The following is a 144,179-nucleotide window of genomic DNA, read 5'->3' on the forward strand; positions in this document are numbered from 1 at the left end:
CACCAAAGCTGTATTTCGAATGGCGCCTTACTTTGTATTGCTAACATGCAATTTTAACAATTAACCTTTTGGTTTGACTTAAGTGTGAATTCAGCAGGAAAGCATTAAGTGAAACAGTCTAGCGTTTTTTTTGTTGTTTTTTTTAGATTGTTAGCAACTGAGAAATTTCCATATCAGCATATCATTACCCGGCCATTCTGAGACATGATTTCGAAGACCAACCCACAAAGAAGAAACCTGTTTAACTCTTTGTTTCGCTTTTACAATAAATGTTGAAGTGGATGTGTTTGGTTTATTTATTCACCTGGGGCAACATGTGTCTTGAGAAACTGTTCATCAGAAAACAATTAGGTTGCATGGCAATGACAATTAATTATTTTAGGGCACGCCTCAACGCATTGCTATGGAAGTAATCTAAAGACACCCCTAGCTGTTTCTTCCATTAAAAGAATAGAATGTGTGAAAATTGAATAAACTATGAAAAGATAATGTTTCCCTTCAGGAGCACACTCAGAAGACGCAGTCATAAACATATGTGCCTAAGGGCTATACATGCTTTAAATGCATTGGGTAATGTACAGGTCTTACCGTTTAAACAGCAAGCCATTCACAGCATAGCCACTAAAATATAAACACTACCAGCTATATGACATTATTGTCATTTCCATTTACTAACATGTGCCCTTAAAATAAGGCTGTTCACATCAAAGCAGAAAACAGAACAGAACCGTGGCCTCTGAAGAACGTCGTGATTAAGAACATTAATAATAATGAAGCATTAATGTTTCAACATTTTTTAAATGTGTTAATGATGTCCATATGGTAATCAAAGAAATCGTACACAATATTAAACTGTATTATACATTTCATCAAAATGTTTGACCTTAAAACATCCAGCATTCACAGACCAGCTCCTAAAGTACTAAAACATGATAAATATACGAAGTCTCAAGAATATCAACAGATTCATTAATACATAGGCACATATGTAGACAGCATCATAGCCTTAAAGGCTTAAAACACTGCTCAATTATTTTGGCTATGCACTTTAGTGATGCTATGTACAAGTATACCGGTACACCATTTAAAATCCCATTCCAAAAATGCTCTTTCTTATATAATGATTGACTACATAAACATCTATTAAAGTGTTTCTGCCTGATTGTAAACGCTAGAGGACACTGTGACTAAATGCTCTACAATTTCCAATTGCTCTAAACCCTTAAACAATCTACAAAATCTCATTGACTTTTCCATGCCCTTTCTAATTCCTTCAACCCCCATAGTTGGAAGAAGATTGAAACAAATTCTTACAAATTTCATCCTCAACTTAGGACAGGGGAATCTGTTGACATAGGGCTCAGCTTCATACAAGGGTTTTTTCACGCGTGAGCACCCCATGGAAAAGAGTGTATTTCATAATGATCTCCTGCATCCTACACCAATCAACTTCCCACAGAGTCTTTTTTAACCTTTGCGGAGACAGCTCCGGGGAATCAGTTGACCGGTCCAACTGGAGTAGGACTGCATTGCAATCCTCAACCCATTCCACAAAATGGTGCGCTTGCATTTTTCATCAAGGCATTAAGGTGACTGAATAACGACTGCTCAGGTGGCTGGATAACCCTTTTAAGAAAGGCATAGATTTCCGTTTCATCCAAGCTGCAATCAATGGCAACCCAAGCTCATATCGAATGACAGAGACTGGTACGCAACTTGGCAGCCCCACGACCTTGTTCCATATATAGCCCTCTATAGTCTGCCAGTCCCTATCCTGATAATCATTTAATAGATCAATATCATAAAGTAGTACAGGTATCTCCTTAACCCTGTAATAGTTGATAAGCGGTAACATTGAGAATTTACAATACATTGCATTTAATCTTGTCATTTGGGCTACACAGATCCGGCATTTCCTTTTCATGGAATACAAATGCGTTTTCGTACTCTTGCCATTATAAATTGTAACACCCAAAAACGCATACCTGTCAACCACATCCAATTGGTCTCCATTCATTCTCCAAGTAAAGGTAGTTGTCTTACTTCCATTCCGAAAAATCATGACCTTAGTCTTCTGCATATTTATTGAGATGCCCTGAATATCAATAAAATGAGCCAAGGTGTTTAACGAACGTTGGAGGCCAATAGGCATTTGATCACAAATGACCAAATCCTCTGCGTATGCAAGGTAGTGAATTCACATAGACCCAAGGCTCAGAGGAAAGGCATTGGCACTCTCAATGTAAGTACCCAGATCTGCCTGGTATACATTAAAGAGCGTGGGTGCCAAGACACATCCTTGGCGTACCCCTCTTGCTGTCTTTACAGCTTTTGATAGTGTGCCCTTACTGTCCAACTGGACCCTCACCTTGGATTCTGAGTGGATTGCAATGAGAATCTCCAAGAGAGACATTGGACTACCCTAAGCCCTTAGTTTCTCCCACAGAATATCCCTATTTACCTGATGGATCAAAGGCAGAACACAGATCTACAAATGTTTTTGGCTTTCAATAATTGTGCCAGGAGAAAACCATTTAGGTGGGTTTCCAATCCCTTTCTAAACCCTACTTGATTTTCATTCACTATTCCTAGTCCAAGCATTTTAAGTTCTTAAGACTATTGGCATAAACATTTTTCTACATGAGTCGAGGAGAGATATGGGGCGGTAATTATTCATGGACAGTCTGTTCCCTTTTTTAGATATTTGGGTTAGAATGGCAGTTCTCCAGGATTCAGGAATTCTTTTTGATAAAAGATTATTCAGAAATAACAAAAATAGAACCTCCCTCCATAGAATTGGATCCACCGTCAATATATCAGGTTCAGGATCCCATCCATGCCCCCAGCTCTTTATGGCTTTGCAGCTGTGATTAAACAAGCAATATCCTCTTTATCAAAATCCAGGAGCCATCACTGACCCTCTAAAAGAGGTGGACAGTCTAGCAAGAACACCTGCCTTATAGGTAGATTACATAAACTCCAGCCAAACAACTACTGAAATGGGATTTATCTGACTGTGTTACTGATAACCAGGATCTTCGTTCAACAGTCTCCAAAATGTCTTGGAGTCCCCCTTGGAAAGGGATTTAAACATGTTTTCCCCCTCCAATCAGTAACTCCATGCTTTTTGTCATCTCAGCCAATTTTTGAAGTTCAATGTTAGATGTTTTATTAATTTAGAGGATTGAGCATTATATGTACCCTCCTTCCTTAGTTTGCGTACCTGGTTGCCTCAATTGCCTCTTCTTTCTTGTATCTCTCCATCAAAGTTAACTTTCCAACCATGATCACCCGAAAACCTATGAAATTAATTTCTTTGGACTGCCAGGTGTATTGACCCACGTTTCAGTCATTAAGCTGCAACATTTGGTGCTGTGGGCTTAGAAAATCCAAGATGGCTAAAAAGCCCACATGTGCGCCAGAATCCAGGAGAACTGCGCAGTTGGCACAAGACCACTCCAAAGATACAACCTTCTTGTGGGGGGTTCCACATCACCACTCTACTGTAAGGATGCCATCAAAACAATGTTAAGCAAGGGTCCTATTCTATCAAGCAAAAGACCACTCTATTGAAATGCAGTAATTCAAGACAGATCCCAAAAATGGATGCAGTACCGACAAATTCCCCAAGGCGGCGCTAGCGGTCTAAACTCTGACAGGAGAACTGGCTGACAAAGGGACCTGAGTCAAATGGACTTCAAAGGCCTGTTGGTTAATTAAAAAAATCTTAGCCACCTGCTGTTCCCAGAGGCCAAGAGGCTGAGAACTCTTAACACCCCATAGACTCACCACAGGAGGCAGGATATCACATGGCCCTTCTGAGTGAGAGGGAGGGGGTTTCCCCTTCGGCCTGGAGGAGAGGGAAAATAGCCCCTTTCTGTTGAATGGGGTATGTTCATTTTGAGTGTTTCCTGTCAACAGCCAGCAAGGAGAGACATGTGATCACTGACCCACCCAGACTTCTGGAGGCGGACCCAAACACTTTGGGGAGTTGAATTGCAACAAATATATATTTTATAGAAACAGTGATAACTTATTGTAACCAAATGACAGGAATGTACAACTTTGAGAGTCTTAGTTTGAAAAATGCCCTCACGATTTGAGTCCAATCTCCGATTTGTACCATGTTCTGGGGCAAAACCCCTCTAATTATGATAATTGTAGACACTGTATTTAAGCTAGAGACATGGAAAGTTACTGGGATATATGTGGAAGGGAATTGTACCTTTGTATAATTTTTGATGAAAAACCAATGTTGCAAAACCCACTAAAATCGAAAATAAGTTCCCATTTTTGAATGCAAGCTCCTAGAAACGCCAGAGTCGGGACAGGGACTATCTTTAGTAATATATAATGTGTACATGTAATTTCAACAAATTGTGTATCTGGGAAATATGTATTTGAATGAAATATAGATTTGTGGGCAAAGTGACCAGGGGAGGATCCTCTGACCCATAAACAGACCTCATAAACAGACCTCATCATGATGACAATCCATTTCCTTCCCTCAATCATGGGAGAGGGGAGAATTGGGCCAATGACAAGTAGCGAGGGCAGGCTCAGTTATGCCACGCACACACCCACTTCCAAAACACATAAAAAAGACTGCTGGGACAAGTAGAGGGATTCAATTCCATTTTCTGTGGGACGCTCTGCCGGGAGACTCCAGACTTCACATCCATCAATCTCTAAAGACCAGAAATTTACTTCAGAACTTAAAGCAAGAGCCTAAACCCACAAACTGAGAACTCTTCTCAGCAGGCCTCAGCATCCTTAAAATCATTTGCAAACTATTCCACAGCCGGGCGAGCTGTCTGAATTCTTTTGCCAAGAACTTTTGCTAGTACCCAGAAAGCAGTGTTACATCCATGTCAATTCTGCAGCTGCAAGCTCTCACCTGTCATTTTGAGTTTACTTTAAATCCGAAAAACTACCTTTATTAAATCGTCCATATCTCTTGAACCGTTTGGGCTAGGAACGAAATTTAACTTTCATTTTAAAGCTGTGATGGTAGGCTTTCACGAACCTAGAACCGACTTCCTACTCCCTATACTTTTTCCGCAATCGCGATTTACGCACTCGCGAAATTTACTGTGATTTGTGATTTTGGCACAATTTCTCCACTTGTCAAAATAGCAGCTCCATTCTTTCCTTTGTTAAAAATCCGTTTGCAACCTGGTAATAACTCATAGAGCATTGCTAAAGTGAGCCTGAACTAATACCAACAAGCATCTCTCACTCACCCTGAATCTCTAGAGGGAATTAAAATCAGTTAGCACATTTTCCCATCCATTGCCATCACATTTAAAAGCATTTTGGGCCTGTGTTTCAAACTTCTACCTGTTTCCTCTAAGCTTGCTAGGGGGGAACTGAATTCCGTATTGTATTTGATTCCATTGCTGAGAACTGTGTGCTCCTCTTTCCATCGCCTTCCATTTCTTACATTGCATAGGGGGGGGTAAATAGCCAGAGAAAAAGGGATTACATTGTTGTTGGTTGAAATCATATCAAGTTTATTTGCTGTACTGCATTTTATTCCACCTTGCATTTCCTTGAACCCATAAAGCATTTTCAGCTACCTCATGCTCTAAACTACTCCTAAGTAATTAAGTGTACCACTGTAACATTACCCATTGTGGATCCACATTAACAAAGTGGGGGCTCGTAGCCGGGATCTTCTGGGTTAGATCTATCACTTGTGCAGATTAATACAGTGTGCTAACTGACAGGAGACATACATCCGGTCGGATCACCACGCTGTGTTATGCTGTAAAGCACTCCTCAAAGGAACGCTCTAAGGAAACGGTCTGTTTTGCAAAAATGAAATACAAACTTCTGTAAGTCAGGACGGAACTCAAATTCCAGAATGACGACACTGGTAGACATCAAAATAGCCAGAGAGCACTTCTTACATAAGCTATTTGTGAGAAGTGAGTGGACTCATCAGGACCAAACGGTCTGGTTGCAGGCAATCGCGCAACAGGTCACTGAAACAGGGTCAGATATATGGAGAGATCAGGGTCCCCTACATGTGGCCCTGAGTGAGCTATATATGGCCCCTAAAGCCAAAGATGAACATAATAAGATTGCCAGGATAGCGGCATATTTGTACCTATATATGGGAGCCATGCAGGACAAATGTGCTGAAGGCCAAGATCTGGCAAATAGGCAACAGATGGCGTTAGAGAAGGCCCAATCTGATCTGGACTCTTCTGAGCAGAGGCTGCTCAGGAGCCAGGAGTCAGAAAAGGACAGCAGACAGTACATCACTAAAATAAAGGAGGATATGGATGTGCTGCAACAGGAAAAGGCTGACCAGGATACCAGATTTCTGGCCTTGCAGAAGGAGTACCAAGAAGGTTTGGACTCCCTACTGCAGAGCCAGAAAAAGCTGGAGCAACAGTTAGACTTCAATAGGGCATGTGCTGAGCAGGTAGTCACCCTGCAAAGCCACCTAGATAGGGAGAAGGCAGAGAGCAATAAACTGATTTTGAAAGACCTGGATACCCAGGCAGAGTTTGACCAGGAGCGCCAGAAAGCTGGTGCCTTCCAAAGGCAAAGGGATGACCTGGCGGCACAGATGCAGGCTCTTAGTCAGGAAAGGGATACCTTAGGCCAGGAAGTCTGCCACTTAAAAAGGAAAATGGAAGAAAATCACCTGGCCCTCCAGGGACTGGGTGACCTCCAAAAAGAAAACCAGAACTTGTTAGAGCACACCAGGAGGGTGGAGGATGCTCTGGCAAGAAAGGAGCAGGCCAATAGGGACACAGCTCAGGAGGTAACCCTCCGGCAGCAAAGACTGGCCCAGTACTCCAGGACCAATCAGGAGGCACAGAGAGAGAATGAGGCTCTCTGCCAGCACAATGATAGGCTCCAGCAACAGGTAGCGATGCAGGAGAGACTGATAGTGTCTAGTAAGGCCTTAACTGAGGAACTGAAAGCGCAGGCTCTTGCATTGCCACAGGGAGCAGGGGCGGATAGAGATGAGGTTCGCTGGGAAAGAGAGACTCCTGAGCATAACCTCAGGAGCCCTAGTACCAGAGGCCTTCATCTTTCCCAGTCCCTGGACTCTGCCACCCCCATGTCCCCTCGCGCACATCAGCCCAGGGCCACGGGGATGGCATATTACTATCCAGCTAGAAGTATGGGGCTCATAGGCCAGTACCTCCCAGGAATGGATGGGCGGGCATCCGGGAATGGGCACCCAAGCACAATGCAATTTAGTGGGGAACCCCAGGAGAGTAGGCCCATTAAGGGCATCCTGAAAACCTCTGCCCAGTTAGGTCAGTGGGGGGGTACCCATCAAATCCTGGCAGCAAGGAGGGATCTGAAGACTCCTCTGAGCATTACAGGACACAGGAGACCAGGTCCCCACATTCTGCCAGCCATTTCCAGGCTCGCAGAATCCGGGAAAACCTGGAAGATCAGACGGGCACCTCTGGGAGCAGTGCTTCTGAGTCAGAGGATGAATGGACAAGGGTTACCCGAACCAAAAAGGCCAATAAGGCAAAAAGGGCCTTGCTTAAGGACCCATTGAAACAAATAAAGGCAATAAGGAGTGTCATCACGCCTTATCATAAGAACGCCAAGTATTCTGTTTGGGAACACTTGGAGCTCTGTGAGCAAATGATGGAGACTTTCCATTTGAAGGACAGCAGTAGCTGCATCCAGTACGTCAAATGGACCTTCTCACCAGAATACTCTAGTTTCTTTGCAGGGCTGGAGGATCAAAACCATTCAAGGTGGTCCACATACAGGGCGGCCATCTTGAAACATTTTTCTGTGCACAGAAACCCTCAAGAGGCTCGCTAGGCAGCCTACAATTTGCAATGTGGGGAGGATCAGGCCCCACAAGAGTTTGTGCAAGAATTAAAGCGTGCGTTTGCGCAGACCACCAGAAGGGTGCGCACGGACAGCAGAGAATTTATCAATACTTTGTTCCATGCCTTGCCCAAATACATCATGACCCAGCTAGTGAGAGATTTTCACGAGAAGAGGTCACTAGACTGGGTCATTAAACAGGCTACCCGGATCTATGAGGTGCAGAAGCCCATAGAAAATCAAAGTAATGCGCAGAAAAACCCCAAAACCAACAGCACCCCTGCTGCTGCCAAGGTGGCGGAGGTAATGGTTGCCCCCGTTTTAGATTTGGAGATGGGGGGGCCTAAAAACCTGCCTGCACCAAATAATTCACATCCCAGAAGGCCCTCGGGCCAGTCACAGACAGGGAGTCGAGGAGGTAGTCCCACAAATGGGGTCCCCCGCTCCCCTGATTATGTAAGTCCCCGCTACAAGGGAAACTGACCCATCCTGGGTTATGTGTGGACTCCTCCAGTCCAAGAGGGGGGGAACCAGCCAAGCACCTGACCCAGGGAACTTCCCTCCTAACGTCCCCCAGGAGGGCAGAAATTCACCAAATCCGGGGCAGAACTTTTTCCCCAGGTATCCACCCAATTTCCAGCCCCAAAATCATCCATCCTTCTTTCCCCAATTCCCTGAGCCCAGACAACCTAATCCGGGAGAGGGGAGGCCAAGGGTGGAGGGGTACCCAAATCTTCCCAATCCGGGGTATTACCAGAGAAGGGATAGCTACCCTTCCCGGGATCAGCCCAGGGGAGAAAATAGAGCCCTGTATCAGCCTGAGCGGGTTTGCCAGTTAGAGCGGCAGGTCCAAAATATGGCACGGGATCTGGGTCACATACTGAGGGCTCAACAGAACCCTCAGATGAGCATGCCACCGCAGAATGCCCCAAACTCTGGACCTGGTGCTCCAGAACAATGATGGGGGCAGCACCCCGATAACCCATCGGTTCCCAGGGAGGAGGTACAAGGGGAAGGGGGGTGTAAAGCCTTGGAGGAAGCTTCCTTCCCAACTTGTAAACAACCCCTGGAAAACCAGGAACCGGAAACAAAATCTCCTGCCCCTGAAAGCCTGCCTCCCAAGGAGCAGAGGGGGGGTAGGAGAAACAAAGGACCCAAACAGACCCACTTTGTGGAGGAGATACAGGTCTTCCAATTCGAGGGAGAGGGATCCTCAGAAGATTCTGGGAAAAGGATCTTCTCCTTCAGAGATAGGGGAACTCCTCCCAAGGAAAAATGGGTCCCAAGGGATGCCAATTCAGACTGGGGAGATGTGGAGACTGAGCTACCGCCACCCATCATCTCATCACAGAACCGACAATACCAAAATCCCATGGGTCAAACCCATCCTGATGACTGCCTCCAAAAAGGGGGGGGGGGCGGCCCAGAACCCGAAACTATTTTCAGTTGCCAACTTTTTCTTTCAGATTCCCCAGGCTCTCCACAGAATTCTGCCCAAATCTCTTCGCTAGCAATGTCCAAAACCAGAAAGTTAGCCCACCAGTTGTCCAAAAATGTGCATTATCCTTGAGGAGAAGGAGGGAAGATATTATGCTCAGGTACAAGTACAGGGGGAGGGTACAATTTCGTCACTGGTGGACACTGGATCCCAAGCTACCCTTCTGTCCAAAATGGCCTTTGATGAACTAAATGCAGGAAGGGGGGAGAATGACTGTATTCCTCTCACCTCTCTTCCTGGACAACTGCAGAACTTTGACGGGAAGGAAATTCCTGTCGAGGGGACTGCAGATGTGGACATCAAAATTGGACGACACAAGGTGAAACACCCCGTCATAGTAGTGACTCCAGAGGGCACCCCTTGTTTACTAGGGAATGACTTCCTGAGAAGGTTGTCACCCCAAATAGATTGTATAAACAAGGTCCTCTGGACCCAGACTAGCCGACCAATAAAATTAAAACAGAGTGTCAACCATGTTAGTTTAAACGGCACCTGCCACATGGTTGAACAAAAATCTGACCAAGTAGAATTTCACTTCCAGAACAACCAAATTCCAGACATGACAGTAATAGCAGTAGGACAACAGACTGGTGATGGGGGGTCCTCTCTATTTCTGAAAATCAACCTTCCTTCCAGTTTAAGGTGGTATTCCACACTGGAAGAAAACACTCTGAAATTCTTTACCAATCCATAATCAGACACTCCCACTCCTATAGTCCAGAAAGAGATGAAATCAGCTCAGAGCCTGGCTGATATTCAGCAAATTGGAGAGCAGTTGTTCATCCCTGTTCAGTTAAATGATGGGAAGGACTGTGTGTGTGAACAACGGTAAGAGCTTCATCAGCGAAGCCATGTTCTGCCAACTCCCAAAAGATCCAGCCATTCCCACATTCAAACTGATAGACAAATGGGTAATGGACTTGGAAGCACCCAATTCAAAACATCTCCTGCCAAGCAGGTCTACGCTCAAAATCTCCATTGGCAACAAGAGCATAGTCCATAATTGTTGGGTCGTGCGAGACGTCACTGCCGCCTTTTACTTAGGCAGTGACATTCTCAATCGCTTTGCCATTAGTTTGGACCTAATAAACTTCAAAGCTTGGTCCCGATTAGCGGATAATCCCATGGGCTTTGATGATCCAGAAAAAGCATTTAGGTCAGCTCAATTGCTACCTTATGCAGTTGAAATCCAGATCAAAGCGGAAGTCACCATCCCAGAAAGGACCCAACAATTCTCCCTGAAAGTGAAAGTTAAAAGAGGACAAAAAAACCGTGATGCTTATATACATCTAAATGCTTCTCTCCAACAGCAAGGGTTAGGGGTAAACCCAACACCATTAGTCAACATAGAACATGACACCATTCCAATAGAGGTGGATAACAGCGACTTACAGAATATTACTCTAGCCGCAGGCACCATTATTGGAATGGCGGTTGATGACCGACATTTCTCCATTTATTTAGGAAATTAACTATTAGGACTAATCCCCAAGGACTGTTTTGACAATGACAGTGATGACAATACAACACCAGACAGGATTTTCACCCGGCATGGGGGGAACTTTCTGGTGTACACTTCTTGCCCTTATGGTAAGGAAGATGTGACTTGTGACTTCAGGAGGGATGAGGTGATTTTCCAAGTCCATGAGGGCTGCCTTTCCCACCTGAAGCCTCCAGTCCAAATCAGCACTCTGACCAGGGACTTCTCCACCCAGTTGGAGGAGGCTGCTGAGATAGCCAAACCAGAAGTCTTTCCAGGCTTCAGGCAGATGGTGGAAGAGAGAGTCAACCTAGCTGATGCCTGTATGACTCTGGAACAGAAGCAAAAGTTGAAACAAGTTTTCTTGGATTTCCAAGATCTCTTTGCGGTAGACTCATATGACTGTGGTCGCACCGACATCCACACCATAACAATTCCCACGGACCCTGGAATGACTCCAGTGTTTGTGAAGCAATATCGTTTGCCTCTCGCATCCATGGAGTCCCTTACTGAAATAATTAAGAACCTTGAGTCCCGGGGAATAATACGTCCAGTACACAGCACCTTCAATAATCCGGAGCTGGGAATATTGAAGCCAAACGGCCAGTGGAGACTCTGCGCCGACCTTAGGGAGCTCAACAAACGGGTCCATACTTCCCGATGGCCTCTGCCCTACATTGACCAAGGGCTGGCCCAGATTCAAGGCTCACAGTTATTCACAGCAATAGACCTGACCAATGGATACTGGACCGTGCCTGTCAGTAGGGAGGACCAATACAAACTGGCTTTTACCTTTGGAGGCCAGCAGTACACATGGACCCGGACTCCCTTCGGATACTTCAACTCCGGCAATGAATTCAACATTTTCCTACATAAGGCCATGCCCGACCTGGGTGCCAGGGGTAACCTGGCTTATGTAGATGATGTCCTCATCAAAAGTTAATCTGTGGAGGAACACATAGCGGAGATCCATTATGTTCTGACACAGTTGAGGGCCGCCGGAGCAAAACTTTCCTTTCAGAAAGCACAGTGGTGTAGAACCCGTGTTAATTTCTTGGGGCATGAGATTACTCCTCGGGGTCTCTGTCCCCAGGAAAAGAAAGTGGAAGCACTTCAGAAACTGAAAGACCCCACGACTCTGCGGGAACTAAGGAGCCTCCTTGGACTGACTAATTACAGCAGAAAGTTCATTGAAGGCTACACAGAGATCACTAGACCCATGATTCATCTCTTGAAGGGGGGGTCAAGTGGGAATGGGGTCCAGAACAATCTGAGGCAGTAAGACAACTCAAAAGAAGCCTCTCACAAGCGCCTTGCCTAGCTTACCCTGTCAGAAACAAGGAGTTCTTCCTGGAGACAGGGTTCTCTAATACGTGCTTGACGGCAGTATTATACCAAAAGCATGACAAGGTCAATAAAGTAATCTCCTATGCGAGCAAAACTTTATCCTCTGTGGAGGAAAAATTCAACGATTGTGAGAAGGCACTCCTGGCAACGGTGTGGGCATTGAAGTATTACCGCCCGTTTATCCAGGGGGAACACATCATAGTGGAGACTCCACACCAGCCTCTGCAATATCTCCAAAGTGACAGAATCCGGGCCGGAAATGTGAGTAATTCCCAAATTACTTCCTGGATTCTGTCAATGCAATGCTTTCCTGTCTAGGTCATATATGGCCAAAACAAGAAGAGTCCCCTCGCGCAAGGTCTGGCTGACTTGCATGATTGTACCAGAGAAAACTGTCTCGAGGACGAAAGTCTAAAAATCAAGGACAACATGGAGGCATACCTTAATTCCCCACACAAAGTCTTTGAAGAAGACAAGTGTGAGGAAATGCCCACTGTCTATGTGGATGGATGCTCTTACCATGTTGACAACAACGGGTAGAAAGAACTGGTGGTTGGCGTAGGGAATGCATGGGTGAAGGAGTTTCCAGAACCCTCCGCTGGATACAAAATTGGTCCCCGAAGTAGTCAGGTGGCAGAATTGATGGCTGTGCATCAGGCCATCCTCACTGCTGTCCAACATCAACTCCACGAACTGGTCATAATCACAGACTCGGATTATGTACAGAAAAGGTTCGTGGAGCACCTGGTTAATTGGAAAACCAGAGGCATGTTATGTGCTAATAACAAACCCCTGAAACATGGGAAGCTAATCCAAAATATTGATAATCTGGTCACATCGAATGGGATGACCATCTACTGGAAAAAGATCAAGGGTCATTCCAAAGTAGAGGGACCAGACAAAACTGGAAATGACTTAGCTGATCAGCTGGCCAAAACCGGGGCCATCCAAGGGGATCTAATAGAAATAGAGTCCCTGTTGGGGGAAATCCAGGTCACTGCTATCACTAGGTCCCAGACAAATGCTCACAATGATCTTTCAACTGCACAATGGAGTAAGGAGACCCCTGATGCTGATTTAATTACAGCTCAGAAGGGGGATCCAATTATTGGTAAGTTTTACCAACACCTTGAGGACCCTGAGAACTTTCCCCTGAGGGATACCGATTACATTGGGAAAGAGAACCTAAGAGTGTTGATGAAATGTCCAAAAAATGTTCCGAATCCAAGACTGTTTGCTGGTAAGGAAATCCAAAGCTGGCCACGATCAGTGGGTGGTTCCTACCTCATTCCGAAGCCTGATGTTAAGTCGCACCCATGATGCGGCTACCGCCGGTCATAGGGGGTTTCACACAACACTGGAAATCTTAAGAGAGGTTGCATACTGGCCACACATGGGGTAGGACCTCGACCAATACTTGAAGGGGTGCCTTGTGTGTGCACAGTTTCAGCCATCATCCCTCACACACCGTGCGCCTCTCCAAAAGAGGGGGATGACACTGCCATGGTCAGATTTGCAAATCGACTTTGTAGGCCCTGTAATTCGCTCGTCTAGAGGAAACAAGTACATGTTGACCGTTACATGCTTGTTTACCAAGTGTGTGGAATGTCTCCCGGCCCCAAACTGCAAGGCAGAAACAGCAGCTGCCCTGATGATTAACCACATCTTTTCCCGTTTTGGTCTACCTCAAAGGATTGAGTCAGACAGAGGTAGCCACTTCACCAGTGAAGTAATGACAAAGATGTGGGAGATACTCGGGGTTAAAAGGAAGCTATACATTGCTTACCAGCCAGCTTCTTCTGGGGCAGTAGAACGCTACAACCGGACAATTGTGAGCATCTTAAAAAAGTTTGTGGCAGATTCTGGGCCAAGTTGGGATATCCGACTACCTCTGGTCCTAATGGCCATCAGATCTACCCCTTCATCTGCAACTAAAATGTCACCATTTGAGTTGACGACCGGACGCAAGATGGTGCTTCCTCAGCATTTGCTCTACAGGACCCAAGAGCAGACACTGATACTCATGAGTATGTGGAGAATTTAAGGAAACACCTTCAGCATGCTTTTGCCTATGCTCAGCGGAATCTAGAAAGATCAGCTGATAGCATGAAAACCCACTACGACCTGAAGACCACCAGGAAGGAATATACTGTGGGGGACTGGGTCTATCTATACAATTTCCAAAGGAACCAGGCCAAACAGCGAAAATGTTTGCCTACATGGAAGGGACCCTTTGAAATTATAGACAAGATCTCCCCTGTAGAGTACAAGATCTGCATCCCCAAAGGCAGTTCGGCAGAGGGGGAAAATAAGTGGGTACATATAAATCAGTTAAAGTGTTGCCATCCCAGGCACACCCTAGAGCAACTGGAGGAGTCCTCTGCAATACCAGAGGGGGCGGCTCCAGAGTAAGTCAGTTCAAACTCTAAAATATTCCACATATCAAAAATATAGTAACGTAATGCAAATGTTCCCTGTTATATATTGTTTTTAAAATCAGACTGCAAAATGCATTTGGATGTATAAAATGTATATGTTCGCCACACCATTAATAGTGGTGGAAAAATGTCTAGGAATAGGTATTGCCGCTTTCCTTTGTCATCCTAGGAGAGAGGAAACCATGGAGACTGACCAAGGAGGACGACCGGGAACCGGGAGCAGAGACCTGAGGGGCCCCGGGTACCGCCCAATATTCCCATCAGGACCGGCGAGGAGAACCGATCGATCCAACCGGATGGAGGAAAAGGTGCTAAACTGTGCCATTTGCGGAATTGGAAGAAGATGATGCGGACATACCAGTGCGTGGGTCAAAACATTCTTCGCACCTGACTCCCCCTCGACTCAAATTCAAAGTGCAGTCAGGTGGGGGGGCTTTGTCAGGTGTATTGACCCACGTTTGAGTCATTAAGCTGCAACATTTGGTGCTGTGGGCTTAGAAAATCCTATATGGCCAAAAAGCCCACATGAACGCCAGAATCCAGGAGAACTGCGCAGTTGGCACAAGACCACTCCAAAGATACAACCTTCTTGTGGGGGGTTCCACATCACCACTCTACTGTAAAGATGCCATCAAAACAATGTTAAGCAAGGGCCCTATTCTATCAAGCAAAAGACCACTCTATTGAAATGCAGTAATTCAAGACAGATCCCAAAAATGGATGCAGTACCGACAAATTTCCCAAGGCGGCGCTAGCGGTCTAAACTCTGACAGGAGAACTTGCTGACAAAGGGACCTGAGTCAACTGGACTTCAAAGGCCTGTTGGTTAATTAAAAAAATATTAGCCACCTGCTGTTCCCAGAGGCCAAGAGGCTGAAAACTCTTAACACCCCAGCGACTCACCACAGGAGGAAGGATATTACATGGCCCTTCTGAGTGAGAGGGAGGGGGTTTCCCCTTCAGCCTGGAGGAGAGAGACAATATTCCCTTTCTGTTGAATGGGGTATGTTAATTTTGAGTGTTTCCTGTCAACAGCCCTCTGCCAGCAAGGAGAGACATGTGATCACTGACCCACCCAGACTTCTGGAGGCGGACCCAAACACTTTGGGGAGTTGAATTGGAACAAATATATATTTTATAGAAACAGTGATAACTTATTGTAACCAAATGACAGGAATATACAACTTTGAGAGTCTTAGTTTGAAAAATGCCCTCACGATTTGAGTCCAAACTCCGATTTGTACCATGTTCTGGGGCAAAACCCCGCTAATTATGATTATTGTAGACACTGTATTTAAGCTAGAGACATGGAAAGTTACTCGGATATATGTGGAAGGGAAATGTACCTTTGTATAATTTTTGATGAAAAACCAATGTTGCAAAACCCACTAAAATCGAAAATAAGTTGCCATTTTTGAATGCAAGCTCCTAGAAACGCCAGAGTCGGGACAGGGACTATCTTTAGTAATATATAATGTGTACATGTAATTTCAACAACTTGTGTATCTGGGAAATATGTATTTGAATCAAATATAGATTTGTGGGCAAATTGACCAGGGGAGGATCCTCTGACCCATAAACAGACCTCATCATGATGACAATCCATTTCCTTGCCCCAATCATGGGAGAGGGGAGAATTGGGCAAATGACAAGTAGAGAGGGGCAGGCTCAGTTATGCCACGCACACACCCACTTCCAAAACACATACAAAGAGACTGCTGGGACAGGCAGAGGGATTCAATTCCATTTTCTGTGGGACGCTCTGCCGGGAGACTCCAGACTTCACATCCATCAATCTCCAAAGACCAGAAATTTACTTCAGAACTTAAAGCAAGGGCCTAAACCCACAAACTGAGAAGTCTTCTCAGCAGGCCTCAGCATCCTTAAAATCATTTGCAAACTATTCCACAGCCGGGCGAGCTGTCTGAATTCTTTTGCCAAGAACTTTTGTCAGTACCCAGAAAGCAGTGTTACATCCAGAATCCACTTGATCCGGACCGGAAAGCAGAGCAGTATCCAGAACCAGAGGCCGCTGTATCCAGAGAGGCTAGACCAGCAGAGCAGAGCTGACCCAGACCGCTGTGAGCAGAACCAGAGATCCGGATCGCTGTGAGCAGAACTGGTGCCTGATTGACCCGCTGAGCAGACAGAACCGCCCCCGGATGTGTTGACCAGATCCGTGACGAGGCCTATTTCAAATTTATATTGTTTGTACCTAGCAGAACTGTGCAGAACCAATCTCTTAGTTAAAATAATCTAATCCAAACTATTTTAACCTAATTAGAACAGCCTCCTAGAAATTGTGTCATCTGTCATTTTTAAAGCTGCACAACTGTCACCTGTCAATTCTGCAGCTGCAAGCTGTCACCTGTCATTTTGAGTTTACTTTAAATCCGAAAAACTACCTTTATTAAATCGTCCGTATCTCTTGAACCGTTTGGGCTAAGAACGAAATTTAACTTTCATTTTAAAGCTGTGATTCTAGGCTTTCACGAACCTAGAACCGACTTCCTACTACCTATACTTTTTCCGCAATCGCGATTTATGCACTCGCGAAATTTACCGCGATTTGCGATTTTGGCTCAATTTCTCCACTTGTCAAAATAGCAGCTCCATTCTTTCCTTTGTTAAAAATCTGTTTGCAACCTGGTAATAACTCATAGAGCATTGCTAAAGTGAGCCTGAACTAATACCAACAAGCATCTCTCACTCACCCTGAATCTCTAGAGGGAATTAAAATCAGTTAGCACATTTTCCCATCCATTGCCATCACATTTAAAAGCATTTTGGGCCTGTGTTTCAAACTTCTACCTGTTTCCTCTAAGCTTGCTAGGGGGGAACTGAATTCCGCATTGTACCTGATTGTATTCCTGAAGACTGTGTGTGTTACTTCCATCTCCTTGCATTGCATATAGGGGGGTGAATTGCCACCAGGGGAAAAGTGAACGTATTATCTCTTGTGAAGCCATATCAAGTTATTTTCTGTACTGCATTTCATCCATCATTGCGTTTCCTTGAACCATATAAAGCATTCTTTCCCACCTTATTCTTCTGTTCCTATTCATAAGTTACCTCTTGCTGATTACTTCTCATATTCACAATTGTAATATCCATTATCAATTTATTTATAGAAGTGTGACATATATATATTGTTTAAATTTTCAAATAAACCTTTTAATTTGCAAAACAAACCTACTTCTTGGCTCAGTGGGGTCAGGGGGATTCTAAGAGGGGGGTGATATACAAGGGTTGTCATCCAGAGTACTGAACTGGACATAATAATACATCAATAAGGGTTTTCCTCAGCATCCCAGACTAGGCATTGACTTAGCTGTAGTGTTGAAGTGAAGCCGCTTAACAGGACTGAGTCCTCTAATTTCACGTTGAGAAAATGAGAACATTTGGGAGCTGAGAAAACATCAGATAGATTATCTGTCTGTATTGATTCAAAGCAGTTATACAGAGCCCTATTTAGATTGTCATTGGATCCAGGATTCCAAGACAAACTATTCCCCAAATTATTAACTGCAAGGTTAACTGCTGCTGAGCTCTCCTTTTTATAATATGACATATGAAATGTACAGCCCAGGAGTGAATGATCACTTTTCTGTCTGTCATCAACTTGGAAATTGGTGCAGTTATCAAACATTGCTTGGGTGGAAAAGTTATAATCAATAGTGGAGGACAAATTGCTCAACCTCCAGGTTTTCTCTAGATGCTTATCCTGATACTTAAACACATTTACATACCCGAAATTCCAATCACTCATTTTGTTCATCCATGCATAAGCATTGGCATTCCTCTTCCATACTAACCCATCTTCCAAGTTGCCACCACAATAACAATTTAGATCTCCCACAATGACCACATTCTCCCCATACATCTCAGCAAACCACATCTGGAAAAGGTCTAAAAGTCCATCAATCAGGTCAGCTTCAGAGTTTTCCCTTTGATTCCAGTAAACATGTTTTTACCACTAGATCCTTGTGCAGGACCGCTACCTTCTCAGAGTGAGATATGGACATTGTGAGAATCCCAGGATGCATGCCATCAAACTGCCTACTATTCCAGTTAAGATTCTTCTTAATAGCAGTTCATTTTGGTTAGTGGTGTCTCTAATCAGAGTAGACTTGAAACGTTAGGACTGATTAGGAGATTCAGAGTATTTCTTTATGCAAATTCCACATAGAGAATTGCCTGCAGCATACAGTCAGCCATTACTTTGTTTGCCTCTTCTCTTCACTCTGTGCTTGAACCTCATCCGCCTCACCTTCCTCCCCTTCTCACAAACCTCCGCAACCATGGATTACTCCCTCTATACATTCTTATCGCCCATCTCTGTATTATGCTGAACACCATTAGAAGAACACAATCTCTTGATGATCTTTGCACACTATCTACTCTTCATGCTTCTTATGATTCCTCCCAGCTCTCAGCTAAAAGGCAATGGTATGGTGATCTTCTTCTTATGCTTTTTCCTTACCCTCAGCATCTCTTTCAAGTTCTTAGTAATATTCTTAACCCTACTCTTCCTAGCCCCTCTGATACCTGCTCTCTTTCTGCCTTTGATATTTCTTTCTATTGTATTACTAAAGTTACTCTCCTCCGTGCATCTTTTCATTCAAACTCACCATTGTCCCCCAGATCTCCTATTTACCCTCACCACCCTCCACAATGCCTTCTTTCTCTCCCCTCTCTGAGCCTGATGTCGACACCTATCTCGCTCAAGCTCACCCCATTGCTGCTCCTTCTGATCATATACCCTCAGTATTAATATCCTGCTCTACTTCCCTGACACGCATATGTAACATTTCTTCAACCTCTGCTACAGTCACAGCTGAATTTAAGCATGCATGCTTTCATCTTTTCTTAAAAACCCACTCTTGATCCTTCTCTGTCCTCAAAATTCCATCCAAAATCTCTCCTCCAATGTATATCTAGACTTTTTGAGCATATCATCTACATCCAATTCTCTGCTCATCTCAATTGCAATTCTCTCCTACCTACTCATCAGTCTGGTTTCCATCCACACCATTCTGGGGAGACAGCTCATCTTTAAGTTACTAACTCTCTGTTATCTGACCGCTGTGCTAGGGGCTCCTCTTCTCTTCTTGTTCTTCTTGACTTATCCACAGCCTTTGACACTACAGATCACTCTGCCCTTCTATACTTTCTTTCACATTGTTTTTATGAATTCTGTCTTTGATTTTGTTTGTATCTTTCAGACCACACATACTCTGTGTACTCTACCTATCAGACTTTTCCTCTTCAGTTTGGTGTTCTTCAAGGCTCTGTACTTGGTCCTCTTCTTTTCTTTCTTTATACTATACCACTTTCTTCTATAATTGCCTCGTTCGGCTTCTGTCACAACTACTAAGCAGATGATTTGCACATTTTCTTTCATTGCTAACACTCACTGACTCTCTTATTGCCTCTCTCTCTAACTGTCTGCACAACATCCAATCTTGGATGTCGGCTAACTATATTCACCTCAACCCTACTAAAGCATAGGTTCTTTTGATTCCTTCATCATCCATTCCTCTGCATTCCAGCACCTCTATTCTCATTCCCCATTCCGCTCTACCTCCACCTGATTCTGCCAGAAATCTTGGCACTATCTTTGATTTCTTCTCTTTTTTTCTCCTCTCACATCTCAGCTTCTGCTCGTCCTTCTCACTATCAACTCTCTTGATATGATGTGATATGATGAATCATTTATAACGTGCCTGTACACAAGTGTTTCTAGGCGCGACAAGACAGGGTAGGGAAGAAAGAGGGACGACAAAACAAGTGATCTTACTAGGCCTTGTGTCATTCAGATCGTGCAAGTGCAGGGGGGAGAGGGAGAGGAGAAGTGTCAGGGGGAAGGGAAGTGGCAAGTGCAATCAGGGCAGCATTTCTCTAAGTAAGTGTGGCCAGGGCAGCGTGGCTCTGTGTAAGTGCAAGGGGCCAGGGAGCTGGAGGATTGCAGATACATCCGAAAAGCATGTCCATATCTCTCTTTTCACACCACTAAACCTCTAATCTCTGCTCTAGTTTTCTCTATACTTCACTACTGCTATCCCCTGCTCAGCCTCCCTCCTATCTGCTTCCACACTTGCACTCTATTTATAACTCTTCCATTTGTCTTCTTTTTGGTATACTTCCTTGTAGTACTGTTTCCACTGCTCTCTCACTTTATTGGCTATCCTTTCAATCTTGTCTGCTGTTGCATTTTCTCTGTATCATCATTAAATCCCTTCACTGTCTCCCCCTTAACTCTCTGCTCTTGCCTCTTTCTATTCCCTCATCACTCGCTAAGATCCGAGTCTCTGTTATTTTTCTCTGTCCACCGACCACCCTGCTCACTATCTTGTCTCCACTCTTGTTGCACCAACAAACTCCCTTTGTCTATTATATCACTGTCATCTACCTCTCCTTTCAGGTTTTTGTGCATTGCACCTTACCCACTGCCTGTTTAAAACAGCCACAAGGCAGTGCTTCACTTTTCCAGGCATAATAATGTGTATCCTGACCACTGCTGTGAATGTTAGGATATCTTCATGCAGCCACTAGAGTCTGAATTCACTATGGTAATGATAATGAGGTCAGTGATAGCACAGCTGTGAACAAGTGTGCCTGCTACGGCTGTGTGCTGGCCCCTTTGCTTTTTAATTTCTACGTGAATCGTCTTCCATGGTGTTTGGATCAACTGGGTGCAGATGTTCCACACTGCCCTGGGAGGAAGCTGGCAGTCTTTAATTACAAAGATGATGCCGCTCTCTTAGCCACAACACCTTACTAATTGCACTTAAAGTTGACAAAGAAAAATGTGGCAGCCCGAATGACCCAAAGGTGTATCTGTGCGACCAAGTCCTTGCTCCCAGACACTGGAACACACTACCTACCAATATTAAGAACGAATTGTCCTACCCACAATTCAAGAAATTTCTCAAAACCTGGTTATTCAACCAATACTAAATTCCACTGACTATTATTTATCTATAATGTATGTATTATTCTGTTTGTGCCTAATGTTTCTTTTATTTTACTAAGATTGCATTGTTTGCCTAACGTTTCTTTTATATTACTAAGATTGCATTTACCATTGTCTGAAACTACGCCGTGATACCTCCGGGTCTGGGTGTACAACAAATGTAATAAATAAATAAATACACTGTCCTTCTTCAAGCGCTTCGAATACCTGGCGATCATCTTTAACAGCCAGCTATATTGAAGGAAAATATACATGCAAAGAGACCAAAAATGACGCCTTTTTAGATTTCCAAACATTTTGCATGATTTATCAGTGACACATATGCATACAGCCTCCAAGAGGAAGGGGTTTGGAGGTGGGTACTTACGGTAGTTAACTCTGTGGCACAGGGAACCATACAGGGCTTCAGATAGAGGAAATTGATTTTCTTTCTCTTCTACTGAAGGTACCCAGAACAACTGCAGCTTACATTACAGATCTTGAGATGGGAAAGGCTTTTATTGCCAACACACTGCAGTTAAAACCTGCTTTGTTCTGGTACTTTGTGTAGTGCTCGGCAGCCGAATGCCTGACAACATTCCTGTTGAAGCATATTTTAACTCTTGCTAATTACCACAGATTTGAGTGGTTGGCACATATCAAATCGACCCTCGGGTCAGTAGACTTAGGCTCTTATTTCAACAATCCCTGAAGTCTTACTATGGTTCCTATTTCAGCACTAAAACCATTGCTCCTAGTGCATTCGGCTAGTAACATAGAGGATCTTGGTCTTCACATGTCTATGGTACAATTTTATCTCCAGCTTTCTCCCCCGGTATGATGGCCCCCTAACTCGATTTCAACACAAACCCATATCATAGGTCACTACTGACCCATGCCAGGTTCAATGCCGTCCATGTTGAGGCAGTAACACAGTGATCGTGAGGAAGGATAGCTCAAGGGCAACGCATTTGTCTTGGAAGCAAGACGACACAGAGCAACACGAGTTCAAATCCTGATCCGACACTTAGAAACCAATTTCTGGTATTAAGCGCGTTTTAAAAGAACAATTATAATTATGGGCTGCTACGTCTTCTATCAGTGCAGTCTGCCTTTGTTGTGCTATAGAAACGTTGGCTCACCTGTTTTGTCCTTTATACAATGACTTACTCTATTTTTACTGTTATTATCAGTTGGATATGTCACTAGTGCTTTAAATGTGCTGGCTTTTTACATTTTACCTGGAAATGAAGAGCTAAGCTTAATGCACCATCCTTATGCTATTTCTATATGATTATTATGACGTGCGTCTGTGATGCATTTTTGTGCTGTGGACTTTCCCTGATATTGTTCTTAAGGTCGTGATATTATGCTGATGTTTTATGTGTGTTTATGCTTATTTGTATGCTGTATTGATATACCTTATCCAAAAGAGTCAATTTCTCTCCCAATGCAGTCACATCTCACACAGAAATATTGATAATAATATTGCTGCAGAGGCAGGAGCAGATTATAAGTCAATACAGCTAGACAATGTTTTTATTTATTTATTTATTCACATTTGTAAAGCGCACAAACTGCCATGGGGCATCGTGGCGCTGTTAAGAATACTTGCTTGGTTACATATGTGCATATGGTCAAAGTCGGTGGCATAGAACATGCGAGCCAACCCCATCTTGAAGGGTGGCAACAACAGGCAATGCATAAGGTCAAAGTCGGTGGCATGAGACTTGCAAGCCAACCCCTTCTTGAAGGGAGGCCACAACAAGTAATGCATATGGTCAGAATCACTGGCATAGAGCATGAGAACCAACCCCTTCTTGAGGTGGCAGCACCAGGTAGAGCAAAGGGAGGCTATGAGGGAACATACACATACATACATTGGGCGATCAGGGGGGCTGGGAGGGCGCATACATACAGCGGGCGACTAGGGGGTATGGGGGATCATAATATGCAGCGGGTGACCAGGGGGTGTGGGGGGGAGCATACATGCAGCAGGTGGCTGGGGGGAGCATACATGCAATATATCTAATATATAGGCCACCAGGCCCCATCAGCACTTTCGAGAAGGACCTAACCAGCCTGTTAGCCAACAATATCAAAGACTGATTGCAACTACTAATACTAGATGACTTTAACTTAGGGTTTAATGACCCAGAGGACAAACATGCCCAAACCATAGCAACCATGCGGGAGGAACATGGCCTAACACAAAAAGTCCTTACTCCAACACATGACAAAGAAAGGACCGTTGACTGGGTTGCCAGCTTGAATTGTCCCACCAATATCACCAATACCCCCCCTCAACTATGGACGGAACACCACCTAATCCCACTCCCTCCTTCCCAATATCAATGCTCTCCGTAAAAATCTTAACCCAGATTTCCTTGTGGAGACCTACAACAATACTATGACCAAGGCCCTGGAATCCATTGCCCCTCTTAAGTTACGCAAGAGTAAACAACAGTCATACCTCAATGCATGGTTTACCCCCCACCTCAAAGAATTAAGACTACAAAAAAGGAACCTGGATTCCCTATGGCGACAATCTCCGTCTAAAGAAAATAAAACGCAACTTAAACATTTTGCTAACAACTATAAAAAAAGAAAGACTATGCACAAAAAAAATCTATTCATCGAAAGAATAACCAATGCCAGCTCTAATACTAAGGAACTGTTTGCAATCCCTGATACCTCCTCCAGACAACACCCGCAAAGACAAACAATGGTGCACTAGTATCCAGAATGCCCTAGCCAACAAAATAATAACTCTCCAACTCAAAATTGTCAAGAGCAAAGCCTCCCTGCCTCCTAGTGAGACACTACCTATCAGCCCCACCAAAAACAAGCACGCCCTGCACCCTTCAAAGTTGCCAAAGTATCCGTCCAGTAAACGGAAAGAATTATTGCATCCTCAAAGCCATCTAACTGCAAGGGCAACAGCTGCCCGGCCCAACTAATTAAGGATGCTGCAAGGGATCTAGCCCCCTTTATCTCCAAACTGATCAACGCCTCCTTCTCCACCAGTACCGTCCCGAACAACATGAAGGACTAATGGGTCTTACCTCTTCTCAAGAATCAAACTCTTGACCCATCTATCCCTACCAATTATAGGCCCAATTATAGGCCCATCACTACGGTATCCTTCCTTCTCAAGATAATAGACAGATTGGCCTACTTACAAATCCACTTACAAATTCAGCATTATCATGAAACCCACCATCTCCTAGGCTCTCGCCAATCTGGTTTTAGGCCACAATATGGGACAGAGACAGCCTTAATAGATCTCAAAACACAAATTGATGAGCTCAATGACAAGGGAAACATTGTCATGCAGCTCCTCCTTGACCTGTCAGCGGCCTTTGACCTGGTGGACTATGCAGTCCAGTGTGAACACTTGGTATCGGCGGCCCACTTCTCAAGTGAGGCTACAGCATGGGTCCAGTCATTTCTAGATAATAGAACAATGAGAGTTTTCTTCACATCGGCATCAGCAGATCCTATCAAAACAGCATGTGGTGTGCCCCAAGGTTCTTGTATCTCGCCAACTATGTATAATATCTTTACCAAGCCCTTATTTGACAAATTGGACAGACTGGGTGTCACCTACACTAACTATGCAGACAACACCCAGATCCTCATCCCTCTTTTGGGCAATTCTGTCTCCGATATGGCATTGGAAATAAAATATACCTTATCATTTAGGCATGGATTGCAACCCATGACCTCTGCCTGAATGACGACAAAACAGAGACCCTGCTACTCGGCTCCGCAGCCAACTTAAAAAAACTCAACCCTTGCTACTCAGCGTAGAACATTGACGGCAATTTAATTACAGTAGCTAAAGAAGTGAAAACGCTCGGCTTTTACCTTGACTCTACCTTAACACTGAAGAAACAGGTAAATTCTCTAGCATCTTCAACCGCCTATACCTGCAGACTTATTAGAGCATGCAGAGCCTTCTTAACGCAAGCTAGCTGCATTATCCTCACCAATGCCCTTATACTCTCCAGACTAGATTATTGCAATGCCCTATACTGAGGAGCCAATAAATACATTACGGACAAAATTCAGATATTGCAAAATAATGCCTTGAGACGGCCCTGAACCTCCCTACCAGAGAACATATATCCAATATGAGGAAAGAACATCACTGGCTAAAAATCAGAGACAGAATTTCACTCAAAACAGCTTTGCTAACCTTCAAGTGCCTTAATAATGCAGCCCCACCCTACCTCGTGGAAAGAATAGTCAGAAAAGCATTGATCCGCCCTACCAGAGCTACCAACTCTTACTGTCTTCAAATACCTAGATTTAGGCTAAAAAAATCAGGAGGAAGCAGCTTCCCCTATAAGGCGGCCCAGTACTGGAACACACTTCGAAAAGATGAATCCTACTACAGCTTCAGACAGAACATCCTCACTTGGCTACACCCTTTTCAGCAAAGGAAACGAATTTCAGCAAAGGAAAGCAAGTCGGTTTTAGGTTCATTGGAAAGCTTAGAATCTTAGAATCTTAGCTTTAAAATGACAGTTAAAACTCGCTCCTAGCACCAAGAGATACGGACGATTTAGTGGAGGTAGATTCTCAAAATGAAATTTTAAAGTTCAGAATGACAGATAACAGCTTTGCAGCTTTGAATCAAAAGAAGGGACATGATTTCTATGACCAGTTCTCAATAGGTTAAAATTGGATTACATTATTTTAAACTAAGAGATTGGTTTTGCACAGTTCTGGCTGAGTACTCACACTATATGTTGGATAGGAATGCGACTTCATCACGGATCGGGTCAGGATTGGCTGCGGTTCTCTCGCCACTTGGTACTGGTTCTCTGGTTCCGGATCTCTGGTTCTGGTCTGGTCTGGTCTCTGGTTCTGCTCACAGCGATCTGGGTCAGCTCTCAGCGATCTGGATCAGCTCTCTCTGAATAGTTCTGCCTTCTGGGTCTGCTACCGGTTCTGGAAAAAGTTCTTGGCAAAGAATTCAAACAGCTTGCCCGGCTGTGAATAGTTTGGTTAGGTTTTGAGGCCTGCTGAAGAGAACTCAGCTTGTGGGTTAGGCCTTTGCTTTGAGTTCAGGAGTCAGAGTTCTAAGTTCTGGTCTCTGTCTTGCTGGAGTCAGTCCGGATCTCTGGATGTGAAGTCGTCTGTCAGCGTGCTCCGCAAGGAAATGAAAATTGAATGTCCCTACCTGTCCTGCACAGTCTCCTTTCATGTGTTTAGAAAGTGGGTGGGTCGGCTCATTCTGCATGCCCGACCCTCTCAACTTATCATTGGCCAGTTCCTCCTCTCTCCCTTGATTGGGGGAACTGAGTTGTGAGTCAGAGTGATGAGGTAGGTTTATAGTCAGAGGATCCTCCCCTTGTCAAATTGCACACAAATCTATTTCTGATCCAAATACATATTTATCTATGTACCATTTTTCTAATATTATATGTCCAGTTAACATATTTTCTGTAGCACCAAACTATCTGATCCCTGTCTTTGTAAGAGGTTGTGTCCACTTATGACAGAATTCTCCCCTTTTCATCCAGATAACGACCTCTAAACCTTTCCAGATTTTACACAAATGTGCACCAGGGATATGGGTTTCAGATGATAAAGTGTCAGATTTTTAACATGCGTACATTTGGAGTAGCAACCTTTTTTCCGCTACTATCTCCAAGAACATACCACTGAGTCCTAACACCTCTTAAAATGTGCACAGAAAAATCACAAGAATGATGATATTATTTATATAATTTTTATATAATTTTTACAAGTCCGCACTAAGAATTATCCATCTTTTTAAAATGATGCTCTGGCCCCGAGGGGTGTGGTTTTCCAAAGCCCATGGTGGAATTTCTGGTTTATCCACTTCCCCCAAGCTCAGCTTGCTCAGAGATGCAGTGCCCCTCGCCGTTTCCTTCCAAGAGGAAGCCATTTACGACCCCCCTAATTTAACATTTGCCTGGGCCAAGGACAGTGCTTTGTTTAGTTTCCTGCAGTCCCCAGGTGCTCCTCCCCTGATTCAATCAGGGAGGTGTCATCTCCTTTTGGCAGGGGCAGCAGAATGCAGCCAGGCCTGGGAACACAGCTGCTGATCAAGTTTCAACTCCTGTCGGGGTGGTTGCCGGGCAGAATTCACTCTCTTAAGCCAGGCTTCAGCTAAATGTCACTTTGGTTCCCAGTTTTTCTTCATCCAAATCAAACTTACAATGTTTACACATGCAGCTAGAACGCTGATTCTAAGTTCAAAACTATGACATTTAACAGTTGGTCACTCATTTATTTTAAACATTTAGATTTTAGTGTCTTTCAGTCCAATTTCACTTCAGCTGCTGACATCCACAGCTCAGCCAGTTTTGTTATAAACATTGTTTTGGGCTCTTTCTCTTTCCAGATTTTGTATGCACACAAGTCTACCTTCTGCCAAATGTCTGCTGGTGTTCAGTGAGATTTTTTAATATCTTACAATGTTTAAAATAGACATTTTTAGCTTGCATTTCAGAGAAATAAAGGTGATTTCAAAGCGCTTTCTGAGCTAACCGGCACTGCTGTTTTTCCTTGGCACACATTTCACCCATGGCACTCCTGGCCCATCACGCTCGCACTGTTGTGCTCAAAACTGCGCGTTTCTTCTTGTTCTGGGATAGAATGATGGGCGGCGACAGCTCATCCCCACATCTACCCAGTCTATTGATTTAGTTTTGTTCTGGGATTCAACATGGGTCAAAACCCTTGACAAGCCCTCCCGCCCGACTGCGCTTTGATTTCGAGTCGAGGGGGAGTCGGGTGCACAGGATGTTTTGATCCACGCTCTGGTATGTCCGCATCATCTTCTTCCAAATCCGTAGATGGCACAGTTCAGCATCTTTTCCTCCATCCGGTTGGATCGATCGGTTCTCCTCGCCTGCCCTGATGGGAATATTGGGCGGTACCCTGGGCCCCTCAGATCTTTGCTCCCGGTTTCCGGGTCGTTCTCCTTGGTCAGTCTCCATGGTTTCATCTCTCCTAGGATGATAAAGCAAAGCGGCAATACACATTCCAAGACATTTCTCCCCCACTATTGATATAGTGGGGCGGCATATACATTTTATAGTCAAAAACATGAACATATACATTTTTTTAACTCAGGAGGCAAGAACATATTCAAGAATCATAGAATTTTAAAGGCTATATGTGGAATATTTTAGGGTGGAACTGAATTAATCTGGAGCGGTCCCCTCTGGTATTGCAGAGGACTCCTCCAGTTGCTGCAGAGTGTGCCTGGGATGGCAACACTTTAGCTGATTTATATGTACCCACTTGTCTTCCCCTTCCGCCAGACTACCTCTGGGGATGCGGGTCTTATAAGCTACTGGGGAGATCTTGTCTATAATTTCAAACAGTCCCTTCCACGTAGGCAAAAATGTTTGCTGTTTGGCCTGGTTCCTTTGGAAATTGTATAGACAGACCCGGTGTCCCACATTATATTCCTTCCTGGTTGTCTTCACGTCGTAATGGGTCTTCATGCTAGCAGCTGATCTTTCTAGATTCCGCTGAGCATAGGCAAAAGCATGTTGAAGGTGTTTCCTTAAATTCTACACATACTCATGAGTTGTGGAGGCATTTATCAACGTCTGCTCTTGGGTCCTGTAGTGCAAATGCTGGGGAAGCACCATCTTGCGTCCAGTCATCAGCTCATATGGTGACATTTTAGTTGCAGATGAAGGGGTAGATCTGATGGCCATTAGGACCAGAGGTAATCGGATATCCCAACTTGGCCCAGAATCTGCCACAAACCTTTTTAATATGCTCACAATGGTTCGGTTGTATCTCTCTACTGCTCCAGAAGAAGCTGGCCGGTAAGCAATATGTAGCTTCCTTTTGACCCCCAGTATCTCCCACATCTTTGTCATCACTTCACTAGTGAAGTGGCTACCTCTGTCTGACTCAATCCTTTGAGGTAGACCAAAACGGGAAAAGATGTGGTTAATCATCAGGGCAGCTGCTGTTTCTGCCTTGCAGTTTGGGGCCGGGAGACATTGCACCCACTTGGTAAACAAGCATGTGACCGTCAACATGTACTTGTTTCCTCTAGACGAGCGAATCACAGGGCCTACGAAGTCGATTTGCAAATCTGACCATGGCAGTGTCATCCCCCTCTTTTGGAGAGGCGCACGGTGTGTGAGGGATGATGGCTGAAATTGTGAACACACCAGACACCCCTTCAAGTATTGGTCGAGGTCCTGCCCCATGTGTGGCCAGTATGCAACCTCTCTTAAGATCTCAAGTGTTGTGTGAAACCCCCTATGACCGGCTGTGGCAACATCATGGGCGTGACTTAACATCAGGCTTCGGAATGAGGTAGGGACCACCCACTGATCATGGCCAGCTTGGGATTTCCTTACCAACAAACCGTCTTGGATTCGGAACATCTTTGGACGTTTCATCAACACTCTAAGATCCTTCTTCCCAATGGAATCGGTATCCGTCAGGGGAAAGTTCTCAGGGTCCTCAATCTGTTGGTAAACTTACCAATTATTGGATCCCTCTTTTGAGCCGTAATTAAATCAGCATCAGGGGTCTCCTTACTCCATTGTGCAGTTGAAAGATCATTGTGAGCATTTGTCTGGGACCTAGTGATAGCAGTGACCTGGATTTCCCCCAACAGGGACTCTATTTCTATTAGATCCCCTTGGATGGCCTCGGTTTTGGCCAGCTGATCAGCTAAGTCATTTCCAGTTTTGTCTGGTCCCTCTACTTTGGAATGACCCTTGATCTTTTTCCAGTAGATGGTCATCCCATTCGATGTGACCAGATCATCAATATTTTGGATTAACTTCCCATGTTTCAGGGGTTTCTTATTAGCACATAACATGCCTCTGGTTTTCCAATTAACTAGGTGCTCCACGAACCCATTCCGTACATAATCTGAATCTGTGATTATGACCAGTTCGTGGAGTTGATGTTGGACAGCATTGAGGATGGCTTGATACACAGCAATCAATGCTGCTACTTGACTACTTCGGGGACCAATTTTGTACCCAGCGGAGGGTTCTGGAAACTCCTTCACCCATGCATTCCCTACGCCGGCCACCAGTTCTTTCTCCCCGTTGTTGTCAACATAGTAAGAGCATCCATCCACATTCACAGTGGGCATTCCCTCACACTTGTCTTCTTCAAAGACTTTGTGGGGGGAATTAAGGTATGCCTCCATGTTATCCTTGATTTTTAGACTTTCGTCTTCAAGACAGTTTTCTCTGGCACATTCATACAAGTCAGCCAGACCTTGCGCGAGGGGACTCTTCTTGTTTTGGCCATATCTGACCTCCACAGGATAGCCTTGCATTGACAGAATCCAGGAAGTAATTCGGGAATTACTCACATTTCTGGCCCGGATTCTGTCACTTTGGAGATATTGCAGAGGCTGGTGTGGAGTCTCCACTATGATGTGTTCCCCCTGGATGAACGGGTGGTAATTCTTCAATGCCCACACCGTTACCAGGAGTGCATTCTCACAATCATTGAATTTTTCCTCCACAGAAGATAAAGTTTTGTTCGCATAGGAGATTACTTTATTGACCTTGTCATGCTTTTGGTATAATACTGCCGCCAAGCACGTATTAAAGAACCCTGTCTCCAGGAAGAACTCCTTGTTTCTGACAGGGTAAGCTAGGCAAGGCGCTTGTGAGAGGCTTCTTTTGAGCTATTTACTGCCTCAGATTGTTCTGGACCCCATTCCCACTTGACCCCCCCTTCAAGAGATGAATCAGGGGTCTGGTAATCTCTGCGTAGCCCTCAATGAACTTTCTGCTGTAATTAGTCAGTCCAAGGAGGCTCCTTAGTTCCCGCAGAGTTGTGGGATCCTTCAGTTTCTGAAGTGCTTCCACTTTCTTTTCTTGGGGACAGAGACCCTGAGGAGTAATCTCATGCCCCAAGAAATTAACACGGGTTCTACACCACTGTGCTTTCTGAAAGGAAAGTTTTGCTCCGGCGGCCCTCAACTGTGTCAGAACATAACGGATCTCTGCTATGTGTTCTTCCACAGATGAACTTTTGATGAGGACATCATCTACATAAGCCAGGTTACACCTTGCACCCAGGTCGGGCATGGCCTTATGTAGGAAAATGTTGAATTCATTGCCGGAGTTGAGGTATCCGAAGGGAGTCCGGCTCCATGTGTACTGCTGGCCCCCAAAGGTAAAAGCCAGTTTGTATTGGACCTCCTTACTGACAGGCACGGTCCAGTATCCATTGGTCAGGTCTATTGCAGTGAATACCTGTGACCACTGAATCTGGGCCAGCCCGTGGTCAATGTAGGACAGAGGCCATCAGGAAGTAAGGACCCGTTTGTTGAGCTCCCTAAGGTCGGCACAGAGTCTCCACTGGCCGTTTGGCTTCAATATTCCCAGCACCGGATTATTGAAGGTGCTGTGTACTAGACGGATTATTCCCCGGGACTCAAGGTTCTTAATTATTTCAGTAAGGGACTCCATGGATGCGAGAGGCAAACAATATTGCTTCACAAACACTGGAGTCATTCCAGGGTCCGTGGGAATTGTTGTTGTGTGGATGTCGGTTCGACCACAGTCATATGAGTCTACCGCAAAGAGATCTTGGAAATCCAAGAAAACTTGTTTCAACTTTTGCTTCTGTTCCAGAGTCACGCGGGCATCAGCTAGGTTGACTCTCTCTTCCACCATCTGCCTGAAGCCTGGAAAGACTTCTGGATTTGCTATCTCAGCGGCCTCCTCCAGCTGGGTGGAGAAGTACCTGGTCAGAGTGCTGATTTGGACTGGAGGCTTCAGGTGGGAAAGGCAGCCCTCATGGACCTGGAAAATCACCTCATCCCTTCTGAAGTCACAAGTCACGTCTTCCTTACCATAAGGGCAAGAAGTGTACACCAGGAAGTTCCCCCCATGCCGGGTAAAGATCCTGTCTGGTGTTGTATTGTCATCACTGTCACTGTCAAAACAGTCCTTGGGGATTGGTCCTAACACTTCATTTCCTAACTCAATGGAGAAATGTCAGTCATCAACCGCCATTCCAATAATGGTGCCTGCGGCTAGAGTAGTACTCTTTAAGTCGCTGTTATCCACCTCTATTGGAATGGTGTCATGTTCTATGTTGACTAATGGTGTTGGGTTTACCCCTAACCATTGCTGTTGAAGGAAAGCATTTAGATGAATATAAGCATGAGGTTTTTCAATGTTTGTCCTCTTTTAACTTTCACTTCCAGGGAGAATTGTCGGGTCCTTTCTGGGATGGTGACTTCCTCCTTAATCTGAATTTCAACTGCATAAGGTAGCAATTGAGCTGACCTAAATGCTTTTTCTGGATCATCAAAGCCCATGGGATTATCCGCTAATCGGGACCAAGCTTTGAAGTTTATTAGGTCCAAACTAATGGCAAAGCGATTGAGAATGTCACTGTCTAAGTAAAAGGCGGCAGTGACGTCTCGCACGACCCAACAATTATGGACTATGCTCTTGTTGCCAATGGAGATTTTGAGCATACACCTGCTTGGCAGGAGATGTGTGGAATTGGGTGTTTCCAGATCCATTTCCCATTTGTCTATCAGTTTGAATGTGGGAATGGCTGGATCTTTTGGGAGTTGGCGAAACATGGCTTCGCTGATGAAGCTCTTACCGTTGTTCAAACACACTCGAGTGATAACAGAGTCCTTCCCATCATTTAACTGAACAGGGATGAACAACTGCTCTCCAATTTGCTGAACATCAACCAGGCTCTGAGCTGATTTCACATCTTTCTGGACTGTTGGAGTGGGAATGTCTGATTGTGAATTAGTAAAGAATTTCAGGGTGTTTCCCTCCAGTGTGGAATGCCACCTTAAACTGGAAGGAAGGTTGATTTTCAGAAATAGAGAGGACCCCCCATCACCAGTCTGTTGTCCTACTGCTATTACTGTCACATCTGGAATTTGGTTGTTCTGGAAGTGAAATTCCACTTGGTCAGATTTTTGTCCAACCATGTGGCAGGTGCCGTTTAAACTAATATGGTTGACACTCTGTTTTAATTTTATTGGTCGGCTAGTCTGGGTCCAGAGGACCTTGTTTACATAATCTATTAGAGGTGACAACCTTCTCAGGAGGTCATTCCCTAGTAAACAAGGGGTGTCCTCTGGAGTCACTACTATGACCGGGTGTTTCACCTTGTGTCGCCCAATTTTGATGTCCAAATCTGCAGTCCCCTCGACGGGAATTTCCTTCCCGTCAAAGTTCTGCCTGTTTTCCAGGAGGAGAGGTGAGAGGAATACGATAATTCTTCCCCCTTCCTACATTTAGTGCATCAAAGGCCCTTCTGGACAGAAGGGTAGCTTGGGATCCAGTGTCCACCAGTGCCACAATTGTACCCTGCCCCTGTACTTGTACCGGGGCATAATATCTTCCCTCCTTCTCCTCAAGGGGGCACGGATAATGCACATTTTTGGACAACAGGTGGGCTAACTTTCTGGTTTTGGACATTGAGAGAGAAGAAATTTGGGCAGAATTCTGTGGAGAGTCATGGGAATCTGAAAGAAAAAGTTTGCAACTGGATATTGATGCGGTTTTTGGTCCCCCTGGTTCCGGTTCTGGGATGCCCCCCCTTTTTGGAGGCAGTCACCTGGGTGGGTTTGATCCAGGGGTTTTCGGTCTTGTTGGTTCTGGGATAGAATGATGGGCGGCGACAGCTCAATCCCCACATCTACCCAGTCTAGGTTGGAATCCCTTGGGACACATTTTTTCCTTGGGACGAGTTCCCCCATCTCTGAAGGAGAAGATCCTTTTCCCAGGATGCTCTGAGGATCCCTCTCCCTCAAATTGGAAGATCTGCAACTCCTCCACAAAATGGGTCTGTTTGGGTCCTTTGTTTCTCCTACCTCCTCTTTGCTCCTTGGGTGGCAGACTTTCAGGGGTAGGAGATTTTGTTTCTGGTTCCTGGTTTTCCAGGGGCTGTTTACAAGTTGGGAAGGAAGCTTACTCCAAGGCTTTACACCTCCCTTCCCCTTGTGCCTCCTCCCTGGGAACCGGTGGGTTATCGGGGTGCTGCCCCCCTCATTGTTCTGGAGCACTAGGTCCAGAGTTTGGGGCATTCTGTGCCGGCATGCCCATCTGAGGGTTCTGTTGGGCCCTCAGCATGCGGCCCAAATCCTGTGCCATGTTCTGAACCTGGCGCTCTAAATAGGAAACCCGCTCAGGCTGATACGGGGTCCTGTTTGCTCCCCTGGGCTGATCCCGGGAAGGGTAGCTATCCCTTCTCTGGTAGTGCCCAGGGTTGGGAAGATTTGGGTACCCCTCCACCCTTGGCCTCCCCTCTCCCGGATAAGGTTGTCTGGGCTCAGGGAAGTGGGGAACGAAGGATGGATGATTTTGGGGCTGGAAGTTGGGTGGATACCTGGGGAACAAGTTCTGCCCAGGATTTGGTGAATTTCTGCCCTCCTGGGGGAAGTGCGGAGGGAAGTTCCCTGGGTTGGGTGCTTGGTTGGATCCCCCCCTTGGGCCGGAGGGGTCCACACATAACCCAGGATTGGTCTGTTTCCCTTATAGCGGGGACTTACATAGTCAGGGGAGCGGGGGACTACCTCCTTGACTCCCTGTCTGTGACTAGCTCGAGGGGCTTCTGGGCTGTGAATTATTTGGTGCAGGCAGGTTTTTAGGTCCCCCCATCTCCAAATCTAAAACGGGGGCAACCTTTACCTCTGCCACCTTGGCAGCGGATGGCTTGCTCAATGACCCAGTCTAAAGATCTTTTCTCGTGAAAATCTCTCACGAGCTGGGTCATTATGTATTTGGGGAGTGCATGGAAAAATGTGTTGATGAATTCTCTGCTGTCCGTGTGCACCCTTCTGGTGGTCTGGGCAAAGGCACGCTTCAATTCTTGCACGAATTCTTGTGGGGCCTGATCCTCCCCACATTGCAAATTGTAGGCTGCCTTGTGAGCCTCTTCGGGATTCCGGTGGACAGAATTTTTTTTCAAAATGGCCGCTCTATATGTGGACCATCTTGAATGGTTTTGGTCCTCCAGCCCCGCAAAGAAACTGGAGTATTCTGGGGAGAATGTCCATTTGACGTACTGGATGCAGCTACTGCTTTCCTTCAAATGGAAAGTCTCCATCATTTGCTCAAAGAGCTCCAAGTGTTCCCAAACAGAATACTTGGAGTTCTTGTGATAAGGGGTGATGACACTCCTTATTGCCTTGATCTACTTTAAGCGGTCCTTAAGCAAGGCCCTTTTTGCCTTATTGGCCTTTTTGGTTCGGGTAACTCTGGTCCACTCATCCTCTGACTCAGAGGCACTGCTCCCAGAGGTGCCCGTCTGATCTTCCAGGATTTCCCAGATTCTGCGAGCCTGGGAATGGCTGGCAGAATGTGGGGAACAGGTCTCCTGTGTCCTGGGCCACTCAGAGGAGTCTTCAGATCCCTCCTTGCTGCCAGGATTTGATGGGTACCCCCCCACTGACCTAACTGGGTGGAGGTTTTCAGGATGCCCTTAGTGGGCCTACTCTCCTGGGGTTCCCCACTAAATTGCACTGTGCTTAGGTGCCCATACCCGGATGCCCGCCCATCCATTCCTGAGAGGTACTGGCCTATGAACCCCATACTTTTGGCCGGATTGTAATCTGCCCTCCCTGTGGCCCTGTGCTCATGTGCGCCAGGGGACATGGGTGTGGCAGAGTCCAAGGACTGGGAGAGATGAAGGCCTCTGGTACTAGGGCTTCTGAGGTTATGCTCAGGTGTTTCCCTTTCCCAGCGAACTTCATCTCTATCAGCCTCTGCTCCCTGTTGCAATACAAGAGCCTGCGCTTTCAGTTCCTCAGTTAAGGCCTTACTAGACTCTATCAGTCTCTCCTGCATGGCTACCTGTTGCTGGAGCCTATCATTGTGCTGACAGAGAGCCTCATTCTCTCTCTATGCTTCCTGGTTGGTCCTGGAGTACTGAGCCAGTCTTTGCTGCAGGAGGGTTACCTCCTGAGTCCCATCCCTACTGGTCTGCTCCTTTCTTGCCAGAGCATCTTCCACCCTCCTGGTGTGCTCTAACAAGTGCTGATGCTCTTTTTGTAGGTCACCCAGCCCCTGGAGGGCCAGTTGATTTCCTTCAATTTTTTCTTTTAATTGGCAGACTTCCTGGCCTAAGGTGTCCCTTTCCTGACTAAGATCCTGCATCTGTGCCGCCAGGTCGTCCCTCTGCCTTTGAAAGGCACCAGCTTTCTGGCATTCTTGATCAAACTCTGCCTGGGTATCCAGGTCTTTCAAAATCAATTTATTGCTTTCCTCTTTCTCCCTTTCTAGGTGGCTTTGCAGAGTGACTACCTGCTCTGCGCATGCCCTATTGAAGTCCAGTTGTTGCTCCAGCTTTTTCTGGCTCTGCAGTAGGGCGTCCAAACCTTCTTCGTACTCCTTCTGCAAGGCCAGAAATTTGTTATCCTGGTCAGACTTTTCCTGTTGCAGGATATCCATTTCCTCCTTTATTTTAATAATATACTGCCTACTATCATTTTCTGACTCCTGGCTCCTCTGCAGCCTCTGCTCAGAAGAGACCAGGTCAGATTGGGCCTTCTCTAATGCCAACAGTTGCCTATTTGCCAGATCTTGGCCTTCAGCACATTTGTCCTGTATGGCTCCCATATGTAAATATAAATATACCGCTACCCTGGCAATCTTGTTGTGCTCATCCTTGGCCTTAGGGGCCATATATAGTTCACTCAGGACCACATGTAAGGGACCCTGATCTCTCCATATATCTGACCCTGTTTCAGTGATCTGGGGTGTGACTGCCTGCAACCAGACCACCTGGTCCTGATGAGCCCACTCACCTCTCACAAATAGCTTATGTAAGAGGTGTTCTCTAGCTATCTTCATATCTACCAAGGTCGTCATTCTGGAGATTGATTTCCTTCCTGATTTACAGAAGTTTGTATTTTATTTTGCAAAACAGACCGTTTCCTTAGAGTGTTCCTTTGAGGAGTGCTTTACAGTGTAACACAGCGTGGTGATCTAACCGGATATGTATCCTGTCAACTGGCACACTGTATTAATCTGCACAAGTGATAGATCTAATCCAGAATCCCCGGCTACGAGCCCCCACTTTGTTAAAGACTCCCATCAAGCAGTCCCACTAAGTCAGTGCCTTGTCTGGGATTGCTCAAGGGAAGCCTTTATTTATTTATTTATTTATTTATTTATTTATATTTATATAGCGCGCAAGCAGCCCAGGGGCATTGAGGTGCTGTTACTTGCAATAACTTAGTTACATGGTACATATGATAGCGATTGTTGACACATTATGAATAGTACAAGAAATCATACTGTTGTTACAAATATTGCATTTGGTCGTATATTACAACATATATGATAAGTATTCGTGCTGATGTGTCGGTCCTTATGTGAAGAGGGTAGTTTTCAGTGTTTTGCGGAAGGTGGTGAGGGAGTCCTCACCACGGATAGTGGGAGGTAGGGCATTCCAGTGGGTGGGCGCGAGATAGGGGAAGCTGGATCCACCCGCTTTTATTCTTTTTACTAGTGGCACAGAGAGCATGTTGGTGTACGGGGACCTCGTTGGCCTGGTAGTGGAGACAGGGTGGATCCTTTGAGAAAGGTATGCTGGAGCAGTGAAGTGAATGCACTTGTGGGTCAGTGTTAGGGCTTTAAATACGATCCTTTCCTTTATTGGGAGCCAGTGGGCTAGTTTTCTGGCTTCAGAGATGTGTTCTCTTTTAGCAATGCCTTGGGCTGCCTGGAGAGCATTGTTCTGTATTACTTGTAGTCTCTCTATATTTTTGTTGGAGGTTCCTAGAAAGAGTACATTGCAGTAGTCTAGCCTGGAGCCGGTGATGGCTCTGGCTATGTTGGTGCAGTTCTCTTTGGATAGAAAGGGCCTGATTGCGTTGATAAGTTTGGCATGATATGCAGCTGCGGATGCTATTGCGTTGACTTGTCTATCCATGGATAGGCTGGAGTCCAGGTAGACTCCCAAAGTTTTGACAGAATCGGAGACCGGGATTTTAATGGAGTCAATGGTTAAGTGGCTGAATTGGGCATCTAGGTTTTTTAGCGTGTCGGGCGAACCTACCAGGAGGAGTTCCGTCTTGTCAGAGTTGAGGCATAGTCCGTTGTCAGCCATCCAGGCTTGGATGGTGTTGTAGAGGTTGTTGAGGGTCAGGGAGTTGGTGTCATAGTTACCTGTGAGAGTGAGGAGGATCTGGGTGTCGTCGGCGTAGTCGGTGTATGAGATGCCCATAGCGTCGAGGATGAGGAAGAGGGGTCGTGTGAAGATGTTGTACAGGGTGGGGGAGAGACAGGAACCTTGGGGTACACCACAAAGTATAATAGTTGGTCATGCGGCGGCTAGGTCAGAGAATACTTGCATGGTTCTGTCTTGTAAGAAGGAGGTGATCCATGCTGTGGCCTCTGGGGAGAATTTGGCGGTGGAGGAAAGGTGGTGGCATAGGACGCCATGATCCACGAGGTCGAATGCCGCGGATAGGTCAAGGAGTAGGAGAAGTGCTGGTTTACCCATGTCTCTAGCATCGTCCATTTGGTTTTTCAAGTCAAGTAGGGCGGTTTCGATCCCGTGTCTGGGGCGGAAGCCAGATTGGCGGAGTCCAAGGAGTTTGTTCTCTTCAATGAAGTGCTGGACCTGCAAGTAGGCTGCTTTGTCCAATATTTTGAGGAGGAATGGGACAGTGGTGATAGGTCTGTAGTTGTTGGGGGAGGTGGGATCGAGAGTTGTTTTTTTCAAAAGAGGGCGGACCCAAGCTTCCTTGAGGGAGGGGGAACTTTCCCTGTGGTAAAGGAGGCATTCACCAAGGCTGTTAGGAAGGGCGCTAGCGCTTCCGTGCAGTCTTTGATAATGGAGGCTGGGCATGCATCACCTTTGCAGTTAGAGGGCTTGATGTTCCTCATAATATTGATGATGTCTTTTTCTTTAATGGGTTTGAAGGAGAAGGGTAGGGGGGGATCCGGGGCAGGTGATAGGATAGGGATATGCGTACTGGGTAGGGCTTGTTTAGTGGCTAGTATTTTGCTTTTGAGGAGGCTTAATTTGGTTTGCATGGCCGTTTGTATTTTGTCACAGCAGTCTTTGTCTTTGGTGAAATTCTGGGGGGCGGGAGCGGGTGTCTCGAGCTCTCTGAAAATGGCGAAGATTTCTTTTGTGCTAGATTGGGCTTCCGAGATTCTGGATTCAAAGGATTTGGCCTTTGCTTGGGTGATTGCCTTTTTGTATTTGGTGGATAGGGCTTTAAAGATCATCTTGTCTTTTTGAGAGTGGGACGTTTGCCACTGTGTGAGTGCGGCTTTTTTCGCGTTGCGGAGTGTGAGGAGCTCAGGCGTGAACCAAGAGTTGGAATGGGTAGTGGGTTTGGATTTGCGGGGTTTGAGAGGGGCAATGGAGTTGATAGCTGCTTTGATGGCAGTATCATAGGTTGTTGCGAGTATTTCTGGGTCTGATGAAAAAGGTGGTCTGAAGGCTGGGCCTTGGAGGAAGGGCAGTAGCCTTTCCTTAGTGAGCTGGCTGGAGCTTCTGGCGAGGCAAGGTGGGAGCGGTTGAGGCAAGGGGGCAGCAGGGGAGCTAGTGGTGAGGATGCTAAAGGTGATGATGTGGTGGTCAGACCACGGGGTGGGATTGTTACCTGTGATGATGAGTGGGCAGTTATGCTGTGCTATCCAGTCGAGCACTCTGCCCTGAGTGTGAGTAGGGCTAAGGATGGTGTTCTTGTAGCCTAGAGCATTGAGGGCAGAGTCAAGGGATTTGGCTGCTACTTCCTTACTATCGCGGAGCCCTAGATTGACGTCCCCGAGGAGAATGGCTTTAGACTGTTTTTTGAGGTTGTCAGAGAGGAGGTGGATGAGAGAGGCTTGGAAGACTCCTGTTGGGCCTGGAGGGCGGTAGATAGTGTGCACAGTAATGGTGCAATTGGGAGAGAGGGTTATTTTAACTTGGAGGTAGTCGCTGTTGTTGTTGGTCAACAGCGACTACTATATATTTTTATGTCCAGTTCGTGTACTCTGGATGACAACCCTTATATAACACCCCTCTCTTAGAATCCCCCTGACCCCACTGAGCCAAGAAGTAAGTTTGTTTTGCAAATTTAAAATGTTTATTTGAGAATTAAACGATATATATATATATATATCGCACTTTTATAATAAATTAATAATTGATATCACACTTGTGAATATGAGCAGTAATCAGCAATAGGTAATCCTACAATAGCACAGTTCTGGTGACTTATGACTAGGAACAGGGGAATAAGGTATCAGAGAATGCTTTATGGTTTCAAGGAGATGCAAAAGTGAATAAAAGCAGTACAGAAATAAACTTGATATGATTTCAGCAAAAGATAATATGATCACTTTTTCTTTGACAATTCACTCCCCCCCTATGCAATGTAAGGAGATGGAAGTGACACACACAATTCTCAGGAATACACACAAATACAATAAAAAGTTCCAGTTCCCCCCAGCGAGCTTAGAGGAAAACAGGTATGATTTTAAACACAGGCAAAATCCTTAAATGTGGTATGCAATGAAGTGAAAATTATGCTAAAATGATTTTAATTCCCTCTAGAGGTTCAGGGTGGGTGACAGCTACTTTGTATTAGTTCAGGATCACTTTAGCAATGCTCTATGAATGATTATCAGGCTGCAAACGAATTTCAGCAAAGGAAAGCAAGACGCTGCTATTTTGACAAGTGAAGAAATTGAGCCAAATTGCAAATCGCTGCAATTTTTCTGAGTGTGTCGAGCGCGATTACGGAAAAACTATAAGGAGTAGCAAGTCGGTTTTAGGTTCATTGGAAAGCTTAGAATCCTAGCTTTAAAATGACAGTTAGAACTCGCTCCTAGCACCAAGAGATACGGACGATTTAGTGGAGGTAGATTCTCGAAATTAAATTTTAAAGTTCAGAATGACAGATGACAGTTTTGCAGCTTTGAATCAAAAGAAGGGACATGATTTCTATGATGCAGTTCTCAATAGGTTAAAATAGTTTGAATTAGATTATTTTAAACTAAGAGATTGGTTTTGCACAGATCTGGCTGAGTACTCACACTATATGTTGGACAGGAATGCGACTTCGTCACGGATCGGGTCAGGATTGGCTGCGGTTCTCTCCACACTGGGTACTGGTTCTCTGGTTCCAGATCTCTGGTTCTGGTCTGGTCTCTGGTTCTCCTCACAGCGATCTGGGTCAGCTCTCAGCGATCTGGGTCAGCTCTCTCTGGATAGTTCTGCCTTCTGGGTCTGCTACCGGTTCTGGCAAAAGTTCTTGGCAAAGAATTCAAACAGCTCGCCCGGCTGTGAATAGTTTGGTTAGGTTTTGAGGCCTGCTGAAGAGAACTCAGCTTGTGGGTTAGGCCTTTGCTTTGAGTTCTGGAGTCAGAGTTATAAGTTATGGTCTCTGTCTTGCTGCAGTCAGTCCGGATCTCTGGATGTGAAGTCGTCTGTCAGCGTGCTCCGTAAGGAAATGGAAATTGAATGTCCCTACCTGTCCTGCACAGTCTCCTTTTATGTCTTTAGAAAGTGGGTGGGTCGGCTCATTCTGCATGCCCAACCCTCTCAACTTATCATTGGCCAGTTCCTCCTCTCTCCCTTAATTGGGGGAACTGGGTTGTGAGTCAGAGTGTTGAGGTAGGTTTATGGTCAGAGGATCCTCCCCTTGTCAAATTGCACACAAATCTATTTCTGATCCAAATACATATTTATCTATGTACCATTTTTCTAATATTATATGTCCAGTTAACATATTTTGTGTAGCACCAGACCATCTGATCCCTGTCTTTGTAAGATGTCGTGTCCACTTATGACAGAATTCTCCCCTTTTCATCCAGATAACAACCTCTAAACCTTTCCAGATTTTACACAAATGTGCACCAGGGATATGGGTTTCAGATGATAAAGTGTCAGATTTTTAACATGCGTACATTTGGAGTAACAACCTTTTTTCCGCTACTATCCCCAAGAACATACCACTGAGTCCTAACACCTCTTAAAATGTGCACAGAAAAATCACAAGAATTATGATATTATTTATATAATTTTTACAAGACCGCACTATGAATTATCCATCTTTTTAAAATTATGCTCTGGCCCCGAGGGGTGTGGTTTTCCAAAGCCCATGGTGGAATTTCTGGTTTATCCACTTCCCCCAAGCTCAGCTTGCTCAGAGATGCAGTGCCCCTCCCCGTTTCCTTCCAAGAGGAAGCCATTTACAACCCCCCTAATTTAACATTTGCCTGGGCCAAGGACAGTGATTTGTTTAGTTTCGTGCAGTCCCCAGGTGCTCCTCCCCTGATTCAATCAGGGAGGTGTCATCTCCTTTTGGCAGGGGCAGCAGAATGCAGCCAGGCCTGGGAACACAGCTGCTGATCAAGTTTCAACTCCTGTCGGGGGTAGTTGCCGGGCAGAATTCACTCTCTTAAGCCAGGCTTCAGCTAAATGTCACTTTGGTTCCCAGTTTTTCTTCATCCAAATCAAACTTACAATTTTTACACATGCAGCTAGAACGCTGATTCTAAGTTCAAAACTATGACATTTAACAGTTGCAAACTATGTGACACTCAACAGTAGGTCACTCATTTATTTTAAACATTTAGATTTTAGTGTCTTTCAGTCCAATTTCACTTCAGCTGCTGACATCCACAGCTCAGCCAGTTTTGTTATAGACATTGTTTTGGGCTCTTTCTCTTTCCAGATTTTGTATGCAGACAAGTCTACCTTCTTCCAAATGTCTGCTGGTGTTCAGTGAGATTTTTGAATATCTTGCAATATCTAAAATAGACATTTTTATCTTGCATTTCAGAGAAACAAAGGTCATTTTAAAGCACTTTCTGAGCTAACCAGCACTGCTGTTTTTCCTTTGGCACACATTTCACCCATGGCACTCCTGGCCCATCACGCTCGCACTGGTGGGTGGCAGGTCAGGGGACCATTTTGTTGTGCGCATAACTGCGCGGTTCTCCTGAATCTGGGATAGAATGATGAGCGGCGACAGCTCATCCCCACATCTACCCAGTCTATTGATTTAGTTTTGTTCTGGGATAGAATGATGGGCGGCGACAGCTCATCCCCACATCTACCCAGTCTAATAATTCAACATGGGTCAAAACCCCACTATGTAAGTAAGCTTGAAGTAACCTTGTATGCTGTAGCGCCCCATTACCTAAGGGTCTGGTGTGCAATACAAATTAATAAACAAACAAACAAACATGCAGCGGGCAACCAGGGAGAGTCTGGGGGGAAGCATACATGCAGCGGGGGCTGGGGGGAGCATACATGCAGCGGACAACCGGGGGGGTTGTCAGGGAGCATACAAACAGCGGGCGACCGGGGGGGAGTGGAGCGGAGCATACATGCAGCAGGCGACTGGGGGGAGGCTGGGGCCAGCATATATGCAGCGGGTGACCGAGGGGGCTGGGGGAGGCATACATGCAGTGGGCGAACAGGGGGTTCCTGGGGGGAGCATACATGCAGCGGGGGACTGGGGGGAGCATACATACAGCAGGCGAACAGGGGGGAGCTGGGGGGAGCATACATGCAGCAGGGGTCTGGGGGGGAGCATGCATACAGCGGGCGACCAGGGGGGGCTAGGGGAGAGCATACATGCAGCGGGGGACTGGGGGAGCATACATGCAGCGGGGGGATGGGAGGGATGGGGGAACATACATGCAGCAGGGGACTGGGGGGAACATACATACAGTGGACAACTGGGGTGGCTGCAAGTCGGCGTACCGTGGTGGACAGGGGTAGACAGGGCCAGGAGTGGGCCTTAGAGGGAGGGCCGGCTAAGTCTGCTGGCATCCCCATAGGCCAGGAAATAGCAAACATAGGCCAATCAGGGAAAGTGGCATGAGAGAACAACACAGACACTCCGGTGCCTGCGGGTCAGCCATCTTGGAATGGCGATGCGGGACCCTACATATAATGTTCATTGATCGGATTGAACTTCAATCTCTTTTTAGAAGTTGGCACTGCACAGTCAGGCCACACACCTGTGACCTTTGAAGGCAGGTTGATAACCTATATTATACTATCATTATGAATTAAAATGGGAATGCTGTAGTTCCTGATAATTTTCTGCTTTCCTCACTTAAAATTGCCAAAGAGAACTTCTTTGCAAAGTGATACTGAGACTTTCTGAGTGGTCAGGTTAGAAAATGTACACCATGGCTAATCAGGTTTCTTAGGAAGTCATCAAAGATAGACCAGTGTGAGGTGTGAGATGCTTATCATAAAAATGTTCAGCAGGACAAAAAGTCTATAACTACATCAAGAAAGACAGGGCACCTTTGACTCAGATGTTAGTGGAGATGCTCTGGCGTACAGTACATCAGCAGCATAGACCATCATTGATGGACTGCTATACCTCCTGACAACATTCACTTAAGAATATGAATGTGATCTGATGTAGATGAAGAGGCTGATCTTCATACATGGTCAGATGTGTTCTAAGAGAATTCAAACCTGAATTGCTGGCCCATACTTGGAGCAATATCAATTTTTCTGCTCAGGACCTATGCCCAGAGTTGTTCTGATTCCCTTTCTATGATTCGTGCCTGGCAGGGAGATGTCCTCAGCATCCCAGTCTATGAGGAGACTCAGAATGGGAGCTTTAACACATGGAAAAACCCCAGCTCCATGGAGGCTCGGAGCTTGGATCAGAGCCTCCTCGGAGCTGGAGGCCACCATCTTCCCCTGCCAGCTAACAGGTAAGTGCTACCCTCCACCCCGCGTCCAAATACTCCACTCCCCACCCCCCCTTTTCCACATGTTGAGCCCCCCCCCACATATCGGCTGCTGCCTTCTCCCCCTCCTGCGCCAGGATCAATAGTGTTCCCGACACTTGCCTGAAGCGTGACTAGCTGCCATGGAAAGGACTATGTGTATTTCCCTTCTCACTGATCCATGGTGGCCATCATATATTGTAGTTGTTTTAAACACGTCTCCCAACTTAATATAAAAACACTACTAACTGGTTGGGGCATTACCTAACCCAGTAATGCCCCCCATGCTGGGTAATATTGCTTAAATAATGTGAATACTAAATATTATCTCGAGTCCAGTACTGAGATCTATTCAAAATATACTTAAATGAAAATCGGAGGACCCTCAGAGGATTTGTTTTTCGCAAAATGTTGCATTACCTAATGTGCATTCAAATTCGGTAATGAAACCCCATCCCTATATTTCAGATCCAAAAGTGAAATGTTATATTCTAAATATGTCCATCACCAAAATCAAGATGTAGACGTACATTCAGTCATAATATGACGACGTATTTTCAGTACAACCAACAAAATCTCTCTTTGTGAATACAAAAATAACGTCCCATAAATATTACAATAAAGAAACATGTTAAACCATTTCTCAATCAAATCTTATTTTCAGTTTCTAACAGATCAGTCTTGATAACAATACGTATTCTGCTTCCACTCAACACAGCCTTCTTCATGAGAGTGTACAATCTGCCTTCTTAGAACTATTGCTATGTATTAACAGGAAGTATTCATCTTTTTATATGCTTTTGATCAGAAACCACCCTTCCCAATGTCTCAACTACCATTCTTCCAATTCCTCACAATTGATTGCAAATCTGTAAATAAATATAAGAAATTGTATCAATCAGTATCACGTTTATTTTGTAAAACCAGGTACCGCACACATATACATTGGCACATACGTGCTGATGGGTCCCACTGCAAGGCAGTGTAAAACCAGGTAGCATAGCCTGTACTCTTTCATTTAACTCTCCATCTTGTAAAAATGGGAATGCACCTGCAATGTAGCCTATGCTGATGGCATTTGCCAATGTTTTTTTTCGGAATCCAAATGGGAATGCTGTAGTTCCTGATAATTGTCTGCTTTCCTCACTTAAAATTGCTAATTGCAAGTGCTAAATGGAGGTGGATTCCACAGGAATCAATCCCTTTTTATGCCTGCATGAAAATCTCATGTAGGTGTAACATTAATAGTACTTTGGAGAAGGAGGATAGCATGGGAGGGATCTGAACTCCTCTTCCTGCCCCTTTCCCACCTTCAAAGGACTTGAAAATGGGGCACAGCAGGAAACGAAGGCGTTACACCTTGCTTTTACTCCTCCTTTTCCTGTTCTGCCCCAAGCAAAATGGCCCCCATGTCTTTGTAAAGCAGGACCCATAATAGGTAAAACAAACCACCTTCCACAATCCACTACAATTTCCTTCAAACTGCCTGTAGAAAAGGCCTTCTCGATGAGCCAGTATAACATACACATGTAGTAAGGTTGCATGACCCTGAACAAGATGCTTGTAGACTACACCCACATCTGCAATGGTTGTGAGTCCATAATGGTATCCCAGACGTACGTGTTAAACAATGTACTCTTGATTGCCAGATTTGGGCATTCTCTCCCACTGCTCGGGTACCCCAGATTTGGGTGTTCCACTATGTATTGTTGATTACAGATTTAGGCATTTTCCGCCAATGTTCAGGTATCCAAATTCAGGTCTTGAACCTGGCACTGTTGATTGTCAGATATAGGAATTTTCTCTCGCTGCTCAGATGTTGCATTGCATTGTATTGTATGTGTTTTTTATATTGGGCTCTTTCCCCATTCATATGACCTCAATGCGCTTTGTGGTTGGAACTCCCGCCGGTGACCGCTGTCAATGTGTAGGAGGTTCTAGAAGTCTAGATTAAGAGATGTTTGTGTGTATTTTCGCCGGCTTAGGATTTAGGTGGCTGCAGTAAGCAGCCCAGAGGTCAGGCACTTGGGTGGGCGCTGTTGGTGGTTTAGGAAAGAGTGCTAGTGCTAAAGATTGTATGTGAGCCAAGCTATACCAAATTTTATTTCCATTGGTTGTCACTGTATGCTAGTGGCAGAGGTGTTGAGGTACATGAGGAGTTTCAGTGTGGACGGCTATGTGCGCTGCAAGACCGGAATGGCATAGCCATAGCTGCATTCTATGGTGCATGGATGGATGGCCGTGCCTGTGTCCACAGACGTAGTCTAAGGTATACGTACTGTATGCTTTGGTGTAGTTCGGCTGCATCATTCTTTTTCTTTGTCCAATGTGGACGGCATGGTCTTGTTATTTGTGGTCTCTCTGGATTGATAGTCTGAGCAGCGGGGTGAGTCCCAAAGGGGGGAGGGCGTGGGGGATGAGGAGGAAAATAGGGGGAGAGGGAGGACAACTGTGAGGGTGAAAGTTTGTTATGCAGTGCCTTTGCGAAAGCAATGGGGGAGGGGGCGTGCCTAACAATGGGTACTACAGTAGGTAGTAAGGCACTTTAGAATCTGGATTTTGGGGTGAGGGTGGTAACAATGAATGGTTGAATGCAGTGGCACCTGGATTTGGGAACAGCTGGGAGGTGGGAGAGACACCTTACTGGGGTACAGCAGTAGACACTAAACAGACTGGCACCTAGATTTGTAGGCAGTGAATTACAGTGGCACCTGGGTTTGGGACACCTGTATAATGGGTGAAAACACCTAATGGGTATCCCAAATTTTGCTATGCAGCACTTTCAGATACATTTGTCAAGATTAGCCAAGTGGCACATTTAGATAGATTGTGAAGATTAGCCATGCATCACAGTTATATAGATTTGTGAAGATTAGCCACGTGTCACACTTAGATAGATTTGGGAAGCTTAACCATGCAGCACTTTAAGATACATTTATTGAAGATCCGCCACACATCACAGTTGGACAATGAAATTAACCATGCATATCACTATATAGAATGGTGTAGATAAGCCACATAGAAGAACTTGAAGAGTAGCCAATGTACTAACAACCCTGCTCCTGCTTCCTCCATCACATCATCAAACACTATACACACCCACTGGGCTAGTAAGGCCATAAACTAACACACACCCAACACAAGTAACACAAGCTTACAACAACAAACCTGGACACTGGACCTTACCCGTATGGGTACAGCAAACCAGTGCGCACAACCTGAAATATCATCCAATCTATGCATATAACACAAAGACACATCCCTACATAGCAGTCACATAGAAACAACCCAGGCATTGGACCTGATCCGTAATGATAAAATAAGCCAGTGCACACAACCAACCATCTGCAAGCCAACACACATAGACGCTAGTTTCTCCTGGTTCTGGATTTATCCTATCACTCCACCCTCACTAACCAACCCCGTCCTATTTGTTCCAGAGCCACGTGAGCACCTGGAGACTGCCCTTGGATGGTAGCACTGCATGCTTTAAATCAACATAACATAACATGACTGGTAAATGCATAGCAGGCAGGGGATAGAACCTGTGGTGAGACAAAATGACAAGTTATCACCAAATCAAGACAGAACTATTTGAATTATATCAAAAAGATATTTTCAGCTCAGAAAAAACGTTTAAAATCCTCAATATAAACCGTGTTCATTGATTTTCATTGATTTTCATTGATCCAGCAATTGAATCCAGTAAAGAAAATGTATAATGCAGTTTGCGCAAACAAATAGTGTATAGGCCCCTTCAAGTCCATCATTAGGAGAACATATAGCAGGTAAAATGCTCCAATCATATGGAGTGTTACAGTTTCGGGTGAGAGATCGCACACACTTCCATAACTATATCTCTACAGAGCGAAATACATCTCTAGTTTACTGATTTTTCTAAGGTTCAAAAAGTTTTTCGAACCCAAGATTTTTAATACACATTTGTTTGTCATAGTAAAAAACAACCAGGGACACTTGTCAATTTACAATTTTGTACACAATACACATAAGTCCAGTCCAGTCAAATAGACTGGTTATTAGTGAACATAGAGCATTTTCTTTTTCTTTTTGATCGACGGAACTCAATTTACAAATAACATGCGAGCACTTATGGTTGCAACGCCCTCGGGGACCGAAGTCCAAGGTATGGAAAAGTTGTCAGAAGAATTAGAATGCATGTGTGTACTTGGTCAAGATAGGGAGTTAGGTGGGCTGGCCGAGCACCAGTAAGCTACGTCGTAGGTCGTTTTTGCATTCTGTTGTATGTGGGTGAGTAGCTGTACCTGCCACAAATGTCCTCAAAGTGGTGCATGAATACGACCCTTTCGGCTCTGATGGAACTTTGTCTTTGATGTAGCTATGTGATCAGATCGTCTGTGGTGCTTTGAGAGCAGTAGATGAATGGCAATATGAACATTTTAAAACGATGAGTGCATTCCTGCACATATATTAATAAACCAACTATCGAGCATTTCTAGAAGTCTGCTTTAAGAAGACATGTAGAAAATGCAATATAAACCCCCAAAAAAATCATACTTTAATGAGAATGATTTGAAAAGTATATATGACTTGTATTTTGAGGAATCAATTAAGTTTAAACCTGCAAATGCAAGATGTGCTAGGGTAGTGCTATACACAGAATATTAGGACAAATAATGCATAAATCAATGAAATGACACAGATACATATCTAGAAGTATTGCAAGATCCCACAGTTCAATTGAAACAGAGAACAAATTCTACGTTAGACTATGCCTACAGACAAAAGTCGATTAACAGTAAGCCTTGTGTCTTCCCCACATCATGTCACAGATACCACAGAAACCACTCTGAATCTCAAAGACAGTTCAAGAGTTGCATTGATGTATTTGTGGAGGAGTTAGAAGGGGTTAAGCCCGGCCCACTGGCTATGAGCTACTTGTCAAAGAATGGTGGTGTATCAAGTACATAGTTTGTGATTTAAGAATTCCTTCCCCTCTGATACTGACACATTTTTGGATGAGTGCCTGGTGGTTTAGTGGGATAAACAGGAATTCCCATAAATGCGTTCCAACAGTTCTTGGCTATCGCTGCATATGCTCAAAGTTCATTTTTCTTGTTTCCCTCTCACTCCCTGAGGGGATCTGTGTTGGTGCTGGCTGGCATTAGAGTAGCTAGGATGGCATTGCAGTTCTCCTCTGTTAATGACGGCTCTTTTTTGCTTCGGTCAGGCTGCTCATCGAGTATGGCGTAGGATTTATAATGGGAAAAGACACACTGGTGAGTACTTTTGTTAAGAAACATTGCAGCAGACAGCCGTCTGCACAGATACATTCTGGTACCATTTGTCTGTGAACAGGATTCGAGACCCACTCTGCCCTCTCCCGCCCCCTTGATAAGTAAAGGGCACTGTTTCACCTCGGGGTAGCCCTGACCTTTGAAAAACTACTTGGAGATACGCCGTACACAACAGACTCTCTAAAAATGCTTTAGAAATTAAGCAGTATTGTGATCCACCAGGAGATTCTTATCTGAAGGCCTGAAGCAGTCTGCTTTCTGGGGAGCTTCAAAGCAGATTTGTCTTTTACAAATGACCCTCTTGAACTTTGCGTGGCAATCAACCCAACCTGATGCTGTGGTCCATATACATAGAACACAAGATTTCTGTTATTTCACTCACATTCATCACTGTCAGAAACCATCCCTGAAAACTTGTGTTACTGCTGGAGCACTGAGGCAAAGACAGTGGAAAAACAGAGCAAGTCATGTCTGTGTAAATCTTTTAATAATTCAAGGAAGCCTGTCTATTTCGCCATTGATTTTACATATAAAAACGAAAATGAATATAACTAAGAAATCATAACAGGTGTAACTGTGGGACTAAGTGTGTTGCAAAGATCCGATTTTTCTCTTTAATTTGTCATTAAATATACATTATCCACAATTATGAAAATGCATACATCCATAAATATATATACAGCAGCACATCATGTCACATGTCTGAGCATGTGTATTGGGTAGGAGATTATAAACATCTGTATTTTAGTAATGTGTCATATTTCTTTGTTGAATTAGAATTAAAACAGATTTGGCAGCCATACAAATTGATAGTAGATCGTCTCCCTCCATTTTTCAAGTCACAAGGATAGACATCGTAATGGAGATTGAAGATTGTATTCAATGGGATGGTCTGAGTATTAAAACAGCCAATGGAAAGACTGGTCACATCAGGAAAATATGATGTCATGTGAGAATTTGGCAGATTATTTCATGCTTAACACAGAGAGGACAGACTCTCTCTGACAGCCGAACAAATTGGATTATGAACTAAAAACTGTTTGTTATACTGGAGTGGAGCTTGGCTTGGAATATCTGGGACTGAGGAACCATGTCCAGTAATAAAGATTGAAACAGGTGGTAGCAGTTTTCACCTGGGCCTGGAGGGATCAAACATGAGAGGACTAGAGCCCAAACTTTAGCCAGTTCCATGAGTTAAAAGAAATATCTGAAAGTAAGTAGAAGAATCCCCTAAAAAGAACTAGATTTGCCCTTCAGCTATTCCATGCTCAGTCCCAGGATTGAATGCTTTAGAGGTGTCACAAGGGGGTGCTATTTTCCAATAGAAAGTGGAAGTGTTCTACTGTGAATCGGAAGTGTGCTTCTTACTATATTTAAGTGTCAAGCGAGAGTTGATTCCAAGAAAACCGATTGCATTTCTGGGTTGTGCAAATTGTAACATTGCTGTGCCGATAAAGTGCAGTTTCTGTAAATAAGTCATAAATCCTATTAAAATTGTATGCAATGTGTTTTTATGGTGCCCTAGATGTCAATAATAAACCAGCACCCAAGACCAATTGAGTTGACAAAACTTCTCATTTCTTTTGCTCTATGTATTCAATCAAATTGGACAATCTGTAAGCACTAAATATCCAGCGCCCAAAAACATTTCCCTAGTTGATAACCTAGACTATGAACCAATCCAGAAGATTCATAGCCTGGCAAAGAAACTTTGGCCTGTGGAAGGCATAGATATGTAAATGTGATAATGTGAATGAGAAGAGTGATTATTATGTGCCTTCACAGTGCATAGAGAATTATGTTGAATCCCATTAATTTGCGAAGAGAAAGTGGATGTTTATTCATCCCAGCTTAATCAAATGTCTGTTTCATATATAGCATGATCACTTCAGGAAGGCCGAATTTAATTGTGTATTTGATGTCTTGTGTTGACTTCACCTTCATAAAGTCTAGGCACAAGCTATGCATTGATTTATTCTAATAAATATTTTGATTTGTGACATAGCCTGTTTTTTGTCCCCAAAATTGCGAGGCAGGACTGTATACCAGGGATATGAGATTGGGGTTGCCCACCTAGTGGATAGAAAGCCAAATCAACTAAAATCTCTACAGCACCACATTCACCAGAGAGATTACCAAAGTTGGCACTCATGTTTTGCGTTCAGAGCCCTGGGAACTGTATGTTCGACCTTCGAATCTCACCTTCCATTAGAAGCACATTCAATTTAAAATACTTTTGTTTAAATCAGAAAACACCGCATTTCTTAACAGTTTCCATATCCCTTGCTTTTCCACAACTGGCCGTTGGAGCTGGCCACATCTCTTTACTATTTTGCCAGATCATTCTTGCCATTGCACACATAGACTGTGCCATACTAAATATTCCAATGACATTACTGAGGTCTTTCGGAGCCAAACGAAATACTGTTTTCATTCTTTGCACCATCCATTTATTTTTAGCTCTTAAAGTTATGGCACTGCCTGGTACACAGAGCATCACATAACCGTTGTTCCATGTGAGTGGCCATTTCAGAATCATGCAGCTCTCTCATTGGACATTCCAACTTGCATGGTTGCAAGCGTACAGATTGTATTCTGTTGCCAGCATTGCCCTGTGAAGCAGTAAGCTTTTCAACGCCAGATGCCTGCAGTCAGCATATTCGAGTTCAGATGATGAATATCTCTGAATATGGACCACCAATGTTCCTGGCCTTTGTCCCATCTAATGGCCATTTTGGAATCAGGCAGATTCCTCATTGGCCTTTCCAGAATATGTGCAATGCTATAATCCCTGTCGTCCAGACGTGCCCCACTACTTTGGATCCACAGCTAAGGTCTGCACAGCTGAGCGCTGTGCGCCAGGAGAGAGAGGGTGAAGAGCAATTGAACCTGTCAACTTAATTAATTTATTTTGCACTTGGAGTGAGCGCATGCGTGTTGGGTGGGGTTTTCAATGTTTTAACTTGCTCCAAATCTTTCTGCATGTCCAAGTGCAAATGTGTATTGACCTGTGGGAAAGATCAACATGTGTACAGTATGTTCACGTTTACTGTCGTTGCAAAATGGCATCCTTCACAGTTGAATGGAAAACTCTAAGACCTATTGATGTTTGATTATTTGAAGGGCAATGAGGGGCCTGGTTTGTCTGGGGAAAAACAATGAACAAGGGTATTAGAAGTCTTTAAGATTCAATTTGGAGGCATTACAGTTGATAATAACGTAACTTTTGAAACTAATCTGATGCATGTACAGGATTTTTAAATATTTCACAATAATGAAATGTGGGGAAATCTATATATTTTTTTTTTATAAATCATGCATTACCCCTTGCATTTTTCATTATTAAGCACATGCTCACAGTGCAATGTTGCACTTATGTTTTCAAACATACAAAGGGCTATAGGTGGCATTGGCAAACCGTGAGCGGGCTGGTTGAGATTTATGAAGGAGGTGCCATCCAAATGTTCCCATTCACAGAGTAAACTGAATTTCTGGAGTCACATCATTTCTCCCATACCGCTACATTCCTCCTGAATGGTTATTTATGACATACTCTGAAGCAGAGGTTGGGCAGACCCTGCTCCACCAGCATGGTTTTATATCTGTGCTGCTCTTCTTTGGGTCTGCAAGAAGTGAGAGGGATGTTTGTGCTGCTCCTGGGTGATGTACACGTTGCTATGTGCATGGCTGCATGGCTGCATGTACAGACACAACCTCCAGGTATAGATGTGATGTGCCTGCTCATGAGTACACCTTTGTCCCAATTGTAGTAATGTTTACCCTATTTCATTTTTCTAGCACCATTGGTTTGTGGTTTACAAGCATTATTTTAGCATGTTGTCTGATTAGGCATAGTAGTTTTTGACTACATTATAGTGCAGGTGTTCTTCACCATGATGCAAAGAGTGGATGGATTTCCTTGATTACAGACTATTCGAGCTGAGCTCTGGCAACGCCTTTGGGCACTGCCAAAAAGTGTGGCACCATAAAGGTTGGGCATGCGCCCATTTATTTATTTTTATGTAAAGTTGCAAGCAAAATGTAAGCAGTATCATTTGAGCAGAGTTGTTATACTGCTTGTGTGACTGTGTTTAATAAAGTATGTCTAAGGCTTGAACAAAGTGATGACTCTTACATAAGGATCACCGTTATTGAAGAAAGAGTAGATTATGTTCTCAATAATTAAGTTTGAAAATGGAGCCGCATTGTGTGTGCAAGAAAAGGCAAATAGGTAAACCTGACCTTGTTTAATAGAATGTATTTAGTGCACCTCAAATGTTGTGTCATATTTCCAAGATGGCTGACATTATTGAAAATGAGGAGCTCTCGTTTGATCTCCTTAGATTGTACTTAACAGAAACTATGAAAATGTTTCGATAGCCTGTGATTTCATATTCAATTGTACTGTCAATGTGTTTTGTTCGGCGCTTTGGTGTAAAGCGATATATAAACTACAACATTATTTTTCCGAGATCCATCTTGATGTAAGATCAGTGGGAATGTGCACATTGGCGTTATAGTTATATCATACTTGCCTCTACTAAAGGGATCAAACTATATTTCCAGTGCTATATTTTGAATGTTTAAAATAAAAAGAGAGATATTCATGAGACCAAGCTGTAGCTTTGTACACAAATATCACCATTCAAAGGCAACCGCGTTATGTGATTAAGGGAAGTGTGAACAAGACAATGCATTTAGACTTGGGTTTGATACCTTGGTCGGGTCATCCCTTTATCCTATCGAGTTCGATAAAATGGGTACCACAAGGTGGTAATAAATGTGTCTCCTAATTATTACAACACATAGAAACTAGAGAAATCCTGCATGCAATGCTATATAAATCACCAAAGTATTAGTATCCCTGGTACAATCACTGTCTCGGGAGGATAGCTCAGGGGTAACGTGCTCGCCTTGGAAACAAGACGACACGGAGCACACAGGTTAGATCCCCGGGTCTGTGCTTAGAAACCTAAGGGTATTAAGTGCGTTATAAATAGCCTATCATATCATACATTGGCAAAAGAACTGCATATGTTGCAGTGATGTTAGATGATATAGGGAGAAGCGTGCTAATAAATGGCAGAGTGAGAATTGTTTTCACATTGCATGTTGGTATATAGGGTGGCCATTTATCTGGATGTTTCAAAAAATGTGTTGTCAACCTGCAGGCTCAGGCTATTGTTTACTATGATTTGCCCAACAAGAATGCCTTTTATGTAAGTGATTCGAATGCAAGGCACCTCACACAAGTGGACACTTGAATGATAAAGGACAGACTGAAACTCAACCCAAGCACAACAAAAGTCATGTTCTTCTTTCCCAGTTCATGAAGCGCACCATAATCACCTGATCGGAAATAATTGAGACATGATGACAGATGATCAAAGGAGTAAAGAGACTCATCGTCCTTATGGATAGCCAACTAATACATCTAATTACTGGCCAGGAAATGTTTCTTCCACCACAGATTCATCCGGTGTATCATGTCTTCCCTTACCCACCCATGCAAAATGCTTGCAGTTCTCTTTGATATTCTGGCAGCTATTAGTGTCTACATTGTTTCTTACAGAACACCTTCTCAGAAAGCTATAGAGAATACAGTATACTTCTGCCTGTCTACTGCTGCAACTATACAAGTGATAAACACGTCATGACAACTGAAGAACCATATATTTCAACTCAAGTAGCTCTGTTTCTCCCACCTGCCTTACATAGATGGGGCCCGAAATTAATTCAAAGCAAAATCATACTGCACAAAAGTAAATTGAACAGAACCACGTTCTCATGATTTAGGAGTCAGGTGAGGAAAACTCCTAGAGGACTTAGAGGATATCTAAACAAGGAAAAAGCTGACATTCTACACGAAGACCTGCCATGATGGAAGGTGTAACTAAATCCAGCAGGGTCTTTTTCTAGAAGTACCTAATGTCCTGAGCCCATAAAGTCCAGTCCCTAATCTAATCCCATGGCTCATGGGTATCCACACCAATGAAAGAATCCTACATATCACTCACAGTCTCAGGGATTTGTATGTATCTAGAATAATGTGTTGTCTTTTAATATGTATTTGTCTTTTACTTGGCCTTCAATCTATTCGAATGTTGATTAGACTCCAGTTATGCAGTAGTCTTAAAATGCCTACCTTGGCAAGCCTTGTTGTGTACCCTTTTTCCATATGGTCTTCGTTAATGCATTAACTAAGACAAACCCTTTTGCTTCCTATGTTGCCATAGGACTTTTTCTTGTTAAGAATTCGCCCAAATACCTGGGTCCTTTGTGTAGGTTGTTCTCCCCCTTATGCATGTGATCATTCAGGCTTGGTCACGGTGGCTTTGTAACTTCCATTAGTGTCTGGGCTGAATCCCCCAGAAGGCTATTCTCCAGCTTCTTATTTTAAGGCCTTGCTCCTAACTGCCTTTGAGCTCAGGCTTATAGCAGGCTTACTAGCCTTTCGTTCCCTTTCAGCCACATGGCATGAACCACAGTGTGGCCATTTTGGCTTAGCCACCTCCTGTTCTGTATCTCCTTGCCTGTCGACAAATGAGCTTGAAACTCCCTATATTGTCTTCTCTTCTTCCACTTTCGGCAACACATCTCTCACTGGGGAACTCCATCATAGCCCAATTAATGTCAGTATTCCTGTGTCTCTATTAATAGGTGTAATCTAAGAGTAACTGTCCCAATGAGTGCTCCATTTGGTGGTCCAGTTTCTACATTTGCCAACTGGTCATGATTGGCTTTTCCGTGAAGCTTATAGCTTTTCCCAATGTGGCTCCTTTTCATTTTATTTGCAAACACATGTTGTGGTTGTTTTAATAATTGGAATCAGCTCAAGGCCAAGATCCGGTGGCATGACGATTAGAGCCACTTTAAGATCAAGCAGAAGTATCATGATGGTCCACTGACCCCATGTTCTGTCTTTGCTGTTCACAAGTTAAATGTTTTCCTGTGATTTCAGCGTCCTCACGCTGATTTTGGGTGACTGATCAATGTGTTTTCTTGTGCTGACACAAGATTTAATTTGACTATGATTCACTTTCCATGGCAGGGCTTGATCACTGGATCCCTCTGTTTTGAATAGATATATTACTGCTGGTCTTTTATTTTAATAGGTTGTCTTGTGCTTCATATGCAGTCTTGCATGTTTTTGTCACGCCCTGATGTCTGTTGGGCTTTGGCGTGTAATAACTAAATACAAAAAAGGATTTAAAAAATGTGCGAGCATCACTATCTCCCACTCTCTGCATGGAACCAAGACCAGGCCCTGAACCATTTGGCAACTCACCCCTGGCCTCAGATCCAGGTAAATCATTTTCTTCCAGTTGGCTTTCTATGTTTCTTACCCTGTGGTGCACAGCTGACACCTACACACAATACTGGACCCTGCCCCTTCATTCTCATTAGGTAGTTCTCTTCAGGGATAATGGGAGTTTTTTTTTTTCCTGACTTAGTTCACTACGATATTTTACCAGGAGCTGCAAATGGTGCTTGCTTTAACAAAAGAAGAAAGAAAAACCTTGGGACTGGCACGATCAGAGATGGAACACCCTGCCCAAACTTCTCCACCTGGAAGTGGACCATCTAACCTTCAGGAAACAGCTAAAGAATTGGCTTTTTAACCAGCCACTTTAAAAGAAAGAAATGAAAAATAATAGCAACCGACTAAAAACTATCATGAGAGACTAATGTACTACAAGCAATTTTCAAAATTATTGGCACTACCATCTATGGGAAGGTAATTTGATTCATGGAACCTCTGCTGTTTGACAATAGCCTGTAAGCGCATTAAAATCTACTAACAAGAGCCAGGAAGCAACAACACCCGTTCTCCCCTACCCTCATCCCTCTCAGCCCCTCTTATCCCTCAACTAACATCTCACTACTAAAATCATGCATCCTTGTGTAGAAGGTAACTCCAAAATCCAATATGAAAAAACAGCTCCAAAAAAAAAAAAGAAAACGGGGGCTGCAGGGGTTTTCCCCGCAACCCCTGCAACCCCCACTCACTATACTGTAAAGTATAGTGAGCAGGGTGTTGCGGGGGACACCCCTGCAGCCCCTGTTTTCTTTTTTTTTTTTTTTTTTCGCTGGTGTCCTGCGGGGGTGTCCCCCTCAACACCCCGCTCACTATATCACACAGTATAGTTAGTGAGTGGGGTGTTGCGGGGACACCCCCGCAGTCTTTTTTTTTTTATACTTACCTGCAATGCTACTACCAAAAGTTACAACTTTTGGTGTTCGAACCGTTGGTGGTAGCATTTTTTGGTCGTATTGTACGGTCAGACCTTTTTTTGCGGTCTGATCATACAATACACGTAGGGTTATCGGTTGCGTGACCTGTACTGGTTGGACGGTGTGGCCCGACAACTGAGCCTAGACCGACTGACCCCCTACTTGGAGGAAAGCAAATGGAATGAAGCTTGTGTGTTGCAACAGTTGCTGAAGTGAATGGTACATGCAGAAACAGAGCAATCTCTGTGAATTATTGAAAAGTCTGGATGACCAAGGATTTGAACTGGTACTGTTTTGAAAGATAGAAGATTTGAACTGATTTTGGGTTTGGAAGCTGGAAGAGCTGACTTCTTGGGGAAGGGAACACTGAGACTTTGTGAGCTGTGTTGAACTCACAGGGAAGGGAGTCCTGGTGCCTTGTGGAACTGTTCTGAACTTGGGGAAGAGGAAGCTGAGTATAAACCAAGAGCTGGAAGAAGCTTGGAACTTTAATTTTGAACACCATTTCTTTTGCTGCTGACATCTCTATACATTGTATGTTTGTTTGTTTGTTTTATTATTTATAATGCGCAACATACCCTAAGGTAACAGGGCGCAGCAGTTACATGAATATGCAAAGCTTAGTTACAGAGGGGTCAATAATTACGTAGTTACATACAGCTATTATATACATGGGTATAGGCGGAAGCTGGAATAGTAATAAAACCAGATGGTACATACAACATATTTACAGCAGCAATATATACAGGTATAGTCAATGGTAGGGTAGTTTCAGTTTAGAACAAAGGCAGAGTGGCATGGTGGTGGTAGCACCTCACAATGAATCCTGCCTACTTGCAACTTTTAGTGATCATTCGCTTTCAGCCACAGGATAGTGTTAGGCCTAAAGTTGTGGTAGGAAAGGTCAGATCTCAGTGTAGGTGGAAGGGAGTTCCACAGTTTAGCTGCTTTCAACAGGAAACCATTGCCGCCAATAGAGGAACGGTTGAAATTAGGAATCGAAAGGCAGTCTTTATAAGCTGTGCTGGAGGGCCTTAGGGAGATATGTCTATGAAATCTGTTGACCAGGTAGATGGGCGCAGCGTTATTGAGCGATTTGTGGGTGAGAGATAACGTTTTTAGGAGGATTCTATCATTGGTAGGGAGCCAGTTGATCTGTCGGCTACTCTCGGAGATATGGTCTCTTCTGGAGATGCCTAATGCCACTCTAAGGGCATTGTTTTGTAGAGTTTGTATTTTTCTAATGGTAGCTTTGGTTGACCCAAGATAGAGGGTGTTGCAGTAGTCCAGGCGAGACAAGATGAGGGCTCTAGCCAAGGTGGTGCAACTAGTGTCAGAGAGATATGGTTTAGCTGTGCGGATAGGTTTGCACGTATAGGCAGTAGAGGACGCTAGAGAATTAACCTGTTTGACAAATGAGAGTTTGGAATCAAGGTAAAAGCCTAGTGTTTTTACCTCGTGTCCCACCTTAATGCTGTTACCATCGATAATAAACGAGGAGAAGGCAGGTCCTCATTTTTCTAGTCTAGAGGAAGTGCCCAAGATGATGAGTTTGGTTTTATCATCATTCAGGCATAGTAAATGCGTGGCCATCCATGCCTCGATGATGATATACACTCTGTTAACCAAGGCCAAATCCATTTCATAATCCCCAGAAAGCAGGAGGAGGATCTGGGTATCATCTGCGTAGTTAGTGTAGTTGAAACCCAGATGGTCCAGATCATCGAAGAGGGGCTTGGTAAAAATATTGTAGAGTGTAGGTGAAACAAGAACCCTGGGGCTCTCTGCAGGTGATTGGAATGGGGTCGGCAGCTGCAGTGGGCGAAAAAACCCTCATGGTTCTGCCTCTTAGGTAGAATCTAATCCATGTGATCGGCTCATCAGAAATGTGTGCAGCTGTGTTAAGGTGGTTGCAAAGGATAGTATGATCGACCAAGTCGAATGCAGCCGAGAGGTCTAGGAGGAGGAGTAAGGCTGCTTTGCCGTCTCTCAGCTCATCGATTTGGGTCTTAAGGTTGATAAGTGCTGTCTCTGTTCCGTGTTGAGGACGGAAACCAGATAGTCTGGCTCCTAGTAAATGATGTGCTTCCAGGTGTTTTTGGATTTGTACATAAGCAGCTTTATCCAGAATTTTTAAGAGGAAAGGTACTGTCGTGATTGGCCTGTAGTTAGTTGGCACAGATGGGTCAAGGGTGTTTTTTTTTTTTAACAGTGGAAGTACCCAAGATTGCTTAAATTTGGTAGGTATGGTACCCATAGAGAAGGATGCGTTGATAAGCTTCGTAATGAAAGGGGAGAGGTCTCCGGCTGCATCCTTGACAAGTTGTGCAGGGCAGACGTCGCCTTGACAGTTGGATGGTTTCAAGGACAGGATGATTCTTTCCACTTCAAGAATAGAGACCATGGTGAAGTTAAATCGTGTGGAATCATTAGCAGTAGTACTCTCAGTTGTTTTAGATGGGAGAGTATTTAAGGAAGCTTTTTCACTGGAAATTTTGTTTTGTAAGGTTGATATTTTATTGGCTAGTGCATTTTGGATCTCGGAACACCATTGTTAGTCTTTAGTGCATGTGTCAATAGGTGCAGTGGGGGTCTCTAGTTCTTTCAGGATGGAGAATAATTCCTTCATATTGGTTTTAGCTTGGGATATGCGTGTGTGGAAAGATACTTGTTTAGCTAGGCACATTTCTTTTTTATAGAGGGATGAGAGTTTAGTGAGTTTGAGTTTGTTAGCTGCTCAGGGTAGTTTTTTCCAGGCAGCCTTGTAGTTTCTTTTTTGTTGCCTTAGGTTATTTAAGAAAGGCGTAAACCATTTATTTAGGTGAGTTTTGGGCTTACTTGGTCTGAGTTTGATGGGGGCGATTGAGTCTAAGGAGGTGGTTATGATTATTGTATTCTTCGACCAGGATTTCAGAACCTATGTTGTCTGGGAGTGTGTAAAGGGTAGGGAGTATGGCAGGGATAAGCCTATCCACAGTAATACTCGTTGTATTTCTAGTTAACGTGGGTGGAGCTCTGATAGCTGGTGATGGTGGGGGTCTGATGGTGGAGAGCATGAATGACACAAGGTGGTGGTCAGTCCAGGCTAGTGGTGAAATAGATATGATATTGGCATGACAATTATAGTCTGCCACCCAATCGAGTATTCTACCTTTGTTGTGGGTAGGTGCATTGCTTCATTGGGTGAAGCCTAATTCTGAAAGTGTGTTGAGTGTAGTGAGGGGAAGCTGGTCAGAGGGGTCATTGAAACCCATATTGAGGTCCCCAAGTACCAGTACTTGTGTAGACCTTTTGAGGTTACTGGACAAGGTGATGTTAATGTCATCTTCAAATGTCCCTGGAGGGTCTGGGGGGGCGGTAAATAAGGTGAATATTAAGGGTTTGGGCATTTGAGAGAGGGACTTTAACAGAAAGCAATTCACAAGAAAGGACGTCGATGGGAGTGGCTAGTCTCATGGGGGGGCTACATTTGTGGATGATGGCGATGCCACCTCCTCTGGATTTTGATCTGTCTTGCCTTAATATGGAATAGCCATCCGGGATTGCTAGCATGACCATAGGGCATGCTGCAGGGTGTAATCAGGTATCAGTGATGGCGAGGAAATCTAGGTCCTCGTTTAGGATAAGGTCAGCGATTTCTGTCGCATGTGCTACTAGAGATCTGGAGTTGATTAGAGCTCCCTTGATCTGGGGGTACAAGGTGGTAATATTTGTCAACTGGTGAGCTTGTGATGTTTTGGGATTGCTAAGCTTGGCTCGTCTAATTGCAGGCACCGGGTCAGAGTTAAGGGCTAAGTTCACGTTAGTATTAGTATTGCAGGGCTGAGTTGATCTGGACCTTAGTCTTATAGTAGTGGGAATAGATCTGATGGGTGGCTCATTGATTTTTGCTAACCTAGCTCTAAGACACAGATTCCTAGCTGTAATTGTACAAGGATTACTTGGAAATGGAGATTTTGCAACATTCATGTTTAGGCATAGTCTCGTAGTTGAAAAGTTATGTTGGTTAGAAGTATGCGTCATTGTGGGTGGATGGTGTAGTAACATAGTGTATAACGTGATGCTTTGTAGGATGGCTATAAAGCAGGAAATCTGGCTAGAGACTAGAAGGACCATACTAGAATGAGGTGTCAGACCACACTGGACAGTTGGTAGTATCGACGTGGTATGTGTGAGTAGGTGTAGTGGTAGGCACACCTAGGATAGGACAACTGGGTGGTGTAGGCCCCAATTCACAGTCAGCGACTGGATAAAAGGACTCCAAGTCAGATAAGGTAGGCCAGTTGAGACTGAATACAGTTAGTAGCTAAGGCTATATGCCGTGCATGTATGGCGGTAAGTGGTCCAAGGCGAAGTGCAAACATCGGGTCAAGGCCAACTAATGTGGACAGCTGCATGCTAGGTACAGTGCACAAATATAGGTAAGTAGTGGTAAGCGGGACTGAGCTGGGTACGATGGATGTTGAGTACTAAGTAAGTGGTAAGAACAAGCCTAATCTAGGAAAAATATACAAAATAGCCTACAAATGCAGGTGTATCTGTATGGTCTAGGTTACATAATAATGAATGCAAGGTGCAGCATGCCGAAGATAAAGGCGGGTTTAAACTATGCAAAGTACAACAATAATGAGCGTTAGGTAGGTGGTGAGGACAAGCCTAAAATGTGAACAATATACTAAGTTGAGTACAGGTGCAGATATGAATATCGTGTCTAGGTTGCAAGCGGTGGCCAAATCCAATTTATTACAGTTGCAGTTGACAATCGTATACTCAGATCCCGGCATGTGTCATATCACGTGATGATGTATGTGTAGTAGGTGTACAAAAGCTAGGATCAAAGGGTATGTCACGGGAGGTCACTGCAGTTTGCAGCTATGTCGGTTGGGTCGAAAAACATTCACAAGCGATTAGGCGGAGTTGGGATTGAAGGGGACCTGTTCACGCATGTGGGTAGGTAGCTTGCTAACCAGTGCTGTAGTAGACAGGTAGCCAGATTAAATAGGCTTAATTAGATACAGGCAATGATACCAGGTAGCATTTAGCTTGCATGAGACTGTGGCAAAGTTTAGCAGGTGTGCAGTGGGACAGTCACGGCAGCGAAATAGAGATAGGATTCTCGTAGGGTAAAGTGTGCAAAGTACCTTAGGAAGAGTCATCCGTTGGGGTTACGCGAGGCAAGCAGGGGTCCTGGCAGGAGGCAGGGGAAGGCCGGGGACAGGCTGGGACTGGACAACAGCCTTAGTGTGCCTTGGTGCGATGGCCCAGCTCTCGCCTGTCGGTCAATGGTTGGCCAAGATGAACCTGAGGCTGGCCAATGAGGGCAGCTCTGTTGGCTTGGTAGGTCAGGCAACAGTGCCGGAGACGTAGCGAATCTGGTCAGCCATCTTGGAAAGGCCACGAGATCCTCGATGTTGGATCAGTGGGAACGGGCTCACAAAGCTACGAAATGCATGTGACATTTATCAGATAAATCAGCGTTGCAGCGCATATGGGCACGCTTCTATGGTAGTGAAGGGTGCAATTCTTCTCCAGGATGTGGAAGCCAATAAGCTTACCTCAATATAGGAGGAAGCTCCGGCTTCACTCCTCGATGTCGTGCTGCTGCCTCAGTGTGCAGGAGGGGCTCCTGCTCCTCCGGCGCGGTAATATCATTAGTTGTGAGGGCAACTATATGTTTTGGACACAGACAGACTTTTGATTTGAACTTATTGACAAAGACTATCCTTATTTTTCTTCAGGAAGCGAAATCCTACCTTAGCGTAGGGCAGGTTAAGCCTTACTCCATCCTGACATTTAAGTAAAATAAAGCTTTTACATAGAAAGTTGAATCTGTTGTCTGTGTCTTATTTTGTAATGCCTTAACAGATCACAGCGACTCACTGAATCTAAACCTGGTCCGACCCACAAACACAGTGCTGATAAGCCTGGCTCGACACCATAGATCCTCCCAAAAAGAGATGTAGATATTGAGGTCCAGCGCCTATGGTCCACTTTTGAGATGCTAGAGCCACCCATTTGCACCTTTTCTTACAGAAGCATATTTTATTAAGTGACATTGATGCAATTTCTTGCCTTTCACCATTGCTACATTACTCTATTCTAATAGAGTTATTTTGTGTTTATTTAAAATATGCAGGCAGTTTAGCCACTACTCATCCTTGTGCAACTGTAGAGCAATTGGCACTTTGTCATAGTGTGTGTGTGTGTGTGTGTGTCTTAATTTCTCAGAAATGCCGTTTTCCATTTGAATCCATTTCCTCTGGGTAATATTATAAGTTGTCTCGGGGGGAAGAGGATATGAACTTATTGTGTAGCCTGTCTGGCCATGTTACAGCAGTGCATATGGGTTTTAAAATGCAAGTTTGGCTGAAGCAGTGTCAATCCCCTTATTACCTGGAAATGTTATCAAATACTTAGGCAGGGTTCCCAATGTTTTTCTGATGTTGTGTTTGTTTGAAATAGCTTACACTTATTTGTCGAGCTTTGTGTATTTATCCAATGGTTTGTCTTTATCGGGTTGGCCAGAAACAAAGATTCCATCGCACCTTCAATACTGAGAGTACCTTTACACTTGTGTTTAAAAGCTGCCAAAGCCTTTGAGCTTTTATTAATTAACATACGATTTAAATCCTCATATAAGATTTTCCTTGATAGAGCGAATATTTATATTTACTAATTTCATCAATTTCAGAAGAATGAAAGGCTGAGTTCTTCTTAATCAGTTTCAAAGATGGGACCTACTGGTTACACATAGATCTCTGCAGTAGGTGCATTAATCTACTGAGATATCTCACTGCAGAGTTTAATGGGCTGTGGTACTTTTATAACATTCACATATTCACAGGACTCCATTTCCTCTTGATAACCCACTACCCCATCCAATCTTGCCTGACCCATCTTTGTCTACTAAACTTTCTCTCTTTTCCTGAGGTATTTTACGTATACTATCTCATTTTTTTGCAGCAAATCAGCCCAAACCTGCCCGTACTTTTCCAAAACTTCCCTGAAGGTCTTAAAGGAAATTCAGGCTTGAAGACAATCTGTGGGAACCTGTTAACCCACCTGAATCTCACAAGAAGATATGTGGGTGCCTGAGGATCACTTTTAAAAAGTTCACACAGGCTTAATTGTAACAGAAAGTTAGATTAGTACTAGCCACATGGACCAACTTGCATGCTTTAACTGGTTTGGTGAAAGCATGGTAAGTGTTCTTTGTTAAAAAAAGGATCTGGAAATCCCTAAGGATTGTCCTTTGGATCCACAGATAGTCTGCACAACCAATTTCAGTCCATGTCAAGGAATTGAATTCCTAATGCCAGAAAGAACAGTATTCTTCCAGCCACCATCTCTGATCTGATCATCCAACAGTTCAAACCTGTTTTCTTTCACCTGGTGCAAAAAATCACTGGATGGATTGTGAATAATCATGGACTGATATTTGCCATTAATACCATCTTTCATATTTACCCAGCTTGGTGAAAACAAGTATTTCAAAAAGAAAACATAGCCTAAAATCCACAAAGGTATATTTTCCGTTGGGTACATGGATAGTCAGCAGATGCAATTGAAATCAGTGGGCCTCATTACGACCCAGGCGCTAATTGGTTAATGGCGCCGTAAAAGGCTGTGGCGCCGTTAACCTATTAGTGCCTAATTACGAGGTCCCTTTGCGGGACCCGACCTTAATGGCTGGTTTTACCAGCCGTTAAAGTAGGGACCTGCAAAGGGACCTTGGTGCTAAGTACGGTGCCGCAATTTGCGGCTCCGTACTTAGCGCCTTCCCCATTCCCATTGAGCCCTATGGGGCAAAAATGGGAATGGGGAAGGGCCATGGAGGAAGGGGGAATTACTGCCCCGCCAACCTTGTAATGGGGTGGTAATTCCCCCTTTCTCCATGGCGGACTCCGGCATGGACCATGGTGCTAGTAGCACCATGGTCCTCCGCCTGGGTCGTAATGAGGCCCAGTGTCTTGGAGTCTGATTTGCAGATGCTAGACTACACGTTCTTCACCCACCACCTCTGATCTGCATGCTTCAAAAACGGCACATAGCAATTCCCAGTTCCCATGCATGCCCTGGGAGTTCAAAGGCAGGCCCCAAAGGGGTGGAAGATGTCCATTAAAAGAAGATCAAGGGATAGGATCCACTGAACCATGGCCTGGGCTATGCAAATCCATTCTTCCCTGCCAAACCTAGATTGAAGTTGCATATTAGGAAAATATTGTTTGAGGTCATTAAAACACAGAGGTGGTAACAACATGTGTATTGTATTGTACTGTAGTTGTCATTTATATAGCACCTTTAACCATTATTATATTCTCAATGCACTAGTGGTGGGAATGCCCTCGGGGACCGAAGTCCATAGAGTTGGAGATAACGGTGCATTATTGGAATGCCAGTAGAAAGCAACCTATGAGGTCAGGCATGTGGATGGGTGCTGAGATGGGTCAGGCGATGGCATGAGTGATAGAGACTCGTTATGTGTCCAGCTGGCCCGAATTTTTCCTAGGTCTTTGCTGCATACTGATGTCAGAGGAGTTGAGGTTTAGTCTGGTGTAAATTGGTGGAACAGTTATGTGGCCAGTGAGATTGAATTTGTCATAGTCGATGCTGTATTCTGATGTGTGTGGGTAGCCGTGCCTGTGGCCATTGTCCACCATAGTGGTGCATTTACACTTACCTAGAAAACTCAGTCTGAGATTTGTTGTATGTGCACACGATCAGGAAGTGTCATTCTCTGTCGATTCTTGCGGCTGCAACTAATGGTTAGCCACAGGCTATGCTTCACATATTTCCACTACCAAAGGTCGGGGCCGCTGCAATAACGGCCAGTGCCACCTGGTGGTGAATGGTCATATTCTTGGATTGTGAATTGGAAGATTAGGGACGGGTTTGAGCATATTGTGGAAAACAGCCAGGTTTTGAGGATTTTATTGAAGGAAAGGTAATCCTCGGTGCGGCAGGTGTGCAGAGGAAGAGTGTTCCAGATGGTGTGACATAGGTTCGAGAAGGCCAAGCCATCAACTATAGTGGAGTGGTTAGGAGGAATAGCAAGGAGGAAAGCCGGGCCCGATCAGAGGTTTCTGGGGGGTAGGGCAGCAGATGATCTTCTCATGTAGGAACTCAGGTTCCGTACCATGGAGGGCTCGGTGTGTGATGCACATTGCTTTGAAAGTCACTTGTAGGTTGATAGGGAGCCATTGTTGTACTCTGAGGGCTGGGGTGATATGTTTTCTGGGCGAGAGGGCAAGGAGTAGTCTGGCTGCTGAATTTTGGATTTGTTGGAGTTTCTTGAGCGGGCATGCTGGGACGCCAAGATAGAGGGAGTTTAGGCGGCAGATGATGATGGTCAGTATTGCAGAGACTCTCTGAGGATAGGAGGGACAGAGAAAGTTTTGCTTTAGGATACGTAAGTGGAAGTGGCAAGTTCTGAATATGGAGTTGATGTGTTTGGAGAGGGATAGGTTCACGTCCATGGTGCATCCAAGATGTTTAACAGAGGTGGTAGTAGCAGGTGGGGCTCCCAGGGATTGCGGCCATGGTTTAGGTTGGGGAATGAGAGCAGATTTGCCATATATTAGGATTTATGATTTGCCTAGGTTGAGGATAAGTTGGTTGGCCATCATCCATAGGTCGATAGATGAGAGGCAAGAGGTGAGGTCAGGAAGGGGGTAAGCTGGAGTCTCGGACATTCTGAAAATGATCTGGGTGCCATATGCGTAATTGTAGCAGGTAAGATTGTGAGAGCAGATGAGAGGTGGTAGTGGGCTTTGTTAGATGTTGAAGAAGAGGGGTGACAGGGAGGCTACCTTGTGGGACTCCTTTTGTGATGGGGCAAGTGGTGGAGGAGAAAGATGGAAGGAGAATGATTTGCACTATTATTGAAACTACATGAAACTTTCCACCAAAAAATCCATCTTACTCTGAATTTTCTTGAAGGTTTTCAAAGGTCCTATGTTTGGGAGAAATAAGTCATCCAGGGGCCCTAAAGCTGCAAATCAAACTTAAACTCCTCCACGGGGTCCGCTGATAGTCCACTGACGCCATTCAAGGATTGTGATTGACTGATAGTGAACTAATCATTTTTCAACCATCCACAAGCAGGAATCTATGGATTCTCTGATACTAAATCTTTTGCAAAGGGAATACAGCAGCATCAAGGACATGTCCTGATCTTGGGGAGAGTGAAGGCATGCTGCGTAGCATAGAGCCCTTTTCCATCCCCTCAGCTAACTTCCCACATTCTCAACGTATACATACACTGTCAAACAAATGGACAGAATGTATCTAGGTGTAGGGCTCGCATTTGTAAGGGGACGGGTTTTCATACAGGGGTGAACATGGAAAGTGCTGTACAAACTAACATCACTTTTTGCACCCAGTTATTCAAGGGGTCCAGGACCTCTACTAGCCTCACAGGTTGCAGGTACCGATGTTTTATTATGTTATTGTGACTCACATAGCACAATGTCTCGCATTTCCATGGCCTTTTGTCACTTTGCAGCCTGCAAGAGATGGGTTGGGTTGAAGCTGGTTGGGTTGGTAAGTTAGTAGGAGAAGAAGGAACAGAGCAAGATTGTTGTTTCCACCTGTTGATGTGTGCAGTTCTCAGGAAGCTACGTGATGTGTAGTTGCTTCTGGAGGCACAGTGTCCAATGAGGTCCATCCTGGGCATATCCTAGATTGGATATGTTTGGCACAAGTGTGAGTCTGTGTAGTGGCTCATGTCATGTATTTTGAGTTTGTACTCCATGATGTTTGGCATGGGGTGCTTCCATTATATAGTGTTAGTGTCAGGGTGGGAAGCTGGAAGGTTAGTTGGGAGTACTGACTTTTGAAAAGGGCATTCCATGGAACTCTACCACAGGTGCCTTCAATCTATTTGGTCTACCAGTGCATAATACATGTCCTTGATTAAGAATGGTAAACATTTTGCACTTTAAAGCTCTGCACATATGCACTGACATGCATTGACATTACATTACATTACATGCAGAACATCATAACAAACAGTTAGAATGTAGTAGATTATCTGTTACCAACATCTGTCAGCATGGTAATGCTGCATTTCTATGTCTGATGTTATGATGGGGCCTTTGGTTGCCTGTGTCATTTGCCAGGGAGGGGTACACGTCTGGCCATATTGTATTGTGGATTTATATGTAACTAAATAGGATTGCAAATGGAATCTCTGTAAGGTGACAGTGAGCTTTTGAAAGAGAGACAAGAGTCAATGTACTGCAAATTGTGGGTACTGTGCATCCATTGAAGCCTAACAGGACCAGATATAAGGCCTCTTATCTTAATATTGCATAACATCGTTTTTAAGCCAAACAAGGCATGAAAAGTCATGACAAGCCATACAATCCAGAACAGGTATGAAAGGCATAATGAGGCAACCAAGGCACTCCATTGCCTCCTCTCCATCCCACTCATCTTTACAAACAAATCCTATTTCATGTCTCTTACTCCGCTACTCTCAGCCTCTCTCTCGCTGTTTTTCTCTCTCTTTCTCTCTTTCAGCCCCTTCCCTTTCTCTGAATATATGCATTGGGCAATACAAAAAAGAAAAAGAATGCCAGGTTAACAGTGACCAGCATGGCCTTAAGTGTGGTGTTACGGTTTATGCGAGGCATGAACTCCGTATTGAGAGAAAGAACACCCTCAGAAATAAAAAGGCTAACTAGTGATAATGTTGCCAGGGAAATGGCCGCCAGGTGGTGACATTTCCCTAAGTATGCACCCTCCAGAAAATCAACGACTTTCCCAAAATATTTTAGGATTTGAGGTAATAATAAGTAATTATACCCCTCGTAGAATATTTGGGGAAAGAATTGTAGGGGTCAGGAAAAAAAAGTTGCCTGCCTGGTGACTTTTTCACTGCGACATTATCACTTGGAACCATAAGAGGCACAGGCTTCCATTTCTACTTTCCTGTATGCTGGGAGTAGGTTGCAAAGTAATCGAAGGCTGCACCCTGCCCTCCTCAGGCACTGTGCCCTTTGGGACTTTTGGCTGCCAGGTAAGAAATTGCATTTGTCAGTCAATCAGGGACAGAATCTCTGGTTGTTTCGCCCAGAAATCAGCCCGTGTGCCATCAACAGGCCTGAAGCACACGTAGTGGCATTATAATAATAATACGAATATTTAATAAAATCAGTTGCACATACACAATCACCGGTCAAATGCCAAAGTGCTTAATCGTTTACAGTCAACTGATTAATGGTGCACTAATCAAATATTGCACCCCGCCCCTCATCTTATCCATGCTGTTTTTTTAGGAACATGAAGTAAACGAGGGAGTCTGAAAAAAGATTGCAAAAAGTAAGTTTGAGAGACATTCTGCAACTGAAGCTGTACAGAATATGAAGGAGGACTTTAGCATTACTTTTTCAAAATACAACTGGTGAAACATGCCACTCCTGCCAAAATTAACACTGCCTCTTATCCCAATCATGTTCAAATGTGTCTCCCCAAGGCCCCTTTGTGCAATCTTACTCATACAATCTACTAAGGGGTATGTGATGCGAGGAAAGAGAGTCCATGAATTCACCTCATATAAGGAGTAGATCCTCCGCTGCACTCTAAGCCAACCTCTCTTTTTCATCCATATGCCTCTCTGAGCCGCTGCACACTTTGTCGGCTCTCTCACCCACACGTTGAAACTAGAAACGGGTGCTATTTAAGACGAGGCTGACAAACTTCCTGCCTCCAGCATCAGTCCGATCAGTCCGAGAACATGCTCGCTTTCATCACTCCTATGAAATTCTAAGTTTTGGGAAACCTCTGGAGACAATAGCCTGAGGGACTGTACAGCTCATAGAAAGTCTGAGCAGCGGAATGCATGCGAAAGCAGCTCAAGTCAAATGCAAGCGCTTGGAACCAGGCAGAGTATCAAAATAAAAGGAATGCATTTGAATACCTTACCTATATACTAGTTAGTCAAAAGGAATTCAATTTGACTCAAAGAACACGACATTTACAAAGTTCATTTGATAACTGCTGCAAACCAGTGAACATTGAAATGTATTTAGTACAAACCTATATAATGAATTCAGATAGATGAGCGTATCTGTGTACAGTGTGCTATGAATGGCCAAACAGTTTCCCATGTTGCCCTTCATAATAAGCAATTAATGAAGGCCCTGCCTAATAACATATTTAGAAATATAAATACCTTTTGTACAGACCTGACCATGTCTCACACCATGATGGAAGAAGACGTCAAAATCTGGAAGATCAAAAAGAGCGTTTGCTGCATTTTAACTTTGTAGTGAAATATATTTATGAATGTTTAATTATTATTTTAAATGTTTTTATTGGCATTTGTAATCGTACATATAGCAGTCGGGCACAGATCATGCCTCTTGAAATCAATCGACTGACATATCTGCCAAAAAGGCAGCAGGCAACAACAATCCAACAATAATAACAATAAGAACAACTGTGACTTTCCTCTCTCATGGTATTGTGATGCGGTCCATATTCTGCGTGTGGGATCGGAGCCGGGGTCACCGTTCTCCGTTGCCATATTTATGAATGTTTAAAAGACTGATTTAGCTAGAGTGATTAAGTTACCAACCTATTTCACGCTGAAGAAGAGGCTTTTTTGAAGACAGAGTGCAGCCGCCCTGCCGAAGAAGTTGTAAGTCTTGGTAAAATCTTGTGATGGGGAAGCTCTGCTTGGTACTCGGGTAACAGTAACAAGAAAGATGCCATCAAAGGGCACCTGACCTGCAACACTGATCAATGCATCGCGTGCTGCTGTGCAATATTTTATGACTCTGTAAATGACGTTGAGGGCAGTTGCCCACCACATATCATGGAGAAATAAGTCCCATGAAGAACATGACTGCTAGGTATGGATGCAGAAGGTCACACATATGTTTACCACTGTCTTACAAGGAAATCCCACATCTGGTATCATCTTTGCCAATGCATGCCCACGAGTACAATGGGAATGTAAAAACACTACAGTGGACACGTGCTGAGTTTTCACCCCATCCCAACCGCTGGCCGCGTCCTCGTTCCCCGAGCGTCCATCGTTCGCACATACGTCATTGTGGAACGCTCAGGGTGAAAACTCAACACATCTTCCCCGTTATGAACACCTAAGATTTGAACTGACAAAACAAGTACAGGTAAAATGATTGAAACAAAACAAACAGGTGCTGTAATGCAGAGTAAAATCAAAAACCAACTTTGTGGAACACAAGACACCAAAAAACAAAGCAATACACAAAAATGGCTGCAGTGTGCAGGCAATGCAATGCACATAGAACTCTTACTGCAATGCAGCTATTCAACAGCAGTAAAACCAAATATGATAACCTATGTGGGGACGGTCAAAGTATGCCCAAATGCTCAATCATGCACATAGTCTCTCATCCATTCTGGCTCCCTTCTCACTCTTTTCGTCAACACTGGACAATGCTCTACATCATGAGCCTTAGCTCCGTCCAGAACACTCTCACTTTCTCTGAACTGTTCCTCCTCCCTGACTCTTCCTTCTCCACAGGGCACTAGCCTCCCCAATGACCAAACCCCACCACCTGCACTATCACCACTCCATTTCTTGGGTCCTATGAATTTGCTCTCCAAATATTTGTGAGTCACCCTGGGGTTGCAAATCAACACCCAATTCCCAAGCTTCTCTACGTCCCCCTCTGGGGGAAGGGTGTGCACACCCTTCCTAAACCTTCCATCAATCAAAGACAATTCATCCGTCACCTCCCACCACACCTCAAACCTTTTATCCAAGACCTCTCTGGCAGGCCACCCTGAAACCCGTCCACTCCTTGACGCATTTGCATGCTTCGTCTGCACCTTCCGCCAGCTCCCATTCAGTCCGTTCCACTCTCCACCTTCTCACTGGTGATGATGGTCTCATCATCCCCACACTCGCCCTCAGGTTCTATCACACCCACAGGCAACTGTGACAGGCAATCCACACCTGAATTCTTCATTCTTGGCAAATAGCAAACCTGAAAGTCATAACACTGCAAACCCAACCACCATCTTCTGGGCACGCCAGCCCCCAAATGAAAGCATCTTCACCAAGGACTTATGGTCTGATCTTACAACAAACTGGCCCCACACGAAAAACTTAAAGTGTGTGCAATAGCAACTTGAAGTGTCTCATGTGCGTGATGGAATTACCAATATTGATCTCAGACCCAAATAAGCGGACAGACTCAAAGAATACGGCAAAGTACTACTTTATTATCAGCTCAATAAAGCAGGGCAATCTGCCGGACAACAAGCTGCAGTCCACAGACTCATACTTCAATTTTGATTACACAAAGATGTTATACCTCAATCTACGTCAACTATGATGGCAAAATTAAAAACCTATTGAAGGGAAGGATTGGTTAGGGGAGCATATGTACCTATATTTTATTTAGGTGTTAGTGATATAATTGGCTGCCTTCTTATCTGATAGACACGCCTTGAACTACCTCTAAATATGTATGATATGTTATGAGATGAGATGATATGTCATTTATAACACGTCTGTAAACGAGTGTTTCTAGGCTATAAAACAGATTATAGCAGAATACCAACAGTGGATTTGCTCGTGCAACACTGTATAGCATGTTGCTACATAGACCACTATGATTGGTTGGAATTCTCTCCCAATCTTGGACTTTCGACTCGTTAGCAGCACGTAAGCAAAAATAAAATTCAGGTGCAGAGAATGTCAGACTACTAGCCACATGCCAGATTAATCCATCATCTCTCAGTGGTCAGGCCCCAAGCTAAGCCTCTACTTTATATTTGACCTTGCAGTCTGTTCTCTGCTTTGGAACTTTTCAGGGAGTGTAGGTACACCATTATCTTTATCTGGGGCTTAACGATTTTGTCCATTTTGACCTTTTATTTACTGCTGTTTGATTTAATTGTGCTGGGTGCTATAACTCCTTTTAGCTTCTGAAGACTTGATCACTCCATCACTGCATCCTTGATGGCCCATATTTTTTGCTGCTGCTTAATCTAAGAGAAATATGTTTCACATACATGGCTTATCCTCTTTGACTTCTTTGTGCCTTGCAATTTTTCCTTGGTATGGCATCCTTGATCCTGGGCCAATAGAATCATCTTTATTCCTCACACAAAGTTGTTTTTCCAGCATCTCCTGAGTCTGCAGGCATGGTTTGTCTCTGAGGTAGCTTGATTGGTTTCAACGCAAGTCTGACATCCATCTTTTTCTCATGGCCGCTTTAGTCATGCTACATTTTCTTCTGCAGCAAGCTTCTATATATCTCAGCTACCTTGCATTTCAGCATATGTACATTCACTTCATCTATTCTTTCACATTTCTTTGGTGCACATGATTTCTTCATATTTGATTACATGTTTCTCTTATGACTTCAGTTACATATTTATTCTTTAAGTATTTGCATATCGTTTCAGTGCATCCTCATGTGTTTCCTTCATGACGTCACTCTGCAGCTTGCACTTTCAACTCTTCTACGTCCAATGGTGTATTTCAACATCCTCCTACCATCTCAGTGTGAGGCACATTCTATATATAACGTATCTCAAACAATCGGTGTGGTATTGGGACAATACCTTGTGTCACACACAAGTCTCTTCCACTGTTGTTCCAATATGACAGAGGTCAGGGAATAGAGTTTGATAGTGACATACTCTGCTGCTTCCCTACAAGTGCAAGATGGCCAAATACACCACCAGGGCTTCCCTCTCAATCACTGAATTGTTTTTCTCAGCCCTCTCAAAGGCCACAAAGCAAAGTCCATGATCTATTCATCCTTTTCCCCATTGCTATGAGCCAGGGATGCCCCCAACCCAGCATGCTGACATCCACAGCGAGAACAGTGTTATCCTTAAAATAAAACTATCCAAGCGAGGGCACCTTCACAATAACCTCTTTAATACTTTGATAAGCTTCCTCACAATCCCTAGACCAGATGAACTGTACACCATTCGTCTGTAAAGATCTCAGTGGTGTGAAGATCATGGCAAAACCCTGAACAAATGTATGGAAATATTCTTCCAGGTTGAGGAACAACCTTAGATGTTCCATGTGTTTGGGTTCGGGCGCCTTGCTGATTACCTCAACCGGGCTCATTTTGGGACTGATTCCCTTACCCAAGACACAGGGCCTCATTACGACTAGTGCGGAATGGGTCTAACAGCGCCGCTAATGGTGCCAGCGCCGTTAAACCCACTCCACACTATTACGAGGTCCCCTAGCGGGACCCGCTCTGCACGTCTGGTTTTTCCAGACGTCCATAGCGGGTCCCGCGAGGGAACCAGGCAGCTAACAACGGGCCTCGCAGAGCAATTTGTTCCATTCCTCTCGCCACTTCCATAGCCTAGTCAAGAGACAAATCCTTGGCAAAGAGTTTTTCTTGCACTCTACTATTATCAGTGCAGCGCACTGTGAGAAACCAGAAGGTGTCTCACCTAACAGTCCTCAGGGATCTGTCATCCAGGTGGCTGGGGCACTGCCATCGCTATTGGATCCAGACCATGGGGTGGACCAGTGTGGGATGATCACCTGTACGGGGGATCCTTGGGGAGTGGGTGTGGGACATCTAATGGTGAGACGCTGTATCCCCCCCTTTAAAACCTTTCCTTGCTCTTTCCCATTTAAGTGCTTGAGCTTTGCAACCCCCCTGTCCCTTCACTGCACAAACACATATCCATTCCCTTTACCCACTGGGGAAAGAAAGAATTGAGCATGTCCTGGTGCTGTGGTCAGGCAGAGTCAGGCTATTGCCTGGAACAACTCACAACTGAATCCCTTTTGCCTTCCTTACCTGGATAAAAGGCAGAGCATGGAGGCAAGGAATGGGACAGAGCACATGAAGGAGCAGCCTATTCCAGACACCAGCTGAATTGAGGAAGCCAGACGAAAAATCACGGAATGAAACCAAGGAGGATGATGCCCTTGGTCCATTTGACAAGTAATCCCAGGTTTGTTGAAAACTCAGAAGCAGCACATGTGAGGTCGGAGAAATGAGGCCAGAGAACCCTTTAATGTGTGTCTGAGATACCAGGGGCCCTCCGGCTTGACTAGTCGAGTCGGGGGGAAAAGTGCAGCCATTGACTCGCTGATCAAAGCCGCAAGCCCAACCTTGCATACAGCTGGTGAGTTGAAGGCAACTTTGTGAAACCGGGCTGCATTTGAACAAAGGTTACAGGCGGAAACTGAGTGTCCTGTGAAGTCGAATGGAAAAGGTGTTTGATGAAAGACACAAATGAAAAGGAAAGCCAATAATTGTTTTATGAACTTTAAGAAGTGAACGCATGATACTAAGTAGCAGAGTGGTCCAGCACTGTGTGAGTGCCCAATCGAAGGTCTCTGCCTGAATGTATCCCGCAAACGGAATTTATGAACTGTGAAAGTGAAATAGGAGTCTGAGCCCGACTGAGGGGCACTCCAAGTGATAGAGGAATAGAATCAAAGTGGTCTACGAGGGTTTAAGTATAGTCCTTTGGACAATCGAAAGTCTTTGGTTTTCAGTGAACTGTGAACGTGAAATAGGAGTCTGCGCCCGACAGAGGGAGAGTCAAAGTGAAAGCTGAAAGTGGTGTGCCATATAGAGGCCTGAGTCAGATGGAGAAAGGCCTATGGTAAATTGTAAAGTAAAAAGGGAGTTTGAGCCCGGTCAAGGAGGACTCAATGGGCCTCATTCCGAGTAGGGCGGTAAGGGTTACCGGTCGCCGGTAATGAGACCGGTGCCGTTAAACCCTTACCGCCCTACTACGAGTTCCCTTTGCGGGTTCTTCCTTAACGCCTGCTTCTAGCAGGCGTTAAGGACTGGACCCGCAAAGGGACTCCGGGGTCAATAACGGTACCGTAATTTACGGTACCGTTATTGCCACCTTCCCCCTTCCCATTGAGCCGTATGGGGGCCTACATGGGAATGGGGAATCGCCCTGGTGAATGGGGAATTACCGGTCCCTCCGACCTCGGAATGGACCGGTAATTACTCCATTCACCAGGCCGGAGTTTGGACTAGTTCAGAGGCAGCCATACCGCAAATAGCGGCGTGGTTACCTCCGAACTCGGAATGAGGCCCAATGTGGAAGCAAAGACTTTTTGTTGTGAAAAATGCAAACTCCTGAGGAAAGGAACTTTCAACAATCTTTGCTAACTTTCATGTTGCAAGGGAGAAGCTTTCCTTGGTTGAGCAAGAGACTTCTGTTTGCTGAGAGCTGATATATGAACTGGAACCATGCCCTTGTGCTTGGCTGAGCTGAAGTGTGTTCCAAGCCCAAGAGTTCCGCCTTGTCCCGTGGTTAAAACGTGGGGAAGTCATCCTGACATATTGTTTCATTACACACCTTTTGTTATCTACATTATTTCCCACACTGTTTATTGTTTAATAGTAGGGATTGGCAATAGGTTTTTTAGTAGAGGCCTTTTATTTTGACAAAGACACTACTAGGACTGTGTTATATTTGTTTTGATCGTTGTAGCTTGCTCCCATCCTTAGATTTAGGTTTAGACAGGCATTTTTCCAACCCCCCCTGAAGTTCAATAAACACCCTTGAACTGTTATCACTTATGTCTGTCTTACTGGTTGATACCATGCCTTCGTTACAGCTCCATTTGATCAGGGAGTTAGGCAACATTCCGAACTCACAAGTGTGGCTCTAGGTTCTCAAAACCGCCACATGACACACCACTGGTTCATGTCGTTCTTGACATCTTTGAAAGGATCTGTGGCACTCAAAAGAAACATTCTTCTTAGGCTCAAAATGTCTTTGAAATGTTTAAACTGCAGTGGTGTAATCATCTCTCTCTCCTTAGTCGGCATCCACTTCTTCAGGCAACCCATCATAAACGCTGTGGCTCTCCGCTCCCAGGTTATGTAGAAGAACAGTTTGCTTTCTTGCAGTGGCAAATTTGTCACATTTATAGCCACTAGATATGTGTGTCAAAAAACTTCTTCCATCTGTCCCACTTGATGGGGGGGGGTGCCTGGCTCAGCCAAAAACTGGGTCGGAGGGCCATACTTGCAGCTGAAATGATTGCATCAGGGTATTCAACCCAACTACCCACTTCTGCATTTCACTGAATTTTCATCCTTTTTTATTTATTATTTTACCACTCACAAGTGTTCTTGCTCATAGGTCCTTCCCAGACTCTCATTGAGGTGCATTGAAAGAAACACACGCAAGATTCTTTGATCCTGTCTTCCTTTGGTGTGATATTTGGGGTTCTTATATCCTACTCGCTTTGCACATACTGGTTTGATACAAGCGGTTGCTATGGGCACTCTCAGCTACTATGGAAGCTAGTCCTTGGGCCCTGCTCAGGGGTTGCTTCACTCACACTGCAGGGTGCTTTTCTCTAGGTCCACATGCTTCTTCCATACTGTTACACTTCGCATCTTCAAGGCAGGCAGGAGCGATGTGCCCACGAACATCCATGAAAAAAAAATCTGGTTAAGCCGTTCAAGTCCCACTGCTGTTCGATGCAAGGCCCAGTGCAACGGGGATCCTGCAGGCCGCGGCCTACCCGCCCTCATGGCCCCCACTGGCTCGTTGACAGTAAAGAGATGGCCAGACTGAGGTAGGTTCCGTAACTTTATTCAGAGCCTGCACGCATCATCACAGCTCACATCATCCCCTCAGCACGGTCCCAACCAAAACCCGCGTCCTTGTTCCCCAAGGGTTCCATGTTCCCATATACATCATTGTGGAATGCTCAGGTTTAAAACTCAACATTCAGCATTCGGACAAACTTCGACCATCCCCACATGGGTTATCATATTTGGTTTCGCTGCTTTTGTATAGCTGCATTGATGTAAGGGTTCTCTGTGTATTACCTTTCCTGCACACTGCAACCATTTATGCTTAGTGCTTTGATTTTAGGTTTCATGTGTTCCACAAAGTTAGTTTCATTTTACTCTGCAATACAGCACCTGTTTGTTTTGTTTCAATCATTTTGCCTGTACTTGTTTAGTCAGTTCAACTCTTTTTCATAATGGGGAATATGTGTTGAGTTTTCAAACGAGTGTTCCGCGATGATGGAACATAGAAAGCTACGGGAACGAAGACATGGGCGGCGGTTGGGACAATGCTGAGGGGCTGATGTGAGCTGTGATGGAGCCCACAGCCACAGAATAAAGTTACTGAACCTACCTCAGTTTGGCCATCTCTTTAACATGCAAAACCTGCATGGCTCTCTTATCACAAGTGGGTATGTTGCTGATTACACAGACAGTAGTACATACAACAGCCAAGTTAGCATAAACAGCAACAAGTAGCATATCTGCAGCATTAGTTGCTTTATGGATTGGTGGGTTTCATGGCACGAAGGCTACTTAAAACAATAGCCCAGCCCAGGAGTTAACAAGAGAACGTATGGCAATTGAAAGGGCTCAATGCACTTGAGGTACATGCTTATTATCTGAACTCTCAAACCTACTTCCCACTTGAGACTGTGGCTAATTTACAAAATATTTAGAGCAGTGCAAACTCACTAAAGGAATTCCTGATTCATGGATCAGACTTTGAGCTGGTCCTTCTGACTTTGCGCCGTGCCGGAGAGCTTTGCACGACAGAGAGCGTAAAGCGTGGGAAGGGCCATCGTAAAGAAATAAATGGTAGGCGCGCATCCTGGGAGTGCTCTAGAGTGCTGTGTCGTGCTGGTTTTACTAGGACCTGTGCTCCGTGTGTAGTTTCTTCTTGCCTTCTGGCGAAAATTGTAGATCTCATCTACCCATATTTACATACAATTCATTGGTGGTACGCTCGTCTTCTATTTAACATCAACCAAGTTGAATACACTATAGGAATAACTATTGAAACATCTAAACAAGAGTATTCTTTTTCTTACAGCGGCCGAGTAAGCCACATCCACATCTCCCAGCATTCAACTCTGACGCGCGTGCATTGTGGGCGTGTTCGAGAGTGCTGTTCGGCTGTTCTGCTGAGCAGCTGTTCACCCTCTCTGCTACTAGGCGCGCATTTTCCAATTTCCCCTTTAAGTTTGCAATACTGCTGTTCTATATAAATTACTTGACTGACATTTTGTCCCATTATTGGCATCGCTAGTTACACTTTAAAAACAGTGATGACTAGCCATGCCAATATGATATTTGGAACTGTAGAAGTGTCGCCACCTCAGGATGTTCAAGTAATGTCTATGTCCCCTGAGAACAGTGTAAAATTGCAAATAGAAAAAACAATCGTTCGAAATCCCTGAATACTGATATTAGGATGTTTGGCAGCGAACACCTAGAAACTTAAATCTCATGATAAATACTAGTGCTGATTCTGCAATACTTCTCTCGCATGCTTTAAAATCACTGACTGAGTCAGGATGCTCCATGGGACCCATCAATCAGCCCTTTTCTCACCAAATTACGGATGAAGAACTTGTAACACATCCCACTCAAGGACTCCATGCTGAATCACTGAGTCCCAGAGAGTAAATTGAAAAATCCTCAGATTCCAATCCAAATGGAATCCCTGGTGTTTTGCCAAGTGGAAATACACGATCAAGATGGCATGGACTTGCCAATGTTGTATTCGCAAGCCCTTAAAAATGAAACGAAAACACCAAATTGTGTGCAAGGAAAATCAGAACAGGGTATTATAAATATCACCCTCAAAATTGATTTGATGAAGGGAATTCCTACAGAGGAAGTTGATACTTTGCTCTACAACAATGGTGAAATAACTTCAGAAACTTTGGGGCAAGAAAAACGGACTCAGGATGGTAATAATGACCTCCTCAAAAGCGGTGTCACACAAGGAGAATGCCAGGAGGAAGTTGACACTTAATTTTGTAACAATGATGAGATAATCCCAGAAACTCAACAAGAAGAATCAACAAAGTTGCAAATAACAAACTTGTCTCATTCTCCGATATTGTATCGAGACTCACCAAATTCTTCTATGAACTCTTCTGCATCATCAGCAATGTCGTTTTCAAAACCCACCCAAGACCTTCTTTCGGGTTAAAGCAATTACCCCTCTCAAATCATAAAACTATTTTAACGGCAATGAATAATAGTGCCTACACCTTAACAAAAATATCTGAGTCCCCAGAAGAAAAAAAACTAAGAATCATACTATCCTATCAAATTCTCTTGCCGCAAAAATTGACTGGTTAGCTGCCTCACTAACGTACCAAATTGCATTCCAGATAATTTTGTGCACATGCTAAATTTGCACAAGCAAACACACATTGATGCCTGTAAATAAGTCAAACCACGGTATGATTAGAGACTCGAGAATGGAATCATTGTTGAGTTCCTTTCTGGTGCACTGATGTTTAGGTGTTCCTTTTGCACTTGTTTTTCAGTGTGGATGTACCCACACTTCATTCACAGGTATGGCTATTTTGCATTGTGGGTGTTGAAGAGGGATGCGGCCTCACTGTTGTTCAGTGGGATACACTCATCATTTGTGCTCTATGTCACATGTACATCGAGTGGCCAAAGTGAGGTTAGTGCAACAGTATGGTGTCCTGTTGATGTGCAGCTGAGTGTGGTCCAACATGGTGGCATGGAAGAGGCTATGGTCCTGGATTCACTGGCAGTGCTCCCATGTTCATGTTAGAAGAGGATATCTGTCAGGTGTACTTCAAGGTGCAGGCAGGTCAGAGGAGTTGAGGTAGGTTGGTTCTCCAAATTGGACTGGGTGGAGTGTGGACTTGCGGGTGCTGCCTGGTGGATTGATGCACAGCTCATTGGGGTACTGGGAGGAGGACCGACTTGTGGGAGCTTCCTAGGGTTGGTGCACAAGGCAGTGTGGTAATGGGAGGAGGCCGGACTTGCAGGTGCTGCCTGGGTTTGGGGCACAGGCCAGTGGAGCATTGGGAGGAGGGAGGACTTGTGGGTGCTGCCTGGGGATGGGGGGTTGAGGCACAGGTCAGCGGGGTACTAGGAGGAGGAATGACTTGCTGGTATTGCCTGGGGGGTTGGGGCACAGGTCAGTGGGGTACTGGGAGGTGGGTGGACATGCGGCTGCTGCCTGGGGATTGGGGCGCAGGTTAGTGGGGTACTGAGAAGATGGTGAATTTATGGGTGCTGCTTGGGGTTGGTGCACAGGTCAGTGGTGTATTGGGAGGAGGGCGGACTTGTGGGTGCTGCCTGAGGTTGGTGCCCAGGTCAGTGGGGTATTGCGAGGAGGGCAGACTTGCAGGTGCTGCCTAGGGGGTTGGGGCACAGGTCAGTGGGGTATTGAAAAGAGGGCAGGTTTATGTGTGCTGCTTGAGGTTGGTGCACAGGTCAGTGGGGTACTGGCAGGAGGGCAGACTTGCGGTTGCTGTCTGGTGTTGGTGCAGAGGTCAGTGGGACACTGGGAGGAGGGCAGATTTGTGGGTGCTGCCTGGGGGGTTGGGGCACAGGTCAGTGGGGTACTGGAGGAGGGCAGATCACAGGTGCTACTTCGGTGGTTAGGGCACAGGTCAGTGGGGTACTGGGAGGAGGGTGCAAATGCGGGTGCTGCCTGGGTATTGGGGCACAGGTCAGTGGGGTACTGACAAGAGGCTGGATTTATGGGTGCTGATTGTGGTTGGTGCACAGGTCAGTAGGGTACTGGGAGGAGGGTGGACTTGCGGGGGCTGCCTGGGTTTGGGGCACAAGTCAATGGGGTACGGGGAGAAGGGGGCGGACTTGCGAGTGTTGCCTGGGGTTCTGGGCTTGGGGTACAGGTCAGCAGGGTACTGAGAAGAGGGCGGACTTGCAGTTGTTGCCATGTTTTAGAGCACAAGGCAGTTTCACCAGGGTTCACAGGTGCTGCTTTGAGTTAGGGGGACGAGGTCCAGTTTGGTCAGGGTACACAGGTGCTGCTTTGAATTAGGGGATGAGGCGCAGTTTTGCCGCGGTACGCAGGTGCTGCTTTAAGTTAGGCGGAGAAGGCTCACTTTTGCTGGGGTACTCGGGTGTTGCTTTGAGTTCTGGAGATGAGGCGCTGTTTCTCTGGGGTTCACGGTTTCTGCTTTCAGTTAGGGGGATGAAACACTGTTTTGCTGGGGTATGCGGGAACTTCTTTGAGTTAGGGGGAAAAGGCACTTTTTCACTGTGGTTTGCGGGTGCGGCTTTGAGCTAGGGAGACAATACCCAGTTTTGCAGGGTTACGCAGGTGCTGCTTTAAGTTTGGGGGGTGAGGTGCAGTTTTGACGGGGTACACTGGTGCTGCTTGGAGTTAGGGGGACAAGGCGATGTTTCACTGGGGTTTGTGGGTGCTTCTTTCAGTTAGGAGCATGAGGTGCTGTTTTGCCTGTGTTCCTGGGTGCTTCTTTGAGGTACGGGGTTTGGGGTGCAGTTTCATAGGGGTACTGGGACAAGGACTTGTGAGTCGCAGGAGAGGAGTGGATGTAATGGTGATTGCTTGTAAGTAATCTGTGAATACTTTTTTTACATTGGGTCTGGCACAACGGTTGTTTGACAGTGCACATTTTTGCTTGACATGGGCCGTGTTGTGGGTTTTCCGGGTGCAACTCATCATTCTTTGCACTGTAGGTTTCTTTGCGCTTTGATTCCCTGAATTGGCTCCCCACTCTATTCTTTTAATCCGTGCAATGTCCTTTGTCTCACAAAGTAGTTAGTGCAGACTTTATAAATTAGGCCCTTTATGTGTTGAACTCGACCAAACCTACCACGTCATTGGTAACCATTTAAGTGGTTAGCTTTCAGGTGCAACCCTACATGCATAGATTTAGCATGTGATAGTGCAATTTTAATATACTAGATTGTTGTGCACATGCTAAAATTGCACAAGCAAACACACATTGATGCCTGTAAATAGGTCAAACCATGGTAGGATTAGAGACTTGAGAATGGAATCACAACAAGCTTAAAGTTTTAGGAATGTACAGAAATGTAAAGTAGTCACTAGGGTGATGTTTTGACACTTTAACAATACATAACGTGGAACCACATTCATCATAAATGTGGTAAAAACTGCAAAAATGCCAACAACCCTGTGGGTTGGCCGTTAATCCCAAAGCCACGCTCACCAAGTTAAAACAGCAATCAGCACTGACAATAGTCTGCATTTTCTGGATGTAATCAGGCTTGAGGTAAGGCCTGTGGGGTGAAATAGCATCTGGATGCGATAAATAAATACCAGGCCTGCACAGACATAAGCTCTGATATAAGGCCTTGTGCTTTCAAATCAGAAGGAAAGGAAATGTGCTAAAATTGCAAAATATGGAGAGATGTGAACTGCCTTTCACAAAGGAAGTGAAAGACACATGGCAAAGATATTTTGACTAATCCATGAAGCGGTGAAATGATATGTCCGTGAAACAGCAGTCCACAGAACCCTCAATGGGATGTCAGCATTGTGTTCAGCAATTGCAGTGAAACGGAGCACTTTCTTTCATGAACCATTAAATAAAGTGATGTAATTTCATGTATTCTTTTAAACTAGAAATATGCTTAGCAAAATGCTTGCCAAATTTCAAAGTATGAACATGGTTTTTGTATATCACCAGCTCAGTTACATGGACAATTTCAAAGCAATACACATCTAAATTTGAAACTGTGTATTTTAGAAGATGACATTTTAAATTCATGTAGGCACGAGTTGCAGGGGCCAGGATGTTGATTTTTGCAATATGTGAAGCCCAGGTCTCCTCCCTGTTGCCTGGGAGAGAGAGGTTTGGCTGCCTTAATTGTCAGCGCCTCCCATAAAAATACATGAAAATAATTACTTTTGAGATCAGGAACACAGTGGACCAGATAAGAATGGGTCTGGTCTGGCAGCACTGGTGACCTGCAGGTCACAATTCACATAAAAAGTGCATTAGCTTGTCATTGGCTCTTGAAGGGCTGAGCTAATGTAAACACAGATCCCTCTACTGATGTCATACCTGAACAGAGCAGAAGTGAAACTTAGAAAAAAAGGTGGGAGGTCTGAGTAAATGAGTGGCAAGCTGCCCATTATTTGAAAGGGGAGAAATGCACTTTATTGTGTAAATTGGACAGTCTACATCACAAAATAGTCATTCGAAGAAGCTTTTATTAAAGATGAAAGTTAACTCCTTCTCACCATATAAAACCAATTATGGGAGAAACACAACGGAAGTTGAAAATGAAAATGTGATTTGGGCCTTCTCGTGATTCTCAGATATGTCAACATTTGATAAAACATGCCAATTATAATTTCTATGATGCCCATAAAATGGCGTATTTTTCACTGATATGATTCCAGAGTAAATGAAGAAAAACTATCTTTGCACAGGAATGACCTACAGACCTCTGACTAGTTTTATGTGATTCGCTGTCAAATGTAGTAGTTTTCAAAAATATGTTCATATTTGTTTAGATATTAATATGAAGGGCACTGTTGTGAGATTTTGAGTTAAAAAACATGACAAGCCCACCTGTCGAAGGGAGATGATGAAGTGCTCTCCTCCTCTGGTGTCCCAAAGCACTCCTCCGTCCCCTTGGCTTATTAGCACAAAGGTGGGAGTGGGGTAGTGGAGGCTAGCCAATCCATTTCACGAGAATCATGACACATTGTGATGTCATTTGCCCTATAACTGGGCCAACCTGACTCAGAGCTGGACTCTTCCCACTAATCCCATGAGGTGACCTGCTGTCAAAATTTGGCATGAATATCCTAGCAGAGAAAGGCCTAACTTGCAGTGGAGCCAGGAGACATAGAGACTGATTGGGACCCTTGGAGCCAGGAGAAGAGACCTTTGATCCCCTTTGGCTGTCCCAGCAGTGTGTCCTGATGCGCTCTGATGTCCAGTCCAGACCTCTCCTGTAAGTAGAAATACCCCAAGCCATAGACTTTGTGCTTATCATTTTCTGTTCAATAACTAGGTTTAAGTCCTTTCTTGAAGGTTATGCAGTCTTCTGTGGTTCTAATTTCTTGGGCAGGGTGTTCCATAGGTTAGCAATTGGGCGTGAGAATGCTGTTCCTCCAAATTTCCTCTCTTCATACTGTTTTGTCTCTAGTTGTAGGTCCTCAATTGATCTTAGATTCCTTCTTGGCTGGTAGCGGTGTATCTTGGCCTGGAGGAATTTGGCTCCTTGTCTGTGTAAGGATTTCTGAGAAATGCAGAAGACTTTGAATTTTATGTGTTTTTTTTTTACTGTTGGACAATTAAGGCTTCTCACAGCTGGAGTGATGTGGTATTTTCTGCTTAATCGTAGGAGAATCATGGCTGCAGTGTTGTGGACCGGTTGGGCTCACTTGGTGAGTCTTTCCGGCATTCCTAGGTAAAGGCTGTTTGCATAGTTAATTCTTGGTTAGTATTAGGGATATGGTTGTTAGGATTATGTGTGGAAAGGAGAGGTATGGGAGCAATTCCCTAAGTAGTCTTAGGAGTTAGAAGCACTTTTAGTGATTGCATTGACTTGCGGTTCCAGGGATAGTCCGTTGTCCATGAGTATTCCTAGGTTATATACCATGTTGGAAGTCTCCGGTTGTGTGAGAACATTATTTCCATTTGTACCGGGTTCAGGTTGAAGTTGTCGCTTGTCACCCAGTTGGAGATGTTTGTAGGACAGTTGTTGAGGCAGTTCTTTGGTTCTTGGGTCGTGGTTATCTTGTGTGTCATCTGCATAGTTGTAGGCGGTTAGTCCATGTGTTCGAATGATTATCAGGGGCACATGTAGATGTTGAAGAGGAGGGGAAGAGGTTGGATCCCTGTGGAACCCCGCAGGAGATGTTTTTGGTGTTTGGCATGAATGGTGGAAAATAGGATCTTTTGGCTTGATTAGTGAGAAATGAGGTAAACTACCTTAGTGCAGATTCCTTTATGTCACATTCCACAGGTCTTTTTATTAGTGTTGTGTGGCTAATAGTTTTGAAAGTCGCAGATATGTCCAACTGTATGAGGGCAGATTGGGCACTATTGGGTGCATTTATTTTCATTTCGTCCCATATCGAATGGAGTGCTGATTCTGTCCCTCTCATTGGTCTGAAGCCATCTTGTACATGGTCGAGTATTCCATTTGTTTCAACGTATTTAAGTAGGATCTTGTATGCATGTTTCTCCAGGATATTCGCTGGGTAGGGCAAGTAGTTTCTTGGGTCTTCTGCATGTTCTGATAATTTTTTTTACCAGTGGTTTGATGTATGCTGATTTGAATGTGGTTGGTATGATTCCTGTTTTAAGTGACAGGTTCATTAGGTTCTGGAAGGTGTGGATTTTGTTGAAGATGTCGGGGGGAAGGGTTCCTTGGAGATCCTGCAAGGTTGGTGTACTTGATCAGCAAGGAGAAGATTTTCTCAGTGATTGGTTCTTGATAGGTGAGTCTTTCCCATTGTCTGTGGTTTAGCGGTTGTAGTAGTATTATTGCGGGTTGTGTTGATGATCCTTTGGATTTCTTCTATTTTTGATCTTAGGGGGTGGGTGATGCTGTCACATAGTGCTTGTGTCGGGATGACGACTTTCTTGCAGGGTGAAGGTTTTTTTTATCTCTTTGATGATTCTGAAGAGTTCTTCTTGTGTATTGTTTGCCAATTTAATTCGTCTAGTGTAGTATTTTTTGTTGTTTCGTTGCTGCTTTGAGTACTGTTGATTAGTATAGTCTGAGCTGTCTTTGAGATTTTATATGGTGCTGTTAGTTGTACTGTTCTCTCCATGTTTTTTTTCCATTTTGCAGTTGGTTTTTTTCAGTTCTTTCAGCTTGTCTGTGAACCATTTTGCATCAAGTTGTTTTGGTGTGGCTTTAAAGGGTTTTACTGATGGCAGGTGGTCTAGGACCTAGATAATCCAAATGTTGAGTGTGTGTTCCACTTCGTCTGGGGCTGTTTCGGTTGGCATAGTGGTGTTCGATAGGATTGAATGTAGTAGGTTTGTTAAGGACTCAAGATCTATTCCAGTTTATTTTCTTTGTGGCATGGAGTATTGTGTTTCTGGTCAGTAAGGGGGTTTGGAGCTTAATGTAGAATGGTATCAGGTAGTGGTTCCTTCATACCATTGATGTAGGTGGCGTGGATGCACATAGTCCTTCTCTGCAGAAGACTTTGGATCCATTTACCATTTGCTTGAAATGCAGTGTTTCCAGGAGTGCACAGAGTGAGTTTGCTGAGGTTTCATTTTCTTTTTTAAACCATATGTTGAAGTCTCCCAGTATGACTAGGTTTTCGTGGCAGGTAGATAGAATGGCGATGGAGCCTGCTAGCTTTGTCATGAAGCTCGGGTTGTAGGACGGTGGTCTGTAGATCAGGAGGAACACTATGTTGGCTTGGTTGTTGAGTTCGATCTTGATGAGGAGGGATTCACATTCTTCGATGTCGGTAGAGGTGAGTGGTGCAGATCGAAGGTGCTCTTTGTGTATCAATGGTATTCTGCCTCTGCTTTGGTTTTCTCTGTTGGCGTGTATTAACTTGAAGTTGTCCGGTATTGCTTCATGAGCAGTGGATTTGTAGTTGTCAGATAACCAAATTTATGTGAGGAAGAGCGTGTCTGTTTCTCCTTTGCTTTGGAGGTCATGGATTTCTGTTGAGTATTTTGCCATGGATCCAACGCTGAGCATGCTGCAGTGTAGTTGGCGTAAATTCCCTTGTGGGTTGTTGTTTGTTCTTTTGTCAGTCTGGACCAGTGTGGTGTTGACCTTGTTTCTGTTTCTGGTGGTTCTCTCCTCGTTATGCTTGCTGGGAGGAGTTGTTCTTGGGTGGTCCATCTCTTAGTTGAGTAGTCTCATTAGATTGAAGGCAGGGTTATTTGGTTTTGGTTCATTCTGGTCAGGTAGTTGTGTTGGTGCCCGTCCTTTGCTCCAGTCTGTGGTGATGTTGGACATGTTGAAGGTAATGGATTCAAGTTTGTTCCTGATTCTTGTTGCTGTATTGTCCATGGTGTTCTCTGGGTTGGGGTGGTTAGTTTGTTGTTGTGCTAGGTTTGGCATCCCGATGAAGTCTGTATTTTTTCGCTTCATGCATGTGGGTTTGTTGCTGATAGTTTGTTTGCAAAGCAGTCTTATGTGGAGAGGTAGAGAGAGAAGTAGTCCGTCTTTGCTCTAGTCTTTGTCTGTGTCCTTAGTCTATTTGGCGTTGTCTTCACCATGGTTTTTGGAGTTGTGACATCTTGCTGATCGGCACATTCTTGTGTGGTTGAAGTTCCCTTGTTCTTTCTGTTTCCCATTCTATTATCTTTGTCTTTCTTGTGGCGAGGTATTGTGTTTTGAGTTGTGGATCCAACTTTCATGGAGCACAAGTCCTCTTTGGCTTGGTTTTTTTCCTGGTAGCTGGGATTGATTCTTCACTGTTTGAAGTTTAGTTTGTGATTAGTTATTACTTGTAGTTGATGAGTTTGGGGTTGGGGAACCTGCGGTGCGAGCCCTCGTGGTTCGGTCCATTTAGTGGTTTTCCTTGATGGCTCGGTTGGATTTTGGTGTTCTGGGTGTGTGGTCCTCTGGTAGTTGTGGGGCACAACTGTGTCCTGTTATGTGGCTTGCTAGAATTGACTAGCACGATACTGGCTGACTTGGGTGGAAGGGATCTTGGGTTTGGCGGGAAGGCCTTTGAGGGCGGCTTTGTGGCATGGTTCCTTTCGATGCCTATTAATTGAGGAGGACACGGGGTTGTCTGCAGGCTGGCAGTGTTGTGCTATGTGGCTAGCTATCGGTTGTAGTTGGATTGATGCTTGGATTTGAACACAGCAATAATGGCGCAACAAATAGAATTGGAACACAGGAGTCATATACTTGACCAAGTTTGTGCACTAAAAATCTTGGCTACTTAAGTTATCACTCAAAAAAGTTCTCAAAAGCTATCAACCGTGATTATGGGGCAATTACCCATTCTCAAATCATGGCTGCATTTGCTATCTCCAACTCCTACCTGTCTGGAGCTGCTTCCACCATTGACCATAATTCTAATGCGCAGCAGGTCTCTTTCCTTCGTGGACTATGATTCTTTATTTAGTGCCTCTCACTAGTTAAAAACATGAGGGCACAATAACATACCTTTCTGCATGTGCATTAGTGTTGGTGGCATTACAAATACAGCTCAAATTTATTTGCACTGGCACCAATTGAATTACACTTTTGCAAATGTTTGCACATGTGCAAAAGCGCAGAAAATTTGACCAACAGCTGCAGAAATATAAGGTGCCACTCGAAACAATGGCTTACATCAGGGTTGTATATTCGCTCCCACCCTATTCAACCTTTATGTCTCAGACGTTGGTTTAGATTTGGAAGATGCTTTCATTTCACCGAAGAAAGAAGGCTTGAAAATATGTTGGTGTGCTTATGCAGACGATTTTTTACTAACCGATTGTATTCGTCTTGGCCTCCAACATCTCCTCACGGCTTTCTCCAAGTATATGTCTTCGATAGACCTTGTGATAAATGAGAAAAAATCTGTGATCATGTGTTTGCTCAACCATAGAAAAAAAACTTCATATAGCTGTTTTTTTTTAATAAGATAAAATTACAAATTTGATCGTCAATGCGATACCTGGGTTTCCCGGTTTTTGAGAATCCAAGGAAACGCTCCTACCTGTACTATATATTTGAGAAGGCCGGATATCTTACATCACAGATGAGGAAAGTCGCATGGAAATATTGTAGATATTCTTTAGTTCCACTAATTCGCTTCTGTAAGCTAAAGGTGGTCCCAAAACTCTGCTATGGACTGGAATTATTTCCTGATTGACATGAACAAGGTGGAGTCAAGAATATGGAGGACAATCCTGGCTTGCCTTCCAAAATGCGTTCCACTAGCTACCTTAAGATAAGAGCTGGGCCTTCAATGTCTTGCTAATGTGTTGGACTGGAAAAGCATGTGTCTGTATAGGAAACTTTTATTAGAAGCTGGGAACACTATGTACATAAAATTGGGTACCAATGTGAGACAGGGTTGCCCGGAGATGGAATTGATCTCCCTTTTGAGTAAAAATGGTACTACTATTCTTGTGGAAATTGGGCAAACCAGGGCAAAACAGGGCAGGCCTCGAACAAAATCCCATACATGTAAAGCATCTAATGCAATATTTACATTGCGCAAAGACCATGGAACTAGTACTTAAGACAAAATTATATTACCAGTTGATGTCTCACTTTAAGAGTATAGGCAGCCCAGAATCATATTTGGTAGAATTTATAAATTTACTATGGAGGAATGCATATTTGAGAACTTGCTCTAATGCCTTATCAACTGGAGAGATAATGGAAGTTAGAGCTGGGAGAGAGGCCGGACCATTTTTGTGCAGATTGTGCAAAAAGGAGACAGTAAAAGAATCTCTTAAACATCTTCTGCTAGACTGTGTCTCTATTAGCTCCCATAGGGCTGAAAGCTTGAAAAAATGTTTCTCAGATCCGGGCAAAGTCCTTTTGGACGTTGTTTGGTGGGAAATGCTACATGGCTCATCAAATTGTGCTATTATTATCATCTGAAGTATGCAGGCTTGTGCAGTTGAAACATCCCCAGACTTAAATAATTTGATTCTATGTACAATAGGTTCACACTAATGCAGTTGATGTTGGGAGCTTACATAGGGTTCCTCCCCATTAATGTGTGTTTTTTTTTAGTTGTATTGTGGATTCACTGTTTTCAAATTTGTCTTGGATCAGGGGAGAGTCCTTTTTGACGTTGTTTGGTGGGAAACGCTACATGGGTCATCAAATGGACTTAAAATTGAAACTGTATGGATTCTATCGGAAGTACGCAGGCTTGTGCAGTTGAAACATCCCCAGACTTAATAACCTGGTTCTATGTACAATAGGTTCATACTAATGCATTTGATGTTCAGAGCTGACATAGGGCCTCTCCCCATTATGTGTGTTGTGTGTTTTTTTTGCAAGTTGTATTGTGGGTTCACTGTTTTTATTTCTCGTAAATTGACTGACTATTTTGACGTGATGTTTCTCTTTCCTTTTTTTCTCTCTCTTTTACTGATGATCTGTGTTATATTGGTATATTCATTAAAAAAAATGATCTGTTATTAACTTGTATGAAGAAATTGTGTATTGATGTAACTGTTCACTTGTATATGGTATCATTTTGCATCGGTTTTTCCTTGTAAAAAAACAAAATGCAAATAAATAAAAAATAAAAAATAACAAGGTGCCACACTGACAGAATTTCCAAATTGTAAACAAAGAGACTTATTATTGTGTTTTAGACTCAATGGGCCTTATTATGAGTGTGGCGGAAAGGAAACAATGGCGCTGATAGTGCTACCGGCGCCATTGTTACCTCTCCACCACACTATGAGTTCTGCTTGCCGGTGCCGGACTGCACGCCTCGTCTGCCAGAGTTATAGTGATGGCCAATGTCTTGCACAACAAAACAACTATGGCAAGATACAACACAGAACAAACATGCACAAAGTGTAGATTATGTAAAAAAAAAAAAATTAAAAGTCTCTGTACAAAATTAAGAGAGATAAGAAATATATATATAAAGAGCAACATTGCAGATTTATGTGGCTTAGACTCTGAAAAATGGTGGAATCGGATATATGATTGTCGGACACTACGAATCAACTACGCAACAGCCACATTTCTGGAACAAACATTTAAAGTATTAGAACATTACAGTGAAAATGCCACAAATTAGAAGTACCAACTGGCTGGTGAGTCACCCTTTGTATAGCTAGACAAATTGTTTGATTAAATGTTGAAAGTGTAAACCAATCATTGTTTCGTGTGCGATTTGGCTATCCTTACTTTTGTGCTTGCTTATCCCGGTTTTTATCTTTGTGTATGATCTTTTAAACTAAATCAGAAATTGTGAAAGGTTTGTAATAAACCATATACACTTAATAAAATACAAACAAAACAAGGTGCCACACTGAGTATCCTTTTCAGAAACAACTGTACAAAGCAGTGCTGTAGTTTTGTGATGCACTGAAAAATAATGGCTTTCTTTTCATCAAAAATAAATTTTTGAAAAGCATCAGGAAGGATTATAGCAAACAAAAGTTTCAAAATGACAATAGTTTGTTCTTCACAGGCACGCTCTATACCCGAAGGTGCCTTTCATGTGCATCAGCATGAACATGATGCTGGGAACCTATGCGATGGAGTTATGCATCTTTTCCTGTTTATATGTATATTAGAGATGTTTTGTTTCGAGTTTTCATAGGTAGATGTTCACCCGAAGGGCTCAGCTATGTGATGTATTAAGAAGAGAAAGCATTTTTATGTTTTCATCTAAACATTATACTGCAACAGAAAAAATACAATGTTGCTTATAAACTATCATTGATTGCTTTCTCTTGTCCTGTCAGTATGCACCTAGTGTGAATACAAGGACTGTGATTGGAATATGTGGTGACACAAATTGTGATTGGTGGTTTTGGACTCCATGTATAAGTATTAAGGTAAAAATGATGGTTAATACTTTGGAGATTGGAGATTTGTCGTGTAGTGGAGTCAAACTGATGTTCAAAATGCAAAATGCACACATAAAGCTTCTATGCCTGCTTTTTGTTCTACATGTTCATTCATTGACATGGCAGAGTGGGGGGGCACAGAGTGGAAGTACCACTTCTGCCATTGTCCCCATACACTGCACCATACAAATGCACAAGCATTTACATCAGCATGATATGTTCGTGCTGGCGCAAACGAGTTTGGATTCCCTTGGAATGCCCCTGCTTTTTACACCAGCTAAAAGCTGGCGGATTCATGTGAAATCACTGTAAATGCAGACTGTCATGCATTAATGGCAGGCAGGATTGTCACAATTTGCAATAAAAAAGTGCAGAATGAAGGTGGAAGAAGTGAAATAAGATAGTGTAAAAGTGATTTCACGAGCTGTTATAGCTTCTTTTTGCACTTCAAAGTGCAAATGACAAAAATTGCAGAGGAGAAAATTGAACAGGTCCCCTCCATGCAATTTACCGGTAATAGACCTGCAACATGAACTCCCTGCTGTTCAAATACTGATTTTCAAAAACTCTATGGGCCTCATTACGGCTGCCTCCATACTGGGTTCCAGCTCCGGGTTCTGTGAATGAGGAATTACCGGGTCATTCCAACCTTGGAGGACCCGGTAATTCTTCATTCACAAAACCAATCCCCATTCCCATTTAAGCCCCCGTAGGGCTCAATGGGAATGGAGATGGAGCTAATAACGGGCCCGTTATTAGCTCCTTGGTCCCCTCGCGCGACCTGGAAAGGACATCTGGTTTTACCAGACGTCTGTTCCGGATCCCGCTAGGGGACCTCGTAATCAGGCATCCCGTAATGAACAGTGCCGGTCCCGTACCGGCACCGTTCATTACGGGACCGCCAGGGTCGTAATGACGCCCTATAGGTTATAAAGGATATGGGGTTTGGGCTGAGGGGAGAGAGAAAAAAGAACACAACGTAACAATAGAAATACAAAGTTAATGCATTTACTTAAAAAATCAGTATTCTTGAAAAAGTTATTAAACTTAAGGCATTAACTGACAAGTTATTTCAAGTAACCATATTGTCACATATTAAATGTGGTCAAAAGAGCAGAAAGAAATAATACTAAAAATATTGAGTCTAACAAGTTTCAGCAGATCAACTTGAAGAGAGGACAGAAGGGTGCTGGGAGCAACACGGCAAAGGGCAGATGGAAGTAGAACCATCAGAAGAGTACAACGGTGAGTGGTGGGGAAAACTAATGATAAGAAAAATAGAGAGAAACAGGAATTTCAGTGCAATGTCTTCCTAAATGGCCCATCAGGTCTGGAGGTGCCTGCTCCATTGCGTGGCTGGGTGTGGGAGCCGGCCAGTACAGTCCTGCTTCTTGTCTGGTGCTGTCAATGCTCGTTGAGGAGTGAGTCATGACTCCAATGGTTGGTCCACTTTGGCACTCTGGAATGCTGGCAGTCTTGCATGGGTTTGAAACTTAGTTTGCTGCTCCCAGTTTGCAACTGAGATTTGTTTGTCTGTCTAGTGCTTTTTGTCAATCTTCTTGCCAGATTTGCCTTTGTCTGTGTTTGGGCTCTTTTGGTTGATAAGGACATTTTTGGAAGTTTAAGACTTGCTCCACTCTAACATTATCTTGTCTGGGGAGGAGCTTTGTTTTTAATATTGCAACTTTTGATTGTATTGCCTGACTTTCATTTTCATTGTTTCATTGGCCATCAATTTTTTTAATTTATTTTGCTCGTTTTCTTTTGCTCTATTTCTCTCTGTCTTATGCTGCTACTTACTGTTCTCATATAATTTATTGTACCGATGCATTCATATTTGTAAAGCGTCTAGGCAAAAGGTGCTAAAGTAACAAATAAACATGTACACAAACTTAAAGTACTGCTGCACAGAGTGCATCCAGCTGTTTGGCAAAGTCCAACAGCGCTAATTGCTTGCTATCTCCACACAGACTATACTCAAACTTTGATATGAATCAATATATTAAAAATGAATTAACTATAGAATGGGTGATATGCCAATAAAACCCAATGTCCACATTGCTTAGTCTACTTTGCAAGAAAACCACAGTTAACTGCTTTTTTTTTAAACTACAGAAAATATAAGATATACTGACCTATTTTCTAATTGGACATACTTTTAGATTTTTTTCAACAGGCTGCTCAAACAGATATTTTCTTTTTAAACTGATCCTGATATATTGATTCAATTGCATATTGCACTTGGGCTGCTCCATTATTTATGTTACGTAATATTTCAGATGATATAAGTGACTTATGTGCATAAGGATTTGAAGTCTCACAGAAAACAAAGTCCATATGAGTGGCAAAGGTTACTTGCATAAAGTTATTTGCCATGGTGGTGGGAAGATTATGGTTGGCCTAGCAACAATAACTGGGACATTTCTATTCTTTAAGTTTTGATTTGTAACCATAATGTCCTATTATCCAAGCTGTTTTCAGTGATTTTATATAAACATTAATAAAATACAATTCAGAAAAATAAGTGATCATTAATGGGGAGGATAGACCCCATAGTTACTTGCACTGTGTTTGATTTGATTTGATTTGAATTGAGAAGGATTGTATATAGTGCATGTTTGATTGCAGCTCTTTTAGTGCTTAAGACCATAGAACAGCCAACTCACCGAAGTTGATTAGAAGGGAAAGAGAAATTTTGAAGTCCATGTCTTAAGCGAGCATGATTGTTATTACCTCTTAGATCAAGAGTAAGAGTGTTTCAAAGAAGGGGGGCATTAATCAAAAATCTCATAACACAAAATCTCAATTCTATTTGTGTAAACCCTAGGAATCAGGATGGGGAGACCTTAACTGGAGCAAAACTGGTCACTTAGAACATAGTGTACCAGATTTCATTTAACGGCATGCCATCTGCATATAAAAACAGCGGTACAGACAATGCATAGTGTGTTGAACACAATACTCCAGTGTACCAGTAGCGACCGAAGATTTTAAATCATATGCAAACTATGTTCCCAACAGCCCGTTCAAATCAATAATATTGACTTCATATTTCAATCAATCTTCAAGCACGTAAAGGGATATGCAGGGTGTTTTAAATACAGTTGAGATCTCATAGGCCAACCAGGATGGCACGATAGCTGTCACTACTTCATTTTAGTTATGCTCAGTTAAAAGATGCACAACTTTATGCAAAATGCAAAGATGAGAGAAACAGTTGCTGGAAAACACATTTATCTAGGCAGAAGGGATTGGGATTTATCAATCGGAAAGCCCAGGTTCTACTCCCAAGGACTTGAGCTGAATAAACGCCAATTGACTCTTGTCAGAATGATGAATCCTAGATTTCTTCACAACCCTTAACAGTAAGAACCTTTTTTTTATCAGAGTTAAACGTGAGCCTAGGTTCATCCATCTATTTTTCAGTGTCTGTCAAACAATGTGAAAGGGTATTAGTTGATGCTGATTACCCACTGTAAAAGGGGACCTGGGTGTGGGCAACATGTGAGTACAAATGAAGTCCAAAGCTTTGCATATATTACGCAAAGGGTTGGAGACATATTCTGAGCAAGACAGGGGAACAGTTGGAAAACTGGGGGACTCTAAAGAGGACAGGAAAGGACTTTGTGGCACAAGATAACAGAGTATTGTTGATCTGTGATCTTGGAAATAAGCCATTAAAATACAGTGCCCAGAATATCTGTCTCATGGAGTCTGTGCTGGAGTATTGTATGTTCAATGCAGTATTGCAGGCATTGAGAAGGAGGATGACAGCTATACTTTTAAATATATTTCCTGAGGTAATTAGGGAAATCTTTTCATATGCCAGTAGTATAGTATATATATATATATATATATTCAGTGGAAAAAACTTTGTTAAAGGGACGTCATGGTTCCAAGTAAAACCGAAAAACCCTTGAAATTCGCCAGTTATGGTAAGCTAAGCAACCATAACTCGCGCCACCACTGTGCACTGCTAAGACTAACACCCACCACGACATCAAAGATGACATCACAAATGTCATTGATGACATCACTGATGACATCACATGTGTATGTACTTTTCATGAAATATGTGTACAAGGGATTCTTATTACAATGTTGCGAAAAATGTGTCAAGGATCATTGCAATAAATATCATACCCTAATTAGTGCATTGAACGATGCATTGATATAAATAGCATTCTATTATGAGGTTCTATCTAGTATACTAAGCTACTTGTGCAGAAACATAGCATTGTGTGCAGCATACAAGATGAAGGTATAATATTCATAATGTTAATATGTTGAATAATTAAATGATAATTGTTTTCTTAATAGATTTTTGTGTACTGTGAAATATGTAATAAGTAGCTAATAAAACCCATGTATTACATAATTGCATTACTATAGACAAAACACAAAGAGACAAGAACACATACCAATATGGGTATATACAGGGAAAGTGAAGTTAGCAAAAAAGCACAAGTAGCAGCAGAAACAATTCATAACCTAACTGATTATTTTCATGCAAATGAATGATTGCTCTGTTTCAAAGCTGCTATTTACCCTATGTATATGTATCACTTGATTTGATTGGACCCTAAGGAAAGTAGTGTGAGTACAATGTATACAAATATGACCATATACAGGGAAAGTACAGCCATAAAAAAACAACAAAACTATCAGAAAGTGCTGATAGGTCTATTGATTATCTTTATGCACAAAAAGGATTGCTATCTTTCAAGCTTGTGTCTTCCCTATGTATATGTTTCATATGATGTGACTGGACTCTAAGGGAATTACTATAAGAACCTACTTGAAGGATACGTCTACACATAGGGCCTCATTACGACCCAGGCGGTAAGTTACCGCCTGGGCCGTGACTTTACCACCATGACGTAAACTACGTTTACGCCATGGTGGTTGGCGGATTTACCGCCCCATTCCAACCTTGGCGGGGCGGTAAATCCCCATTTTCCCATTTTCCCTTCCCCATTCCCATTTTGCCCCATAGGGCATAATGGGAGTGGGGAAGGCGTTAATTACGCCACCGTAAATTACGGTGGCGTAATTAACTCCATGGTCCCTTAGCGCCATGGATTTTAACACCTGCTAAAAGCAGGTGTTAAAACCTCCATGGCGCTAAGGGACCGCGTACTCAGGCGGTAAGGGTCGGCGCTGTTTACGCCGCCGTAAAACCCTTACCGCCTGAGTCGTAATGAGGCCCATAAAATACAATTTTTAGTTTCTGACTGTTACTGAAGAAAACCATGTGGCCTAGATATGTCAGCAAAAGAAAAAAAAGTGTGCTACAGATGTGTTGTGTCTTCAGTGATGTCATCAATGACATTTGTGATGTCTTCTTTGATGTCATGGGTGTTAGTCTTAGGAGTGCACGGTCGTGGCACGAGTTATGGTTGCTTAGCTTACCATAACTGGCGAATTTCAAGGGTTTTTCGGTTTTACTTTGAACCATAACATCCCTTTAACAAAGTTTTTTCACTGAATTTCATAGGTTCTTAGTAGCGCAACTTAACCATAACGTCCCTTTAACAAAGTTTTTACATTGAATTTCATAGGTTTTTATTAGTGCAACTTAACCATAATGTCCCTTTAACAAAGTTTTTTCATTGAATTTCATAGGTTTTTATTAGTGCAACTTAACCATAACGTCCCTGTAACACTTTTTTTACTGCATTTCATAGGTTTTTATTAGTGCAACCTCACCATAACATCATTTTCAATAGATGAAGACCACTAGCATCTTAGGTCCTCAAAGTAGGAACCCCGGGTGGTAAAAAAAAAGATTTTTCTTCCCAAACCCGGACGCTGTGTAGGAAGGAAAGTCTTTTACCAAGATGGCCAACATGGAAAGGGAAGGCGGGGTGTATAAAGAGAACACAACAGGGCATGAGCGGGGGTGGGGGAGAACAGGGCACACACGGGGCATGAGCGGGGGTGGGGGGAACAGGGAACACATGGAGCATGAGCGGGGGGTGAGGGGGAATTTGAGGGAGACACGGGCATGAGCAGGGGTGGGGGGAACAGGGGAGACAGAGGAGACACGGGGCATGAGCGGGGGGTGGGGAGCACAGGGGAGACACGGAGCATAAGCACGGGGTGGTGGGAACAGGGGAGACACGGAGCATGAGCGGGAGGTGGGGGGGAAAAGGAAAGAGGCACAGGGAATGAGCGGGGGGTGGGGGGAACACAAGGGAGACACGGGGCATGAGCGGGGGGTGGGGAGGAACAGGAGGGAGACACGGGGCATGAGCAGGGGGTGGGGGTACAGGAGCGAGACAGGGGGCATGAGCGGGGGGTGGGGGGCAACACGAGGGAGACACAGGGCATGATCGGGGGGGCAACACAACGAGGGAGACACGGGTCATGAGCGGGGGGTGAGGGCAACACGAGGGAGACACGTGTCATGAGCGGGGGGTGGGGGGAACACGAGGGAAACACAGGGCATGAGCGGGGGGGAACAGGAGGGAGACACAAGGCATGGCATGAGCGGGGGGTGGGGGGCAACAGGAGGGAGACACGGGGCATGACAGGGGGGTGGGGTCAACAGGGGAGACACGGGGCAGGGGGTGGGGGGAACAGGGTAGACACGGGCATGAGCGGGGGGTGGGGGGTAACACGAGGGAAACACAGGGCATGAGCGGGGGGTGGGGGGTCACAGGGGAGACACGGGGCATGAGCGGGGGGTGGAGGGAACAGGGTGGACACGGGGCATGAGCGGGGGGTGAGGGGTAACACAAGGGAGACACAGGGCATGAGCAGGGGGTGGGGGGCAACACGAGGGAGACACGGGGCATGAGCGGGGGGTGAGGGGCAACAGGAGGGAGGCTCGGGGCATGAGCGGGGGTGGGGGTAACACGAGGGAGACAAAGGGCATGAGCGGGGGGTGAGGTAACACAAGGGAGAAACGGGGCATGAGCAGGGGTGGGGGGCAACAGGAGGGAGACACGTGGCATGACCGGGGGGTGGGGGAACAAGGAAGACACGGGGCATGACGGGGGGGTGAGGGGAACAGAAGGGAGACACGGGGCATGAGTGGGGGCTGGGGGAACAGGAGGGAGACACGGGGCATGAGCAGGGGGTGGGGGTTAACACGACGGAAACACGGGGCATGAGCGGGGGTGGGGGGTAACACGAGGGAGACACGGGGCATGAGCGGGGGGTGGGGGGAACAGTGCAGACACAGGCATGAGCAGGGGGTGGGGGTAACATGAGGGAGACATGGGGCATGAGCGGGGGGTGGGGGTAACACGAGGGAGACACGGGGCATGAGCAGGGGGTGGGGGGAACAGGGGAGACACAGGCATGACCGGGGGGTGAGGGGAACATGAGGGAGACACGGGGCATGAGTGGGGGGTGGGGGAACAGGAGGGAGACACGGGGCATGAGCAGGGGGTGGGGGTAACACGACGGAAACACGGGGCATGAGCGGGGGTGGGAGTAACACGAGGGAGACACGGGGCATGAGCGGGGGGTGGGGGGAACAGGGCAGACACGGGCATGAGCAGGGGGTGGGGGGTAACACGAGGGAGACACGGGGCATGAGCGGGCGGTGGGTGGCAACACAAGGGAGACACAGGGCATGAGCGGGGGGTGGGGGTAAAACGAGGGAGACACAGGGCATGAGTGGGGGGAGGGGCAACACGAGGGAGACACGGGGCATGAGTGGGGGTGGGGGGAACAGGGCAGACACGGGGCATGAGCGGGGCATGGGGGGTTACAGGAGGGCGACACGGGGCATGAGCGGGGGCTGGGGGGTAACACGAGGGAGACACAGGGCATGAGTGGAGGGGTGGGGGGAACAGGGCAGACACGGGGCATGAGCGGGGCATGGGGGGTACAGGAGGGAGACATGGGACATGAGCGGGGTTTGGGGGGAACAGGAGGGAGACACACGGGGCATGAGTGGGGGGTGGGGGCAACACGAGGGAGACACGGGGCATGAGCGGGGTATGGGGCAAAACAAGGGAGACACGGGGCATTAGCGGGGGGTGGGCGGAACAGGGGAGACACGGGGCATGAGCGGGGGGTGGGGGGTCAGGGGAGACACGGGGCATGAGTGGGGGGTGGGGGGATCGTGAGGGAGACACGGGGCATGAGCAGGGGGTGGGGGGATCGTTAGGGAGACACGGGGGAGGAGCGGGGGGTGGGGGGGAACAGGGGAGACACGGGGGATGAGCAGGGGGTGGGGGGAACAGGGGAGACACGGGGGATGAGCAGGGTTGGGGGGATCGTGAGGGAGACACGGGTGATGATTGGGGGGTGGGGGAACAGGGGTGACAAAAGGGGATGAGCGGGGTGGGGAGTGGGGAGTAACACGAGGGAGACACGGGGCATGAGCGGGGGGTGGGAGGTAACACGAGGGAGAAACGGGGCATGAGCGGGGGTGGGGGGCAACAGGAGGGAGACATGGGGCATGACTGGGGGGTGGGGGGAACAAGGGAGACACGCGGCATGACGGGGGGTGAGGGGAACAGGAGAGAGACACAGGGCATGAGTGGGGGTGGAGGAACAGGAGGGAGACACGGGCATGAGCAGGGGGTGGGGGGTAACATGACAGAAGCACGGGGCATGAGCAGGGGTGGGGGTAACACGAGGGAGACACGGGGCATGAGCGGGGGGTGGGGGGAAAAGGGCAGACACGGGCATGAGCAGGGGGCGGGGGGTAACACGAGGGAGACACGGGGCATGAGCGGGGTGTGGGGGTAACGCGAGGGAGACACGGGGCATGAGCGGGGGGTGGGGGGAGACACAGGGCATGACCGGGGGGTGAGGGGAAGATGAGGGAGACACGGGGCATGAGTAGGGGGTGGGGGAACAGGAGGGAGACACGGGGCATGAGCAGGGGGTGGGGGTAAAACGACGGAAACACGGGGCATGAGCGGGGGTGGGGGGTAACACGAGGGAGACACGGGGCATGAGCAGGGGGTGGGGGGAACAGGGCAGACATGGGCATTAGCAGGGGGTGGGGGGTAACACGAGGGAGACACAGGGCATGAGCGGGCGGTGGGTGGCAACACAAGGGAGACACAGGGCATGAGCGGGGGGTGGAGGTAACATGAGGGAGACACTGGGCATGACGGGGGGAGGGGCAACACGAGGGAGACGCTGGGCATGAGTGGGGGGTGGAGGGATCAGGGCAGACATGGGGCATGAGCGGGGGGTGGGGTGAACAGGAGGGAGACACGGGGCATGAGCAGGGGGTGGGGGGTAACACGAGGGAGACAAGGGGCATGAGCGGGGGGTGGGAGGTAACACGAGGGAGAAACGGGCCATGAGCGGGGGTGGAGGCAACAGGAGGGAGACACAGGGCATGACCGGGGGGTGGGGGGAACAAGGGAGACACGGGGCATGACAGGGGTGAGGGAAACAGGAGGGAGACACAGGGCATGAGTGGAGGGTGGGGGAACAGGAGGGAGACACGGGCATGAGCGGGGGTGGGGGGTAACACGAGGGAGACACGGGGCATGAGCGGGGGGTGGGGGGAACAGGGCAGACACGGGCATAAGCAGGGGTGGGGGGGTAAGACGAGGGAGACACGGGGCATGAGCAGGGGTGGGGGTAACACGAGGGAGACACAGGGCATGAGCGGGGGTGGGGGGAACAGGGGAGACACGGGGCATGACCGGGGGGTGAGGGGAACATGAGGGAGACACGGGGCATGAGTGGGGGGTGGGGGAACAGGAGGGAGACACGGGGCATGAGCAGGGGGTGGGGGGTAACACGACGGAAACACGGGCCATGAGCGGGGGTGGGGGGTAACACGAGAGAGACACGGGGCATGAGCGGGGGTGGGGGGAACAGGGCAGACACGGGCATGAGCAGGGGGTGGGGGGTAACACGAGGGAGACACGGGGCATGATCGGGTGGTGGGTGGCAACACAAGGGAGACACAGGGCATGAGTGGGGGGTGGGGGTAACACGAGGGAGACACGGGGCATGAGCGGGGGGAGGGGCAACACGAGGGAGACACAGGGCATGAGTGGGGTGTGGGGGAACAGGGCAGACACGGGCATGAGCGGGGGTAGGGGAAACAGGAGGGAGACATGGGGCATGAGCGGGGGGTGGGGGGAACAGGGCAGACACGGGGCATGAGCAGGGCATGGGGGGTACAGGAGGGGGACATGGGACATGAGCAGGGGTTGGGGGGTATAGGAGGGAGACACGGGGCATGAGCGGGGGGTGGGGGGTAACGGAGGGAGACACGGGGCATGAGCGGGAGGAGAGGGGCAACAGGAGGGAGGCACGGGGCATGAGCGGGGGTGGGGGGTAACACGAGGGAGACAAGGGGCATGAGTGGGAGGTGGGAGGTAACACGAGGGAGAAACGGGCCATGAGCGGGGGTGGGGGGCAACAGGAGGGAGACACAGGGCATGACCGGGGGGTGGGGGGAACAAGGGAGAAACGGGGCATGACGGGGGTGAGGGGAACAGGAGGGAGACACAGGGCATGAGTGGGGGGTGGGGGAACAGGAGGGAGACACGGGGCATGAGCGGGGGTGAGGGTAACACGAGGGAGACATGGGGCATGAGCGGGCTGGGGGGAACAGGGGAGACACGGGGCATGACCGGGGGTGAGGGGAACATGAGGGAGACACGGGGCATGAGTGGGGGGTGGGGATAACACGACGGAAACACGGAGCATGAGCGGGGGTGGGGGGTAACACGAGGGAGACCTGGGGCATGAGCAGGGGGTGGGGGGAACAGGGCAGACACGGGCATGAGCAGGGGGTGGGGGGTAACACGAGGGAGACATGGGGCATGAGCGGGTGCTGGGTGGCAACACAAGGGAGACACAGGGCATGAGCGGGGGGTGGGGGTAACACGAGGGAGACACGGGGCATGAGCGGGGGGAGGGGCAACACGAGGGAGACACAGGGCATGAGTGGGGGGCGGGGGAACAGGGCAGACACGGGCGTGAGTGGGGTGTGGGGGGAACAGGAGGGAGACACGGGGCACCAGCAGGAGGTGGGGGGAACAGGAGGGAGACACGGGGCATGAGCGGGGGGTGGAGGGTAACAGGAGGGAGACACGGGCATGAGCGGGGGTGGGGGTAACACGAGGGAGACACGGGGCATGAGCGGGGGGTGGGGGGAACAGGGCAGACACGGGGCATGAGCGGGGCATGGCGGGTACAGGAGGGAGACATGGGACATGAGCGGGGGTTGGGGGGTATAGCAGGGAGACACGGGCCATGAGCGGGGGGTGGGGGTACAGGAGGGAGGCGACACGGGGCATGAGCAGGGGGTGGGGGGCAAAATGTGGGAGACACGGGGCATGAGCGGGAGGTGGGGGCAACACGAGGGAGACACGGGGCATGAGCGGCGATGGGGGGCAACACGAGGGAGACACGGGGCATTAGCGGGGGTGGGCAGAACAGGGGAGACACGGGGCATGAGCGGGGGGTGGGGGGAACAGGGGAGACACAGGGCATGAGTGGGGGGTGGGGGGATCGTTAGGGAGACACAGGGGAGGAGTGGGGGCTGGGGGGAACAGGGGAGACATGGGGGATGAGCAGGGGGTGGGGGGAACAGGGGAGACATGGGGATGAGCGGGGGTGAGGGGATCGTGAGGGAGACACGGGTGATGAGTGGGGGGTGGGGGGAACAGGGGAGACAAAAGGGGATGAGCAGGGATGGGGGGAGTAACACGAGGGAGGCACGGGGCATGAGCGGGGGTGGGGGGGAACAGGGGAGACATGGGCATGAGCAGGGGGTGGGGGGAACAGGAGAGAGACATGGGGCATGAGCTGGGGGTGGGGGGCAACAGGGGAGACACGGGGCATGAGCGGGGGGTGGGGGAGAACGGGAGGAAATCACGGACATAAGCTTAGTGTGCAAGCGGCAGATCCCGCTCCTCAGCCCTCCGCAGGCCACCATGTGCCGATGGCGTGAGCGGGGGCTGGAGGAACAGTAGAGACACGGGGCATGAGTGGGGGTGTGGGGGACAGGAAGGAGACACAGGGCATGAGCGGGGATGGGGGGAACGGGAGGAATACATGGGCATGAGCGGGGTGGGGGAACGGGAGGAAGACACGGGCATGACCTTACTAGCAGGCGGCAGATCCTGCTCCTCGGGATAAACAAAGATGCGGGCGTCTTTCAAAATAGACGCACTGCACGTTGCACCGCAGCCAATGGGAAAGCACGTAACATGTCCGAGGACACCACGCAAGCCTCTTGCCCAATCCCTGTCCTGTCCGCGGAGTGAACAGGGAAGCGTGTCCGCGAAGCGGACACAGATATCACTAATTTTTTCTGACCTACTTTTTGGTCATTTTTTAAAAAACTACTGGATGGATTTTCACCAAATTTGCAAAAGCCACTGCTCCTGGTCCAAATATGGTGAAAATCCGTCCAGCGGTTTGAGCTGTAGGCGTGATCAAAGTTTTTTTCCCATTCAGTCTATGGGGAAAAAAAAATGGGAACCCCCCTATAACTTTGCCCCCCCCGGACCAAAGCTCACCAAACTTTGCAAAATAATTCAGAGTGGGCCATATACTTATTTTGCAAAGTTTGGTGTGGATTCGTCCAGGGGGAGCGAAGTTATAAGCCACCCAAAAAGTGCTCTTCCTATGAAAACAGCAACTCAACCATAAATACATGGCCACTGCCGTGGCCATGTAATATATACATATATATAAATATAAATATATATATATATATATATATATATATATATATATATATATATATATATATATTCACTCAAAAAAAACTTTGTTAAGGGGACGTTATGGTTAAGTTGCACTACTAAAAACCAAACCGAAAAACCCCAGAAATTCACCAGTTATGGTAGGCTGAGCAAATATACCTGCCCTCACCACTGTGCACTGCTAACACTAACCCCCAGGACCTGAAAGATGGCATCACAAATGTCATTGATGACTTTACTGATGATATCACATGTGTAGCCCCTTTGTTTTTGTTCACTGCCATATATATATATATATTTCAGTAAAAAAAACTTTGTAAAAGGGACGTTATGGTTCAAAGTAAAACCGAAAAACCCTTCACATTCGCTAGTTATGGTAAGCTAAGCAACCATAACTCATACCACCTACGTGCATTGCTAAAACTAACACCCAGGACATCAAAGATGACATCACAAACGTCATTCATGACATCACTGATGACATCACATGTCTGGCTCCCTATTTTTTCCTTTAGTGATATATCTTGGCCAGTAATAATTAGGAACAAAAAAATCGAAAAGTACTACATTTGTAGACTTACACTTTAAATATGTTCTTACAGTAATTCATTTGGGGTTCACTCTCAGCATATTAAACATATACATAGGGAGAATACGCACTTGAAAGATACCAATGCTTTCAGTGTATGAAGACAATCAGTAAGGTTATCAACACTTTCTTAGTGGTCTGCTGTTTTTTTTTTTATTACTGTACTTTCTGTGGATATGCTCATATTTGTATTCGCATTACTCTCTTTAGGGTGCAGTCACCACAAGTGATAGTTATTCATAGGGAAGTAGTAGGTTTGAAGCAGAACAATGAATTATGAATAGTGCACCTACATCATGTATGCTGCACACAATGCTATGTCTGCACATGAGTACATTATTGTACTGTAAAGTACTTTGTAATAGAATGCTATTTATGTAAATGCATTGCTTAATGCACCACATAGTTCATGTCATCTATTCCAATGAGCCGTCACAGTTTTTTTATCAACATTATCATAAAACTCCCTTGTGCAGACTTTTTATGAAACGTATATGCACATGTGATGTCATCAGTGATGTCATGAATGACATTTGTGATGTCATCTTTGATGTCCTGGGTGTTAGTCTTAGCAATGCAAGTAGGTGGTATGAGTTATGGTTGCTTAGCTTACCATAACTACCGAATGTGAAGGGTTTTTTGGTTTTACTTTGTACCATAACGTCCCTTTTACAAAGTTTTTTTTACTGAAATATATATATATATATATATATATATATATATATATATATATATATATATATATATATATATATATATGGCAGTGAACAAAAACAAAGGGGCTACACATGTGATATCATCAGTGATGTCATCAATGACATTTGTGAGGCCATCTTTCAGGTCCTGGGTGTTAGTGTTAGCAGTGCACAGTGGTGAGGGCAGGTATATTTGCTTAACCTACCATAACTGGCGAATTTCAGGGGTTTTTCGGTTTTACTTTGAACCATAATGGCACGTTTGTAAAGTGTTTTTAGTGAATTGCATACGTTTTTAGTAGTGCAACTTAACCATAACGTCCCCTTAACAAAGTTTTTTTTTGAGTGAATTTTATGGGTTTTCAGTAGGTCAATGTAAGTATAACGTCTTGTTAATAAAATAATGTTCTACTGAATGTCACCGATTTGCAGTAGGGCAACGTAACCATAATGTCCCTTTAGCAAAGGTCTTTTCCTAAACAGTATATACCTTGCGAAGAATGCCACATGACAATATGCGGCCGTACAGCACGGTGACATGTCCCAGAATCAGTACACACTTAACAGTACAATCTATGCCTCGCGGACAGTGTGGAAATAGATTTTATATTGATGTAGGAATGTCCAACTTCAACATTTCCCTTACAGAATGCCCACACGTATTGGTATGCAGCGATGTCCCAGAATCACTACACACTTAACAGTAAGATCTATGCCTCGTGCACAGTGTGGAAAAAGATTTTAAATTGAGGTAGGAACGTCCACCTTCAACATTTCCCTTACACAATGCCAAAACGTATTGGTATGCAGCGATTACCAATGCATTACACATTATATATCTTTAGCAAAAGTTGTACTTATCTGAAAATCACATAAGCTAAAGGCATCCTTCCTCCCTAAGAAACAGCAGCATTGCTGTGATGAAGAAGCATGAGAACCAGTGCTGCTACCTTGCAAATAACAAACGCACAAAAGTTGTTGCCGTACATCTACCGACCCATATTACCATGTGTTGCCTCTTTGCTCATTGCCGTTTGCAAATTGCCTTATAACCTGCCGTACCAAAAAATAAAACCACCTGTAAACAAAGTGAATAATGCGTTAATAGCGACCTTTCACAGTGTAAATAACATTACAAAAAAAAATTGCATACACTCCAATTATTGCATATTTCTCAATAAAATACATAGACACAATAATCTTTGCGAGTGATAGTCTAAATTTGCAAAGCACTAACGTGTGCTACTAAAAAGGAGGATTACTTGTTATAATCCGGGCGGCTTTGGTGGGTCGGAATACAAAAGAAAATCATTTTTCAAGATGGCCACCATAGAAAGGGGAGGCGGTTATTTCATACATAGTCCCTCTTCCCTTTTCCATGGTAGGCTGCAAAAAGCACAAATATGTGACGTGGCGCAGAACCTGTAAATAAACATACAGCGATGTACAACCTAATAACAACATTTTGAAATAATAGACTGGACTGTAAAAGAAAAAGTGAACATTTTAGAGTTCGTAAAGTAGCTTTATTTAACAACAAACTGTCAGAGACCATCGCAGTAATTCCATTTTCAATGCAATGGTAACAATGTTTCTAAGAGCGAAATTGCAAATGTTAAAGATGAGGAACACGTTGGTTTTGTTCCATACAGAAAGGTTGAGTTCTTGGTTAAAGCAGCCCGCTTTGTTTGCACAGAGATTTCCAAGAAGGCGCCATGAGCTTGAGCCTACAGCACCATAAATGATGTGATGTTGCTTCGAATAGCGAGTTCAGCGTACGGACAAAGCGGGCTTAGAGTGTCATCCCACATAATTGTTATGGACAGGCAACCTCTCACGAGCAGTTGTATTTGCCGGCCGACAAAGCCCTCACTCGGCATCTGGAAACCATGGCATGGACAGTATGGCAATATGTACCTGGGCGGGAAACGTTACAGAAAATACGAGTCAATAACCAACCTCTACCAAAAAATGTTCAAAGTAATACACAAATGTAACTTGTCAAACATGACATTTTACTGAAATGTTACTAATGACCATGTGTACCTATCGTAAAAGGCTATAAACACCGAGATTCTGCATGCACCGTAAGAGAAAAAAAATGCCAACTACACAGGAAGACGATAATGCAGTTATGAAAGCAAAATGAATGGACAATTAAAAAAATATTACGTCTCGTGATTGCAAACAAGACAAAAAGAACATGCAAACTGATACACAAAAGCGGAACCTGTACACTCTGCAATATTACAGGAAAAATGTAACAGCGTAGAAAGATAATACGTCATTTATATTGGCACAATTACATTTTTGGTAATGTATAAATAAAGCGCGGTTCGCTGTACAGTGGGCAAAAGTAAACATACATAATATTTACTGCCTCCATTCTTTCTCTGCAAGTCAGACACCAATGTGTTCGCATCGAAGAATCTTCATGGACTGATATTGCATGTCCCTTACAAACATTTTAAAACATAACCTTATCAATTGCTATTTTTTTTGATCCTTTCATTCCTTGAATTTCTTCAAAGCTTTCCTCTCTCAAGGTCAAAAAACAATTGCCCCTTATACATTCACTCGGATGCGCGGGCGTATTGATCGTCCAACCAAAAAAGCAACTCATGCGACATTCACTCAGAAGCCAAATACATTCTTACTTGGCATCAACATATTAAAATCCAATTATGAGAACCGCTACTCCCATACACCTGAAGAATCGCTGTTTCCAGCAAAGAATGCAGATGGTGGCCTTAGTTTTCAAAACTTAGGACCCCAGTCTGACGGCAATATATTTTCAAAAACATTTTAACCTGCATGCACTAATTGGTAGTGGTACAGTGAGCACTAACTTCCATTTAAACGTATGACTTTGGTGACAAGAAAACTCCACTTTTTCAGTTTGTGTTCCCACATCCCATCCTACCCCTCTCAAAGGTCATCTTCTGAAATAGTATTACAGAAGTGTGACATGTGCAATGCTGTCTTGTTTTTGTATGTGTTTCTGGTGATGTCCGCATACACCAAAACATGAATAAAAGATAGCGGGGCACCGAAGAAAGCTAACGTACTTCATGCTGTTCCACAACCAATCGGGGAAAGCGGCACATCTCCGCGGGCACAAACTTTTCCCCCATTCAGTCTAAAGGGAAAAGAGAAGTTTTGAGAACCCCCTTATAGTCCCCCCTGCATCAAACATCACCAAACTTTCCAAAGAAATTCAGAGTGTCCGATACATATTTTTTTGCAAACTTTGGTGGGGATTCTTCCAAGGGAGCGCAGTTATAAGGCACGCAAAAAGTGTTCTTCCTATGGAAACAGCAACTTCACCATAACAACACAGCTACTAATGTGCCTTTCTAATATGCTGCAATGGGTGTGGCCAGGGCCTAGAGTTTTAGGAGTGTGGCATACGGCCTACGGCCTGCAGCCATGCACCCAAAACTCTACATCCTGCCCACAAACCCCTGAGTGATGTGCAGGAGTACAGTTGTATCGATAGGTGTGGTATGCTTCTCTTGTTCTAGCCAGAGGCTAGACTCCTAGCTGAATGTCCATAGATATTACAATGTGTGGGTGTGCAGTGGCTTATATCTCCAGTGCTTTTAACTTTGTTCTTGGGTGCGTGTCCTTCGGCCATGCACCCAAGACTGTACACACTCCCCACAACCATCTAATCGATAATCAATACTACAGGTGTATCCATTGCTGTGAAATGCTGTGGTGGTTGTGGCCAGGGCCTAGAGTCTAGGATGCATAGCCTTCGGCCTAAGGCCTACGGCCATGCATCCAAGACTCTAGGCCCTGGCCACAACCACCGCAGCATGTCACACCCATGGCGGCGTACTAATCAATAGCACACCCATAGGAAAAAATTATGTAATAACGACATGTACTCAATTTTAATGGTCTCTAACACCATGCGTGTCCTTAGAAAAGTTTCAAGGTGCCTGTTCACAGCACAGACTGAAATACTACCCTTATTAAACCCCTCATTATCTGCACGTACAAATATCCCGAACAAAGTGGGCATAGAGAATACATCATTAACACCTGCCGCCCAAACAAGTACAGTATTTCACCCATCTCTTACTCTCTGAACCTCCCCATGCACTGTAGGAGATCAAAATAGTTTCCTAAACCGCATTTCGCATGGAGACTACATCATTAATACCTGCTGCCCAAAAAAGTACATTATTAAATCCATCTCTTACTCTGTGAACCTTCCCAATGCACTGTAGGAGAGCAAAACAGTTTCCGAAACAACATTTCGCCTCTGGTGGCGACCGCACTGTCTTCGGATCCAAGATGTCGGGTGCATCCACACATTCTGACGCTCATCACGGCTCGCTGTAACCAATCGGCAGAGACATCGCATGTCCGCAATCATGACGCCAGCCCCTTAGACAATCAGTACCTTGTCCGCGGAACGAACAGGGAATTGTGACCGCGAAGCGGACATACATATCACTCATTTTTTGAGACCTACTTTTTGGTCATTTTAAAGAAAACTACTGGACGGATTGGCACCAAATTTACAAAAGCACGCTTTCGGGACCAAGCTCCTGCCTCAAATTTGGTGAAAATCAGTCCAGCAGTTTGGGCTGTAGGTATGTGCAAAGTTTTTCCCCCATTCAGTCTATGGGAAAAAAAGACATTTTGGAACCCCCCTGTAACTTTTCCCCCCCTAGACGAATCCTCATCAAACTTTGCAAAGAATCCAGAGTGGCCCATATACTTTTTCTGCAAAGTTTGGTGAGGATTTGTCCAGGGGGAGCGAAGTTATAAGCCGCCCAAAAAGTGTTCTTCCTATGGAACAGCAACTTAACCATAACTATTATATATATATATATATGACTCTGTAGGAGAATTATTCTATTTTTGACAGATTATTGGTCACTAATCAGAGTGAATGCACATTTTTGGTCAAGTCCAGCAAAATTGGATTGAAGAAATTGAATTGGCATCTAAGCCCTGAGGAAGCAATGGAAGGATGTATACCCCTGAGCCACATATGTGGGACACATGGTGGCTAAATGTACACAAATAATTTGTGAGGTTGACATATCTTCCATAATGTTGAAACACGTGTCAGTATTTAGGTGTCAAATGTGGCATTTAGGTATCAAATGTCAAGATTGGCATTTAAGGCATGTGCATCAAATGTACATACTTATTTGGTTAGGCATCCAGGTATCAAATGCCAATACTGGAATTTAGGGCATGTGAGTCAGATGTTAAAGTTGTCTTACTATATATTTAGGTATCAAATGGAGAATCAACATTTCTGTGAAATGTACATGTTTTCCTGACTGGCATCATTAACTTGCACTTTCTGTTCACTCATGCCTCGGTGGTTTTGGTTAGTGGACCAATTAAAGTTACATGTCTGTGGTTTACAAGTTAAATATGTGTGATTTACCATTTCATTTTGTATTAAACAATTTTGAAGATATCTTTACTGGGTGTTGTTCTAAGTAGATTATGAATTCGAAAACTGCAAGTCACTATATATTTTTAACTATTGTGCACCATGCACTTGATGAACCCCTGACTCACCGGGCGTTGGGTTCACCCTACGTTAGTTTCATAGTCAGTTGCGTACAGCCCTTGGCTGGAGGGTTTAGTACTACCATTACTAATGGGGAAGAACATTATTTTGTACCATACACAGATGAAAGATATTGAAACACCACAATGACTCACTACAAACTATACGAGGGAATTAGATGAGGTGACGAATAAGTTAATTGAGAACCCAGCTAAAGTGGACAAATCTTATAAAATACCTCAATCAAACCAGAGAGACATTTAAGATTGGCACCCTAAATAATTAGCTAAACTCAAAAAAGACACCGGAATGTTTGACAAAGAAGTAGACTATCCCTATTTAAAAGATGCTTTTTTTCAGCAAGAAAAACAATGTGGGGAACTGCCCAACTGGAGAAGACCCCAGAGAAAATATCTCACTTTTTCAGAAACCTCAGCGAGCACTGGGTCATCCGCTAATGAGGATGAGAACAGACCTGGCCCCTCACCCAGGAGTCCAGAGGCAATTTCTCTAGTCAGGCTCAATGTTATTTTATCAAGATGAGGCAGCAGAGGGAGGAGAAAATGGTACCATTAGTTTCCCACCAGCCAGATACAAACCAGACAGGTTTTCAACTGCCAAGACAACCACAATCGGTAAATGAATCCATGGTTCTTATGTTATCATCTAGGCCATTAACTTTGGAGGAACTTTAAACTTTGACTAAGTGATTATCCTTTCATCCCACATATAAAAGAGATTTTGCCAGAGTAAGGTTAGAAATCACCCAGTTTCTCAGAAAGGTGTGTCTTGAACACCTCTTTCAGAAATAATGAGTATTACAAATAAGAAAATGCAACATGATTAATATAATCATCAGCTTTCAACCCTCCTAGCAAGACCAAATCCCCTGAGATCTTAGCATTTGCTAACAGAGTTTGAAGAGGGATTCATAATCTTGAACAGAACAGATCATGTGTTAAATCTAACATTTCTAAAGATGAAAGAACTGCATAACCTGTCCTCAAATCTGATTGAACAATCACCAAGCATGAGCCTATTCATATAGTAGAATTCTCCTTTAATCAAAGAAATGAACCACAAACAATTCCTACTGAGTTATTGACAGATTTAATTGAGATCGCCATGACAAAGAATTGCTTCATTTTCCTAACACAACTCAATCATTAAATTAAGGGGACCAGCATGGGTACCACATTTGCTCCTAGAATTGTGAACTTATAATGGACTCTTTTGAAAGATCATGTGTTTCAGTGGAAGATAATCCATTTGGGACACATTCAATTATGGCACAGATTAATTGACGATGTGATCAGGATGTGGGATGGTGCACATGAAGAATTCATTTTGTTTCATGAATGTCTCAATGAACGTATTCCTCACATTAATTTCGCCATGCATTGCAGTCAGACAGTCATATCATGTTTGAACATTTACATCTGGCATCAAAATGGGTGTTTGAAGAAAAGATACTGACAGAAATACAATTTTGCATTTGACCAGCTTCCACTCAGGTAGTATTAAACCAGCACTCCCCTAGGGACACTTTCTCAGACACAAGTGGAATTTTACTGACCAATCTGACTTTGTACCTCAGAAATAAACTATAGGAAAGGGGTTACTCCAGTAGATTAATATCTGGCACATTGAAATGGACTAGGTATACACACAGAGAAAATTTGCTACAAACAAAAAACAAAACAACCAATAATAGTTGGGTCACATGTGTAACCACCTTTAATCCAAACAATGATTGTTGGGTCTCATTGATATGCAAATAGTCCTAGGTGGGTGGGTAGATTTAGAGGGTTCTAATGTGCAAATATTGAATTGCCAAATGACAGAATGTGCTAGCTGAAGGGTTGGTGATTATGGGTAACACTGAGTTGTGTGCAGGAGCATAATCTGCAGAGTTGATCAGAAGTTATGACCTTCTTATTATGTTAGTGTTGAGAGAATCCAACTTATGTGTATAGCTGGCAAATAGCTGTAATGACCATTAGCGAAAACTAGCCATTTACAAGGGATGAGGCAACCTCTTATGGATTGCGCTATGTATTATATAATGGAGTAGTAGAATATACAGAAGTTATAGAGGCATCTTTGTAGCCTGAACTACCCTATTGAGATGTTTTTGGAATTGATGTTTTTGTTGTTTTTACTGGTTGGCTGGTCTCAATCCTATTCAATGCATTCTGGTTGTTTTAAGGGACTGGCAATAATAGTAGAGTGGGGATTAATATTTTGGGTTTGTAGAATATAGTTGCAGGCCTTGGAGTCGCTATAGTTCAGAATAGTGATGATTTTGTATATATTGTATCTCAGAATCACCATGATGGGTGGTGAGGTGTAATGCTCTATATACACTTGATGTTTCAATGTGGTTTGTCTGTGTATGTCATTGTTATGTGTTGTCTTGTATATACTGTTGTGATATGTAATCCTCTGATATATAAATGCTTTATTAAAATTGGACATTGTTATGCAATTGCACCCCCATTTAGGCTTGCATTTTTGGGAATATTGTCATGATTGACTCCTCTCATGCTTTTGTAGACTACCAGACCTCTTATGTCCTGTCTCGAAGAAAGAAAATGGAGATGGGCGATTGGATAAATTTCAGTGAGTGACATTAGCTGGGTGACCTGAATATCTGTTCGTGGAATGTTAAGGGCCTTAACATTCCTACGAAGAGGAGGGAAGTTCTGACCAGGTTGAAAAGAGAGAATACAGACATTGCACTTGTGCAGGAGACTCACCTATTGAAAGAACACAAGCATCTCCTTAAGAACACTCCGTTTACTAGAATATTTTTAAACTGTCATAGATCCAAATTGTGGGGAGTGGGCATATTATTACTTAGGGGTCTGAATCTGAGCATAGAGAAAATAATAAAGGATGGGGATGGGAGGGCAATCCTGATAGATGCTAAATATGATAGCAGACTAATTACAATTGAGTCTATTTATGGTCCGTTTACAGGTGGAAGTGATTTCTTTAGAAAGGTGTTGACACTATTGGGTGAGATGAATGGGGAACATATGGTCCTGTGAGGCGACTTCAATTGTGTTCTTGATGGAAGAATGGACCGCTCTGCCCACTACAGATACACTGCGGAGAGCACGAGCAAAGTGTTTAATGAGTTCTTACATAGCCTGGACTTAGTTGATGTTTGGAGATTCATGCATCCCGGGATGAAAGAATTTTCCTTTTTTTCACCGGTCCACGATTCTTACTCGAGGATTGATTATTTCCTAATCTCGGATAGGCTTGTTGAAAATGTTTCCAGTGTAGAAATTAAGGAAAGGGGTATTTCAGATAACTCCTTAATGATGATGCAGTTGAACATGGGAATAGAATGGTCTGGAAATACTAGGTGGCGCGTGAAGACTTATATATTACAGGAACACGGAGTACTTGAGTCTCTCCAAGAGTTTACTAAGAATTTCTTTAGCATAAATGAAGGATCTGCATCAAACTTAATGGTTTGGGATAGCTTTAAGCATCAATTAGGGGGGAGCTGATGAACATCACAGCACGCACGAGGAAGAAGGGGATGAGTGAACTTAAGATGCTGGAGTGTGAGTTGAATACCTGTCAGAAGAAATATCAATTGACAAGGAGTAGCGAGGATAAGGCTGGTGTGGAGGGATTAAGGGAACGCCTTAAACAGGAGATGGATTCCCAGTATGAGAGAGGTATGTACTTCATGAGGCAGAAATTCTGGGAGCGAGGGAACAAGAATGGTAAGCTATTAACCAATAGATTGCGTGGTTTAACTGATAATTCCTTTGTGCAGAAAGTAGAGGGAGGTGGGGGAGAATATATAACCAGGAAAAGTGAGATTTGTGGAAGTTTTAGGAACTTCTATGAGTCATTATATAGGGAGGATCAATTCCCGGCATCTGCAGATATGGATAGGTTTTTTGATAAAATTACTCTGCCAAGGCTGTCAGATGACCAAGCTGTAGCTGTTGATGGACCCATTACAGGGGAAGAAATAATGATGGCCATCAAACAGCTTAATATAGGTAAATCGCCAGGCTTTGACGGTCTGCCGGTTGAGTTTTACCGGGCACTGGGTCACGTGTTGTCACCATTTTTATGCACCCTATGTAATGGTTTTATGTCCAATGGAATTGTATGCCCTACGATGAAAGAAGCTTGCATTGTGGTGATTCTGAAACCAGGCAAAGATAAAAAATGTCAAAATCATACACCTGTATCATTGTTAAATGTTGATCTCAAAATATTTACATGAATAATGACTAATCGGCTGGATAAGTGTATTGGAGACCTGATTAGTAGATCCCAAGTTGGCTTTATGAGGGGCAGATATGGGTATAACCATGTGAGGACATAAATAGATGTAATGGGACTCCCGAAGGAAAAGGTTCGAAATGCGATTCTCATTTTTATGGATGTGGAAAAGGCCTTTGATCGGGCAAATTGGACCTTCTTGGATCGTACACTTAGGGAAATGGGTTTCGGGATACCTTTATAAGAGTAATTAAAATGCTGAACTCATCTATTAGTGCTAGAGTCAGGGTCACTTCTGTTATGTCTTCTCCATTCTTCCTGTCCAGAGGCACTAGTCAGGGCTTCCTGCTGTCGCCATACCTATTTAACTTCTATTCTATTCAGCAATAGAACCGTTGATTGTATATATAAAACAAAAAAATGAATGCCATCAAAATGGTTCTTTTACCGAAAGTAGTCTACATTATTCAATCCATCCCTTGAAATTCACCAAGAAGGTCATTGGTAGAGTTGATAAGATCTTTCAAGAGTTCCTTTGGGGGGAAGGTAACACGCTTAAGATTCCTAAACACATTTAACAGGCTCCGTGAAGGAAGGGGGGTTTGGATACCCTCATTTTGTGAATAATTGCACTGGGTTTGTCCTTAAAAAATCAACAGTTCATTTCTCTGAGGATAGCAAGTATGTCCCATACCGGCAGATTATTGAGAGTGAGCAATTCTCACCTTATTCCCTCCGGAATATGTACTCTATGTCTAAGATGCCAAACTCCACAGTGAGATTACCCACCATGAGTACTACTAGAGGGGCCTTGCAAAATATTATGGCACTCAAAGGGGAAAACATCTGGATACACTACAATGCATCCCTATGGTGTAATGCAGGTCTACATATAGCTAATAAAACTTTGAGTTGGCAAAGCTGGATCAAAAAAGGTATACTAAGGATACGTGATGTCTGGGAAGGTGGTCATATGATTTCCTTTGAACGACTTAGAGAATCATTTGGGATAGGGAGTAAGGAACGTGCACGGAATGGGGATCTAAAGGTTCTTTTGATGGAACAGCAGGGAATGCTAGGGGATCCCATGAACGAGAGACCTGCGGTCAGTGAGGTTCTCCGTTCTCTTCCATGTGCAGTCTCAACGTACATGAGACTAATGCCAAAGGAAGACTCGCATAGGGAGGCGTGGGAAAAACTTTGCCAGGCTTGGGTGGAGGAACTGGGTATGGACATTTTGAGTGAAGAATGGGAGAGTCTACATTGTGTAGGTGTGCAATCAAAAATGGATTTGGGACTAAGGTATGTTAGGCAAAGGATTCTATGTAGATTGTATTTGACCCCTGTTTGAATGGCCAAGCTGGGAATATTAGATAATGATGTCTGTTGGGGGTGTGATCCTCATGAGGGTACCTTGATTCATATGCTATGGACATGCTCAAGGGTATCCGCCTTTTGGTGTGAAGTCGTAAATAGATTGGATATTATACTGGAGGACTCGCTACCACATACATGTTATTCGATGATTTTGTTATCAAGCAAGGAGAGAGGTGATAAGACCAAAGCAAGGATGGAATGTATCAACAGGGTACTGGTAATAGTGACTAAACATATATTAAAAGTTTGGAAATCAAGGAAAAAGCAAAATGTGGAAGATTGGCTTTTAGATGTCCGTAGTTTGTCTTGCTATGGGAAAGTGATGTTAATGAAACAGAAGCGAGAGGACCATTATCTTCGAACATGGGCTTCTTTTAATGAATTATATAGTTGATATTGATTAACCAATTTTATGTATTTTCTATATGACGTAATTGGGGATTGTTGTGTTTTCTACATAGTGTTTGGTGTTGTGTTTGTTGATGTTGTATTGTCTATTGTAGTCAGATTTTAGAATTGTACGGTGGTATAGAGATTTCTAGTAGTTTATTAAGGACTTGCTTTTATGTATCTCAATATGATTATATTTGATTGTTTGATTAATGTATGCATCTTATAATCTGAGTGCAAATACTGAAGTTATGGATATGTTGATGTCACCTTTCTCTGTATGGCTTATTCTAAAATTATAAATAAAATGATTTTTTAAAAAAAACAATGAGTGAATTAGTAAAATTATTCAAAACTCTTGTAAAATATTAACAGATGTTGCACCCGTTGAAAACATGTCATTGCTTGCTTTCAGAAATGGACCCAATTTAGCACAAATGTTAGTAAGAACATATGTAGAACCACAAATCCAATCTGGGCGAGAATGTCGGGGAATACCAGAGGTTTGGGACCATTTCCATTGTGGGACTTACATTTAGTCTCATATAACTTCAGCCTGCAAAACAATCAAGTGCAAGGGTTTGAAATGGGAACTCAGATTTCATTCAAACTGTACTTCCAGCAATGTCATGTATAACATAATGTGTCCATGAAACCTAATTTACATAAGGTAAACTACCCGTAAGGTTGAAGTACGTATGAAAGAACACAGATCACGCATTAGAGCAGGACTGGCTTCAAACAAAATGATTGCACATTTCACACAGCATGAAATCATGACAGCGACATGTGATGGACCGTGACTGAAAAATGTACTCAGGGGGCATGGCTTGGTTGCTCAAGATGGCGCTCACAAGGTAACTGAGCTCTGCGAGGCTCATGGTGGAGGGGGCCCAACATATGAGGAAATATGTGGCGAAGTCTGAAAATAATGGAAGGAACCTCTGACTAGCAGAGAAGCCTGCAAGGCGGGAACCATGTGCAGAGGGAGCATCGTAGCGGAGAGCGGGCTGCTCTGGACCAAATGAGAATCGGTCACCACGAGAAACGTCACCAGCAACAAACACCTCGTTGGGGGAGGACTGAAATGCCACAAAGTGATGGGCAGTGAGTCAGAAGGCACTGGCTGCATGGGCATGGTGGAAGACAGGGCCACCACACTGAGAAAAGGCTCACACAGCAGGTGGAGCATCCCGGTCAAGTCCCCGAAGCAGCACAGAGAAAGGGGCAATCTGCCCGGAAGGTCATTTCCGGCTGCATAGACTAGGCACTGAGGTGGGAAGTGAAGGTAGGGGGAATGCTGCAAGAAACAGTGGGGGAAGCCGGGTGACCAGCTGACCAGTGCAGTCTGTGACCCAGGCTCCATTGAGTGCTCCTGTGGGGCCACGGGGGTGGCAGGGTCTTCGCTCCACCACCCAACACATGAAGATATATGTGGAGAAGTCTGAAAAGGGGGCCCAACATATGAGGAAATATGTGGAGAAGTCTGAAAAGATTGGAAGGAACCTCTGACTAGCAGAGAAGCCCAAGGTAGGAGCCATTGCCTAGGGAGCGTTGTAGCGGAAAGCGGGCCACTCTGGACCAAATGAGAATCGGTCACCACGAGAAACGTCACCAGCAACAAACACCTAGGTGGGGGAGGACTGAAATGCCACGAAGTGATGGACAGTGAGTCAGTGGGCACTGGCTGCATGGGCACGGTGGAAGACAGGGCCACCACACTGAGAAAAGGCTCACACAGCAGGTGGAGTGTCAGCCAAGTCCCCGAAGCAGCACAGAGAAAGGGGCAGTCTGCCCGGAAGGTCATTTCTGGCTGCATAGACTAGGCACTGAAGTGGGAAGTGAAGGGAGGGGGAATGCTGCAAGAAACAGTGGGGGAAGGCGGGTGACCAGCTGGCCAGTGCAGTCTGTGACCCAGGCTCCAGTGAGTGCTCCTGTGGGGCCACGGGGGTGGCAGGGTCTTCTCTACACCACTCCCTCCCCTTCATGCAGTCCAACTGACCCATGGCAGAGGGCGGCAGGCTCCCTGCAACCTGACCAAATTAGAAGAGACTTGCGCGCCCCTAATGGAGTTAAATGAGCCAAATAAGGAACGTAAATCAAGGGCAATGAAGAAAGCATGGCGCACTGAAACAAGGAGCAGAGAGACCCAAAGGAGGGCATTGCACATCCAAACTTTGCATGGGGACACAAAACCTAGCATTGCAGAGGGAAAAGCCAAGAGGACTCCACTGCTGCCCATTCCGGGAACCGTGGCCTGAGACTGCCGTTGTGGGTTTGGGCAATAGAAATAGCAGAACTTAGCCCTGGCTGCAAGCCTGCACACTCAGTCCACGTCTGGACGTCAAACCCTTACATCAAAGATTTCACAGCAATTAGAGGGTGGGAAGAATGCAGATATCGCAACCATAATAGTGTCTGGCCAGGAAAAAGTGAGGAAGCAGGAACAAGTGGTGGCGGCACAAATCCACAAAACCCCAGAGAACTTACGCAACGCAGAAGTGCAAGCAACAAAACAGGATCTAAAGAACTCCACACAGAGCTCACCAGAGAAATTAACGGAGGTATCTCTGAACTAACTCAAAAAGGCAAGACACTGGGCAGTCAAATGTGGGTGATAGAGAGAGAAGAGAGTAAGGGACATGGAAGAAACAACCTGCGAATACTTACGTGAACTGGAGTATTGGTACACGTGATGGACATGCTATAAGCCCGAAATGAAGTGCTGGATCATTAACAGGAGGACCTCAAGAATAGAGCAACAAGGAACAATATCTAAATTAGAAGGATCCCAACCAAAATAGTGGATCAAGATCTTGAAAGATATGTCAACGCTCCCTGGGGTGATCCTGTCCAAGACCATGGAAGGCTCGCTTATGTTGGACTGAGCGCACAGGGTATACACCACTTTCCAATGGGAAAAACGCCTGATCCCAGATACTCTGACTAGAATTCACTTCTACAAAACAAAATGAAACATGAGGGGTCCAAGCTTAAACTGTTTCAAAATGTGGCACCAGGCTCTCTAGCCCACCAGCGGAACCTGGGAGCAATCACCATATGGCTCAGAGGAAAGGGGGTAAACTACAGATGGAGATTCCTGTGTGCCCTCCTGTTCATGTATCAAGAAAAGAACTGAGTGAAAATATTGGCGAAAGAAGCAGAGGTGCTACTGGCGACATGTGAAGCTAATGAGGCCGATGACCCGGAGCACCAAGAGGGGACTTAGAGGAGACCGAGGAGTCCGACACAGAAAGGCTGGATCTGAGCCGACAGAATCAAGAAATACTGTCAGCACAGATTGGACTCAGAGAAACCCAGCCTGCTCACCATGAAAGTGGAACACCCAAAGAGAAACACATTTGAAGCCTTGGTCAGCCAAAGAATATGAAGAAGGCAGACTCTGCATAACGTAATACTTCTTCCACAGGCACGCACAATACGGCACCAAGGAGGACCCCACACCCCAGTGACCCCGCCAGAACACCCCATGAAGAAGGAATATGCAAATGACTAGCATGAGTTACTAGTTAACACAGTTAAGAGCCTGACTCTTAGGCACATTGTTAAAATGCTGACCAGTTTAGTTTATGGTTTCAAAGTTAGACAATCGAGGGATTAGGTACAAGGCACTCCTTGCACACAAGGCACATGCATGCATTATGAGGGGACACTAACACGCACAACATTAGGTAAACACAACACAACTGCAATATAGTTAATGACAAGAGAAATATCTCTGACATACAACATTCACGGCCTTAAGTCTCACCTTAAGCAAAGGAGCATACTCACACATCAGAAGGAAGTAAAGTCATGTTGAATGCAAGGCAGGGGATTTCCGCTCCAGTATTTTGCGTCATTTGGGTAGCAATACTGATAGAATAAGACATTCCATTCAAGAAACAAGTGATAAAGAAACACACCCAGGGTGATATATAATGCTGAAAGGACTCCTATATGAGCATCAAGTCATAGTGGCATCGGTGTACGCACACAATGACAACCAGGAAACATTATTTGGGAGGTTATACCAGAGAAACCAAAACATGTGCAGATGGGTATATCTCAACCCAAATGCAGGACAGGAAAAACACAATTGGCCTATTAGGCATGATGAAGGAACTGTCGATAGTGGACATTTGGAGAATACAATAAATTGATAAGAAAGATTAAACATTATATTCTTATGCTCACAGAGGGCAGTCAAGGATAGATCTAAGAGAAAAAGTAATTGTTCCACCAACTAAGTGCGCTGCTGGCACTACAAAAACCTTTTGATAATAAGATTAAAGCTTGTAAACAAAGTAGAGTCCTCAAAAATGCCAATCTAAAAAATCACAAAGTAGTTTTTCAGTATTTGATAATGTCCATAATCAAAAGTACATGTTCTGGAGTCAGAGTAGTATGCCAACACGTGTTTCGACCTCCACAGGTCTTTTTCAAGGCAATGCTCTGCTCACAGAAAATCATGTAAAATGTTATACAGCAAGACATTGAAACAATACAAATTGCAAAATCCCAAACAAGGTCAAGGCAAAAGATTACAGGGCAACGTGTGCAGAACAACAAGAAAAAAAGCATTTGAATTTAAACAGACCATGCGAAATACGTTACCAAAGTCACGTTTGCGAATGAAAATAAGCAGGAACATGTCATCATCGGTACATGTGAAAAAAAAGAGGGTGAACAAAATGGCAAACGAAGACTAGTTCTCAGAATGCAATATAAGCCTAAAAAATTAGCATATAATCGATATAGTGCCTAAATAGTATTATGATCCAAATTAAGAAAATAAAATACACATAAGTCACCAACCAGAACCCAGTACCTCCATAGATAGATCTAATCTTGGCTTCCGCAGCACTGATGTCACACATCCCGATGACTAAAATCGAGAACAGAATTCTATCAGATCACTCCCCGGTAATAGCCCCGATAAAGATAAACAAACTCATCCCTATTCCCAAACCTCCGAAGCGGTTGCAAGAAGCAATACTGCATGATCATATCCATAAGAGGGAATTTGCAGACCTCATCATTTCTTTGAAAGCAGCAATACCCCAGAAGCTAGTTGGGTGACCATCTGGGACACCTTTAAGGACACTATCAGGGGAGAGTGGATACCCACGGTTACAGTATTTACAATGTGGACATTTGCATAAAGCTAGAAAAAGAGGCGCAACAGTAGGAGCGGGCACACAAAGACACAGGCTCCATTATAGCCCTGCTATGATGACGCATAGTCAGGGCTCGAGTAGAGGCCCATTTATCGGAAAGGATGTTGCACACACTTATACTTATGAAACAAAGATACTATACCAGGGAAAACAAAGCGATCAGGCTGCTGGCCTATGAACTCAGACACATAAAGACAAGAAATCATATTGCAAGAATACATGATCATGGGGGTAACCTCCTCTACAGGGATGAAGAAAAGTGACAGGTGGTGCAGCAGTACTACACAAAATTGATGACTGGGGGTGAACTAAAAAAGGGAAGCCAAACGGGAGCACATTAGGGAAGTGCAAATGCCTAGAATAACAGAAGAAGAGAAAACCGAGCTGGAGCGGGCTATAACCCCAGAGGAAGTAGACCTAGCGATCCAGTCTCTACCTACACAAATATGCCCGGGTCTAAACGGATACACATCATCATTCTATAAAACATTGAAGACCCAACTCGTTAAGCCACCGACATGCCTATTTAATAGTTTTCTAACCACTAAGAGGGTTACACTCATTATGGCGGAATCCACCACTATCTTAATCCCCAAACCCTGTAAACAGCACTCACTATGAAAATATGATTGATATGGGCCAATATCCCATCTAAACCATGATGCAAACATTTTTGGAAAGATCCTGGCTAGGCGGCTGGTGCCAATTCCCCCCCCAATTATAACAACAGACCAATCGGGATTCATAAATGACAGGTCCACGCAAGACAACATCCGCAGAGCCATGAATGTAATGGAAATAGGAATAAGGAGAAAGCAGCTTCTGGCACTGAAGGTACGCAAGGCATTTTACAGGGTGAAACACTCAAAATCAGTATGCATGGGCCCCAACATGCATACCTGGATAATGGCCTCCTTTGACACGCCAAATACCAGGATACAGGTGAATAAACAGCACCTCGACCCCATCAGACTCAAGCTTAGCACAAGACAGGGCTATCCAATGTTGCTACTACTGTTTGCACTTTCTATCGAACCACTAGTGAGAAGAATCCAGGACAATCACCAGATTGCCAGAATTAAATTGGGGAAACAAAGAACACAAGATTGTGCTGTATGTAGATGACATCTTGTTGTCCGTCAAGCACACAAATAGATCCATTTCACCCCTAATGGAGATGCTGCAGTGCTTCGAAGCAGTGGTCACTTTCCAAATGAATTACAGGTCACAAAGCCTGAATGGTATCAGGTAATATTATCCACATAAATAATGTCCACATTGATATAGTCGCGGGAAACAGCATAGGCCTCATTATTTATGGGGATAATGTATGGGGTAAATGGGTGCAGGGGTTGCGGGGTGTCACCCGCTCCCTTTAAAAAAATATGAAGGTTGCTGGGTTGTCTCCTGCAGGTTCCATGTGGTAATATTGCCACAGAAAATCAGTGCCATTCTTGTACGGCGACGTTTTTGCAGGGATATTATCACATATAACCGCCTGAATGTGTCAGAACCACAGGAAGTAATAGAATCCCTAAAGCAGAGGCTCGCCATAAACTGGTCAAAACCCACAATGGCGTATTTAGGAATAAAATTGAGCCCTATAGATAGGTAGCTACTGATAAACATAACCTACTCCTGCTGCTCACAGAGCTGGAGAAAGATCTAGATAGCTGCATCCTCTTAGAAATATCCTGGATAGGAAGAATGCACATTTTATTTATATATTTATTTATTTGGATTTATTTAAAGCACACGTCAGCCTGGGAGCATCGTGGCGCTGTTAAAAGAATGCATCATCTGGTTAGAGTGGAAGGAAGATCTGGTTACAAAGCAATTCTTCTTACAGGACACATTCCGAAGCATATGAATGCGAGCAAGTGTAGGCGAAGGAGGGAGGGAATGCGAGCAAGTGTAGGCGAAGGAGGGAGAATGTTAGTTGAATAGTGTAGTGTTGAGGGATTTACAGAAGGAGTACATCGAAGGTTCTGCTCTGAGTGAGTTGGGGAGGGCATTCCAGAGCTTAGGTGCTATGTGTGGGAAGCTAGTGCCGCCGGCTTTGGCTTTTCTTACAGTGGGTACTCGGAGTTGGTTGGCATGATGGCTTCTTCTAGGACAGATTGAGAAGTTCTTAGATATAGTTTCAGATAGGTAGAGGGGTGCTGTGTGACTGATGCACTTGTTTGTGAGAGTGAGCATTTTAAAGTTGATTCTTTCCTTGACTGGGAGCCAATGGACGAGTCTTTTGGCCTGTGAGATATGGGGCCTCATTAGGACTATTAGCACCATGGTCCATGCCGGAGTCCGCCACGGCGGAATGGGGAATTACCACCCCATTCCGAGGTTGGTGGGGCGGTAATTCCCCATGCCGCCATGGCCCTTCCCCATTCCCATTTTTGCCCCATAGGGCTCAATGGGAATGGGGAAGGCGCTAATTACGGTACTGCAAATTGTGGTACCGTAATTAGCACCAAGGTCCCTTTGCGGGTCCGTACTTTAATGGGTGGTAAAACCAGCTATTAAGGTTGGGTCCCGCAAAGGGACCTCATAATTAGGTGCTAGGTGTTTAACGGCGCTGCAGCCTTTTATGGCGCCGTTAAACACTTAGCGCCTCGGTCATAATGAGGCCCATGGTCAGTTTTGGGGATGTGAAGTGCAACGCAGAGGGCATTATTTTGCACTATTTGGAGCCTGTTTAGGTTATTAGGCGATGTGCCTGCCAGGAGGGCGTTGCAGTAGTCCAATCTAGCTCCTATGGTGGCTTTGGCTATGGATTGGCCCTCATTACGACCCTGGCGTTGGACCATGGTGCTAATAGCACCATGGTCCATGCTGGTAACTTACCGACTCTGGGAATTACCACCCCATTCCGAGGTTGGCGGGGCGGTAATTCCCCATGCCGCCATGGCCCTTCCCCATTCCCATTTTTGGCCCATAGGGCTCAATGGAAATGGGGAAGGCGCTAAGTACGGTGCCGCAAATTGCGGCACCGTACTTAGCACCAAGGTCCCTTTGCGGGAAATTTTTAACGTTTGCAAAAAGCAGTCGTTAAAATCTCCAACCCGCAAAGGGACCTCGTAATCAGGTGTTAAGGGGTTAACGGCGCCGCCACCTTTTACGGCGCCGTTAACCCCTTAACGCCAGGGTTGTAATGAGGGCCATTGGGTTACAAATCTTAGTATTAATCAGGTAGGCAGCAGAGACCCTGCATGGATTGAAGTAGCCATTAGGGAAGAACCGGGGAAATGTCGTGTCACAAAATTGGACATAGACCTACAGGGCAACCCATTGCTGTATATGGAAAAGTGGGAAAGAAACTTATGGGTATTAATTACAAACAAAGACTGGCCCAGTATATGGGCACGGGCTCAAAGGAGCTCCAGATGCACGACGTTGTAGGAATGTTTCTACAGAATTCTAATGCGATGGCATCACACACCTAAAGGACTACATAGAATCACACCATCATATTCCCAACTGTGCTGGAAAGGCTGCCAAAATGAAGTCACAATGGGCCACATGTGGTGGACATGTCCCTTAGCACAGTTCTACTGGAAATAAGTGCTTGCTAGAATTAGGGACATCCCAGGTACTGGGCAACACAGAGACTGGTGGTTCCTTCGGCATGGTTGGCAACGCGGCCACATTAACAACACAACTCCTTAATGCAGCTAGACTGACAAAAGTGCAGGGCTGGAAGAGGCCATAGGGTCCCCAGTTGGCAGTATGGTTGGGGAAAGTGTGGGAGATCTGGGCAATGGAAACAGTGACGGCCTGCCAAAACGAAAACCAGCCAAAACATAGCACGGTCAGGGAACCATTCATCTCCTTCTGTCAAAATACCCTTACAAATACTTACAAACCCTGCTTACCTAAGCATCTCAGGAAGATACAGGGTTACTCCAAGATGTCAAGAGGGGAGAATATGGGGGAAAGTCAAGAAAAGCAATATAGGGCAAGATAACTGCATTCACGGGGCAAACCCCATAGTAGTACCACAATGCAATGCCACTGTCAGAACTGTGATCGCTAAATGACCCTGAAGGTTGGAACTATGTAAGCGATACTGAAAACCATGCATGCCTGATAACGAACTTGGTACCTTGATTGCTATTATAAGAAACTGACATGATATGATATGATATGGCATTTATAACGCGCCGATACACAAGTGTTTTGAGGCGCGACGAGGCAAGGGAGGGGGAACAGAGGGAAGACAGACAGTGATTTTACTAGGCCAGGTGTAATTCAGATCGCGCAAGTGCATGGGAAGGGGGAAAGTTAAAAGTGCGTGGGGGAAGGCAGAGGGGAAAGTGCAGTACATGGGATAGTAGAATAAATAAGATAATAGAACGGCCAGAGGGTGGCAAGTTCAAGGTAAGGACAGACATAAGTGCTGGTGGGGGGACTGTAGGGATACAGAACAACAGTCCCCAGGTGCGGGGGTTGCCAGGGAGGCAGTGCAGGTGTGCAATTGGTGGGGCCTGGGCCCGAAATCAGAAAGGATGGCCAGGTAACCAGTGCAGTTTCAACCAGGAATTCAGCAGGGGAGAGGGGGAGAGAAAGCAGAAGCAAAGAGGAAGTTTTGAGGTGCTTCCGGAACCCGAGGTGGTTCTCCTCAAGTTTCAGGGAGGCAGGAAGGCTGTTCCAGAGGGAGGCCCCTGCCGAAGAGAGAGATCTACCACCAACTCGTTGCTTGGAGAAGCGACTGACCCTGAGAGAGTTGGAGGCGGATGAGCGAAGAGCTTGAGAAGGAAGGCCTTGTGGACAATGCAGAGGGTTTTGGACTTAATCCTCGCAGCCCCTGGGAGCCAGTGCAGAGATTTCAGTCCTGTAGAGATACGATCCCTGGGCTTGAGGCCAACGACAAGTCTTGCAGTCCTGTTCTGGATAAGTTGCAGAGAGCGGAGAGTAGAGGCAGGCAGATTTAGATAGAGGCTGTTATAGTAGTCCAGCCTAGAAAGAACAAGGGCTCTGGAGACGGTGAGCTTCTGGGACAAGGAGAGGAAAGGAAGAATACCTCTGATGAGGTGTAACTGGTAGTGCGACTTCTTAGAGAGGTCAGGGATGTGAGGAGAGAAGGAGAGTGTGGAGTCGAAGATGACTCCGATGTTTTTAGCCTAGCAGGTGGGAACAGGAAGAGGGTCAAGAGAGGCTGGCCAGAGAGTTGCCGGGAAGGAGGGAGTGGGTGTGCCAATGAGTAAAATCTCAGTCTTATTGGCATCAAGGCAGAGGTCTTTGGTGGCACACCACTTCTGGATAGCAGACAAACAGTCAGAGATGAGGGAGGGAGAGGAGGAGGCCGAGGGTAGCCTGAAAATGAGCTGGGTATCATCCACATAGAACTGAAAATTGGGGCAGAGAGCAGCGATGCGGTGGACTAGGAGTGCCAGGTATTGGTTGAACAGCTTGGGAGAGAGGTTAGATCCCTGGGGGACACCACAGGTAGATAAAAAGATATTGAAGAGGAAGGACCCAAGTTGGAACTGGGAGGGTCGGTCAGAGAGGAAAGAGGTCAGCCACGCCAGAGCCTGACTAGTGATACCCAGGTTTTCACGGAGACGGTTCAGCAGGATGGCATGGTTGACAGTATCGAAGGCAGAAGAGAGATCAAGCAAGATGAAGACACACAGGGTGTTGGAGTCAAGGTTGGAGAACATGTCTTCTCGGATGTTCAGGAGAGCAGTTTCCGTGCTTCTGGCAGCTCTGAAGCCAGACTGATGGTCATGAAGACAACCAACAGATTCAGTGTGGAGATTAAGCTGGGAGATGGCCAGTTTCTCCAGGAGCTTGCCCAGGAAGGGAGTGATGGAGATTGGGTGATAGTTAGTCGGGCAGGAGGGGTCGGTAGAGGGTTTCTTAAGAAGGGGGTTCACAAGGGAGTGCTTCAAGGGGGATGGGAAGACTCCAGTGGCAAAGGAGTGATTGCAGAAATCAGCCAGGGCAGGAGCCAGGGAGTCAATGTGGTCTTTCATAGTTTTGGAGGAACAGAGGTGAACCTGTTTCGATGAGACTTTCATAGATCAGACTTGTCTAGAAACCTTGTCAGCAGAGAAAAGGGGAAAGGCAGAGAAGGAGGAAGGGGTGGCTGCAGAAGGGCCAGAGTTAGAGCAGGGGATGGAGGGAGTGAGGCGATAGGAGGAGAGTGAGGACCGGATGTCCTGAGTTTTTTAAATGAAGTGAGAGGCCAGTGCCGTGCAGAGGGCCTTGGAAGGTACAGGAGAGCTAGAGAATGCGGCAGGATTGGCTAGTTCCTTGCAGATTTTAAAGAGTTCAGCCGAGTTGTTAGATGCTGCAGAGATGCGGACTTGGTTATGAGCTCTCTTCTTGGTGAGGACGGAGAGCCGGTATTGCCTGTTTGTCAGAGGATGAACATGAAGCACGCCATTTCCTCTCGGCCACCCTGCACTTGCGTTGCATGTATGGATTAATGGTTGGAAATGTTTTGAAAATCAAATTAAGGAAGTTTGGAGAAAAAAAGAAAACTTGACTCCGTCACGTAGCAAAAAAAGTTGACATAATTCACAAACAGAGAATGAAAGAAAAGTAGTGGATGTTACTGACCAACTCGACTAAGGATGGTCTGAATGACAAGGAAGAGTGTGTGGACTTACATTCAGGCATGTGATACCCAATTGCCACTAGCAACTCAATAGATACATTACCTACATGCATTGCAACACCATATTGCATAGTGCACACTATAGTCATGTAGAATGGGTGACTTAATTTTCAACCTGAAATGAAGCATTAGTATTGGACATTACGGACATACTTCATCTGGTTTGGCTTGAATATAATGGTAAGTGACACTCAATTGTTGAAAACAACTCATAGACATATTGTAGCCATTAATTATAACACCATATTACACAGTAAACATCACTAGCCGGTACAATTATCTTAGCGATTCACAATTTAGGGTGCCACACATATAGTGTAGCCGCATCCTCCATATTGGCTCTCTGTTATCACGGTTGCTCACCTGAAATACTTGAGTTGACACTACGTATGCACTGAAACTGCTTTACCTCAAATGGTGCCTCTCATCCCTACCCATTGAGACTTACTGCACTCTGAGCACTTGCGCTGCCTGATTCACTAGAAGATATGATCACGTGTTCAGTTATTGTGCCAGCACATATTTGAACCCGATACTAGAGAACCAGATTCGTCAGCTAATTCCACCGATTGACCTATGTGGCATTGCTTAGATATTTCTTCATCTCCAAGTGCTCTCTGAATAAATTGATACAGCAAAAATTATATTAATTGATCTGGTCATCCTGCAACTTTCTTCAACGAATATCATGGAATGAATGCCTCTATTTAGAAAACATAGGGCCTCATTACACGGAATGCGGTAAGGGTTTACCATTACCGGTAAGGGTACCGGTACTGATAAACCCTTACCGCCTTACTACGAGGTCCCTTTGCGGGACCCGACCTCAACGGCTGGTTTTACCAGCCGTTAAGGAACGGGCCTGCAAAGGGACCCTGGAGGCAATTACGGTACCGCAATTTGCGGTTCTGTAATTGCCGCCTTCCCCATTCCCATTGAGTCCTATGGGGGCTCAAATGGGAATGGGAAAGTGCCATGGTGAATGGGGAATTACCGCCCCACACACCTTGGAATGTGGCGGTAATTCCGCCATTCACCATGGAAAAGTGGGTACGGTACCGGCGGCAACCATGGCGCTAATGGCGCCATGGTTACCGCCTACCGTGTAATGAGGCCCATAGTTTCAGGTTTCTCGTCTGTATACCATGGCCACCAGAATAAACAATGCTGTGGGGACCTGTACTTGTATCACCTTTCCACCAGGCCGCGCAGTTGCTAAGAGCAAACTGCCTAGTCATATTTGTAAGTAAAGTGATCTTGGAATTGATCTCTTGATGGTACAGAGTTAGTTTCCATGAATTAGCTGTTTTTCATCAGCCGATATTTGTGACCCATTGACAGAGAGAGGCACTTGATTACAGATTGCCTCATGGTAAAGTCTGGCAATGCATCAATTAGTACCTTTTTGCTGGCCATATTGATATTTTCTGGGCTATACCACAACTCTAGCTTTAATAGCTTCAGGTACTGGTTTACATCTTTAAACCATGGAAGAGCAAGGGTGCCCTGATTGCTTTAAGCATCTTTGAGTGCTATTCTGTATTTTTCGAGGGAGGCACATGCCCAGACGCGCACCCGATAAAGAGGGGGTGTAAGAGCTCTGTGGTCATTTAGATGTGTGAGTCACAGCTCCATACGGAGGGGTGTGTTTGGCGTGTTGTTCGGCACCCATAACAATCTCTTTAAAAATGTAGTTTCAGTCACCACCATCACTGATGTCTTGCTATGGCCCCATACTTTTGCAACATATAGAGCAGTTGCAGTGGCCTGGGTACGATATAATAGCACAGCTGGTATAAGGAGTTCAGAATTCCATTGTTTTTTCTTTCAATTGATATATTGACATTGCCCGTGTGTTTGGTCCATTTCCCATGCCTTGAGAACCTTACTCCCAGGTAATCAAAGCATGTGACCTCTTTAATTGTCAACCATAGCATTAACCCGGGAGTGTGTACATGTCGGTTTGCCACAACTCATTGTCTTTGTTTTCTTTTTGTTGATTTCTAGACCATGAGTGTCACAGAACCAGAAAAATGATCAATAGGTCCTATGAGTCCAAAGAGAGTTCCTGAGATAATGACCACATCGTCAGTGATGATAAGAATGCCAATCAGAACTGCTACAACTGATTGTTACTGGGATAATCCTGCAATAGCTCATAAACAAATGAGTTAAAAAGGGTAAGGGCTAATATGCAGCCATGCCTCACCCCTTCTCTTCTGTGAATGATTTGGTACTGTCACCCCCTAGCCCAATCCAACCTTAGCTCTTGTGCTTGCATAGATCGTCTATATACGCGTGGTGCCCACACACACTGGAAGAGACGTGGTTCTCCGGCAGCACACGGCATACAGTTCGACGCTTAGGATTATGAAGTCGAATCACCCAATACCTTGGGTAAGCATCTGAAGCAGGATCTGCAAAATGCATTAAGGTGCGTGCAAGGTTGATTTTATATTTGCAACATTTGCCACTCGTGTGTAATTCACACAACATCCCTTCATTTTACAGTTGTATCCAATCCAACCACAAGAGGAATTGCATGTTTGTGTAGTGAGTTACATTCAGTGAATTGTTTCATTACCTTACATTTGTTTTGCTCGTTTCCCCTCTACTCTATCGGTTGGGTCATTTACGCTCCCACGATAGTTGGTGGTAGTTTATGTTCATGCACAACCCTGTTTTGTATGGCTTTGCACCCTTCTTTGAATTGTATTGCATACACACAATCAGACAAGTAAAATGTCTTTTCTCGTCACTGTTTGGTGCAGGATTCGTATGCTTGGTGTAAGGGAATTACCACACCAATGGGGATATTGTGATGCATGATGTATTCTTAGTGGTGAGTAATCTAACCTCTGGTCCACAAATCCTCTTGGTACCAGCCATGATTGAGGACATATGAATCTACTTTACCAGAGTCCACATACATTTGAAAGATCCAGTTGGGTTGAGTAGATCTCTGATATTATATTTGGGGATGACAGGGATAGAAGAACTCAAAATGGCCCTGATAGCTTGCCATTAGACATTCCCAGGTGTGATTATATAGTAGAGCTTTCCGATGGCTGCTATCACTGCACATTGTCTGCAAGAATGCACAGGGTTCATCTATTTGGCCAGGGACATGCCAAATGCTCCACATACTTGAAAGGCAAAAGGTCACCTGCGCTTCAGCATTTCCCGTGAGCTATCTAACCTGCATCTGAATCTTCACACCAGCTTATACATGCTTTTAATGTTGAATACTGCTGGCCCAGATCGAATGAGAATGCATTCCATTTTGCTATGGGTGATAAGTGAAGCAAACGAAGACTAAGGCCCAGAATGTAATTGATGGAGAAGTCGAAGTGCAGGAATGAACCATGCAGACATGATACCAAACACATAAGGCAGCCTTGATATTGTTCATAGTGTGAGGAAGAAAAACCAATGCTAAACAATTGTTTAAGGAGAGGATTCACGCTGAGACAAGAACCCAGCTCCTATGTCTCCTCACTTCCATAAGCAAGTGTCCCAACCTGTTTTCACTACTGGGGTATTAGTTGTAGCTGAGCATTTACGTACCTGAGAATGGTGCGCCTGTGCAGGTTGCCAACAAGGCGTGCATGTGTAGGCAGGATTGACGTGTGGAACAACAAGGAGACGACTGTTAGCCAAATGGGGAACAGTGTCTCTATTGGCTGTATGGGCCATGTCTCAGGGTGCATTTGGAGCTAACATAATGGTACTAACGGAGGTATATATGGCAGCTTCAGGCATGAATAAAGAATGACAATCCTGCTTGTTCCTCTCAAGGATAGTACCAGTTAAGTTTGTATAACTCTCCATTGCTGGCATTGCCACCGTCTTCTTATCTCCAGAGGCCCAGGGCACTTCCTCCCTTCCTGTCAACTATCTGAAGTCATGGTCAGAGGGACAATGGGGCAAAGACCCGTCGCTGCAATAGCTCTTAAAGTGATTGGTTATTACACGGCGAAAAAGAGGCTTAAACGGGTGGAAGACGGTTTGTACATATGTCTTTCGAATGCAAACGTGTCTTGGCAAAGGTTTGGGTCACTGGAAACCACAAGAGCACAACCCTGATTACACTAGCAGAGTAAATACAGGGCATGTACATAATAGAAAAACATTAAAAAAAACTCTGACAGTGGAAGTAGGAACCTGAAACAGGGAGATAAATTAGTAGGAATCAGACAGGTCCCCGTAGAAGTGATTTCCTACAAAACTCCTCCTGAAAATAAGTAAAGTATTTATCAAATGTATTCATGGTTCAATAAAAAAAAGAATGAAAAGCAATAAAAAAGAATGAAATAAATCATAAAACCATAGGAGATCAGTGGAGCCTATTAACACCAATTTGGCATAGGTAATTGTGATAATGTTTTAGAAACACCACAATTCACTATATGAAATGGAGACACTAAATTAACTTTGTACTTCAAAACACTGGGTCATGAAGAAAACCACAGAAACGGGTCTTGTCAAATTCACACTGTTAGGCACAACACAGACCCAATTTGGTGTCTTCAGCTAAGGCAGCTATGAAAGCTAAATAAAGGAAAAGGCTCATTACTCGAGCTACAGTGCTCCATAGCCAGCTGTGAACACAGTACCATTGTGATACTTCTGAACGAATACGTTCTCCTTAATAATCCGTCTTCAAATCAGCAAGTAGGTCACCTGGCACCCGAACACTGTTGGCCCCAAATAGCTGTGAAAAGAATTGTGGCACATTTGTCGCGATGTGTTTCCCTGGTTTTTACTGTTATTCAATTGCAGAACCTAGGCTTACACCAGTCCTACACAAGGAAACACCTGCAAATATATTTCCGCGTAAGAATGGCACACGAATGATTAACCATGTTTCGCTCAAAAACACTGTCCATAAGTAGTGTGCGTTTTGTTACAAGAGGTGTGCACAGACATTGCCAGTGTGCACGTGCATCAAAGGACGAGTGCACGGTGTTTCCCATGGATGGGCTGCACATTCATTCTGATCCACGTGTTCGCTCAGGTGACAAGATGGCGGCCTGTGTAGCGTGACAGACAGCACGCGCTCTCATTGAATTCAGCCATCTACAAAACCTGCCACTACAATGCGCCTAAACTGTGCTGCAATGTTTAAGTTAAATGATTCATCCGACATGTTCATTTAGTTCCAGCCATCCCTGCACATGTTGCAATAGCAAACTGTTCAATGAAACTTTGTTTATGCTCTACATTTTGTGTATGTATTATTATGAAGCCATATGCGATATCACTTGTAATATATTAACGAGCTAAAACATGTTCTGCCCTTTAGACTTTATTATACCTAGGAGGTATGAACTATGATGTATGGCTGTTGCTTCATTGTCATTAGAAGAGGCCTCCTTCCTAAAGGCATCATTATATGTTTTCTACAACATTCTAATGATGTGTTAATGTTATTTCTGACAGAGAATCATCTATGTTTTTTACAATGTGCCATCTTGGTTATTAGCAAATCTGTCTTTTTTTATGTCTACTTACCCAGGGCTATTTATAAGCTCGTTGTAAATTAGATTCAGATTCTTCAGAGACCATATGTTCCTACACATATTTAATCAATGGACTGGAGAATTCCTCTTGGAAAAATGAAACAGAACCGTGTCAAACTAAAAGGAAAGCAATTTATAAATTATTTACGCGTAGTTCCGTATTGCGCCAGTCAAAGGAAGAAATGCCAGGATGGAGCGAAGGACACACCTTGTATGCAGGTTATGATCACTTCTCTTTTTGAAATGATCTCCTTATCATTTGTGACGCTGGGACATGGTGACAGAGATCCTGGCCTGGGAAACCCTAAACCAGGGTTGTCCAACTCCAGGCCTCAATGGAGGGAATCCTGATGCGTTTTCAGGCAATCCTTCATTAATATTTATGAGAAAAAATGTGCATACATTCAGGCCCTGATTCATGGAATTATTTGCGTGTAAAACGGGGATTTGCGTGCTATTCTGCCCGCCATTCTCTGCTTGACGAATGGGGATTTGCGGGCAGAATAGCAGGCAAGCCTGTTTCACATGCAAATGATTCCAAGAATCAGGGCCTTAGAATCATTGTATGCAAATATATCTCATGAATGTTAATGAGGAGTGTCCTGAACATCCAACATGATTCAGGCCCTCAAGGCCTGGAGATAGACATCCGTGCATTAAACCAAAGATGCACAGTAAATGGACCCATCACAGCTCCAGCAGGCCTTGAGCCTCTATGTCTATCACAGGGCAATGATATGGTTATCCATGCTACCATCAACACTGTCACTTAGGCATGCTCTGCTGTTCTTCAAGATAATCAAGCATCCCATCGTTTATAGTAGGGCTTCATCTTTCAGTTACACCTTCGCATAACGGCACTGACATGGAGGATGATGCCTTCCGGCATGCAATGCCTCTTCCTTTCTGATCGTTGATAGGCTCATATACAAGAACTGTTTGGAGAGGAAAAGCAATGCAAATGCAAACATTGACCAGGCAACTTGCATGGCGCCGTTTCCAGTGGCAACGGTGCTGCAAAGGGATAGATTATGATCTTCCATTAGACTTTGCCTTCATCAGAGGAGAGTCGTCTGTCTAGAAGCACGTGCTTCTTTAAATTAGTTGAGAATATCTCTCATGTATGAAATGTTATTCCCTCAGAAACCACACCTTCAGATTGTCTCTCCGTACACAACCTTCAACAGTATAACTACATATTATCCCCATCAAAAATATCGCATATATATGGCGATATTTCTGCGGGGATATTAACACATGGAACCCCTTCAACGGGTCAACCTCTCAGTTGAAATTACTGTATTGCAAATGACATGACCCCATAGCTCATGGCACCCTAAGTCCAATAGCGTGTGTGCGTCTGTTCCTATTTAAGTCAGGGATCCAGTAAGCAGAGATACGGTGGTTAATACACCACATATAAACCAACTTCCCATATCGCCCAAATTGCCAATTACAAGTCTAAACTCCTCTTTCTATGGAAGATGATAAACATAACGCAACCTCACAGAAAATGTCACGGCATTCAGTAATGGTTCATTGGGCTGAATGTATGTGCTCAAAGAGGGAAGCTGAAGAAGGCGGCAATAACATTAAAAACTCAACAGACATCACAAACAGTAAATCCGAATGTGTGGGTGTTTTCAGCAGTTTGTAAATTCGGTAACAATGAAGTGTCACACTAGAAAATTTAAGATGCCAGTTTTGAAACATTTTGCTAAAGGATTGAATTTTAACTATCATTTAATATAGTTATAATGCAATAACTCAGAATAAAATTGTCCCCAAACATTAAAACTTTCCTGAACAAAGTAATGAAAGTGAAAGTGTGTATCCTTCTGGCAAGAGCAAGAATCAATATTCTCCCATCAGCCACAAACGTTGAAGTGTGGAGATCGGGGATTTCTGTCTGTGACAAAACATCTTGTGAGACATCTGAAAAACCTGTTTGATCTGCCCTTGGTATTGTACTGCATAGGTGTGGTCGACATGATGCTGCTGCTGATCATAAGAAGGTGGGTTTTCCTCCACTTAAAGATGAAAAAGTGGGAAATAATCACAAATGTGTTTTACTATCTAAATTTGATGAAACAACTGAAAAACAACCGCAACAATGGTTGTTCAAATTACTCTGCCATAGCATGTGGATTCAGGTATATAATTCTCTTTTGAAAAATCATAGGATATGTATCGGAATTGGCCCTGTTCGTTTGGTCGTGGCTTGACCTGTGGACTGGGTCCCCCTGTCCTGGGCTAGGGGAGTATGGATTTGTTTAGCTGTTTCATCATTTCATTGATTCTATGTTTTCATCCTTGTAGCTCAGGCTACTTTTGGAACTGCCTTATTAAAATGTGTTTTATTTAATACAGTTTACACATATGCTACAAGATCAGTATATTCTTCTTTCTCTACAAGTCAGTGTTTTTTTAATGTGTTTATGCTGATGGGTTGATTAATGGAATAATTAGAGTAAACATGATGTTTGCTTGGTAAGAGATTAAATATATCATGAAAGCGTACAGGCATCATGGTGAGACATCACGAGTGCAGGACAAAAATCCTCCAAAGAGACACGTTCATTTGCTGGAAACAAATGTGTGGACACTCTTCATTGATTGGTGCATTGAAAGTTGCACTGACGAAAGCAGGCTGAGGTGCATTGTGTAAAGAAACAAAGAAACCCTGCTGGAGCACATTCATAGAAACATAAAATCACAGTTATTCACAAAGGAAGGCCGGTTAGCACAAGCACCGCATCTCCTTCTTAACAGCCAGACTCAATACTGTAGTGAAGAGTGGCAACACATTACACTGCAGCATATGGGGAATAGTAGAGAGCCGGGGGTCCAGAATCCCACCTGTGAACAAGAATCTGCATTGTCTGGTGAGCAATGTGTTTTGCACCGAGTAAGCTGGTTTCACATGGGTGAGGTGATAGGCTAACAGACTGATGTGTATGGCCAAGGCCAAGGGAACATATTGATCTTAGGAAATCAGTCCCTGCCTTCTGACCCTCTGGTCGAAAGAAGCCATGAAAGGCAATCAATGACTTCCACTTGATGAGGGAATACTTCATCAAGCGGCCTGTTGATGGCCAAGTTGAACGTGTCAACAGATTTGTGGTTAAAGTTTCTTGGATAGATTTGGTCAGCAAGGATTCAGCATTCTGAAGCTACAATGTTGGCTTTGACAGGCACGTGATTTGCCGAACAATGCTTAAGCAGCATATCTCAAATAAGAAGGGTGTTTGTGCTTCTTTACTGTTCTATACTCTACTTGTGAGAAACGATTTGTTTAAGGTTGTGACTTTCTGTTAAATGTTTTGCCTTGATCCACCTTGTCTACTGGTACAATAATCTGAATGTGTCTTTCTTTTTCTCATACAGACATAGATGATGCTTCCCGTACAGGCCCAGATTGTCTTCAAGATGCTGCCCCAGTAGCTCCACCAAAGTATAAAATGAGATTTGATACAATCATCATTGAGATTCTCTGCTTAACTTAGGGGAGTGCACCACGCCACCCAAGATGGCAGCTAACCAAACCACTCCAAAGGAATTGCTGACCTGCAGTAACAATACCATGCCATATGCGGCAGATGTTGTTTATCCATAGCCTTTGCCATCATTGCCTGATGAAAATGGCCATTCCCATGCTTAAATACTATGCTAAAATATTTAGAAACCCCGACATATGAAACATCACGTGGATGTGCATGATTTGCAGGATGATGATGTACCCAAATTCAATTTGGGGTGTCATTGTGGATGGAGAAACCTTGGGTCAGTTAGTGGGTCATTCCTCTAACCAAACATTGTGTGTGAGGCTTCATAGAAGCAGATAAAAACGTAAGTGGCCCTTGACAAGAATTAAAGGAAATATTTTGTATAAGTAAAAGGAAGTATTGTTACAACACATCAAAATGCAGATGACTCAATATGAGGCTTAGAAAGAGCCACAACCAGGATGGCATGAGTGATCAGGAAATGGGTGACAGTAATAGGTTATTGGCAGATAATCCTCAGACTCAGAAAAAGCTGATGAAATAGTTACACACATTGTACAAAGTTGCACTGAAATGGCAGTGGAGATTGTTCACGTTCAACAGCAACTATCAGTAGTGGTGCATCTGCACTATTGGATGGAGCCGTAATGTGCTCAAGGGCAAACCAGAATGTGCAACAACATTTCACCCTTGGCAGTGGAACAGAGCAACATGAGCAGGCAGTAAAAGGGGCACAACTTCAGATAATTGCCTTCCCAAAATACATATTTGAGATGTACGCAAAAGAAAATAAGTCGCCATTTGTCTATTCATCTAGCAAACTAAAGGTTCTTGAACTGTTCCTTAACTATTCTCTATAAACACACGCTGCCCGAAATAAAGTTTTCAACCTAAGTTGAGGCCTCACATATTTTCAACCTCACATGGTGCAACACGGTGCACATTCATTTAAAGCTGAAGCAACCATGAAAGTCTTCCTATTGATTGCTTTTGAAAATCATACATGAGTAGATCCATCCATTGCAAAATGCTTTGTTTGTTCATTGAGTGAATCATCAGGAGCATTCGATTTGGTTGGCCATACCATCTTTAGCGACCCTCCATCGTCCACTTCCTAGTCAGGACATGCTGATTTTCTGTAGGGAGATCACATGGATTTCAAAGTGGATCCTTGCCCTTGGTAGCAGTTTCCTGTTACTTGTGGAGGTCCACAGAGATCGCTTTTGTCTCCTGTTCCTTTAATTGTGCATTTGGTACCTCTTTTCCATTATGTGAAGATGCAGGAATTCAGAATATAATTAAATGCCAATAAATCACCCATTTACATGCAGGCTGCTCGTGTGGAGGGTGAATTCAGGATTGCGGTTTCACTATTAAGGAGTGAGAGTGCACCACCTACAAATGAATATAGATAGAGCTTTGGTGGTTGGATCTGTCATTCATTCAAGACTGGATTATTGTAATGCTCCCTATGGGGGGGCTGTTCATGTTCCCAGAGCCAGCCTGGGGCATGTACAGTGTGTGCAGTGGCAAAGGGCCCCAGTGCCAGCTCGACTCTGGCAGGTAACATATTATTCCACTTTTGACCTATTACTTTGTTACCCTTTTTTATGAAATTGCTGGAATCTCGTGTTTCCCTACTGTTCACTTCTTTTCTGGAGCAGCTTCCTCCTTGAACTAATTTTAGTGTGGTTTTCGGCCTGGTCGAGGGACGGAAAGTGTCTTGGTTTCTGTGTAGGATGACCTTTTTTAGTTGGCTGATGAAGGGGGAACAGGAGCTCTCATTCTGTTAGACTTGTCGGCTGCGTTTGATACACTGGACCATCAGGTACTACTGGATCGTTTAGCAGCGGCTGGCCTTTCTGGACAGGTTTTGGCCTGGTTTGCTTATGTTTTTTTTGGCCGACTGTAACCAGACATTGACACTTGCCTCCTTTTTTTCAGCTGTTTTGGGCTTGTGTGGGGTCACCCAGGGATCAGCCTTGTCCCCTGCCCTTTTCAACATCTCTATTCAACCTCTTGTTTTGCTCATTCACTCCTACGCTTCAGGTGTTACTCCTATGCTGATGATACGCGCATCATCGTCCGGTTGGATTCTGCCCAACCGGGCCTCGCATCTCAGTTTAGGAGTTGTCTGTTGGCCGTGAGTAGGTGGATGGGCAGCAACTGGGTGAATTTGAATGGGGACGAGACAGAGATCCTGGTGGTGTACCCCCCATACGGCCTTCTGGCAGCTGTTTCTGTGCTTGCTCCAACAAAGTCTCTGGCCTTTTGGCCTATGGAACTTGGCCCATGTCCCTCCCTGGTTTCAGAGGTAAAGAACTTGGGAGTCATTTTTTCTGCTTCCATGTTAATGGAGGGACAAGATGGGGCCATCTGTAAAACAGTTTTTTTTTTACTTTGAATGCTTTGTAATGGTTTGCCATTTCTTCATGTGAGGCCTTTAGTTACAGCTTCCCTAGTTTCAAATCAGCTGGACTATTGCATCTCCCTTGGCTCGGCCCAAACTCTGTATCTCCTCCACCATCTGCTGCTCCTTCAAAACTATGTGCTCGTATCTGCAATGGCACCCCATATGGTTCCCATATTTCTCCTGTCCTTAGTTCTCTGCATTGGCTCCCAGTTCTCCAGTGGGTTCACTTTAAATCACTGGTGATAGTGCATCAGGCTTTTCATGGCTCTGGTGCTGAAAATCTCTACGAAAAGCGTTGTCCTTTTGTGCCCACTTGCGAATTGCGATGTAAGGGCTCTTGTCTTCTTGTGATCCCCCGCTATAAGTTTGAGCCGGTGGTTGGCCACACTTTTTCTGTGGCAGGGGAGGAAATTGTGTAACTCCTTGCCTGTCTCATTGAGGGCTACACAGAAATGGGTCTCCTTTCATCGCTCGCTAAAAACCTATCTATTCTAAAATTCCTTTTTTTCTGCTAGCTTAATCTTCAAAACTTTTGGTATTCTATTTAGTGCCAAGATGCTTCGGCTTGCGTGCGCTTTATAAAACTAATAAACATAACATTACATAACACATTATTTTAAAGAGGGGCTGTGCTGCTTCCTTGGACGATTCAGGCTTTTTCCAAGCGAGGCCACCATGTCACCGCCCAAGCCATTGTGATGCTCTCAAGATAAATACCCCCTCCCAGCGGCCCATCAGATGCTTCAGGCTCCATAATTACTGCTAATCACTTTCTTTGCTGTAGTCTAGCTTTTAAAGCATCAGCGATTTACACTCCTTAGCTCATTTAATAGACCATTGTTTTGGGCAAAGGGTCATTTTTATTCTACAAGCACACACAAAGCACCAGTTAGCTGCCTAAATGTACACCCTTCTCCTGGCCACTTAAAATATATCTCACAGAGCAATTTTAAACTGACTACATTATTTTCAGATGTAACTATTTAACACACCAAAAATAGTTTCTTTTTAGTAGTATGTAATATTTTCATCACACCCTATATAAAGCCTATATTTGTCAAACATTGAAACACAAACAGGTAAGTAATCTTTTCTCACAATAGTCTAAGTGCCTGATTCACAGAAACGTTTTATAATGGCACATCCCATTGGAAACATGCTCTGTGGATCAGGCCCTAAGGCGTGAAACGACAGTTTCAAAACTCAAAGGCCAGGTGTTTGTAGTCTCCCATTCAAGAAGAGGAGAATAATGCTACAATCAAAATGTTTTTGCTTAACATGTTCTGTTAGGATAAGGATGTTTTTGTGAATACCTTACTATGGTTTGTGTACTTTTTAAGTCATATTTATAAAAACATAGTACTGTTCAAAGCCAAACATGGGCGTAAGGTCAAATGATGAGCAGGCAAGCAAGTAATTTATATATGCCCAGAGAGTGC

This window comes from Ambystoma mexicanum, chromosome 9 (genome assembly GCF_040938575.1).
Source record: "Ambystoma mexicanum isolate Mex_15411 chromosome 9, UKY_AmexF1_1, whole genome shotgun sequence".
NCBI classification, from domain to species: domain Eukaryota; kingdom Metazoa; phylum Chordata; class Amphibia; order Caudata; family Ambystomatidae; genus Ambystoma; species Ambystoma mexicanum.